We start from the raw sequence: 144179 nt of genomic DNA on the forward strand, positions 1-144179 counted from the left end.
ATGTTTTAATCATATGAAAATCTTGTTTCTTTGCTTGTTTTAGTTTAAGTGTACATGAAGCTAACTAAAATCATCCTGGCCTACTGTCTGTGTTTGATCTGATGTTTGCAGGTGAAGCATTTTGGATAGGCTTAGGAGTTTGTGATGCTGTTAAATGGATGGGGTGAAAGTTCATGAATAGAAACTGAATTTCAGAGATCAAGTTGACTGGATTTTGAGATAAAGGGGCTCTGAAATGGTTAAGGCCAAGAAAAACACAGTAGCCTATAGGCCACTGTGTTTTGTCCCCATTCCCTTCACCCCTGAGCACTTCCATCTGTGCATCTTCTTCCTCTCTTGTGCCACTTATGACATTTTGCTAAAAAATCATGACAAACTGAGAAAAACATCGCCCCAAATCCTTTACTTTATTTCTACAAATGAGATAAATTATGCACTATACAAATAAAGTTTATTTTAACTTAGAAAAGTTAGTGTCCGGGCTGTTTTAAGTTGACCGAATTTGAGATGATAAGTTGAGGTAATTTTGTAATGATTCAACTTGTCTTCTCTACTTTAGAATTTTACAGTAGCCCGAATACTAACTTTTTCAAAATAAAACAAATTGTTGTTTTTTACAGTGTGTCTAAAATGTTGAATTTAGGTTGTGACATTGGATGACCAAAATTCAGTGACAGGACGACATCTAATGCCAATGTCAGTTTAGAATAGTAACGACAGATGAAGTGGATATTTTGTTGGATTTATGCTGGTTTGTTAAGTAACCTTCCAAACAAATTATGCCAATGTCATCTTGATGTAGAACAATACCTGTCTGCCAAATGCCATAATGTTAACATTCACAAAACTTGAAATTCTTATGTATATTTATCAGTTTAACAGTTTATTGGGATCCCCATTAGCTAATGTTGTCACATTTGCTAGTCTCCCTAGGGTTCAACACAGAAATAACACAATACAATGTATTTTAAATATTGTCAAACCTGATCTCATTCCAACCAAAATGTTATGTCTGCCCATTTTAACTGAGTCATCCGGTGTCTGCTGGGATCAGTTCTTGGCCTACTATACAGCATAGGTTTGCATATTGTTTGCAAGTGTTTGGGTTACAGTATACTAACTATATAGAGGCTTTTTGTTGGCATACTTCATCGCAATAGGCCTAGTATAAGAGCCATGGAGGTTATGGTTTTCATATTAGACTATCCTCATAATGGGATTTACAATTAATCTCATATTATACACTATGTTAATACTGTTATCTGTTGCCCCTTCAGGGTTATCTTTTACTTGGTTTTAGTTTTTGAAACAATAATCCCATGCAAAGTGTTATCAGGTAGTCGGGGAAAATGAGTTTGTAAATGGTCCTCACCCTAGCCTCCTTCATATCTTTTTCACATTAACAAAAACCATATCAGTGAGCTCTGACCCGCATTTTCTATCTGCAGGCCACTGTCCCCAATTTCTATTTCGCCCCCTTGTGCTGTCTCTGCTGAATAAGTACCTGTAGGTGAGATAGTAGCACCGCTGTTTGCTTTGATTGAAGTAACGGTGCTTTGTCAAACAACTCCTGGTTTTGCTGGTGGTGACCGTTGGCGGTCCCTAGCCCGCAGTTTGGGAACCGCTGCCCCGGAGTGGCCGACCTCCGCTCTCCGGCTCTCTGCCTCCGACTCCGCCTCTCTCGGCAGCAGCACACGAGCGACCGACTCCCCAGCCTGCCTGCCGCCACCCCGAAGCCCCCTCCAGCTCCAGCCTGCATGCAAACTTCCCAAACCGGATTCCACGTCGCTGTCCCAACGTGAACCCACCACCACTCTCACGCCAAATGAACTCGTAGTTTTGCCGGAAGAAAAAACTTGGAAAGTACAATAGGCAGGAGTAAAGCTGTGTCGGAGAAGTTTTTCCTCTTTGCCCCCAGATTTCGGCCCCGCGGCGGGGCAGGACAGCAAGGGCAGGCCGGGGGGAAAAGCAAACCGTAGGATGTGGATCTGGTACCTTCTGCTTGGTTCGGGGTCAGGCTCAAGAACTGTTGGTAAGTTTTTAAAAGCACACGGAAACTATTGTTGTTGTCACGGTGCCGACACGCTTTAAACGGGGTGGGTTAGAGGAAGGGGGGCAATGCACTGTCTTTTGAAGTGTGGTAAGCTACAGCTAACTCCTCGGATGTTTTTCCTACTTCGACGAGTTTGCTGAAACTTATTGGAGCAGCTTCTCTAAAAAAAGAAGTTATCCGACCTTTCATTTCCATCGACTGAACGGTTTTTTGTGGATATTGGGAGTTGGAGCAGCCGGGGCAGCAGTTTCGGAGTTTTTCGTGCATGTCGAATGGGTGCATGTCCCCTTTACTTCTGAGTGAGAATATTTTTGCTACAGAGTGACACCCGCCACGCCATTTCCATCTACTGTATGTTTTACTGAGACAGGGTTATAGACTCCTCCGGGTTAGGTTATGACCGAGAGGTTGTTGACAGGACAGCGTTGACAAGTCAATCTGTTCTGCAGCCCCGCCATGGCAGCAGCTGGGGCCCTGTGCAGGACACTTACTCTGCAGTGTATGCACAGGGCAGCCAGTTTGCACTTTACTCCTTTTAACCATGCTGCAGCTGTGATTTTTAGCTTGTTTTTCGATCAGTGACCGAAAAACTAACTGTCCATTTCAGTGGTGGTCTGCTGTAAATAACTACAGTAATGTGAAACACGTGGGATAATCAGGGATTCAGAGTATGTGTGATTATGATAATAAGACAGAGAAGTTGTATTGGAGAAAAGGCATGTGTTCATCTGTTCCCCTTATAATAATTCTGCACATGCAATTTGTAATACCAGTTTGGCACGCGTGCCCCCTGTGTGCAAGATCAGTAAACCTTAATATGTTACCACAACTAAATGATCATAGCTAACATACCTTTGAACTAACATGTACTTTGATTGACTCTTATGGGAGCTTTTATGGAGTTTGATCAAAGTATTTGGAGATGACACCGATCCGTTAGCGTCTTTTAAGCTATAGTTACATTGTCAGTGTATTGAGTGCATTCTAATGAGCTCAGTCAGTATTGCAGGTGCATTGAATGAGCGTAATAGCATAAAAAAGTACTAAGATGCTGCTGGCACCATAGGTCCCGGTAATGGAGTACATTTTTGACATTTTACAGAAAAGCAGAGGTGCAAACAATGAAAGTAATCATGGCTGAAATGCATTTATCTGCTTTATTTTCAGAGTCCTGGCATTGTGCATGGTGGCTTACTGGGACACTTGAATAGAAATGACTTGTGAATGTTTTCTTGCAAGTAAAGGTGTGCTTTGAAATAGGCCAGTTGCTACATTTTTGGCATTTGGATATGACATAAAGGGCATTAGTATTTTGTGTAAACACACTAGGAATTCATGTCCATTTTTCAAACACTTGTTATTTGACACAGGAAGCACGCTTAGTTAATGTGTATTTTACGTGCATATTATGTTTTTGTCAATTTTATTGTGAGTTAAGTGTAAATATTGTTTTTAATCGGTTTGGACCAGAGATTTAGTGTTGGCTGCCAAATACCCCACCCCAGTTTGTTATGTTGGCGCAAAGGAGCATATACACACGTTTGATGTCAGACGTTTTCTCCCAGAATATTACTGTAGTTTGTTTTCTTTAGCGTTGCATATGTATTGTCACTGTGCTGCAGCCTTTTATTAGGTCATAGCCTGACCAGTGTAAAAATAATATAGGGTAGACTCTCTGTGTTTGTGTGTTAGTATTGTGTTGGTGCCCAGGCCAGTATGTAAGTTAGAGCATAGCTAATACCAGCCAGCCTTGACATTTGACAAGACTCTGCTTTTGGTTAATATTCTAGTGTGCATATGAACCAGTAATATAAGGTCTAAATTGGGTGCACAATATTTTGATTTGACATTTCGCTCAGACATTAGAAAGGTCTAATGCATTTAAAAATCTATTTGCTTCCTGGCTGGGCATTACCTTATAAAAACGATAATCACAATATTGACATTTGAAGATACGGCAACCGAAAATGACATCGGTAGACTTTCCCACCCCACACAGAATCTGTGCTAAAAATAATAAGGGAAATAAAATATCTATGAACGGAGTAGAATGCACATGGTTGGTACAGTTTGTGCACAAGCTTCAGTGTGTTTTCCAAGTGTGCATAGAAGGAACTAAATATTTTGATAAACATAATTACAGCGAAGGTCTGCAAACATGCAGATGATGTAAGTGCAGTTCATTTTCGTCACACACGTCACCATGCAGTAGCTCAGTTTCAGAATGGTCAACAAGTGTTGTGTCAAATGTAATCCACAAATCACAACGCAGTAAACATTGATTTGCATGCTGTGAGCTTTGGGTTGTCATACAAACACTCAGCAAACACTCAAATTGCTGCAGTTCACAATTTGGATTGTAAACTTAATTGGATATAAAGTGACCCTTTCAGATCAGATAAATTAAGCCCATCCTCGTTTTGGCTATAGTACTTAATAAGATGTAGATATATTCATAGCTCCTACTTTACAAAACTTAATGAGCCATATAGTATCATGTGTCAGCTGATACGATTTCAAGACTAAAAAGACATTCACAGGCTGTACTACATGCTTGCTTAAACTTGCCAGAAATATCTGGGTAAGATGCACAGCCTGAGAAAGTTCCTAATTTTTCATGTCAGCAAGTGTCGCTCCTAGTTTTCCTTCTTTTAGAACTTTACATGTCTGCTTTTGGTTGTTTGTTGTAGTTCTTTCGTGGCTCTTTGGCTCAAAACAAATGAAAAGTGCTCAAAACCTGCGTTCCAGTAGAGGTACTGAATCTCCCCCTTGGTAGTAATAAGATATCAAATCTAGTAAAGATTGTGCTCCTTTTTGGAGGATGTTGACAGTCTCTGCGTTGCACTTGACCGGACTCCAAGTCTGGCAGCCAGGAAGCCTTGCAGCCTTGCAGCCTTGCACTCCCTCAAAGCTGCAGGAGATAAATCAGTGCTATTATGTAATATGAGATTTAGCCACACGACCCACTGACAATGGAATGTTGCAGTGCAGTTACAAACAAGGCAAGTTTATTATTGTGGTGCGCGGCCTGAAATTATATTTAGGCTGTTCAGCTGGTCTGCTAGACCATGCACTAGGGGGAATATTGATATAAATGAATTTAGGTACAACATCGGAAAGATAAATTAGCTCCGCATCAGTTATTTCCCCCCTGCTCTGGAGGATGATTATGGCTTGTTAAGGATCAGCATTGTGATATAAATGCCAACCTTATAAATGTTTGATTATATCGCACTCCTTTAGTGTGGAGGTCTATTAAAGATATACGTGTCACATTGAAATATATAGACACGACATTTTGAGTTTAGTAATTTAAGATTTTGTTCAGATTTTTCATAAAGTTCAAAATGCATGTCCTTGTGTGTCATTTTGTGCTTGTTTGTGTGTTTATGAATACATAGAAACACAATGACACTATTTCTCCTTTGATTTATGCACTGATGAAACGCAGGGGTGAGGTTGATTTCATATATTTTAGCTCCTAATTATTTGTGTGTGTCTGTTAAAATCCTCTCATGACTATTTTCTACCATTTATTTTGAACAAATAACCTCAAAAAGCTCCCGTCTTGCTTCCATGAGGAATTTTAAAGGAAACCTTTAAAATTCCTCTAAAAACCTTTTTAATGTTGCCATTATGCTCACACCAAGTAGGATTAACTCACCTGCTCGCCCACCACAACTAAACGTTACAAACCGCAAAGTGGACATCAAAGCTAATATCTGACTTACTCAGTTTTTTTTCTGTGTCTTGTGTGGAAAGAGCTCATACTGTGAACACTCTTTCATCACTTGAACGGCTCAGTTAGCCAACTGACGTAGCCACACTTAAGTATCTCCTCAATCAACATAAATGTACGCTCCATTACGTGCTCTGTGTTACCAGGCCACACACACAGGCCAGGTGGTCGGATATATTCATTCATATCCAAAGACAGACTATTCGGGTCATTTCTCCCCCTGAACGGGGAGACAGAATCACATTGTCTCCTGCTTATTATGCTTTGTATTTCTGCACTGTGGCTTCCCAGAGACAGGCCAGTTGGCCCAATAAACCCTTGTGTCTGTGCTTATCTTTGCGTGTCTTTGGAACAGGAGAGAGAGAGAGAAAAGTGAGAGAGAGATGTTGTGTTTTCGTGCTGGCTGACACGGTTGATGCACTTCCAGCCATAGTTGCACAGAGAAGGCCAGGGATTAAGAAGGGCCAGTGTGGCTTTGGTTCCCATAGTTGTTAAACAAAGCCACATGACTGGAGTCATGTTTCAGACCTTGGTCGCAGTGCAGCTTTAACTGCGGTAAGCACATAGTGGGATCTGTTTCATTATTTATTGGTCAAATGTCACAACACAGCACAAATGTTCCATGTTTTTGAACAGCAATACACATTTGCATATTGTAGTGTTTGATCTTTCACCAGAGGTGTAAGTCATATTGTATTTTTCTGTGCGTGGGATGTAGGTTTGGTGTCCATTCTCTTTGAGCATCTCTGATCTATAAGTCATGAAGCTAAATGTTTCATGAACCCTGGGATGTATGGATCGAAGGAGAAACAGAGAGAGACAGAAAAACAGAGAGGAGTAAAATGTACTGGAAAAAGTTAGAAGACAGCTCATTACATATTGATTTTGGATTGATTTTTACTAATTTGTCATGCAGTGATGCAGAAGCTTTGTTAATCCCTGTAGGTTGCCTTATATTGATCCAGCACGTCCTTGGATGCCAAGATCAAACTTCAGTCTTGGTATAATCTCCTTATTTACTGAAGAGAGTTGTTTTGAGGCATTCGGTTTTGCATTTTGCCTACTGATTATGAATACATGGCACTTCTGCTTTTCACCAACTTACTCAACACTTTTACCCAGGACATTGTACACTGTAGTTATTCCCCTCGGAGGTAACCATGAGGACAGTTTGTGCTAGACATTGATTTGAACTGTCTAGTGCCAGACCTAAAGGGTAACTTGAGATGTGCTGAGAAGTTTGTTTTCAAGTGAGGCAGAAGCTGAGAATGTTTTTGGATTATTTTAAAGATTGCTGCAGTCTCTCAGTTTTACAATGCATGCAGATGTACACACACCCACACTGCTCACATAGTGAGAGACATAGCAGCCGGCAGGACAGGAGATTTACCTGTCATTGTTAAGTTTTACAGTGGATCAGGAGCAGGGAAATGGTAAACTTTACATCCATACAGTTTTCAGTTTTATTGTAGAAAAGGAAGGTAAAAACCTTACTCTTAAAAACCCCTTCCTTTTGGAAATCCCATCGCTCTGTCCCTTTTATCAATTCAGACAACTTCTCTCTCCTTAACTGATTTTCCTTTGTTTAAGAGTTTAGGATAAGTGACACCCTGTATATGCCAAGATAGTGGAGCTGCAGCATCCCATTCATTGTAAAGCAGCAAAGCACACACAGGAAGCAGCAATGATCAGGCAGAGCAGATGGAAAATAAATGAATGGTGACAGAGAGAGATGGAAAATTGGCACGCTATAACCAATCACATCTAAAATTTTCTATTTATTTACAGTAATGTGAACTGAGTAATTTCACTGACGGAGTAAGGTAGTTTCAGATGCAGCTTCTGCACTGATCTGTGTAATTTGTGAATATAACAGTGTTTTCCACAGAATTAGTATCTATCTGTTGCTGTATCTTGCGTGTGTCCCTTTTTCTTTTTTAACCATTTTTGTCCCTTTAAAAATTTGAACGCAGCACAGGCGGAACTTTTTCATGAGGTTTTTTTTTTTTTTTCCCCTCAGCAGTCAATACGTGGCTGCAGATGTTTTGTTCGTGGCGGGCTGAAACAAATAAATGAATGTGTGGGAAACCCTGAATACCTCAGCAACCATGGAATTAAGCAGTAAACTGCATGATTGATCTGCCTGCAAGTGAAGGTTTGTGGGATGTATCAGCAGCCTGACTGCGAGCCAAGTTTGGTGCATCCCCATTGTGTGTGTATGTATGTGCAACACCAACATCTTGTTTCAGTTTTGATTAGATAATTAAAAACAAACTTAACGTACTTTCAGATAATTGAGAAACTGAACAGGCGTATGAGATGTGTCCCACTTCGGCAGCTGTATCCACCGAAAGACGGTCCAAAATGAACTTTATTGTGACTTGACGCACCCATTCTGCTGCTTGACGTCGTTTAGTTAAAACGTTTAATGAGCCAGTCCTGATAAGTACACGGGACGTTTGGCTACTGACGTGGTTATTCCATCAATATCTGCAAAAGGTTTTGTTTGTGCTCTATGAGGACGATTAAGCTTTTGAATATACTGAGATTCTGCCTATAAAATATCAAGGTAATTTAACACTTAATTGTTCATTATGTTGTCATATTTTATAACAGGAAGAAACCTATCCAAGGTTGTTATGCAGGTCCTAGTGCAAGATTCCCACAGTGGACCTCATTTACACTGAGTCTTGCTAGCTGATGTCGGATTTTTGTTGTCAGTTTGTTGCTGAGTCCTGTCCAAAGTTTTGAGGCTTTATAAATGTTTGACCTTGAAGTTGTCGATATGTTATGATGCATTGAGTCCAGAAATGCACACTGTAGAGGAACTTTGCATTGGAACACAACAATAGAGTTATGGATTATTTTGTTTAGAGCTTACACAGCACATTTGCTCATTTTTGTCCTGCCCGGTCACCTTGGTTTTCACCACTTTTATCTTCATCCACGGTGCCCTCCTCTGAGAGGAGAACGACTCGCTGTATGTGTCCCCTGTGTTGCTTTTCCTGCTGTCAGACAGGGAACGGACCCTGGCAGGCTGACAGCTGGCTCCCCTGCTGTCCCCCGTGATCAGCAGTCATTTGCTGTACTGTGTCTCCCAGCCACCATGGCAGCCAGTGTGGACTCTGACAGGCTATTTTGGACTGAAATTCCAGCATCCCCCCTGTCAAACCAAACAAACACTACCTTAAAGGTCAACAAAAACCTAGAAAGAGACGGCGATACCATTAGGGCCTCTGATCCTCTGTGTGTTTGTCAACGCGGGCGAATATATGGTGCGTTTATATATTTGGCTCTTCATATGACTTTGATTTGATTTGAGATACTGACTCTGGCCCTGAAAATAGAGTCAATATTTTCTTCTCAACTCAAAGAATCCCACTCACTTTGTCAATACAGGCAAAATAAATTACCTCATTGATTGACTGTTTTCAGTCTATAGGATATCAGCCACAAAGGATAACGTCTAGATTAAGGGAAACAAACAAATAGAAGGATTTGAAATGTTTAGTGACTGTTCAAATAGAAATGCAGCTCAAAAATAATATTTTGTACGTTTACATTGATGTTTACTTTGTAGTCTGTTTATTTTAATTGCTGCCCAATGCTTTATCATCTGCGCAGTGAGATTGTAAATATCAGCTGCCAAATGCCTGCGGTGATAATTATGCAGCACTGAACTTTCGTGTGGACATACCTTTAGCCTCATGCATAATTCTTCTGTAATTGTGATACAGCTCTGGCAGTTTCATCATTCCAGTCAGTGGCCCAACTCCATCCACCAGCTTTGGATGCTGTAATTAGATGCAATTTTCCAAACATCTAATCATAAGTACAATGGTTATTTTGACTAGATACGCTTTTTTGATTGCAATCACACAGACATTTGTTTTCCTTGTTTTTCCCCTACCGCGTGCCAAGTGTTTTAACGTTAGCATTCAGTGTCCTGTGTGATAAATATGCAAATTGTCATAATAGCATTGTAGGTGAAATCTGTTTTAGAAGCACAGCAGTGCTGGTAATGCATTTATGTGCAGGATTAGATTAATCTTTAGGATTACGGAGACCTTTTGTGGGACTCTTTGTCTCCTTCTATTACACAACGCAGTAATTTAGGATTGTTTAATAGGTCAGGGGTAAACTCTTAAGCCCAAGACGCACGAGAAATGCTGGCTCATGAAACAAGCCATTTGCAGAAGTGAAACTCACATTTATAATTGAGGTGCCGCAGAGTGTGAAATTTCAGTGATATGCAGACTGCACTGAATTTTCTTTCCCCCTCTGAATGGAATATAGCTGTATGTCTCATTGATAGTTATCTGACAGATTCTTTAACACGTTTAAGTGAGAAGATTGCGTGCCATATTTGCGTCATGGAGATTTTTGCATGTCAGCCTCATTCTGAGAGCACAAGTGTTTGGCCAGGCATGACGGAGCGATAGCAGAAGACAGCTAAACCCTCAGCTACTCTGAAATCCAGCTCTGTCCATGGGGAAAAGTACAAGGGATTGATGTGACCCTCCCTTCTCCCTGCACTGGATTGACATTAAGTTGACAGCGTCTGTGGAATTCTCTTCACCTATTATTGCGTGCTCATTCACACGGACACACGTCTGATTTAGCAGCCTCTCAGGTGAAATTCCAATCTAGTGATGTAAAAGCTAGTCTCCACTTGAGGCTACTCCTCCAGGCGAGTGCATAAATGAACAAATAAGATCAATCTCAATTCCCCGACTCGAAATAATTGCCTATTTGTCACAATTAATTTCAGCGCTTTGACTCAGGACCCCTTGATATCGATATTGAATTCCCCATTATTACATACGTGAAAGACCTGCTCATTTAATGGAGCTGAATCCAAAGAATTAGTCTCTGTGTTAAATGGATGATAAAAGGGTCAACGCAGGCGGGGATAATTCAGAGTCTGTTTGAAGGAGGAGAGGTGAAGCGATGCAGAAGCAGGAAGTTAATATGTGGAGAAGATATGACTCCACCTCTGTCATGTCACAAACATGGCTTAACCCTTTGAGCTCTCGGCCCCTTGCCTCAAGTGTGCGCTTTCTTTGATTCCCCACACATGGTCTCTTTCTTCTCTAGCAGTGTCAGCGTATCTTTGTGTGTGTTTGTGTATGTATAAGATGCTGTGTGTATGCGCAGTATAAAGGGTAATCCTCTCTTGGACAGGGACCAGGGGAGGCGAGGCGCTCATCTTCACAGGAACTAATCACCTGATCCCGCCTGCTGTTTACAGAGGCAGTCTCGCCAGCCAAAATCAAATGCAAAACCCATGTTAATTGCCTTAATGCTGCTTCCCTGTCAACCATGGCTTGGCAGAAGCCCCCAGCAGTAGGCCACAAAATTAATTCCTTTCACTTGTTCAATGAATACCAAAGACGAAAAGGCGGCTCCTGCTCCCCAGGAATGAAAAGCAAAAACTAATTTTTACCCTCTGGTTTTTTTGAACCAGGGAGAGAAGAAGCAAGGTGTGGGAGGGCAAATGAAAATGGAGGTGGGTTGGTTGTGGAGTGGGGGAGAGGGCAGGAAGTTCAGGCCCGGCTTAGGTCATTATTGGGCCAGAGCCATTAGTCTTGCCAGGGCCTAGTGTGTCAGAGATGGTAATTGAGTCCGTCTCTGCGCAGCCTTCTCTAATGAGAAGCTGCGGGCCTTAGATTTGACTAATTTCTTCTATGCCCAGGACGATATGTCAGCCCGGCCGTCCTGTGCCTAATGACTCAAGATACTTAATGAAAGATTGGTGGGATTTCCGAAGACTCTGATGGAGCTTTGTATTAATGTACTTCAAAAGTTAGTGCACTCTGGAGACTTGTGTAATGACATTTCAAGGCTTTTGATGTCCTGACAGCGTGCTAGCGCCACATATCAAAAGCAGTGTGTACTATATATATATTGGATGAGTATATTTTATTGATTCCTGCTTGGTTCTTTTTTTTCAAATGAATGAATGAATCTATCAATCAATCATTTATTTGTCAAAGGAATTATACAAGGTACAACACCAGTAAAATGTGATCCCATCAGCTCCTTTATTTTCTGCACTGTGATTTAGTTCTTTTTGCATTTTCTTACATTGATGGCTGCTTCTTTATAATTGATCATGTTTCTGGTTGGTTCTGTCATGTTGATGGTCTGATGGAATGATTTAACCGTCCACCAATTCAGACCTCAACGAGATGGCTGCATGGTCTCGCCTACCAAACGTGGACAGTGCTGCACTGCAGCCACCACTGGACGGGGTATAGCAGTGATCCACAGCAGGAATAGGGCAGCAGCTCACTTTCCCACTGTCACAGCAGTCCTTGTGGGCCGGGTTGTCCAGTTCACCCTCCAACGCCTGTGCAATGGCCAGCAGGATACTAGTTCTGCTGGCTCCCATTTTCTCCATCTTTCCGAGATGTTTTGCCCTTGTCGGCCTATTTTCTGCTGATTCAGCATATTGAATTGGGGTCTGATTGGCACTTCAACTCAGGGCAGAAGAGAGACAAAGATGTGGAAAGCAAACAAATGACAAAGTCAAGAAGATGCGAGATCAAAACAAACTTGTTATATTAGGCACGGTTGTGTTTAAAGCTGTTGAGCTCTGAAGCAAAAAACAGTTTGGAATTATTTGTGTGACTGTACACTAGTGCACGGTAAATATCCTGTGTTTTTTCAACATTGAGTTGTGTCATTACTGGGCAAATTGGCTAACTAACATCTTGAATCTGTCCTGTCTGTCTTCAGGTTTCCCCTTTGAATCATAAATACAGACTATAACCACCTGTTGGTGTGGAGATTCATTTCCTCTCACACAGGTACTGAACGTACCTGCTGGTCAGCTGTTTGCTTTCATCTTTGCGGTGTGTTCAGGTGCAACTTTTTGGCCAAGACACTGTCATCATCACCTCAAGTTTGTTAATGTCAATTTGTTGTGTCTGGGGCTTTTTATGATTATAAAACTAAGCACTGCCACACACTGTGTGCTTGTCATTCATTATGTACCTTTGCAACTGGGAAAACAACATGATCTTCCATACTGAAACAAACAAAGAATTGCTTGTTTGAAGTGAAAAATAAGAAAATGGAGCAAAGTTATTATCTTAATTCCTATTGAATGTTAATTAGAGGGTATTCAACCAAAGTAAAATTCCAAAAATGCACATATTTTATGCCCACATAATCAGACAATGGCACGTCCATCATTCCATCAGCAAAACATCAAACAGGTGATCTCATCTTTCTAGTGCAGTTAAATTTGCCAAGTGACATTTCCAAAATGATAAATATGCTCGCGCTGGAAAAGAATGTGCACAAGAAATGCTGCCTCAGTAACCACATGCTTTTGCAAATTTCTTGACCTGTTTGCGTTGTCTACGCAGCCCCTGATAGAGTTGAAAATGTCTTCTACGGAAACCAGCCAAGCTGGTAAACATCACATTTCACCCTCAAGTGATTCTCTTCTCCTCCATGTCCGCCATGGGTCAGGAGCTCATCTGTCCTGAAGGAACAGCACAGCAGCTGATTATGATGGATTATGATAGATTTCTCCTTGACTGACCTCTGCAGCCAGTCACACATTCTTCACCGTGGAGACACACACACACACACACACACACACACACACACACACACACACACACACACACACACAGACATACACAGACACACACACACACGCACACGTATACACTTATAAATTTATGGACACAGAGAAGTGTAAACAAACACACACATAACTGTTGATACACAAAAATGTGCACACTTGCACAGACACTTGAGAGGGGAAACAAGGTGCATTCACCCAAGGACAGACATGCAGGACTTACGGTCACAAAGGGACGCACATACACGCTGTAAGTTAAGTCTGCACACACACATACACGTTAAAACGTAAGTCCATGCCGTGCCATGTAGTGTTACTTGTAACTGAACCTCTTGCAGGTTAGCTCAGATCAGCACCAGTGAGAGTCTTTAACCAAACCCATTTAACTCACTACAAACTCGAATGAAAGGAAATAAAAACCCACTGGAAAAAAAAGAGAAAAAAAAAAACACTTCTTAAACCGAGCCCAAAGAGTGGGAGCTGCTCTCAGAGGGAGGCCATTTGTTTTCATTTGGTTTGGTGTCTTTACCGGTGCCGTGCAGAGCACTTTGAGCAGTGTGTCTCTGTCAGACCAGCCACCTCCGCCCCCACCCACAACCACCACCCCTACTTCTTTTGCCACAGATGGCACTGGTGTAGGAGTGAAGAGAAATGAGGTGTACAGAGCTAATCGCTGGTGCAGACTGATGCACGTTCACTCAGCTGGTCAACAAGCCGCTAAAGCGCTGATCTTTGTATTTTCTCCTGCTTTGAAACAGAGCGAAGGTGGAAGAATGTCAGAAGAGATGGTGATATTGACCCGCTGGAAGCTGTAAAGGTGTCAAGGCGCTGCGGCTCTGAGCATGAGTCTGCATATGATATGGAGCAGCACTGTTACACAGCGAGAAGGAAATTGTTTGCGTTCATAAGCCTACAAGCACATGACGCTTCTTCTCAGTGCAGTGCCAGAGTACTTTTTAGCCATTACCATGACAACATAGAGGTCTAGGGCTCTGTGAGTGAATGAGTGTACCAGAATTACAGGTCTGAGTAATGCAGCTTATCTCTCGGAGGGGGGATGAAGCCAGGTGAAGCAGGCTCACAAGCAAAGATGAATTAAGTGCCAACCAGGAGACACACCAGGGGCCGTCCACACCGTCATCACACGGATTTGGTCAAACAAATAGTGTGTGGATTTCTGCTAAAGCACACATGGTCAAACACATGAACATCCCGCAAAACACACAAATAAACATCTCCCACACTTTCTATCACACAGAGGAGAGAAAAGCTTAACAGAGAGAGAATGAGGCGTATGCTGTGAAGTCATCGTGTTGACTGTAAATACCAGTTGGATAGAAATTGGTCACCTAGTACTCTTGTGACCTTTCTCATCATTGTTCATGTCTTTTCCTGTCACGTCGTTTCTATGTCTAAGTTGGCCTTTTACAGACAGCACATAGACTGAAATCTTATTGGAATGACCTTTAGTTACAACATCAGCTGCCATGGTGAAGACTACTCGCACACCCGCTACCTTTTAAACTAAGGCCCTCCATTTGACTTATTACCATTCTGACTCATTATCATTCAGCTGAGAAGATATTATATGATACCGAAAAAAAGAGAGAGGAGACAGATACAGAGAAAAAGAAGGGGATCGCAGCAGCAGTTACGGGCACTCATTTCCCTCATCTGCATTCTGTCGAAATAAACATTTCTATTGTAATGCTCCTGTAACCCGCCCCACCCCCACCCCCCCATCCTTTACCCCTTCTCCTAAATGTAGTGTCTCTATCTCACATCCCTTTTTTCTTCTCCCACTCACCTTGTGCTCTCTCTTTCTGTTCCCCTAACGCTCTCTTTGCCCCGGTGTTTTTGGCAGATATAGTTCATTTGCAGTGCTTCTCAACCCCTGCAGTGACTCCATGGCCTGGCTACACAATTAGGAGCTCATTACTTGCTAATACACAGACTAGAAGACAGACAAAGGCAGCCTGTGCCTTTTTTGTCGAGCGCTCCCCGCTTCCATCATTTTATCTCTCTCTCTCTCTCTCTCTCTCTCCCCAGGCACTTTTTAAGTAAAAAGGGTGCAACTTCTCTTCCTCCTCCTCCTCACTCGTCTCATCATAACCCTCTGCCACAGTACATCTTCTCCACGGTGCATAATGAGGCTGCGTGTGCTAAGAAGAATTAATAGTTCAATTTCCATCTCTTAAACATTGTTTCTATGAAATGAAATGTACTCATGACTCCCAGACCTACGACATTTTAGTTTCTGGGCGTCATTTTCTGGCTCATTCAGCATCTATAAAGCTACACTTACTTGTAGATTTTGGTTACCTTAAGTACGGTGATTTGATTGCGAATGTTTTCCCCCCTGTCATGTTCAGAGATAAGCGTGACTTGAAGCAAACACGAGTCTCGCAGGTGTGACATAAGGTCAGCTCTGGCAGCTTCCCTCTGTGCCTCTGTCTGCATCATTTCTTACTATCTGGCTGGCTCTGCGGAAATGTCAGCTTGCTCAGTAAGGGGTCTCGCGGCGTAGCGGTGGATGAGGGGTGCGCGCTGTTTATCGGTGTGTTCTGTGACAGTCGACTGCATGATGAAAGAGACGCAGGGGAATGTTGACATTTAGTTTTGTGCCGGTGATGGGCCGATGTGGGGGGATTGGAATTAATTGAATAGATGTGTTTGTTTGACAGGAGAAGCTTCCTCCTTGGGACTGATAAGGAATTCTAGCCCATAAAAAGATATTTGTCTGGATGGCTTTGTGTCTGTCTCTGTGGTCATACTATGTGTGCAGTCTATTTTTGTACGTCTTTGTGTCAAACAAGACTGCTGTTTGTCTGAGTGGCAAGCAGCTTGTCCACAAATCTCATTTTTGTCATCGTTCTCCTCCTCATCCTTCCTCCCGCCCCTATCTCCATCAGCTCCTCCTCTCTGTGAAGGTAATCCCAAGGTGATGTTAATAGGCTGGGATGCTGTTGAAAATGCCACTGTCATCTCTTAGAGGATTAGATGGACAATTGCCTCTCTGAAATCCAAGCCAAAAGAAAACTGCAACAAAACAACTTTTTTTGAAAGTGCCCTATACCGCCAGCATGTGACAGTTTTTTTTTTTTTTTTTTCTTGTATTTCGACCTAATCATGCTGGATTTCATAGCCCCAATATTGAGCTTGAGCATTGTAATGCATTTATGCCCTGATCTCCATTTTAATTTAACCGCAGATGGACTCATAAACAGACTAAATAAACCAGCATTATGGGATTATAGGCTCAGTGTGATCTGTGATCCCAGATTAATGGCAGACCAGTGTGTGATTAATAGGGCCTTGTTTAGTCAAGCCAGGGTAATTTGGCCAGTCACCCTTCCCAAAAAAACCAAAGGCAGTGTAAGGCAGTCATTGCAAGGTCTACTTCATAAAGGAGAGGCCTCTAAATGAATACATAATAAGCGTAATAAGACAGAGGTTAATGAAACAATCACTGTTGTGCTCATGTTGCCAAAGAGCTGCGTGTGCATGTTTGTTTGCAAAGTATGCATTTTTATGTTTTCATTAACCTTTATGTGTCCATATGTAAGAACACAGAAACAGCTTCAGGGGATCAGTTGCAGGGAATAATCATTTGAACAGACTGTTGTTGTTTGTATATTGTATTAATGACATACTGTATATACAGCCATGTCTCTGCAGTTCCATTCAGAGGAGAGAAATGCTCATTTATTTCCCTCATTGACCAACGTGTTACCCTGCATGAGTTTACATTTCACTTTGCCACAATCTTAACCTAGAGGTGTATGTGTACTTGCTTCATTGTTTGTGAAATCCATCAATGGAATTAAATTTTAAAATTTAATTTAAGTTAATTTAAGTTTATATCGACATTTTCCAAATTAAACTTTCATTTTTGCTTAATAATGATATTATTATTTTAAGGTTTAAAATAAATTCATAGAATATTTTTGTTTTTTTCATTGCATTTTTAGGTATGTCTCTGTTGTGTCTGTGAAATATGCATACCTAGAAATCACATTTGTGTTGTTGAAAATCACAGTTTCTCTCTGACATTTTGTCTCTTCAAGCTGGTACTCTCTCTTTCTCTCTCTCTGTCTCGCTCTACTCACTCTGGTACTATTTCAGCCCACAGATGCACTATCAATAATGCAGCCTCTTTAACAAGGCTGAAGCTTTTAAGAGGGTTTGTCTCACCCCTCTCTTCTAGATGCCTGCTACTCGCTGTGTGGCCACATCCTAGTGGAAATTCTTCGATTTTCTTCTGAAACCAGAAATAAACTGGCTGTCAACAGACATTTTATACTTAATTTATATTGTTATCAAGGCTTTTTCTTCCGAAACCTCGCAAATGCCGGAAAGCACTTAATGCTGGCAGGCTAAGAGGTCACTGTCTCGCTAGGGAAGTAACAAACTGACTGCAAGGCTGTAGGCAAAAATGAAAGAGCTGTAATAAGAAGGAAACATAGTGTATCAAAAGATAAAGGTAATGTAACACTTGGACATGTTTTGTTCACATTTCTGTGAGAGATTCACATTATTGTCATATAAATTAGATTTTTTTTTAATTGAGTTTGGGATTCTTTCTGGATTTTCAGAGAATTTGTTATTTTCTTTTTAAACCAGAGCAAATTATTGCTATTTGCATTATTGCATTTCTTGTCTGTAAAAGTGACCTCTAGAGAAATAAAGCATGCACAAAAAAACAGCAACTTGCTCTACTCACCTATCCATCTACATCCCCATCATCCCACAATAGTATAAATGATTTCTTGTAGTTATAGGAAATATTTTTTAAAAACCAGAGCAGAGTTGTGAAGATAAATTGTTTAGTACTAAACAGCTTTATATTAAGTCAGTATAATCTATCTTTGCTGATAAAATTCCTCATTCATTGACTACAAAATAAGCAGTCTAAAATTGTTTTCACAGCCTACAATAAGGAGAATACACATCCACTTGAATCCACTGGTACTTTTTTTTGGTACCACACTGGTCGAGATGCCAAGCGAGCTGAGCTAAGAGGTAGGGACAGTAGATAAAAGAGATAAAACACTGCAGGGCACCGATTAGTCAGAGAGAATCATCACTGACGAGACATGGGACATCCTGCACTAACAAAGTTATTTTATTCACTCGACCCAGATTTTAAAAAACTGCAGCACTCAAAACTATGTCCCACTACCCCAGAGAATTAACAAAGTGCAGATGTTCCACTGTTTGGTGGCAGATGAAAGGACTCAATGAGTTTTGCTTTGAAAATGATGGCACGGCAGTTTCACATGGTGTCACTCTGTCGATCAGCTTAGAATCCCACCCACACTTTAAAAAAAAACCTTGTACTTTGTTCCATAAGTGATTTAAGTTGAGTTGAGTCCAGCCGTACCATGTGACGTGCAGCAGCTTGTCCAGATTTCTCCACATTGTTATTACGTTCATATGGCTTAGGCGCGGTGCACAAAACGCTTAAGCAGTGCACTGAAGCAGTAGACAGGCAGGGAAAACTGAATATCTCTGGTAGAGGTAACATACATTTACAGTTATGTTAGTGCACATTAGAAAAGCTACAGGCTAGACACTCTTTGCTGGTGGGCGACTCACAGCTTTGTGGCTAATTTGATTTGTTTAGTGTCAGTGTAGTATAGGTTCATGAACACTCTGACAGCCTTGATGTTAGTGAACTATCTTCAGGCAAACCCATGTGGTGCAGCCTGCTTAATTGTGTAAATGTGCTTATTTGAATTAGTTTCAGGGGATTTGGGGGTGAAGAAAGGCTTTTGTTTTCTTAGTAATGCTCTAGTTATCCCTCAATGTCTGCGATAATGCCATAAGCCATAAGAGGTTAGAAAACTTCCATTTATTCAGGCATGTTGACTGTAAACAGCACTGTGTTTGATGTGAGTCCAAAAGAGTAATGCAGGGAAATAAAAATAGCTTTTGTATTACGTTCCCTCCGAGATAATGATTGTGTTGGGATGTTGCCATGTTATCCTAGTTTTCAGGAAAGCATTACATGATGAAGAATGAAAAGCCAATGACATTTTTTAGGTTGTGAGGGCAATACAATGCGACTGTTGCCAAACTCACAAACTTTTTGTCCTTTTATTTCACATGCAGTAAAGTTAGGTCTCAATATTTGTGAGTTTATGTAACATTTCTTGTATCGTCTTCTGACTTTTTTGGATCACAATACAAACAAAAAACTATATTGAGATGCAATAAAAGAGGAGGTTTTGCACATCACTAGGCTTATTTTCTGTCTTCCTTCCTTGAGGAATTTACTCTGACTTTCTGCCTCGTGAGCCAGTGTCCTTATTTTATTAAACAGCAAGTGATAAGTCCCGAAGACAAACAATTGCTTCGTTATCGTGCTGCATGGATGGTGACTAATCCCGCTTTAGCCTATAGAGAGGACAAGCTTGTGGTCCATTGTTTGTTCCTCTCCAGATGCACACAGGGGGATTGGGCTTATGCCCCACCTGCGAGAGCTGACCAGTGCTGCAGCCGATCCTGTTGAGAATTAACCACTCTCTCTTTGTGAGGTTGGTGCCAGAGACTTCTAAGATTTGGTCTGACAGTGGGTGGTTTTTGGGATGTCCTTGGACTCTAATTCCTTTTCCCAGGGTGGTGAAGTCAGCTATAGTCTCACTTTTCCCTTTTTATTACGGTTTCAAACTGCGACTAAATATTGGGGCCAACTTATTTACTTGGTTAAGATTCCCTCCAAAGCGATACATTTAAAAAATGCTCTGCGTTGGATGATATTTTTGTGGGATAGGTTTTTCCACAAAAACATGAAACTGAACTACTGGAAAGGATTAAATGTACATCTACTCCTTCATCCTCATCAAAAATTCCAAGACCAATGAATATGCAAATAGGGAGATGCTTCCAGGCGCAGTGGTGCGCCACATCACACCCACCACTGTAATGTCGCAGCTGGTCAGATTATACTCTAGTCTGAACACAGTTACTAAGTAACTAGCTAACAAAACTTCAAAGATAAAGTTTTAACTTCTGCTTCTAAGCATCTGTGTTGCATGTGATAGTTTAGCATTAAACTCAGCAGAGTGGTTGGGTTTAGAAAGTCGCTTTTTTATTATTGTCTGTTTCCTCAGGATGTTGGCACGAGTGTACTGAAATTTTCATGCCATTAGTCGTGCAGACAATTGTGTGCGTGGCTCAGGAAGCACAGTGCTGTTTTGTGATTATGAATATTTTAAGTGTCAAGCGAAATGGGGAAAATATTGCTATGCCGCTTAAGTGATGGTGGAGGATTTTTAAATATTATTTTGCTCCCTTCAGCAGCTACCACGCTGGTTTTGTTTGACTTTCTTGCTCAGTATGCCTCCTCCGCTCTGTCTATATCTCTCTTTGGCTATAATATGTATATTCATGATACCCCGATAGAAACAGAATGTGTGAATAAAATATATGAATGTAAAAGACATTTCCATTTCACAGACATGCTCTACTTCTGTGTCAAACTCAGAGGAGGTAGTATTTAAACTGGTATATAATGGAACTGTAGCAATAGGCATCATCACCATGACCTTCTGTATCTGTATTATTTCAGTATTTCCTACAGTGTGCTCCTGCTTAGTTTAAACAAGAAAAAAAGTGAAAACTCTATAGGGACAGAAACAGTACAGTTTTAATTGACATACAGTGTATCAGTGCATTGAAAGGTATAAATAAGCAGCTGCACCACCATGTGAGGCAGCACAGGTCTGTCTGCAGCCCTCTCCAGGCTAATGACAAGGACTGCAGTGCATATGAAACTGGGTTTTCCAAACTGGGAGAAAAAAACACAATTAATAAAACATAGCTGTTGTTAGTTTTCTTTATCAGCATGGTTACACTCTTATTGCATCAACAAACCCATATGTATTATGTAAGCCTGTCAAAATTGTTACTAAGGCTATCTTTGTGTATACTGAGATATAGCTGCACACAGTGTGAGTTGATCATATAGCATAGATAACAGAGTTTAGCATTAAAGCTGATTGTGAATGACTTAGATGGAGCATGTGTATGTTGAACGATGGAACAAGCACTGATATTATGGATCTGTGGCTCATTTGTCTTTGTCCAATAAGTTTTAGATATCTAATGGCATTTGTCCTCAGTCTTTGACCTCCATACTAAATCTTAATTTGTGAATCATAAACAAAATCTCATCAGTTGACAAGCTTTACAAATTAAGAGCACAATAAACTTCAGCTATCTGTCTGTCTGGCTGACTGACTTCTTTTTTCTTCCTTAGTAAATACAAGTGGTGATGACCAGATGAGAGATCAATATGTGTCTATTACTAAACCCCCCCTGAAAAAAGCCTGCAGCTTATGATGTGATTAAAAATGACAAACCATGCCGCCTTGGAACAGTATAACATTCTCATTTTCTGACTTTTAGGACAGTGATGATCAGGATTTCATAACAAACTGTGTGCTTACAGCTGTCACTGCTAATAAAGCTAGCTAGTGTAGCAGAGGCAGAGATGATTTGGTCTCAGCACTGCTTGGGTGACCCATGTTGACAACGTTTTTTTTAAACTGTCTTCACAGTTTTGATCATCATTGCTTCACCAATGGTTTAGTTTTATTTAAGGCACTTAATTTGGAAGTGAAAGTTGAGGTGAGAGAGTTGTTACCCTGACTTTTCTGTATTGTTCTTTAGGTTTTGGAGAGCTACTCACATGTTTAACTTACCCACTGCACCTGCCATAGTGTTACAAAGTAGCAGTGTTGTAGTCTAGACCAACTACTGAGACCAAGTCATCACTGAGACCAGAGTGTGTCGAGACTGTGACACGAGCAAAACTATAAGGATTTTAGACCAAGTCAAGATCAAGATCAAGACCAAGGCAGGGCGAGTCCCACAGTGCATGACACACTTACCATTTTATTACCATTTACTTACCGTTTTATTTTGAGAAATGTTTTCAGTGAGCATACAGATACAAACACCAAAGAGCTGTAATCAACTTTATTGAACGTTAATTTTTTTTTGCACAGGCAATGAAGTAATATCCCCACAGTTGTGGTTTTGACTGGTCTTCTAATAAAGTCCTAACTGAGACAAAGACAAGATGATTAAAAATACAGTCGAGTCCGAGATGAGACAAAGTGGTCCTGAGACTGGTCTCAAGATCAGGACCAATCTTGAGTATTACAACACTGCAAAGAAGTGCATGATTTTATCAGACATTTGATTTGTTTTTATCAGACAAGTGTATGTGCTTTTTGTTTTCACCTCCATAGATTTGCTTTATAAAACTGACTAAATCTGGGATTTGTTTAAAACCTGTAGGATTACTCAGTTGCCTTGTTGGGCTTTGTTGTAAAGCTGAAGCCACCAGTTCTACTGTGTCCATAGCTGTGTCAGTGACACTTATACTTAAATGTGGATGATTGTGCATGTGAATAAATGTAAAAAAAAGACTACATCTGGAATTATCACACTGAGATATGAGACTGTATATTGTCTTAGATATTGGATATATTGTGATATGGAATAAATAGTGTTTTTTTCCTGATTTTATAGGAAAATGGAAAAAAATGAGAACTGTGTTAATATTTTCTCAAAGTACCAATCGTCACTCCTACAATATTGTCACATCAAAGAGGGAATTTGATTTTATAATATTCAGTTCTTTCACCCAGTTCTAGCATTAATGAAGTGCTTTTGAGGAAATTTAAAAATATGAGATATAACCTAAAAATATCGCAATATAATTGTCACCCCATATCGCCCAGCCCTAGTTGTCATGTTGCATTTGAGAAGAATATGAAGCAGGGAAGATGTCAGCTGTGTCAGCCTCTTATATCAACGTTCCTCTACTGTTGGAACAACAGAGGCTGTGGCAGCAAGGCTGACTCACATCAACCCCATGACAATTTTTCTCTTGTGAGGAAGTCTTATTTTTGGAGTGCGCTACACATTAAAAGCTACAGTGAAAGATATGGCCTTCATATTGAGTGTACCATGGAGCCACACCACAACTTACACAGAATGACATGAAACAAGATGCAGCATCGCATGTACAAGAAAACTGGAACAAATGGAAGTTAAATATGGTGCATGCATGAAAAATAAAAGCATGTGTTTTACATTATATAGCCATTATTGTAAATATTTGTAGTGTGACGGTATTAATTCCCTTGTAGTAGTTTATTATTTTTATATATAGCAGGATTTTTGAGAAAGCCATTGTAATAATCACCAATCTAGCTTTTTTTGTTGCAGTATTTAATTCATCATTGAAGTGAGCCCTGATCATAGGTCTCACTTCATCCACAGTTATCTCCCCAGCTATTGATGACAACGGCAAAATGATGGTTTTAATGATCTAAAACAACAAAATATTTTCAGGAAGGAAATCTTATGAAATAGGGATTCCTTGACTGAATGTGTATCAATTTGGGGTTTCTTGACATAAAAAGGCTGAGACCCACTGTGCTAGATCACGAAGGTTTTCTTGAAGAATATTGTAGTTTAAGGGAATGCAAATAAATGCAAATAAATGTCATGTCCACGCAAAGTAACTCAGCATCTATTATTTTGTTTTGTGGTAACTATCCATTATTTCATGTGGTTTATAGAGCATTAGCCCCCTTCCTTTATCAAAAACAAAAATGAAACTTTTGATTTACTTCCCCTGGTCCTATGCTGTTATTTGGCTTATTCCCATTTTTTTATTTTTCTATTTAGTTAGTAATGTGAGTGAGTGTTATTTGCCTTCCTTGGCTTAAGATCTGCTTAATGACTTTTGATTTTGCACTTTTTTAAAGCCTAATTGCGTTCATAATCTGCTTTTGTTTTGTATTTTTCTTCATAAGGTATTTACACTCCGTTGTGGATTTTATGGGGATCTGGTTATGAGTGAGCATAGCATGCATTTGGTTATGTGAAATGTTTGTAATAATGATAATCTTCACCTCTTAAGAGCCGGATTCTTCTCACTTTAAGTTGAAAAGTAAAACTGCGAATCTTGCTCACTTAGCATTGTTGTCAAGGACACAAATGCAAAGAGCTGAAGGCACAAATAAAGTGACAACATAGCAGGTGATGAAGCCTGTGGCCTCCCTTCCTCTAACACACAGATTGACAGGAATGGTTTCCATGTGGCTGTTAGAGGTTGAAAAAGGCTGAACAGCGGCTGAAAAGAGGCACAGTCCTAAATGTGGCTGCTATTATTTGGGTTTTACTGTCTTTTTCTTCATGCATGACTGCCCTTTTCTCCATCTCTCCCCATTAAGGCCTTACTTGCTCTGTTGCTCTGTGCTTATGCTGGCCTGCCTGTGTGTCTGTCTGTCCGTAGGGTGTCTTTAATTGATGCAGACCAGGTTCTTTACACTTGCGCTTATTTATACTGGTCGCTTCAGTGAGCCGAAGGAAAAGGATGGAGAATCCTTTCCTCTCTCTGGGAAGCGCCTTCTTTCTTTCTCTCTATCTCTGCCACACACACACACACACACACACACACACACACACACACACACACACACACACACACACACACACACACACACACACACACACACACACAATGAAAGAAACAGCCAAATCACCTCCACCACCCGCTGCGCTTCACAGCCCTCTTGTGTGGCCAGCCCATTAAGAGTGGTGTGTAATTGAAAAATAAGTTTCTATCCTTGAACCCTGAAAAAGCTAGTTTTTGTTCACAGCCTGGCCATATCGATTCAATCCTCCCTGATCCTCTAACACAAGCAGGCCCTGCCGTCCATGTTTATATTGACATTATCAGGCTGTAATGTAACTTGACTTGCTCTTTTGAGACTGTTTTAAATTGAGGACAAACAGGCTCTGAAAAATGATAGTGATGGTGATGAGAAAGAGGGACTATTTCTAAAGACAAAAACTTTATTTTTCCTCAAGAGAACAACTCCCATCGATAAATATTTTATTGTGATGCCTGCTAGTATTACTTTGACTTCTGCTGTAGCTTACAAAGTATACAAAGGCAGCTCAATCAATTTTCTGTTTCTGTTTCAATCTGAAGGCTCAACCTTTCACCCAGGGCTAATCAATGCAGGTCAGATATCTAAGCCTGCTGAGGAAGATGGGGTTAAAGCAGTAACAGCCAAGCCAATAGTCATCTCAGATATAGATTTATATCACTGACCTTTCATGCGCAGAGCACAGGGAATAGAACTTGCTTAGACCGGCTATCACTAGGAATCTGAGGGTAGAAAATAATGTTACTGTCCAACTCGCTTTTTCTTTTTTATTCCCCTTCTACCTTTTTCTTCCACACATGTCCCATGTGACTCCTTGTCCAGCTATATATCCACAATAGCAAGTTTCAGCTTGCTATTGTTTAAAAGCTGAAACTCTTTACATACTGTTCTGTTAACTCCTCATAGCATATTTTTTTAGTCCTCCCCACCTCCACACAGCACTTTTCTCTCTCTTTCTGTATTGGGAGAGTTTTGTAGCAGCAGTTACATCCAGACCAATACAGAAGGGTCATCAGGGGTGTAACAGCCCAAAACATCCACAGTTCAGTGCAAGTTCTGTACAGCAGAAAAAACTAAAATGCATAGGGATACTTTTCTTTTCATTTGTTTTAAATGGGCAGTCATGCAAGTGTTAATGACAGACAAAGTCCCCTTGCAGGGGACATTTTGCCCACTTGCAACTTTGGTGAACTATTCTCATTATAAGCATAAGGAACATTTAAAATGCTTCTGTATTACACTTTACGAATGCTGAAGAAACACTTTTCTAAAATGCAGTAGGTCACAACAGGCTGTAAGAATGAGACAAATATTTATGTCATGAAACTGAAACTACAAAAATACATAGAAAGAAAAAACTTGCACATTAAAAAGAGTGTTTCCATCAGTTCCACCTAGGCTTTATTTAAACATCCAAAGCACCCAAACATGTATGATCTTGGTGATCTACAAATCCAGCCTGTTTGATGTGTTTCCATTCGTATTCATATACAAGAGTGGGAAAGCCAACACACTGTCCTTGTCTTATATACTGCTCTCTCCTTGTCGCTGTTGTAGCTGTCCAGGAACCTGCAGACTGGGCTTCCGGCACACCTTGGTGTTTCATTTGTGCTCACCATAATGTGACTGACTCGCACGCTTATCAGCTTGTAGTACTAACTGCAGCATATCTTGCTAATTGCATACAGCTAAAAGTTTCCGGCGTTTGTGAACTTTAGGTCCACATTACTTGCACTACTACCTTGTTTTCTGCACCCGTCCCAGGACTGTGACAATATAGTAAAAATACAAGAACCATTAGAAGCCAGTTAAAGTTTAATTGTGAATTTTCAATAGGCTCTCTTGACAGTGATACAGATTTGATTACCAAATTAGCTGTCCAATGTCGGGATGGCTTTCAAACATTTCGTATAAACGTATTTGTGTGGGTGGCTAGACTGTAGTCTGCCTTGCACAGCCCGTGTTTGCATATTTAGAGAATTGCTTAGGGTGTACTGACGTCTCCAGGCTGCCATTACCAGAATCACTATGTATGAAGTGTACCCATGGATAATCATGAAATAACAGTTGGAAGCTTGCCATTTCTGCATTGACTTCATTTTTTTTGTCATTCAAATGGGCAACAGTGGTCAAAGATATTGAATAATTGACAATCCTTATAGAGGTTGTTGCTTTCCAATTCCACTTATGAAAAAATTAATCAGGTTTAAAAGTAAATATGAAAATCATATACCCAGGAGATATGCAGACATCAAGAACCAGACCCATCTGCAATATATTAATTTCATGATTTTATTTCAGTGTGGGATGAGTTAGAATTTATTCCTCGCTTTAACCCAGAACTGCCTGCTAAGATTAAAGATGCCCTGAGGAGATTTCTTGTAAACAAACGAAGTGTGTTTTTTTTTCTTAATTTTTTTTTGAAGTGTTACTCTCTGGACAAATACATTGAATGGCTTTTAGATCTATCTTTGCTAGTTTGCAGTCTTCTTGCTTGTTTTGCATCACTAAATTTACTTGTACATTAGACCACCAACTGTTACGTAGACAAATAGCTTGAAATTGGATGAAGGCATGTGTGTTCACGTGTTCATGTGTGAACAAAACCTTCTGGTAATAACATTGCTCTGTACCACTACTAGTGGTCAAAGTCTGCACGTAGTACCCTTAAAAATGTGCCTTGTGTTTTGTTACTTCTCCTGGATGTTTGACCTTCACTGTGCAGAATGATGTATGTGCAGAGTTTGACATTAGAAGGCTGTTTTCACATTCTGCTGAGGGAGGAGGGTTTCTCTTTGCTTACCTTAAATCTAACACACAAGCAGGACTTTATGATATCATAACTAGTCTGGAAGCCAATCATTGTCCAGCGTGCAACTTAAAATTTGCAATTTAAAGTGTGAGCTGAACTATTGTGGAAAGCACTGAGACTCAGACGTGTCAGAGCAGTATAGGAAAAATATTATTTAAATATATGTGTAAATGTATTTATGTGTATATACAAATTAGACTCACATATACTGTATATATATATATATATATATGTGTGTTCCACATTTAAACTTTTGGATCAAGACGTACGTACATATTCAAAACCCTGGATTTCTAATGATGGAAGAGTTTATGTAATTTTAAGAATTTTGAACAAGGCAGTTGAACTTTTTTCTGTCTTAAAAATATCTGGAGGGGATTTTTAAACTTTGCATAAATATGAGAAATGTTTGCTTTCATTAGTGCCCTTATGTTCTAAATATAATCTAACACAGCACAGCAGTCGTGCTCATACTGCATGTCACTTATGACTCAACATTAGGCGAGGAAAGATTGCATTAGGGATGATTTTTGCCTTTGGAAAATATTGCAAGAAATATTCCTAATGTAATTTCAGTATTATTCAGAACCACTGGGAAATTAGACTTGTGTTTATGCTGGGAGTTCGTTTTTGTTTCAAATTATAATTGAGGTAAGAGGCGTGCACTCTATATATACAGTACCAGCAGCAGCAGCTGGGAAGAAAAGAGAGGGAAGAATTTCACCCTGAGTGAACTAGTGAAACTTTATGGAAGGAGTGCAAATGGAAATGCTAATTACAAAAAAAAAATCCAGCTGATGCCGGAAAGATTCCATGCTCTATGGTTTAACAGTCTAAATGGGGCCTTAGTGGACACAAGCATGGTGGAGGGTGGGGAAAGGGTGGGAGGAAGAGGATGGGTGTGCAGAGGCAAGGATAGTATAGTCAATATTTACCCTGAGTAATTGGTCTACACTTCCCCCAGCAAGATACACAGACGTCCAGCGTCATCCCTGCCTTATCTCCTCCAATTCTCCCTCACACACCCGCTGTGACCACAGTTGTACACAGCAGTTTTGTGCAGCTGCGCATAATGTCCCGAGATATCCACAACATCATAGTTAAAAGCATATAGGATAAATGAGTGAGTCACTGTGCATGGACACCGTCATGTCCATTAAAGTGCCCCAGGTGACTGTGGGAGTGCCACAGTTCCTACAGAGAACAGCAGTGTGTTATTATTCTGTTAACAAGCTCATAGAGGAGTCTGTAGTGAGCTGTGTAGCCACACTTACTGTAGTAATGAGGTGGGCATGTTCATTACCTCGACGGTAAACCGCTGTACTCCATCGATAGAATGACAGGGGTATTGCAATAAGATGTGTCGAGCCTGCCAAAAGAGGAACCTGGATGCAAGAAGTGCTGCAAAGGTTTGCTATTGGCAGTGTCAGAGACTCATGGGGAAAGATGAGCTGTCTGTCAGCCTTCCTTTATTCACTCCTTTTGGCCGTCTCTCAAGCACACACAACACATACAGCCCTCTCTGTGCTCTCTCTCTTTCTCTCTCATGCTCTCAAAGCAACTGTCCAATTAACCTGATGCCTCTCGAACCACCAGCTCTTTGAAGCCATTTTACACAGCTCCCTCCTACGCTTGTTCTGTGCGGGTCTGAATGGACATTTACATAGTATTTTGTTTAGGAGTTTTGTCGACATTGAGGGTCCTCAATCACATTTATTTTTGGGTCTGTGAACCCTCATGAATGCTGCTGGCTGCTGAGGAATCTATAGCATACAAAGTATGAGAAGAAAGCACAGTATGGTCAGATACAGCTGGTAAACAAGAGGGAAGTTTCAGATTTGAATTGTTTACCTTCTATATGTGACATGAACTTCTACTGTTACTGTGTTCCTCCTCGCCTCCTGATTTCTCCCTCAAGTGTGCATCTCTGTGTCGGTCCCTTTAGTCAGGAAGAGCAAAACAAACAAGGACAGGAGGGGATGAGCCAGGGGAGATTGTGTGAAGGTGGTGCTGTTTTCTCAGATAGATAACAAAAAATTGGCATTTAGTTGTTTTTCCATATACCCGGATGACTCACCATGCTAAATTGCTGTCTACTAGAAAATGGGTCTCTGCACCACCACTGGGTTTAAAGAAGGAGCAGGGGTTGGGGATGGTTGTGGCATCTTGGGCTCCAGCCCGAAATGTTTTGTCAATAACCTTTGGTTTTTTATTTTTTTTTAAATACCATAAACTCTGTATCATTCAGATAGTAATTTATGCCCATGTTGTTTATCCTATTCTGCTAAAGAAATTTAATATTAATATGGTGAGTGTTAACAGTTCAATCATGATGCAGTTAAGATTTGTACATAATGTTGTTTTTTTTTTTTAAAAAAAAAAGGTATTTTATTGTATATTTTTAAATTGTGTTAATCACAGGCCAACACTCCTGACTTTAAGAGGCTGTACCAGGCTGAGTTTGAAAGCTAGCTTCTGAGGAGTGGGGGTGATATAGCGCTCCAAAGTTAGTCTAAATGTTGGCGATGGAAAAACAGCATGGCCATTTCACAGGGATGCCTTGACCTCTGACCTCAAGCTATCTGAATGAAAATGGGTTTTATGGGAACCCATGGGCCTCCCCTTTACAGACATGGCTACTTTATGCTAGTCACATTCAGTCTTTTTGCTGTCATTTAATTGATAATTAACTAATAAAAACAAGCTGGTAAATTGCTTTACCATTTCAAAATGTACTTCAACACTGTTTTGAAATGCAAAAATAATTTATTTAATAAAATTTTTTTGAAAGCTCTAAATATTAAACATTCATTCTCTTAACTCTACTCCAACATAGCATAATGAAAGTAGGTTGCAATATAAGTAACATTTTCTACACTAAATGCCTACTTCCTTAGTTTTGTGAAGGCATTAATCAATTATACCTAACAGTTTTCATTGCACAAATTTGTCGAAAGTTGCGTTTGATGGTTCCTCCCACTAATAAGAAATGATAATTGAAATGCTTTCCAGTCTCCATAAATTACAAAGCCTTTTCTCTTTATCCTTCACTTTTCATTCTGTATATTGCAAGAGACAAAAGAGGAGTTTGCATCATCCCCGCAGAGGATCAGAAGGGTCGTGCCGTCTCATTTATGAGAGGATCTATACATGGTTTCCACAACCTGCTGTGGTAAAAGGGCAGCAGTGGAGGGATGATGTAAGAACAGATGATTTCAATGTGTCAGCGGTACTCTGGGAACTGGCTACATCTACTAAGTGAATATCAACTAACTGTGAACCTGTGAGCTCCGGTTTTGAATTCACAAACACTTAAAGGTCAAACGTTTTCTATTTGTACTGTAGTGCAGTGGATTCCTAAGTAATGAATGCAGCCGCGTGGAGGATGTGTCTCTGTTATGATTAAATAGAGAAGACAAAGCCTGCACAAAGTGAATTCATTTATCTGCTTTATTTTGAAATATTGGAGGAACTGAAACAGCATCTTCTCTTTAAACAGCACTAATAGGATATATTTGATCTCTTTGCAACCTTATGAAATATGTTGGTGTGTTAGAAAGGATAATATGTAACAACACCCTCTAAGAAAGAGAGATATATATAGTGTGACCCAGTCAGTCACTTTAGTGGTTAACCACGCCGTCACTTAAGGCTTAAAAGTCTACACCTCTTGGCAGCAGGTACACCTCCTGCGTCCTGCTCTTAAGTGTAATGAAGTGGCCTATACCAGCTGAACCCAGTTTCAGCAATGCAGCATGAAAGTGTTTCCCGGTCTGCCCGGAACTCCTCATTACCATCCTATAGTTTTGTTTACGAGCTAAACTGCTCTCCGCATAGTGTCAAACCTCAGCCAAAAGGCCATGTTTCACATTCCAGCCCATTATACCGCAGCTGCACTGCGTCAACTAGAAATGCCCCGAACGGACTCGGGGCACATGCTTTCTGCTGAATGCGTTTATTTCCGGTCTGTGTGTGCCTATCTGTGCATCTGTGTCCAAGACACAACTATGTGCTTTGTTTGTATGTGAGCGTTCTTTGGTGTTTGTTTCCTTATCGGCCCGATTATGGTACTGCCCAGCTCTAGACTTGATGCGTACGCCCACAATACTGTTAACACTGAATGACCTCCTCTGCTTTTGTATTCATGAGATTGTCCTCTGTTTATTTGCCCGTAGATTGATATAGCTTTTTAAAGAGAGCCACTGCCTTTATTATTTTTCTATCTTTAGAGAATGGAGATAATAACTTGTTCTTCCATTTTGACTGTGTTGATGAATATCGCTGCAATGCAATATCCCTCCACCTGTTTAATTTCTTCATGGAGTCAGATTGTAATAATCAGATTGTAATAATCTTTCTTGTTGTCCTCTCTCTCTCTCTCTCTCTCTCTCTCTCTCTCTCTCTCTCTCTCTCTCTCTCTCTCTCTCTCTCTCTTCCTGTATCTGTTTATCAATCAGAGAGCCAGCTGCTCCCAGGGAATAACTTCACCACAGAGTGCAATATCCCTGGAAATTTCATGTGTGGAGATGGGAAGTGTGTCCCAGGTGGGTGGCAGTGCGACGGATTGCCCGACTGCTTTGACAAGAGCGACGAGAAAGGCTGTCGTAAGTCCAGTTTAGACTCCGTTATCAAATCTTTTTTTTTTTTCTCCAGCCCTGAACTGTGCTTTAAAGCAATGAAGCTCGATTGCCTATTTAGAGTCATGTCATGTCTTCTCAACTCCTGAACTCTCTCGCAATCACAAACATACATAGACCTACACATAGAGCCATAAGGGCCTTTTAAGCCTAATTCTCTGCCAATTTAAATGGACTTCCTTCCTCAATCCTTCCTTCTTCCCCCACAAGCGTGCCTCCCTCCTCCTCCCTGCCAGAGCCACGGCCCCAGTTTAGCACCAGGGCAAAACTTAATACCATCAAAGCAAAGGCCGATTACGTCTGCGTGCAGAAATAGTATCGCATGCATAATTCTACTGTAAGGCTACAGTAATAGTTCAGTTTTGATCCTCACTTTTAGTTGGCTTTGATCTCTCTGGTCTGCTGCTCCTCCTCTTCCCCCTCCCGTCTCAGCCAGACCTCCACACAAAGATGGGATTGCTGATGAAGATTGACTTTGAGGCCTGGCCACACTGAATGGAAACCCCAATCTCCCCGTATATTCATCTCTTTAACCGTCTCCCATTTTCACTCCTCTCTGCGCCTATCTCATCTGATGATTTTTGGCTTTTTGGCTTGTAATTTGCTTCACAGAGGCTTGTTTCCAATTAGAAAAGCATAACCCTTTTCTTGCAACGATTTTTTTTCTTTCTTTTTTTTTTACCCAGCTAATTCCCTGCCAAAAAAATCACATATGTTTCTTTCTCCGTTCTGTCACCCTTCTCACTTTCTTCTTTTCTCCTCCTCTCCTCCTCCAGCAGTCACTTCTCTCACTGTTCCCTCTTGTTGGCAGCTCAGGGAACAGGCAGACTGCTCTTGACAAAGTTTTGTCCCATGGCATGCCAACACAGTCACACACAGCCCGCATTGCCAAACTTTGCAGTCATCAGTCTTCTTAGTTTGTAATGCCTCGGCCATTTTAAATTATATATATGTAGCAAAGAACATTTCAAGTGCTGTCCCAAACTATATTCTTTAATACACCTTCACTACTGACATCCCCGTAACTTCAAGAAAGCCTTATACTGCTAAGATGGATGGGTTTTGTGCCCCAGATTCACATCACTCAATGGCCTTAAACTGTCAGCAACTGTCAGACTTAGAAAAATAATATCCCAATGTATTTGGACTAATTGCATCAGGAGCAGATACATTAAGTGTTCCTGTTTAATCAAATCACAGTTTGTGTGTCGGCCTCCTACACCCTCAATCAAATGTAACTCAAGTACTTTCACTTTGAACCCACAGACGAGCAAGACTTTTTTGTCTGCTGCTGACACTACATGCTATACCGCTAAAGATAAAAAGCAAGTTATCATAAAGCATCACAGTCAGCCTCGCCTCTCTGCTTGTCAGAGGACTATTTGTGTTTGTTGTCGACGTCTACATTATCTGCTCTGGCATAAGTGGGCCTTATTATCCTCAAATAGATGGCTAGTTGTCAGTCGATATCTCCGGCAACTGCTTCACAAAAATCCTCAGACAGACCTCTGGCTCCATTAGGGGCTCTGCAGGGACAGACACACAGACAGACAGACAGGCGGAGGGAGGGGGTGGGGGGACAAGGGAGTCAGGGAAGGAGACTCATTATGGTGGCTACAGCAGGAGTTCTGTCTGGATGTCTATTATCTGAGGAGAACACAATGCCTGGAAGCTTTGAGACTGCAGTACTGTATTCTCTGCAAGTAGAATCATAATTAGACACCCCCCTCTAAGAAAAACCACACACTCACAGTAATATATATATATATATATATGTATAAAACAGAGGGAGATGGTAAATTTGCCAACTTGAAAGACAGTTTGTTGACTTAGTTTATTCTCCTTCTGTCATTGAGCTACATAAACAGTGCGTTTCAATGTAGACTTTTCAGAAAATAGTACAAATACTTTTATTTAGTGGGATACTGCTAGCAGACTGACTTGTTTTTTTACCTTTATATCACCACGTAGGAAATCACACGGTGTATCTGATGATGTCTGACTAGTGTCCTTCATTACCATGGAGGCAGAGCAGTGTTGACCATCACAGGATATTGAATTTCCTCCTATCTGTAATATGGCCAGGTGCCCTCTGTCTGGTCTCCAAGAATATGTATTTTAATTGTCCATCAATGTAGATGTTTATAGCTTTTTTTAAACCAATTTTTGACCTAATTAGTTAATTTTAAAGGACCAGAGATGAGATCATTAAACATGTTGATTGTATAAATAATGGATGTAGCTGCTATTACAATAACCATTGGCCCACTGTTGTGAAGCCTTGAGTTTGGCATTTTGGACGTCGTCATGTGGGTTCTTTGGAGCCAGAAGTGACCATATTTGGAATAGCTGGGGAGGAGCAGGGGCTGGACCTGACCAGTGTTCTCTGCTCTGACTCATAGACTGTGGCGATGCCTCGTAGACTACATTTGATGTTTGTACAGGGGTTTGTTTCTGATAAGTATGGTAAAATTAGTTATTTAAAGCTATAAAAAGGTTGTTTGATGCCATGATTGTTAGCTATGTGTGCCAGTCAGTGTGCTCGCGATCAGTGCCACTGCTCAGAATTGGTCGAATGGGTGTATGGACAAAAACTGGATACCACAGAGATTGCTACTGTGCAAACTGTCCCCAAATGATGACACCAGTGGAATAGGTCAGTGGCCGTTTCTCGGCTATTTAGTCTTCACAGTTGAAGGAGTTGGAGACACGTTGTCCATCTTCATGTATAGTCTATGTTGTGAACTTATAAAATTCTCTCACACTACTTTTGCTCCAGAACCAGTCTCTATTTTTAGCATGTCCATTTGCACAAGAAGACAGCTGTAGTTAGAGAGTAGATCCCTGTAAGCCCCCGCTGTTTAGCCAGCAGATTGTGCTGATGTGGGTGTCTCTGATCCAAGGAATACTTATGCAGGGCCCGAGGTAAAGGTCATACTGTATGTGGTGACATCTCCCTGGTGTCTCATTAATGAGATTTTTGTTTTTGGAAACCATGTAGCTAACGGCGAAACACAAAGGAGAACAAATCAATTCGGATTTGCAAATTACTTGGTGGAACATGAAGAAATCAATTTTCTTTTGCATCTGTGTGAAATCTGTAAAACTTGATTGCAGTTTTGCAAAGCACACTCACTTGCATAGACAAGGATGCATTGGTTCAATGAGAACAGTGCTTCGCAAGACCAAACCACCCACACATGAACTTACAATGACACCATCTGGCAGACTTTCATTTTTTTTACCAGTAGAAAAATTTTCTTTCTGCCTTTTTTGTTGACCTGGGTATATTTTTATTCCATTGCTATCTGTGGGTGAAGAAGGTCAGAATTGAATCATGCAAACCCGGTGTGCATTTTCTCACCTTTATTTATTTCCCTATTGTAGATATGTCCCAGTCTGTTATGCCTCATAGGCCAGGAATTGTCTCTCTGTTGGTCAGGGGAATGTTTATTCACCCAGAAAAGACAGGCTTCTCCTCCCCTCCCAAGCCCTGCTGCTCCTCTCTTGTTTGTTTGTTCTCCCGGTCCCCTCTAGCACAAGGGTCAACTTGAGTCATGTAAATACTTTTTGCAGGCTCTTAAATAACAGTCTGGGCTGAGAGAAGGGATGTAATATCTTCAGCCAGAGTCTTATTGCATTAAAGATGCAGCTTATTGTATTACTGTCCTGCTGTGCAAGGCCAGGACCCCCCTACAGATCGTTTTAATCAAGTCCAATTTTTTTATTTATTTTTTTTGGCCTAACCTCTGGTTTGCACCATGTTACTGAATTTCGATGAAAACATATCAGTTGTTCATAAAGTATCTCTGGAATTGAGCATCTGCTCTATGTGGGTGTGCTTGTATGTATATTTGTTGGCAGGTCTGAGGGGTTTTCAAGCAATGATTCAGAGACAGGCTGCTGACTAATTCCTCACACAATGAGGTCAAAAGTACCACCCTGCTCTCTGGTGTCCGTAACGACAGCCTGGGAGAGTGTTAGACGAAATGGATCCTGACAGAGGAGAGAAGGAGGAGAGCTGACTGAGCTTACTGGGCCTCAGAGCCAGGATTAGCCTCTTTGCCCTTGTCTGGGCAGGGCACGAGCAGGCGAGAGAGGAGAGATGCGTAGTGGGGCCGAAAGGGTGAGTGGACATTATGTATAAAGCAAGAAGTGGGGAATCAAAGACAAGGGGAACAGTTGGCAAGAGAGCAAAGACAGAGAAGCACATTTCACAGAAATTACTGTTATGAACTAGCGGACCTGCAGGCGGAGGCCATGGCCTCTCTGTGAGGAGGAGTTCATGTATTCAGAATTCTACACTTTCAAACTTCTGTGTAAGTTTAACTTTTACTCCTTAAGGGCCATCAGCAGGCCCAATGGCTTTTATGCACAATGCAGAAGAGATGCTCATCTTCTCATATCCTGCTCAAAATGCAAAAACAGTTTGCAAGTCTTTAATCAAGGCTAATGTGCCTGTTTTGCCACTTGCTCAATATTGAAATGACATTATCTGTTATCTTGGATTTCCAGTCACAAATAGAATGATGCTGGTTGAGCCCCCCGTTTCTTAAAGGGGAACAATGCCCATTTATAAAATTCATACATGTTATTTCTAAGGTCTAAGACAGTCCAAAAAGTAAAATAAACATGAACAGCGCTTTCCCAAATCCAAAAACTAAAGTGAACTAAAACTAAAATTTGCGGTGTCATAGGGTATGAAGTCTTGAGCTGCTCCAGAGACAATAAATAAAAGATGTTTTATATAACACTGAGAGCAGCCAGGGAATGTTGTGAGTGTATGGATATATTTTCTCTTTCATCTAAGAACACTACAATGCTCATTTGGGTATAAAAGAGAAAACAAACATTGTGTGGGTCCACAAAATCAGGCTCCCATTCGTTGTCTGTAAAGCTGCTTCAGACTTTATACCCCATGACATCACAAACTGTATTAATTCAAAGTGGTATTATTGTTAGTGCCACTGTCACAAAGAAAAAAGGATTGCTTTCCTTTTTCCTCAGAGCCTAGCAACTAACACCGTATACACAGTTACTTTGGTTGTTCCACCATCTGCCATTTCTGCTTCTGGGGAAATTACAATAACTTACATTGATACTGATAGCTAATGGGGAAATTAAAAGCACTATCCTCCTCTTGTTTTGGTTGCCCAATGGTGACGCACTTCGTAAATTAGCCCGCATTTTCCCAGGTGACCTTACCTAGTGGCAGAAAAAATTGCTTTGTGAGAGCAAGGCTTATAGGGAACGAATGTAAACACAGATGGTCTAAAGCCATTGCTTTGTGCAATCACCATGTACTTCATAATGATAGGGTAAAGCTAAAAACATATCTGTAGCACTTTCAAGAGCTATGGTCGAGACCTACAGGTTGTTCTCATGCACTGTTCATACTCATACCTAAGAAAAGTAATGCACCACAATTTGTATGTAATCCACATAACCATGACTCAGTAATTTGTGTAGAACCCATGTAATCAGGAAGGCAGCGATCATGACCAATGCACTGACAGGAGTAAAGAAGAAGGTAACACAAAGATGGAAAGTCTGTGTAAGGAGGCAGGTTGGAGTGGTACAAGAGTCAAGCAAATACAGGACTTTCCCCCGGGAAATCGGATTTCAGAGCTGTGTGAACCGGGTGAACTCTGAGTTACTTTAACATATGTTGTCACCATTTTTCCTTTCTCAAACCTAACCAAAGTAACTTTGTATGAAGTTCATAACTTTCCGATGAGTATGTTACATCACTCGTGGAAAGCTAATTCATTACATATCACACAAAACATTGGATGAGGATACATAACGACCCCTTAAAGGGCTCACATAATAAATCTGATGAGTCACACAGTGATAAATATTGTGGGTGAGATTCAAAAATACTTTTCTCCCCTGACTTCAGTTATCTTTTCTTGTGAAATAGTAGATCATTTTGTGAAACTTTTTAAAGAGGAAATAACACTATCTTTCACATCAAACGAGATGTTGAATTCATAAGCAATAAAATTAATCCCTACTCAGTTCAGTACACTTGGAGGGTTTTACTGCAACAGCCTTATTTTGTCTGGTAGAATCAGCAGCTAAAGGTAGCCAATGTAAGAAAGCAACAGTGACCACTGCATTTTAACTGACATCACCAAGACAGTTAGTTGAATGATTGACCTCTTTACTTGAGATACACATTTCAGCACCTACCCTAATTCTTTAATTGTCAGTTGTGGCCATACAGTTAAGCAACAGTTAGATAATCCTGCTTTAAACAAAACTATCTATGAATGTAAAATCACAAAACTTTGACATTAATTCTTGGACTCATGCCACTAGTCAAACTTTCTGTATGCTGTACAATTTGCTGCAACCTGACCTATTTGTGCATTATGTGACATGCATGATACAACGACTCTCATTCCTGGCGTGCTTCATTCATTCACCGAGACACACACAGGAGGGACAACAAATTGGAGGCCCACACAAGGGGCTGATGTTTTGTCAGTTAGTTTAAAAGTCTATTAATACTTCATAACAATCAGGGATAAAACCATTTGATGTTTTCATTACCCGATGCACTGTTTATTGATCCTGTTAGCTCTTCACAACATTCACAAGCAAAATGAATTCACTTCATTGGATTACTGGAATATTATCACGCTATTGCTTTCTGCAGTCATAACACAGCCAACGCCTGGAGCAACATCAATGGTGCTTTTTGTTTTTCTGTGTACTGACCTCCACAAAATGCCCATGAGATACTGAGTTCAAAAGGAGCTGCTAAATGCTTATCAACAACAAAGTTCTGCTTGACAGCAGGGGTGGAAATAGCTAAAAGGGCTCCTGAGATAGATTGGTTATGATTTAGATATCGGGGCTCACACGCTGCCAATTCCTCAAACCCACCATGTGTAGGGAAGGGGTTGCTACGATTAGGAGTGTGCGTTTATTGCGATAAGAACAGTGACCAATGCACTGACTCAAACACAAAAGAGCCATATACTGCTGACAGATATGCTTTTGTTCTTCTGTTGTCTTGTGTTCACACTCCGCTTCATTGCGCATAGGTGTTCTTTGCCCTGAGAATGTGTTTGTGTCTATGTCTTTGTGGGTGTGTACTTATAGAAGGACAAAGTGGAAGACAGAGCAGGGGGGATTGGAGGAGTTTGGTAGAATTAAGCCCTTTTACACTGCCTGTTCAAAGTGGTAATATTGCGCCATTATGCAGCCTTGCAGGCCTCTATAAACGGTATGGTTGCAGGATGGGGGGACAGAGTTGTCTCGACTTTGAGCCAACAAGGGAGGTACTAACAGCATCGGAACAGTGTCTATGTAGAAGGGACTGCTGGCAGGATGGGATTATGGGCAGAACAGGTGTGAAGTTTTGACGCATATTGTGTGTGCGACCCACCGTGAGAGATTTAAAAAGCAGCTGATAGCAGTTAGCAACTAAATTCAAAGAAGAACAGCAGCCGAAACTGTCGAAAAATTGGGATAACAATGAGGTCCAGGAGCTCTGTGGTCTTACTACCATGTTATTCAATTATTATAATTAAGAAAGGGCTGCCAATGTGTATATTAAATGTCACACTAGAGGCAAATGCTGTTGTGTTACGTCACGCCTGTCACATCTTTTTTTCTTCTGCAATGCTGGCATGCTATCTAAAAGTGTTAAGAGGGGACTTTGTAGCAGCCCTATAGCACAATCTCTGTATAAAAAGGAGGCTTTGGAGTGGAGCATGTCTCTATTTCTGTGTTGTTTTAGCCCAAGAGAGCGAAAAGAAAAGTGGGAAGAAGAAAATATAGAGAATATGGAGCACTAATAGCAGGAAAAGTTGGGAAAGCAGAGGAAGGTTTAATGGGACTGAGTCTGGTGCATCCCATGTGCTTAATGGCTGACTGATCAATGAGCTGCTGTAATTAATACCAAGGCACAGGGATGAAATATTGATTAGGGTCTTACATACAGTCTCTTACTCTGATTCAGTCTCCTGCTGTCTTTTTTTCCTCTTCAAGCTTTCTCTTTTAGATTGAATGCTATCCTTCTCCGATCAATAGTCACAAATTAGGCAAAAATGATTGCATGGAAATCTTCAAAAGAATATGAAATGAGGCCTTGTCATATCACGATGCAATGTTGGGCACTACCAGTTCAAACAAGGCAATTTTAGCAGCACGTTGCTTGCTGTGATGAATATTGCAGCGCTGCTATTATCTGACAGATCACTCGCTGCTTTCTCACTATATGCCCTTGCTTCCTCCACTTTTATCGGGAGTTGTTGAAATATTGCTGATATTTTTGCACTTGCGCCCACTGTATGGTATACGAGCCGCACTTGCTTCCTCATTTAGCATGAAGTTGGATGGCTTTGCAGAACTCCAGTGGCCCATAAACGCTTGGCCCTTGAAATGAAGGCAGTTCTGTAATGTTACAATGCTTCTTCCTTCACGGATGATTATTGTATTGTACGACTAGCGCGCAAGGCTTAGACAGTGAAACATGCGGAATGATTATTTTGATCCCCAGGCCCTTTAGACTGAAACTACCCTTGGCCTTCTTGCTTACATCCTGACTCCATTACCTATTGATTTCCTCCCCTAAGAAATGCCCAACAAGGTCAAAGAAACCTTTGAAGTCCTCACCTGTCTCCACTCTTTCACGGGGCCTCTTTTCTCTTCCGCTCACTCTACTTGCGCTGTTTTCTTTCTTGTTAGTCTCTCCCTCCAGTCTCTCTCCTTCTCACTCTGTCAATCATGCATGCCCATCACGACCAAGCCTACCTGTGCCGAACAAGTTATTCAGTTCTCCAGGGAAGTGAGGAGAGGGAGAAAAGGGGAGAAGTGCGGAGAAGGGCATAGAGGTGCATATTGGGGAAGAGCAAAGCAACGCTATCTGCAACAGGAGTTGTGCTGTCAGATTCAGCCTGACATGAATGCTAAAGCCGGGGGGGAGATAAAGACAGCGGAAGAAGAGACAAACAGTGTTATTCTGTTTCATCTTCATTTTAGATTATCAAATGATTTACTCTTAAAACCAAAATATGCCAGGGTGCTCAGCTCCCTGGCCTGGACTTGAACTTTGTTTTTCCTTTGGGTAGAAACATTTCAGGTGTTTTTGCTTGTTGTTGTTATTTTAAATCCATGAAAATAAACAAATGAGGTATGGATGTTTGGCGAAAGCACAGTACAGTATTCTCAATTAAAATGTTCTTGTGGAAGAACCTATAGGCAGGTGTCAAAATAGGCACCTCAATGTATTGTGTGTGTGTGTGTGTATCTGTAATTGTGCAGAAGACAGCAAAACAGAGAAAGAGACAGAGAGAGAAAGAGAGGGGACATGTGTGTATTTTTGTGCCTTTGTTTGTGTGTCCTCAAACTGTATGTTCTGTATACAGTTGTGTATGTGTATGTGTATGTGATCCAACCATGTTTTTCTGCTAGTGATAGTCTTACCTCAAGGAATCGAGCTCGACTGCTAACCTCATTCGTTTTCATTTGTGCTGCTCAGCTGAACACTGGAACTAAGTTTGGAAGCCACCCAACACCCTGCCTGCTTCTTTCGTAAACAACTTCTACAAAGGCTCAGAGAAGAGAAAGAAAATATGGCACGGAAGTAACACAGTTCAAACCTGGGAACAGAGCGATGACAGGAGGGATAAGGACGGGATGAGATGCACGGTTATAGGTTGTGGAGGAAGTCAGAGGTGCTGACATGAATTGCCTGAATTTTGAATAAAACAGGCACTCTTCACTGGATCATCAAATGAAACATAATAAGTTTGTGTTTTTAACATTTCTCCCACCCCCATCTTGCTCCTTCTAATACATTTTTACTCTTCTTGCTCCACAAAACTACTCAGCTCAGGTTATAAAGGGCCACGCATCCCCAGAATATGGCTAAGCACATTAGCTCTATCCTTGCAACCAGCACTGTCTCTCCCACCCACGACTCTCCCTTCATGAGCTCGCCCTTCATGCGACTTTTGAGCTAATTTGAAACACAAACACTGGGTCAGATGAATCCTGCCAGCAGTAGAAGTGGTAATGAGGATTCGGATGAGGGAGGGAGTGAATGAGGGATCTCCGAGCAATAACGGGGCTGTCCTTATAACCAAGCCTGCCAAGCAAATGAACAAAAGGCAAGTCAGGATCCATGTCCATGCAAAGAAGAAGAAAGTTGCATCTTCGAAAAGGAAACTTTGTACTTCTCCTCAAGACCAGAATTTTTATTTTATTTCTCACAGTAGGTACAAAAGAATCCAGAAATAAAGGCAAAATAAAGTTAATACGAATAGAGAGTATTATTATTATTGCTTCTGCGTGTGGCCAGATGAATTTCATTAAACCCTCCGCAGCAGTATATTTTTGCATTTTTTTCCTTGTGCTCCGCTACAGCTCCGAGCCATGTCTGTTTTCCTCCCTGGACTCTAATGACTGTGATATACCATGCAAAAATGAGCTTTGGGTAGTTAGAGCTGCTGCTGTCCAGGTAAACAAAAGCTTCCCAGACTATAGACACAGAGATCGGGCGCTATCCCAGCTTCCTCCCGTGTTCTGCGGATTACATTTCATCCTGCAGACGGGCGCTCCAAACCCCCGTGGTTGTTATGCCTAGCCCTCCCCCCTTGCTACACATAATCGTAGCAGCTTGAAAGAGCTCATAAATCAGCCTACCACAATATAGTGTAGTGGGAAAAATGTGCGCCCCTGGCATTTGAGACGGCACAATGCCAACCTATGAGCAGGCCAATTCTACCATTTGTATTCAGTCGAGAGAAAAAAAACAGAGACTGTTTGGTGGCTTGCTTTGAGATGTCTAGTATGCCCACTTGCTCTCCCCCTCCCTGCGTGTTTGAGTGTGTGGGTTGTTCCATCCTTTTGTTGTTCTGTAATGTTTAAAATGTTTGTAATGCTGTTCCCTCACTGGCATTAACTTCTGGTCTTATTTAACTAGTATCATAATAATGTCTTAGAAGTAATTTGGTAGCTTTTTCTTTCTCGGTCTCCAAGAAGTACGATTACAGGAGTAGCTCTCACACAAAGCCAAATTTACAAGTTTAAGCTTGTATTATAATGCAAATTTCTGGAAGGGAATAATCCATGAGTAGTTTAACAATGGCCAGAGTGGAGAAACAGAGGTCTGAGAGATGGTACTGTATTTCACACAGCTGCGGTCCATTATTATAAGCTGAAAATTCCACCGTCTGTAGCGCAGTGTCTTTTAAATGTCTTTTTTTGCTGCCGTCAGACTTTAAAATTCTGTCTTCACGGCAATTGAGCTAAAACGAGCTCCTTTATTTTCTGATGTCTTTGCCTTCATCTACCTGCAATCTTGTTTTTCTCCTTCTGCCAGGGAAGATCAATGTGTTTGAGTTAAAACTAGGGGCTAGTGCTAAACGGAGGATGCCAGGCATTGATGTTCTGCAGGCTCGTCACTCAGTCTCAGTCAGGCCTGTCCTGGGAGATAAGACCCGTGGCCTGCTTAGGCTGATCAATGGCAGAATCCATACAAACACTCTCCCACATGATTTGCTCCCTTTGTCTTTGTCATTAACTTGTTTTCTTTCTCCTATCAGTACTTTATGCTCAGGATCTTACCCTTTACTTGTCATACTTCAGAGAACATGAAGATAAGCATTACAGAACAAAATGAGCTGAGTAACTAATTGGTCCTCTATAACAAAAAGCAGCTGTTTGACTGTTTGAACCCTGTACAATGCTTGATGGTTAAATTGCTGTTTTAGTTTTAGAGCATACAGTTGTCAGTTACATTATTACCATAAAAACATTAAGAGAACTTCTTTTGTGCAACAGCCAAGGTTAATTATGTCATAAAACATCACATATTGCATTACAAATTGCTTCATCATCCATTGTTTTTCTTTCCACCACTTCCCCCCAACCCTTCATCTGTCCTTAGCTAAGGTCAAGTCAAAGTGTGCCCCCACATTCTTCGCCTGTGCTAATGGCATCCACTGCATCATCGGACGCTTTCGCTGTAACGGCTTCAGTGACTGTCCTGATGGGAGTGACGAGGAGAACTGCAGTGAGTCTCACACGACAGTCATTTCCTTTAAAAGCAATCTGTCTCATGTCATGTCCACCAGAAGTCATGGCCTGCTCGCTGATCTACTGTCCCGCACATGCACTGCAAACCTGAATTATAACGAGCTGTATGTGACAACACAAATGTCCAAATCAGTCGGAGCAGATACTAAACAGACTTTACCCTGCAAGCTTCCTAGTACTGAGTCAATGTAATGTCTGATTGTGCCCACGCGTGACTAGAGCAGGCACATTTCACAGCAAGCAAGTGGGTGTGTCTGATTATCTGGACATTGTAGTTCATATGAGAAAACAGCTTCAGCTTAGGCTTGGAGACTGTAAATGTATAACAAAAAGCCTAAATGACAAATATGGGGTGTGAAGTTTGAAAAATGTATTCTTTAATCAGGCAGGCAGAGGTCTAAGTAAAAGTTGCTATTATGTATTATGGGAGATGTAGGGTAAAGTGCTTTTGGAGCTTGACCCAGAGAAATACATGTAAGAATATCCTGTCCTCTGTTGTTTCAGGTGTAAAAGCAGACAATTATCTCTTCTGAGTCACACAACAACTGCAATACTAAACAGCTTGAGTACCTGTTTAATATGCTTCATCAGTGCAATCTCCCCAAAATACTTGCATATAGTTTGAATGGGTCAGTGCAAAATAATGGAAAAACAGCACTCTTTAACTGATTTAATTAAGGAGCAGCAAGCAAAAACAGTAAGAATAATAAAGATATCCAATTAAGATAACAATCGCCACACCTCTGCACATCTTGCACATCTCTCCTGTCTCTCTTCTTTCTTCCCTCTCTGATCTACATTGTTCATTGTGTTCCACTGTGAACAAAAAAAATGAGAAGACCTCACTTACTAAATTGAACTGACATCCCAGCCTCCATCTTAGGAGGTTGGGTGGTTAATTTTTAAAGGCAAACATCTTAGTGTTTTTCTGGAGGTACACCACACACATAATCATGTAACTGTTGCCGTCTTTAGATTTGATTCTGAACGGTGTGGTCAGATATTGTCACTAGAGTTTTTTTGCTCTGCTTTAGTTTTTGTAATGCCGTATTGCTTGTGCTTTCTAAGGTGTGAAGTATTCTTTATGTCTCTCCTTCCAGAGGAAAAGGAGAGTCATTCTATGAAGAATACAATTTCTGCACTGGTGCTGTCCCCTCCACTCACTATCAAATCCTGCATTTAGAGCAGATAGTAATAGTAGTGACAGTGTATGAATGGCAATGTTGAAAATTCTATTACCCTTTCAAAAAGTTTGAGTCATCTTTATTTGTTTGCATTGCTTGTAACTCCTGACTCGGCACCCCTGGGTCTAGCTTTGCCTTTTAGTCAGGTGAATACACATGTTGTATTGAAATGAAGGACAAGAGGAGCTCTAGGATCCAGGTGTAGCTTGCATTATAAGGCATATTATTTGTCCTCACATGACCCCCTCCTCGCTTTCCCAGTGGGTAGCGTGCATCAAGCCGATCACTCACCATTGTCAGAGGCAGTGTTCCTCGCCTGCAGGGCACCACGCTCACAAATCTAATCTCGCCATTTAAATGGAGCTTTGCTCCACGCTCCCAGCACATACTGCGTCACTACTGTGTAATTGTCTGGATCTTCTCACAAGATAATTCGGCCTCATTTTGCAGACGCAAGAACAGAGACAAAACCAGAACATGTGCTAAAAGGGAGTGCTAGTGCCAGGCAGGATTGTGAATGTTTTTTTACGTGTTTTTTTTTTCCAGTTTGACTTTTATCAAGCCCCTCACATCAAAGGCATCACTACTTTAATTCAGACTGTTTTCATGTTTAATTTCTTCTGTGAAAATCCCCATGAAAATGGAATACTTGTGTTTTCCTCTTTAAATTTCATGAAATGCAATTAATGTTGTTGATTGCATGAGATCAACAGAAAACAACTTCTAACAAACTGCACAAACTATCACAACAGAATATTAATTGGATATTCTTTTAAATATTTTCTTAATGTGAAACTCTTCCCAAAGTTTGTTTCTCAGAGTCACTCACTCAATTGCTCTTGTTTCTCGGAGTTCTTTGAAACCTCACTGTATTCCTATTTTAACTAACACTTGACCTTTGACCTCTGTCTCGACTCTACCACAGCAGGAAACCCACTGGTGTGCTCGGAGGCTCGCTTCAAGTGTCGAAACGGCCACTGTGTAGACCGCAGCTTCTTATGTAACGGCCAGGACAACTGTCAGGACAACAGTGATGAGGAGCTGTGCCTAACTACAGCAGGTAAGTTAAACGTATGAGACAGTCACGTGTGTAGAAAAGAAAGCAGATGTAGAGCAATATTTAGGGATGCTGAGGCTGAGGATGACTGAGCAACAACGGATGGGAAATTGTGGCAGAGCAGAGAGGGTTAACCTTTAACTCACTCATTTCATAGTGTATTAATTGGAACTTTGGTCAGTTAACTGACACATTTCACCAAAATACAAAACACAAAAAAAATGCAACAGGCGATACAATTCTTTAATAAAAACTTTAATTACTCCTTTGAGCACACTGAACTGCTTCTGCGGCAAACTGTGGAAGGATACAGCAAATTCAATCAAAGAGCTACAACCAGAACATGTAAAGTGGGACTTTTTGATAAGCAGGATGGGCTTAATAGAAGCAAAAATAGCAGTGGGACTGAAATGAATCAATGCCAAATATTGGCAGTAAGAGAATGCCAAAATGAACTCAAAAATAGCAACATATGTATGTAGTAAGTAGAAAATTAGGAAGACATAAGAATATGAAACAGTTATACCGTGCAGACAGTAAAAATGAATGCCATGATGCTATGTTTCACTATATAGACAGCTATTTAGTGTCAGAAAGTGAGAAGGCTGGTATATGTGGTATAAACACTATACACTGAAAAATGAAATATACATTTACTAGACAGTAGTTAACAAGTAGATAATATGTGCACAGTATGTGAAAATGTAGATTAAAATTGGAGGCTGTCAACATTATAACTCCAGATGACAGAAACACATGTACAAAAAATATGTTTATTGATGTTCATTATGTCTTAAATTAAACATTATATAAATGTGATATTGTGTCTAAGATATGCACAACTATTGGGTCTACTGTATGGAACATATATGATTTGCTGAAGCTTGTCGGACTGGATAGTTGATAACTTCCAAAATTAAAGGACTTTGTGTGAGAATGGCTTAAAAAAAGTAACAGCATACTAACAATCACTTGATGTGGAGATTTTGAGAATTTTGGAGGTAGTGTGGGAAACACTGTACACAGCACACTGGAAGCCTTAACGTCCCTTGATTCAGTCAGTCAGAAATAGCTGCAGAAACACCAATTATGTTGGATGAGCTGGATAGTTTTCTCTCACAGGGGGAAGTCTTGAAATAATCATCTTTATCTTCATTCACTTTCTTCGCTTCATTCAGAGTTGATCCACAACAACACAAGCGTGAGCAATTTAAAGACAAGACTGGGAGGTAACCACTGTCACGATCATCTGTTGTGAAAAACTGGAGTTTATTGAATATAATCAGGCCGTAATTGTTGAAAATATTGGCAGCGAAGTTTGCAGCAGATTTCAAAACTCGTGGAAGCTTGTATAGACAGTATTTATACAGTTTTCTATTAAACTGGATAAAATTGATGATAGAGGAGTTGGAGGATTCTGACACTCAACATGTCACATCATCTGATATTTCTGAAAACATCACTTAGGAAATGTATTCTGTAGTCTGTTCATAAAGATACAGCAAAGCCACTGACAGATTCAACTTTATGCCAAAGAAGACATGAGCTGCTGTGAACGCTCTCTATGCCTATTTAAAACTCAAAGTCACACCACAGCATCATTAGGGTAATGTTCCGAAAAGTAATGATATTGATGATATTGTTCTGACTTTGCACTGTAACACAAATAGCAGTAGTAGGGGTGTGTGATATATCAAATATACCCAATGTTTTGTGGTTTGTTCCAACTGGCATGTATGAAATGACTACATTGCAAACAACTTTATACTTTTACGTCATATTTTTAAGGTACTAGTATGAGATTCGCTTTGGCATTTTGGTTCTCACACTCTCTCCCACACATGCACGCACGCACGCACACACACACACACACACACACACACACACACACACACACACACACACACACACACACACACACAAACCCACAAACATTGTTCATCACAGACAATCCTCCATCCATTCAGACAACTTTCTCCTGAGCAATAGTGTTCGGGCAGGCAAAGCGTGTGTTTTTGTATCTGCAGGGCTCCAGACTGCAACTATTTAGTCGCATTTTAAGATAACGGAGCACCAGAAGACTTGCAAACATTATTAATGTATAGACTGGAGAGCTGTTTATTTGTTTCCAGTTCACAGTGAATAAATCGTAACGTTTAAGGGCTCCACAGTAACAGTTAAGCTTAAACAGTTAAATGGTAGTGTGAGCAAATGAGGCCGTGTGTTTTCTATATATAGGACTCCAGACCGACATTTTTTGCCCCTGGAACACCAATACGACTTGCAAATACTGTTGATATATGAACTGGAGAGCTGTTAGGTGGTTTCCTGCTCACATTATTGCATTATCGCTTTGTTATTATCGAACATTTTGATATTTTAATATTTGTAATTATTTTCTTTACTATTGTATTGTTCTGTACAGCTGCTGTAACACTGAATTTCTCCACTGTGGGACTGATAAAGGATTATCTTATTTTATTAGTTGAGATTACAAAGTCTTTGTTGTCCCTGGTTTGCACCAGTAAACCAAAATCATCCACAACCAACATCATAAAATAAAACAATAAATAGATTTAAGTACTTATAACATACTACAGATGTCATTAGGATATGAATTGCAGTGAGATAAAGAGTTCAGAGGTGACTTAATTAATAACCCAACTTACTTGAAAATACAACTACTGACGGGATAAAACACCACAAATATCTTTTCGACTTGGCCCTCCGAGGAAATGTAAACCTCCTGCTTGATGGCGGGAGCCAGAACTCTACATATAGAGGGTGATGAGGTCTGCTAGGATGACCTTTGCCCTCTGGGTAGCGCTGACTTGGTAAACATAATCAAGATCTCTTAAGTCAGTGCCAATAGTCTTCTGACAAAGTTTTACAATATTTCCCAGCGTGTTTTTATTCTCCACAGTTAAAAAAAAAACACATTTAAAAGCAACGTGGTAACAATTTATGATATAATATATACATGTTGAATTACAAATAACATTTCTCCCAACCACTAACAGCTAGCTATTAACGGAAAGCTTCAAGTTCGTCGCAAAAATATTGGCACCTCCAACCTGAGACAAGCTCATTTAATTTTGTATTTTATTAGTTGAGAGCAGTTAAGAGGAGATTTCAAAATATTGAGTTACATATTGTGTATTGAGATATAGCCTGAAAATGTCATAATAGTATTTTTAAGCCACATTGCTGAGCCTTAAACAGCAGTATCATCCCCAACAGTGAGTATGATGTCTTCTGCTATATCTTATTCACTGGCAGGTACCACTTACATCTGGCATGCCATTCTTATTCCACTGGCAGCTTCACTTCTCACAGGCAGCTGCTACCACTATGGCACAACAGTCGGCTTCTGTCAACACTTCAGCTGTACTTCTACTGGCAAGCTGACGTGATTTCTGTCAGCAGTCCAACCCTGATGTGCAAATAACCCCCGGCAACCAAATGTGGACCACTGTCAGTGTTTTTCTTCTGTTATGAAAAAAAATCCAGTGTATCCCTATCCCTCTGTTTAGGTGCTGCTGTCACATTGATTTACTCTGCAGTAAAAAAAGAAAGTCTGTCAAAAATAACAAAACAGGCCAAGTGAGAAGTACAAAAAAGGCAATATCTATAGCCCACAAGACAGTAATGTTATTACCAATACTGAGAAATCAGCAGAAACTTGATCGAAACTGTGTCTCCGCTGCAGTCTCGCATTAGACTTCAGAATATGAACATAGTAAATCTCAGTGAAACTTCTCGACACCATTTATTCTCTAAAATAAAATAAAAATGTTCATTTCTTTCCTCAGCGGTGAAAAATGGCTCTGATCTGACACTATTGACAAACTGCAGATCGGATAATCGTTGCAGGAGATGATTATTCTGCTCATTATAATTTAGTCAACTAATGTATTACCTCACAAATCTAAATTTAATAAGCTAACATTTATCAGACTTATTTTGTTTTCATTTTGCCTAATTAAGGAAGTTGATTTAGTTAAATTCTTTTATTTTTCACCTGTGTGTGTTAGTGAGAGACAGAAGAGAAAGAGAATCCATCATCACAGACGTCCTTCTCTGAACCCAAGACTCAATGCAGAGCCACAGAATGCTGAATAGAGCTCCATAGTGATGCAGAAATATTGATTGATATCAGTGTCCACTGCACTCCATTTCCTTGTTGACAAGTGAACAATACCAACTCCAGTGCCAGCAGAACAGAGCTGCGTTTTGCCGTCTGAGGCATCAGATCTCACAATGCAGTCTTCACAATACATATTGGATTCCATATGAAAAGTTTACTGGATGCAGAATATCAAATATTGTATGTTTTTATTTTTAATCAATCAGTAATTAATTTGTCACATGGAATTATACAAAGTACAACTTCAGAGAAATGTGATCTGATCAGCTCCTGTGTAATTTTGTCCTTTTTTTTTTGTTTTCTTACATTGTTGTCCATATTTATGGTTTGGGCTGTGGAATGACTTAACTGTCCGCATATCCTGACCTGGACAGTTTCATGATTGCTCCACACAAACACGGGCAGTAACTCAACTCTGCAGCCGCCTTTGAACAGCGTATGGCAGTGATCCACTGCAGGATCGGGACAGCACCTCACATTCCCACTGTCACACTCGTCCTTGTTCATTGCAAAGCACACACGCCAGAGTCCCCTGCTTCGTCAGATCAGAACAACAAAAAGAGTCACCTGGTTGAATGGCGCTGTCAAGGATTTAGCACAATGGCTTGTAGGATGCTAGTTTAGCTGGTGTCCATTCTTTTCCATCTTTCATCAGTACTTACTAGTACTACTACTACAAGATTACATTTGAAAACCTTGAGCTGGGAGGAGAGTTTATTGACTGCTGAGTTGATTTCCACACGTTGATGAGTGACTGTGAGCCACATGCCACCACCGTCCAAAGCACAAAAAGCACCACCAACACTTGCAAAATAGACTTAAGAGCTTAAATTTACTTCGAATTTAGCACAGATTTAGCAGGACAGAGAGGCGACTGGAAGCATTCACGTCTGTGTCAATTAAACTTGTGTTATTGAGTCAAGTTAGACATAACATTCAGTAATAATACCTTGCAGAAAACATTCTCAGTCTATTTAAACTTGTAAATAATAGATCATAAAATGTTTATTCACCTAGGTGGAGGTTCAGTTAAGATCTAAGGGGTGCTTTATGACACATAATATTGCCAGTCCTGACTACAATTATTATACTCCATTTCCTACAAAAGGAAAGTGTTCTGCCTAGCAGCGATTTTATTAAAAAGCCTGCTACGGTTGACTGAGAAGCTTCTCAGACTTCCTCCATCTCTAAAATGTTTCAGGTGTCTAATGATAGAGCACCGAGTCATATCTTTTTCTTATCATAAAAAAATGCCTGATTTTTCAACTATCCCCCGGTTAGTGTGCGTGTTTTCAATTCTACAGGATTGTACCAGTGCCAGAGTGTGTTTGGTAGTGTTGTTATATCCCCAAAGACTCCCTGTCAGCACTGATTTCATAGTATTTATTGGTATGTATGGAGCAGAAATGACCCAAATGTTCTCCGGCTTATTTCGCTGCTGAGAACTTGTGTAGTGCTGCGTAAAGTACAAGTGTTGAGAAGTTGTGAGATCCGTGTTGTTGTGACCTTCAGAAAACATCAAGAAAGAGCAGCTCAGTTTTGTTTTTTCTTTGTTTTTTTTTCTTTGTTTTCTTTTTATTGTCTGCAACTGCATTTTGGAAGGAGTGAAGGCATTGCTGTGGTTTGACTCTCGGCATTTCTTTTCTGTATGGACAAGCGCGCACACACACACACACACACACAAACACACACACACACACACACACACACACACACACACACGCGCGCACACACATGTACTCACCTTACATTCTGCTCTGACTTTGCCTCTCTCTATAATAAGCACAGACCTGCAGGTGACAGATAAGGCATGCAATATCTGCTCTAAACCACCTGAGCACAGCATCTCCTTCCTCACTTTCTCCCCGGTACCTCCTTCTCTGTTTAACTCCTCTTCCCCCTTACCCATAATTACTTGCTTCAGTGTCTCCATATTTGGTTCCTTGATTTGAAAAGTCTAGTGAGAGATCAGCATGCAGCTTGTCAGCGGACGAATCATTGTGTCATATGTGTACCAGGTTGTCCTGCCGTAGAGGTGTCAGATAATTAGATCTACAGAAACAGCACCGTCCTCCAGGCTTTCTTATGCCTCCAGTGTTTTGATTTCCCATCAGAGTGATTTTAAACAATTTGGCACAGTTAGACACAAACAGCAGCACAGAGCCGCTTTTACTGTTTATCGTTTTATTTGATGGGTAATTGATTTTTGAAATAGCAGAGAGGTGGCAAAGTGGCAAACAGTGCAGTGTAACAATACACAATCTTCTATAAATGCATTGGTGCAATCATCGCACAGCGAGATAGAAGGAGTGGGATGGGGAGCCTGTAACGGATAACAGAGATAAAGAAATGGAAAGCACACCACATAAACATAAAGTGAACCAGAAAGGTAGTCGCGAGGAGCAATGAATAGCAATGGGCAGGAAGATGGAGGCAAGCAAAGAGAGACAGGTGATTTGGTAGAGAAAGGCGGGGATTTGGATAGAACTGAGCGAGGGGTAGCGATAAGCCGAGGAGGATGAGAGCAGCATCCATCTCAAGTCAAGCCCCGAGGCCGAGCAGTGTAACTCTGGAAACAGAAATGACATGAAAGCTAGTTTTGCAAAGCTGAGCTTCTCATTGCTTTCCCCAGTCTGCTGGGCTGCTCATAGCAGGGGATAGAGAGTGCAGTGACGGCGCGCATGTTTGCCCCTGCAACGAATTGTTGTTGAAACACCGCCACAGGGCTCACAGGACTTGGCCAGATGCTGGGGGAGCCCTCACTGAGAACAAGAGGCACTCTGCATATCCAAGGAAGCATGAACACACACACACAGTCACAAACACACACGCAAACACACACACAGTCAGTGATTACTCTGCATGTTTAATTGTGACAAATAACTCTAGGATAAACTTCCTGAAGGTCACACCACTGACAAGTTTAAAGACTACAAGTACAAAAGCGATGAGCTCACAAGTTGACGCTTTTTTAAAAGTGGCTGAGAATCCCCTTAGAGTAGTTTTAGAAAAGTAATTGATTTAAAATGCACACATCAGCGTCTCTCATTACGCATTAATTAACACCAGTAGACAAAGAGTATCAGATGGCGTGGTGACTGTGGGAGAGTGTGATAGTGATTAATACTCACATCTCCTCTATCTCAAAGAAGCTTCATCTTAGCCTATTTTTTCTGAATTGAAGTTGTTCTGAGAGAAAAAGTAACAGAGTGAGGGGAAGTGTGACTGATGTGAAGGTAGAAACAGAGGGCCAGAGGATGGTTTAAGGCCATCAAAAGCTCCCAATTGCTTTGTGCGTTTTGGAAGATAAGGTATGCTTTGTGCAGTCACAGGCATCAAAGGCATTTGTTTTGGGGTTTTTTTTGTGTGTTTTTGTGTGTGTGTGTGTGTGTGTGTGTGTGTGTGTGTGTGTGTGTGTGTGTGTGTGTGTGTGTGTGTGTGTGTGTGTGTGTGTGTGTGTGTGTGTGTGTGTGTGTTGCAATATGCATTATAGTTTCAGTGGACAACACACTCATGCATCCACATTTTGTTATGTTCCTGTACATAAAGCAAAGCTGTGACAATAAAGCTTTCCATTTGTGCATTAAGTTTCATGATGCACTGTAGCTTTTCAACATCACATGAGGAAGATTTATGCTTTCATTGCCTTGTCTCCTCCAGACTATTTATTTTAATATCAGTGCAATAATTGGGGAAATAAAAGGCAAATAAATCCTTAAACTTGTGAAGACTGCACTGCCTGTGGCTCACAAACACTTTGAAAGCATCAAAACATCCGTTAGGGCTCTTCTTTGAACAAAAGGGGCAACATCAATTATGCAGACCACAATGGTTCAGAGATGTTGACATTCAGGACACATCTTGGAAGGCATTTACATTGTTTGCTGGATAAATCCATTTACATGTGATTTAAATTACAATGCATTTTAAACAAAATTATTTATTGTCTTGTCTGCTGAAGGGTGTCTTGTATCTCTCTTACAATGGCACAATCACACCCAAGGGTGGGCCTTTGTTTACACACCGCCTCGATGTGTTCTGTATAGCATGCAGATTGTGTAATGTCCAGACTCCTATGGAGACAGCAAGTCCCTCAGCTAACTATAAAATAATAGTAGTAAGCACAAGTATAACTGCCACAACAACTGCCGCGTTGTGGTTTTTACCAGTGACCTCATCAGAGTGATTATTGGCCTACAGGTCCTCGGAGAACTGTCAGTCAGAGTGAGTTGTTGGGCAGCAAGCTGACAATTAACATTAGTCTGCTACATGTCAGAACATTGGCAGTCGACATCAGCCTTGACCCTGATTGGTTTGATGAAAATTAGGCCACACACTAAGCACAGTTCAAGATCTACAAAATGAAGCATCAGCAAGATATTTTGGGGGGAACACGACTGCGTGTAATTAAACCTGCCAGTTTCCTTTGTACATTTCGATAAGCCTGTCAGTGAGAATCACTTGTTTCAAAGTGATTGTCAAGGGAATCTGCTTAATATAACAATGTCTGTCCAACTAAAACATGATCATAAGCTTTATTTCGGACACTATGGCGGCATATCCACAAACTGTCTTCTATTCCCTCTGACAATACAATGAATAGTTTTAACCTTCTTGGTTTTTGTATGGAGCTCTGCTCTCTGAGAAGTCAAATCCCTCATTTTAAACTCCAGGGATGCTCCCCTCCCACAGAGAGTAATCTGAAGCTTTCTATTTGTTATATCCTCCTAAGGCTGTGTAAGAACTACTCCATAGATCCACTTGCAGTGCATCTGCTGTTTTGCATAAGCAGTATGTATTCAACAACCTGTCGTCACCGCCTTGCCATTATAGGGCCAATAAACAACAGTAATTCAGACAGGGCTGTATATATACAGTGAGTGTCAGCAGTAACTCCTGCCTCTCCATTAGTGTCTCCAGTAAACTAGACATTAACACATAGTGTCAGTCTCATATATAAAGAATAAAGAATGTCAGAGTGATTAAAAGTCCCTCAGCATGTATTCACTTTTGGTATCCTTTTAGCTTGCTAATAGCTTCTCACACCGCCACGTCCTCCCCCATTGATTGCTGCCAGACTTTGGGGCCGAATAATACAGGTGCTATAGATTAAAATGACAAGTTAATCCATGTGCAATTTTTGTGGTTGAGACGTGTGTGACGCTGAGATGTAGGTCTGTTCATACCGTTCGTCAGTAGCACTCAGAGCTCTGGCGGAGAGAGAAAGGTGTGGGAGGGAGCGTGAAATGGCGTAGGGGAGTATAATGGCAGTAGACTGAGGTGTGGGAGTGGAATGTAATTGTGCCAGTTTATCAGAGCCAACGCACACTTGACAGGCACAAATAGGGGAGGTTGCACATGTCACCGCCCATGGATTTGAACTCCTGGACAGTTTCAGGTTTTTGCTTTTGTTAGCTTGAAGCGTGTTCACAAAGCAGGGTTGAGGGGCTCTCTGCTGTTGGTCCGCAGGAGAGGAACGCCAAAGAGTTGGCAAGATGCTGTTGGCTGCTGCTGGCAGTGCTCAGTGCTGAACTGAGGGGGTGCAGCTTCCTATTTCTGTAATTTAAATTGTAAATTGTTTTTTAGTATAGTAAGAGTGCATTTTAAATTGGGAAGCCTGGCAGTTGCATTTAGAATATACTGTTGTTATTCACTGGCTCTCATGGGGAAATGAATACCATACCATGTTTATCCACCCATCTGTTGAGTAAGTCCTCTGTGCTATATCTCAGAATATATCCTCACTTGTTTCATCCTTCATTTCGTGCCATTTCTTCCCCTCCTCCCACTCACCAAGGCTAAGTGTCAGTCTTTGCAGAACTCCTGTTGTTTAAGGACCTCGTTGTCATTAGCTATGGCCAAACTGTGGATGGGAAGGACTCCCAGGACCAGAGCCTGCATGAATCATCCCTGCCCTTGAATCAGGACCAGTCAGCCGTTGCTGTTCAGGCTCCTGTAAATTAACAACCTTTCCCTCCTAAACCTACCCTCGCTCAGTCACCATGGTGATGGTGGTCAAGTGATGACCTGCACCCACAGACTTGTGGAGGAATTTCACAGAGAACAATAGCTCTACTGTTGCTGTTGGGTAGAGTTGTACTTTGGTGAGGGGCTTTTTTTGTTTGTGTTTTCGTGTGTGGGTGCATGTGTGTGCGGGTGTACTAGAGATTGTTTTTCCTTCACTTCTTCTTACTACACTTCCATGCTAATAGCTATTTTAGAAGCATGAGTCCAAGCAAGTACTAGGTTTACCATTAAAGAAGTATTTCACTGATTTGAAGAGGGTACTCACATAAAACTATGCTGTCTCTGCAGTAAAAAGATGCAAATACTTTTGAAATTGATCCCATGTGAATAGAGGAAAAAGACATTGGCATTCGCTTTTACTCAAGAGGTAGAAAACGGTTCAACTACCAGAATGCAATGCGTCACAACTGAACCAATAAATGCTTCCACTGGTATGTGACGTAATGCATACTCATCAGTTTGACATAATGGTAGCCAGGGATCTCGTATTACAGTTAAACAGTAAGCTAAAACATGTTTATGAAAAGAATATGCAACTTAGTAACAGAATACTGGTTTATGTTTGATGAGCGCTGCTTACTTTTATTGTTGGATCTCAGTTTTTTCTGCGCCTGTTTTCACTGTGCAAGAAGCAGTATGGCACTCTATTCACAAACTCTCACTATTATATCTAAACAGGCTGTTAAAATATTTTTTTGAAAACATTTTAGGAATCAAATAGGCAGTGCAATAGCATAATCTTGATTAGTATTCATTCAGCACTGCCTTGTTTTACAGTTTGATCAGATTTCAGTCCGAGATTTTGTGTCTGTGGTGGCAGCATGGGTGGCAAGCAATTTGAAAATGCGGATGCAGAGCCTGTAGTTTGTGCAACAGTCTGAGATGGGGTGGTGTGATATCAAGGTGCTGGTAAGATTGAGGGAAATTTTCCACAATTGTTTTGATACCGTCTCTGTTTGAACTGGCTAGGTCCATGTTGACCAAGCACTGGCCAAAAACACCGAACCATGATGAATGATCTCATTCTGAACCATTAGGTTACTTAAGAAGCACTGTAATATGTAACCCTCCCCCCAAAAAAGCACAAAAAAAGCTCATTATCTCACTGATTTGTGCTTCTACGAGTATCACATTTGCATTAGAGTGTGTAAAGCCCAGCCTCAACTGCAACATTTCCCTGCTCGATCGACACTTGGCTTGAAAGACGTGCCCCTCTCTGGCCCCCTCAGTACACACTCACTGGCTGGCTGACAGCAGAAAGGAGGTGAGATCACCATGTAAAGTGTGTGGTGCTCAAATGGGGCTCCCTCTCTCAAAGTCTTTTCTTTCCATCTCTGCATCTAAATCATTTCAGTCATTTACCGTACCTCCTTCTTTTCACAGTACACTGGCTGTTTCAGAAAATTGCACCTGCCTAGTCTGCATTGTGCAAACTTCAATGAGGCTCACAAGGCCATTATCTTTCTGGAACAATAACACATTAAAGAAAGACCAAGAGGTGTTGAGGCTGCACCAATACGAGATATTGACTGCTCATTATTCACCCTGCTAAAGGCCTCAATAGCTGTAAAGAACTTTGACTGCTACTTTGCAAAAGTTTAGAGATTATTAATGAAGTTCCTAATAGGTTTACCGTGCAGTGAAAAGAAGTTAAAAGGAAAATTTAATCACTCCTTGTTTTGGGGTTCTCTTAGAAATGTTTCCCTAAGTTTGCACTAGAGACATTTTTTTTTAATCTCTGTTGGCCCAAGAGAAGGGGAAAATGCTGTTTTTGCATTTTTAAAATTGCATTAAGTCCAAAAAGGGAGAAAATTATGAAACCAGAGCGAAGAGGTGCACTGAATATGATTCCATTCTCTTGGATAGCTTTGATGAATGTTGGAGAAATTTAGATACAGTCCTTTTAAGAGATGGTTATGTGCCCGGAGCTCAATTTAATTTTCCCCACACATTTTTTTTTTGACCATATTATCTTTTCTTCAGGCATGTCTAATGCAGCCATCCATAAGTAGTAGAGTCACTTAGTAGCTTTATTCTGCATCACTCTTTTTCAGGGCTGAAAGACTGATGTATTTAGGCAAATAACAGAAGCTGGAATAAAGATACAAAATGGGAGTAATCAACACTGGCATCAGGTGCTCCATTGCATCTTATCAAATGAAGAGGCTCCCTGAATGCCGCTCCTTACGCTCCCACTGATTGGCTGTCACGTTGCAAGGGATCTGGATCACTACACACATCTCGTGGCTGAATCCTGCTTTACCTTTTCATGGGTGATTTATCCATGATTAGCTGACAGTAACTAATTTGGTATCAAATACTACTGAGAGGGAGCATTATCCCCACATGCATCCACTAAAGTGTCAATGGACCAAAATGGCGTGCAGCTATTAGTAGTAAACAGACGGACACCCTTGAGTGATGCATTAGGTGTCAGCCAGCTCTCACTATAATGGGCCGGGTTATTTTCTGCAAATGTGTTTTCTGCCATGACTGTAAGTGTGCATTCACCCATGATGCGGTTGAGCTGAAGGTGTTGCCCGACAGACAAGCAGCCACAGCGATAATATATGGTGGGATAGAGCGCAGATGCGCATTTGGGTGGTGCTAAAGGTGAGGGTGTAATGGTGTGTTAGTGTGTGAGTGTGTTTTGGAGGTGTGAGCGTCCATGTATGTGTTTGGTGTGCATGTATCCATCAGGGAAATGCAAAAAGAAGGAAAGTGAAATGGAGGGAAAAGAAGAGTGCCCTGGAGAGAGGAAGGAGGGATTGCATGTCAGAAAGTGTGAGAGGTTGGAAATGTGAGAGGACGGTGAAGGGGAAGGGAGTGAGGGGGTAGAATATGGGATGAAAAAAGAGAGCAAAATGTGAGTGTGAAGACGATGTAGGAAGGAAGCACAAGGGAGAGAGTGATAGAGACTGAGAGGGAAGCTGATGGAGATGAGGGATTAGGGAGAGTGGCAAAGCCATTGAGGAAAAAAGATAAAACCCTCTGGATTCATTGTGTAGAAAGACAGGGAATCAAGGGGGAGGACAAAGAAGCGGAGGGAAACAGGAAGATGGAAACAGTAGCTGGGGAAGGGGTCATGGGTTCTGGTGGAGAGAGAAAAACCACTAAAGAGAGGAACTGAGTTGAGGAAAAGATTAGAAGGTACACAGGAAATGAGGAATCTGCCGAGATGGGAATAAGCAAGCAGGAACCAGGGAGACAGGTTGAGGAAGCAAAGGTAAGAGCAGAACAGAGAGGAACGCTCTACGGGGAACAGGAAACAGCATAGTGAGTGATCAGGATGAGTGGATTGAAGTTGAGCCAGTGGTGAGGTGGGACTGAAACAAAGCAGGGCAGACATAAAAGAGAGGAAGTAAGGGTAAAAACAGCAAACAAAATGGAGAGCAGGAGTGAGAGTGGGGGGAGGAGAGGACAAAGTACAGGGTATGAGATTTGAAGGAGGACATACTTAAAGCCCAGAGATTGCAGAGGGGGCCTAGATTAGGCCCTGCATGCAACGGTGCTCTTATTCATGGTAATTACTGGATTCTGCGCCATTTTTCTCAATTGCTGCCTTGTCTTCTTTTTTTTCCTTTATCGCTCTCTCCTTTGTCTCTCTGACTCATGTGCCATTAACCTCCCATCTACTTTTTCTCAGTTTTGGCATTTGGCTCCCATCTCCACGCTTTTCTCATCACTTCTCTTTACCATTTCACCTCCCCATGCCCCACTGTCTTGTCTCCTCTCATCATCGGCTTTCTGCTCTCGCTTCTGTTCGCTTGCTTCCTCTGGCAGTCTGCGGTCGCTTTGTTCAGATGGGCAAGGCTTAAGCGCAATGCTTGAGATGATAATACCACTCTGTTCCTGCACTGTTGTGTTTTTTGTGTATTTTCACCATCCCATCTCTAACACCCTCCTCATCCTTTTTCTGTCTCCCTCTGTCTTTGCCTCGACCCTTCTTCCTCTTTGTTCTCCTTCTTGCATGTTGTTCTCCTTGTTTGGTACGGTCATATTGATGCCAACATGCTAGAGGCATGTTAACACCATGCTGGAGATTGAGAGAGCCATATAAGGAGAGAAAAGGAGCGAGAGATAAAGCAAGATGCAGTGAACAATAGAAATAGATCTGTGTGGTGGGTCTCACCTACTGTGGTCTGTCTCTTCAGCAGCTTTGTTTGGTGGAGAGAATGAGCAAAAAAAGCAAGGACAAATGTGCCTCCAGGACAAACATGTATAGATCTGTGGCATATGAGCTGCTGGGCAGTTCACATTACAGTATGTGGTTGGGATAAAGATGAAGAGAAAAAAACAGATTTGTGCACAAAATGCATTGTTCTGAAACCCCCTAGAAATTACTATCATTATCGTCACATTCATAACAAAAGTCTTACCTTGGACAGTACTTTAAAAACTACATTTTTTTTGCTGATTGATATAAAAATAATAAAAACATGAGCAGCATTATTTTTTTAACAGTATGTTCTGACAGATAGGTAAGCTTTTACATAAAGCTCAACTTATGGTAAATATGTATCATCTAAAGCAATGGTTAATGGCTGTGATTACTTATCTTTGATCAGTATGGCATGACTGTTATATTTTGGTCTGCAGTTTTAATCATCTTCCTTACTGCTTCAATTTCTTATCTGAAAAATAAATCACAAGCCTTTCCGAGTCTTAGATGAGCTCAGATCTCGAAGCATGTGGCAGAGCATGTAGCGCTAATTCCAATTTGCGGCGTTGTGTGAAGCACTGTAAACTGGGTTCTTATTACAAAAAGAGGGCTGGTGAGATGCTTTGTGCGACATTTCAGACACTATTAATAGATGAATTCTTAGCAGCTGCACAATATGAATCCAGTGGTATTTGCAGAGTTTGCATTTATATACCCAATCAATGAAAGATATTGAATTGAGCTACTTCTGGCTGATATGCAAATGAACTTTGACCTGTCTAAAACCTCTGATTCTTTTTTTCGTTGTTTTTTTAATTGTCATGTTTTCTCTGTTTCTTTTTCCTTTCTTTTTATTTTCTTTTTATTAGATTTATTCAAACTAATTGCTAAAGATGGCCAAGGCATCTCCTGTTCCTCTCACTGTACAAAAGTGAAGCAAAAATATCCTGGATAAAGCCACTGCCGTCTTGTGCTGGCTAAATCATCTGGCTAAATAAGTCTGTGCAGTAGCAACATCTGCAGTTTTGATTTCCTGCCCTCACATTCGTCCAACCACCTGAACATACATCACCATGTTAAGAACTACCTAAAATGATGGAAACCATACTTGGGAAAACTTTATTTGAATCGTACTTTGATCTTTTAGTTTTGCTCCGGTCCTTTACATTCCTTTAGGGGGTGCTTGAGATGCTTTGTTTTCACTTTTAGGAGATTTCATGCCGTCCATTTTTATGTAGTCTATGATTCAAACACAGAGTATGAATGTTTGTGGACAGGGATGACATTTCAAGTGTTACATGCTTTGGTTGACACTCTTGAATGCCCATTTAATTCAGGCTTTGGTCAGTTATTTGTTTGTCAATAGAAGTAAAAGGGCTGCATTGGTGCATTTCAACACTGTTTCATACAGTTTATGTACAGCGAAAAGAACTTACTGTTCAAGTGGCTACCTCTGCAAGGGAATACCAAAGAAGAGTGAAATGTCTGTCCTCTCTGAGAAATTCTCACATAGCTGTCATCCAGATGTGTGGCTTCTAAAACCAGCCTCACTGCCAACAAGACTCTCATATGAAAGAATATGAAAGTTGAAGGCAGACGACAGCTCTCTTTTCTCTCAAACTGCAGGATCATTGCATTGGAAAAATGGCTATCTTTCAAATGTTTAAATAAGACAGAAAACCAAAGTTCAGCTTCATAGCTCTTTAGAGAGTGCTCTGCCATCAGGGTCATGTTGCAAATGTCTGAGTCTTGCTTCCTGCACATCTGCACTGCACTACAATGTTCCTTTATTTACTCTTCTAATTGTGAAACACTTATTTATGTGCCTTTGCTTTGTATGCGCTGCAGAGATATAGGCGATTTCCTTGAATACCACGTACAATAGATGTGGATGTTTAGATCGACTGGGTGTGTTCCTTAGGGACAGCTTTCGAGTGGTGTTTTATTGTTGCTAGCCTAGTTTCTCAAAGCAGCATCCTCAAGCTCTGCCAGTCTACTGGGAAACCTTATAGCTTTGTTTTGCAGGAAATATCATCCAAACTCAAGGCAGTGATTTTCTTCTATTAAGTTTCTTTTTCTATTTTGAAAACACAGGGATGAATATATCAGTTGTTTACCTTTTAGAAAGTAGTATTCATGTTTTTAAAGTCGTGTCACCCCCCATTTATTTCTTACTATGGTATACATTTTTTTCTGTTGTTTGGATAGTTTAACTTAAACTGATCACAGTTAACCCAAATCTGACAATGCAAAACATTTGTAACAGTTTTTTTTTTTTTGTTTTGTTTTTGTTTGTTTAATGAGCAATAAAACAAACATAGTCAACTGTGGTCACATTTGGTCACTTTTATGGCCTGCCATGTCCCAGTTTCATACATATGAATTTTTAGAATACAGAGGAGCTACTTTTGGAAGAAAAAAAAAGATATTGCTGATATAGTTCCATTTTGGATCGTCATATCATTTTTCTCTTTGTAACAAACAGAACTACCTTAGGGTAAAAGTACACTAACTTCAAAAGCACATAACTATGACTACAAATATTTATACTGCATGGTTTAAGCATGTAGTATGGAATTGGGACACAGCTATAGTTGCTTTTTGTGCCTTTGATTGTATCTGTAAAAGTTGTGCCTCAACACGCAAACCCTCCACAGACACGATCATCCTCCCCACACAGTATCAGACGCCTCCCTCAGGCTACTGGTGATGCATAGCTGGAAGCTGCATTATTAATTAGATGGGCATTGAGCTGACACACTTGCACTGTGTGCCACAGCTTGATGTGTGGTCTGTCTCATCTGCTGTTGCGTGGGCTAGATATTCTATTTCTGTGTTACAGAATATGTGCATGCATGCCAGAGCGTGGTGCTGATGGATGGGATCATGAATAAATGTGCATATTTTCAAAAGCATTAATTATGGAGACGAAAGGAACGCGCGTGCATGGGCGAGGATCAGTTACGTTGGAAATGATGCTGCGTAAGTGTATGTTAACGTATACTGTGGCAGGCTCTCTATCGATTTGTAGGAACCCATCAATGTGGCTGCCTAAGCCATTAAAAGAGGCTCCTGCTGAGAGTAAGGCGTATAAAGAATCAACAGGCATAAAGAAACTGAACTGTTTGATATGAGCTGAGATACAAAATCATCAGGGAGGGAGAAAGAAAAACAAACATTCATTGAGCTTTTAGTGATCAAACGAAGAAGAGATTGCTGTCGATAAAGATGGACAAAAAACTAAAGTGGCAGAATGAGAATCCAAGGGAAGGAATGAGAATACCATATTGAGGGAGTAAGCTGTACAGTAAGGGCACAGGAGGAAAAAAAAGCTTCCTTTCACACTTGTAAAGGTTGAACATAAACTAAACCACTGCTTCAATCCTGCCAGTAAGCCACAGGGCTCTTGTGCATATTCCACATAGATAGTATAGTATGCATAATTGATTTTAGAAGGGTTGATCCTAATTGCCTGTGTTGTGTTAAAGTCTTTGCCTTCAGCATGAGATGAGTTATATTTTCTTCTTGCTAATGAAGCTTTGGTGTTGTAAATAGCCAGGGGAGAAGGTGCCAAAGGATGTTGTTTGTCACATCTGCACAATTTATCGAACATTGCTTTTCCGTCTTTTTGGTCTTCAGTAAGACGTCAGTCGACTATTTCCAGCTGTGGGCTTGAGGAAGATGCAAATGCATGTGCAGGGAGAGAGAAAGAGGATGAGAGACAACAGAAAGATTGCCGCACAACAATAGCTGGGGAGTATGCAAAACTACACAGAGATGGTGATACGCTTTGTCTACCTTCTGGTGAGGCAATCCAAGATTCCTGCTGGAATTTGTTTTTATCCCTCTCTCATTTCTGTCAGCACAGCATCCCATTGTTTGTGCAGAATGCACAGCATGCATGGTGTTCTTCGCTGATTGGCTCCACCTTGCCTTCTCATATGTAAAAGGTCACGACTTTAAACACTTATCTCAGACAACGCTCTGGGACCAGCCTTATCTCTGACCTCCAGGTACCAGACTCCCCATAGGCACTGATCCCCCCAATCTTTCCATGCTTCCTCAACACAAACCGTCACACTCAGAGCAAATATGTACAAGCTGCACAACTGACCATCATGCTCCACTTCTTATCACTCAGACAGAGGCTATTGATTCCACTCGAGCTGAACACTGAGATATGAGCAGGAGCCATAGACCTTCAGCAACGGGCTGCGTTGCTCTGTTGTTCAACTTTGATAAAGGACGCAGGGGCTTCTCGTGCTTCCAGCGGCCTGACCAGGCCTATTGTTGAAGCAGAGGGGATTAGATGGTGGAATGGGCATCAAGGGTCTTGCTCTGTTTCTTAACCAGGAGAAGAAGAGGGCAGAATTGAAGCTATGGGAGAACTAGTATTGTTCGCAGGCTCTGATATTCCGTATGTGTGTATGACTTTTTTGTCTTTGCAGACAACTTTTTTGACATGCCTATGATCGTGTGTCTGTATATCCATTACTGTGTGTATATGTATGTGTGTGTGTGAGTGTGCATGTGCGTGCGTGCCATGTGTGCATGTGTGTGTATGTGTGTGTCTTTGCAGGGTTTATCCCACTTGATCTGAAGCCAGATCCTTGCCTGACTTCCCTGTGCCCCTCTCCTCTCTAAGCTCAGACTTATCGTGGCGTGGCCTGCCAGGATAAAGTGGGCCTGTTGTGTATGTGTGTGTGTGTGTGTGTGTGTGTGTGTGTGTGTGTGTGTGTGTGTGTGTGTGTGTGTGTGTGTGTGTGTGTGTGTGTGTATGGCAAGGGGAGGCGCTGTTCACTGTACCTTTAAAAGATAAGCCTTGAGCAGGCTGGCCTTTAGCCTTGAACAGCATTGACTGGCCTGTTTGCATACTTATAGAAGCATACAGAAACAAACATGCAAACCGTGTATACAGATGTTTGTGTGTAGATGTTTTTTGTTTGTTTTTTTTTTTAATTTCCAACTTGCGTCTTATTTTCTTACCTTAATGTCTGGAGTTCTTCTATAGCTGTCCATTTTCTACATTGTAATTAAGAAAAAGGTCTTGATGCACCTTAATTAATCCTGTCTGTGTGACTATGATCTCTGCTCTGAGAACTAAATCAAACGCTTTCAGCTGGAACTCACTGAAACACAGTCTCCTGTTGCCACCACTTCTCAGTAGATAATGTTACCAAGAGGAATGTATTGCTTGTGCACTCATGCATGTTCTACTGTGTGCTTGTGTGTGTGTTTGTGGGGTTCTCGGGTGCACATTGTTGCAGAGTTAAACCTAAAAGTACTGCAGCGTTTATTTGAAATGCAGTGAAAATCCCACATAAAAACAATTCATTTTGACAGTTGTATCTTCAGTATTCTGTGTTGCTGCTGTATGTGCTCAGGTTTAATGTAATTTACACATTATGTTGTGTATTTGGAAAGGGAACATTAGGTGCTCTGCTTCTGACACATGCTGAAATGTGGTCACGTTAATTTACTCAAAACAATATGAAAATAATTGGATTGTAACTCTCCCAGTTCAAAGTGCTGCAGCTTTTTATACAAACATGAAAAAAGAAACATGTCGCATACTGCTGGCAAATTAATTACTTTTTTCGGTGTATAGATGAAGGCTTAAAAAAACACACAGACTTGGTGTCTTTGGTGCCTGATACAATAAGATGAACCAGAAGCCCTGTTAACCAGCTTTAATCTCATCTGTAGACCTGCCAGCCACCAATCGGACAAACTCAGCAGGTGAGCCTGTGAGTGGCAGCCAGAGAAAGACTGATGGCTTAACTGCCACTTATGTGATCAATAAAAGTGACATCTACACGGGCAGCTCGCACACTCAACTTAAAACAAAGCAGCAATAACCGTGCACTAATCTAATCGCTGCAGTATGTGGACGTGAAGGTAGCTCCCTTTGGAGAGTTGGAAAAGCACTAGCAGTCTAACTGCAGGCATTTCAGAGTGACAGCTACTGTGAACTTTTATATATTAACGGCAAGATTTAACCAAGGGACTATAACACTTTTTTTTTACAGTTAATGTCATTTCTTGCTCTACACTTATTACTGCAGAGCAATTTTTAGAAGCTCAACACATTTTTTCAGATACATTTCCTACAAAACAAGACATTATTTATTAGTGTTGTCAAGGACAACACTAATAAAGAACCAAAAGGAAGATTTGATTTGAGAGTAAGCTGCTGATATTCAAATCTTTCAATAGAAGATATTCTATTCACATTACTCCTTTCATGGCACCACTACAGGCTTCTTCTAGGGTTCATCTCCCAATGACATATGATATATCTCATACATATCTAAATGACATATGATGCTTCTCAAGTTTACAATTTTGGGATCTCCATGAATGCATCTCCAATGAAAAGGCTTCAAAACATTCCCTATGCACAATTTAATTAGCATGCAACAAAAGCAGCGATGGGCAGTTTTTCTTTGGTACATTAACATGCACAGTAATATTACACTATTTTGTATGATAATATTATTAAATAGATAAAGGTCATGTAAACAGCATATTTTGGTTGGGTATTCTGACCTTATTCCAATTGTATTTTATTTTCCAATTAAGACACATGGGATATGCTGCTTTTAATCTGGGTTTTGATAACTTTCTTTGGACATTCATACAGCACTTATAATAATAATATGCATCTCAGACAGGGTTTTAAAAAGGAGTTCGTGACACAAGGCCTTATTTACAGTCAGCTCTGTGCTTTGTCTTGACATTGTACACAAACTAACTTGCAAACAGTTTGCAAGGCAGAGGTAGAAACACACCTACTTTTGAACATTATGAAGGACTTGGATATCAACAGGCTTTTTGATAGTGCATATATCATAATGCTGCCTACATTTTTATGGAGCTGGCTGAAGGAATGAAAGAGGAAAGCTGTGTTTGCACAGTCAAACAAGTCCGCCACTCGGGAAAAGTTTGAATAAAATTATGGCACAACAGACAGCCGTTTCTCTTTTTCATAACTTACTTCCCTAACATGTTAGGGTACTATAATCCAAGTAATCATGGCTGCATGTCAACGAGAATATAAATGGAATATTAATTTTCATTAGACAAAGGGCAAAGGGCAAAACCAGGATATTTTGTGCATGTAGACGTTTTCATTGTGATACATTAGCAATTTCAAATATGGCTCCTGTCTCCACTCTTACAGCATTGGCAAAAATAAAACCACTGGAAAGAAAAGAAAATTATTCTGAAAAGTTGGGCATTTTAGAAAATGTTATGCATTATGTCCAATTTGCAATTAATGACTTAAAACATTCAAAACCACCACTGAGGTGCTTTGAATTATATGCTTTTAGAGATGCTTTTCACAGTCTGGTAAAAATGTGCATACTTAGTTGTTAATTTAGGACAGGGGCACATTATTCATGAAAAATCCTTTCAGTTCTAGCACTTAAAAAGAACACATAGACCTCTGAGTGCTTTGAAGAGCTATGAAACAAAGGTTTTGGTTAACAGTGGAACTTAAATTAGTACTGACAGAACAAAAAAAATTGAGAGTGAGACACAATAGCATAGTGTAGATAAAACTCCGGTGCTGGCAGTACAGTGCAATCCTCTGTGCTTTACTTTCCAGTTATTAGAAGACTACTGTTGCTACAAATTCCTCTCTGCTGTTGTCAGGCTCTCAGTAATAGGGTTTAGTTTTTTGTAGTTTCTTGCCTTTACCGTAGACCTTAAAAATTAGAGATTGACCAATTTATTGGCCTGTTGATTATTTAGACCAATTAAATGCTATTTTGAAATAATCTGTGTCAGCCAATGCCTTCGCTCATGAGGCAAATTAAACACAGAATGTCTGCATACTGCATACACATCTGCATGAGCTGCATGCAGCCTTTTCAGTGTGGCTGCTGTGCGTGGAACGATTCTCTTTCACCCCCCATGTAGCATCTAATTGTGCAAGCAGACTCAGGTGCTGTTACACATGTGGAAAGAGAAAGGGAAATTCCTACCCTTCAGATCTCATTATATTTAACTAGCCACTCATAATAACACTGTATAAATTATATTGATGCTCTTTTATTGAGAAAATACAAATAACATTAGTTGGGTTTTGTTACTTTTGTCAAGGTGATGTTAGCAAGCCTCAACCAGCTAAACTAAGCTAGCGCAAGCTTACAGGGCTCCCCCACTCTCCTACTCCCTACAAGTAAAAGACCTATGGCACTTGTTATTTTGGATGGTTGGTTGATGGTAAGCAAGTGTAACTGTGAAGTTTTACTTACAAGACATAACAATAAGTTCATTTATCAGTAACAGGTGGTAACATAGACATAAACATAGGCGCTGCAGCTCTGACTGGAAGCAGTCCATGTCGTGTCTACTATGTCTATGGTTTTGATGGACAGAATCTCACTGGTGAATTCGAAATGCCAAGCGCCAGTCACAGCTGCACAGCATGTGCACGGCCTACTGTAAAGCATCATCACTCGCTAAACAACTAACTTACAGTATTTACATGAGGTGTGGCGCTTTACGCCCTGTTGCACATACTGTAAACACCACATAGAGACAGGAGGAGGCCAACCTAAAATGTTTCACAGTAAAAGTCATAAAATCAGGATAACAATTAGCTTTGCTTTAATTTGAAATGGAGACAGGAGCCTGAGTTCGTATTACTTACAGCATAATGCAGTAAAAATAATTCAACAGAGTAAATGGAAGCAGATCAGAAAACAATGAAAAAGGCTACAATAATTTTTTTATTTTTTAGATTGAAATGATTTTTAGTTATTTGTTTGAAAGCAGTTGGCAAATTGTACATTGCAATTTATTTTCTAATATGCCTCCTCTGGTTTAATGCCATTTTTTTCTTTTTTTTAAAAAATTTGATAGCTGGCCGCTATGCTCTCTAAAAATCGGCTTTGGCATTGCCCACTGAAAACCTCATATTGGTCAACCCCCAATAGTTGTTTTTCTCCAAATAGCCATGTGACAGCATCATTTTCTGATCAACCCAGCCTTGTCCTCCTCCATAGCAGACACGGTTTTTCATCATGCTTTTGGTCATGCTGCCTCTGGTACCATTTACCTCTTCAGCTGACTTTGTATATGACTTCAAATAGATCAGTCTTATATTAGAAGCAAGCTGTGATGGGGAGGAAATGTTGTCTTCTACTTAGATTAGAAGTGTTTTTAGTGGTTAAGGATGCTCATCCACAATTCTTACATAATATTTGTGTAGCTCTGTTCTGCCCTCTAGGACACACAGCATGCTTTTTAGGTGCACTGCTGTGCTTACATAATTCAGTTCTCACCAGTTTTCACAAATTATGGCATACTAAAGTGGTGTTAAATCATCCTCGTGGCAGGAGAGAATATAAAAATATATTCAGTTCATACAATATTCCCATTCTGTATTTTGAGCTATATTAACACCCTAATTCTCAGTGAATGTCATCCAGAGCTGTTCTTCAACATTCAGCCCAAACTAGTGCCACTTCTGTATCGAATGAAAGTTTTATTAGTCACTAAAACCAATTTTCCCTCAACAGTCAATCTTCCCATGTCAGCCTCCTGTCACCAAGGCTGTCAGATGAGTGCGTGTCTCCTCTGTGACTCCTGCATGTCATCCTGCCTACTGTTTTGTCGATCTAGCTGCAGGCTACAGTTTATAATGGTCTCCTGTCGCTCCTGAGGAGGCTGGTCGAAGCCTGCGGATCCCCTCCCTGCAAAGGACTCTTAATCTCCACAGCCTTATCACTCAGCTCCATCACATCTTGGCTTTAGGCATCATCTGTTTGTGCGCATGCGTCAGGCGTCTGCAAGTTCTGTTTGTGTCCACTCTAAGGCTAGCCTCCTCCCCTTCTTAACTCACCTTTCGGCCCCCAAAGAACAGTTGCCATGGTGATCATACCCATCAGGTTTGGTGGGAGGGGATCTTCCTCAAAGCCTCTCAGCAATCCCGAGCAACCTCTCACCCTCCCCATTCTTTCTATTTCTCCAGGAAAAAAATAGCCTACACTTCACAACCACTGAAAGAATTTCTAAAAAAAAAAAAAAAGACTCCCACTTCTGTGCCTCAGTTCAAGCATGCAGCATGTTTCATGTAGCATGATAAGTGACGGTTCTTTGTTTTTGCAGCTCCTACCGAGTATAATTCTCTGTGATACACAGATGAAGTGATATTCATAGCCCATCTTTGCACCAATAAATTCTGTTATTCATGAACATACCTTTGAGTCTTTCCTCTCTAAAGTACAGCGGCTACTCTCCTGTCCCACTTCTCTGCTCTCCCATGTTCCCACAACAGCAGCGACATTAAGTCTTTTGTACTGTAGATCCAGAAGAGGAAACTTTGACTTTTTTTTTCTTTTTCTGCTCAATAAATAGGAACCTACCTCCAGCAGCCAGTTAGCGTAGCTGAGTGTAAAAACTGGAAGCAGGGGGAAACAGCTAACCTGCACTGCTAAAGCAATAATTATCACATTGTTTAATCTGTACAAAAAAAAACATGTAAAAAGCCTCTTTTTTGAGTTTTTACACAAGTCATTGCTGGTTGCTTGGCAACCTCACAGTGATGACTAGATACTGTGTAGGCTAGTCACTAGGCCAAGCCAAGAAATAGTCTGGTACATAACACATCCACAACATCTCATGCTGACATGAGAGTGGTATCAATCTTCTCATCTTGCCAACTCTTGGCAAGAACGCAAAGAAGTACATTACCCAAAATTCATATATACCTTTAATAAAATTTACTTTTGTGTCTAGACAACAATCAACGCCTTTGAGAGTATTAGTCCAAGTAGGTAATACTAAAATGTATCTAGTACATACATACAGGACTATATATGCTCATATGGTCACACTAGGGTTGTGCAGATGCAAAAAAAATCAAACCAGTTTGATATTAAGCCAAATGTCAGACCAAATAGTTTTTACCAGTAATGCACTTGACTAAACAGCACTCCCCAATGGAACATAATGGCCTAATGTCCCAATAGGCAATTAGTAGCTGACTATTGTGTCGCATTATGTAACTCTGTTCACACTGAACCCCGGTTATATGCACCTTTATGACATCATGTAAGGAGGACAGGAGACGTAACCACTTAAAGGATTATCAGCAATGATAATTGAACTTACAAGAAATGTTTGGCTCCCTGGCAATCTCCTTCCAGCCGCTTTTTTTTTCAGTTTTTGTAGCTAGACAATGAGGTACTGTATAAATAACTCATCTCAACTTCGTGAATAAGCCATTCTTCATCTTCATAGGTGCTTTCAAAGCGAGCAACAGGAATAAATAAAACCGGATAGAAGACACAAGCTCAAAATAGCACACGGCTTTGCTTTTGCATAGTTAGGACAACTCTTTCATCGGCTTCAGTTCCAAAATGTTGTCATATATGTGCAGTATTTGTTTTTTTGAAAGACTAAACACATTGTGCACCACTAGTGACTTTTAACTGCTGCACGATACATAAAAGATGAGAACCAAATACGGTCATTATTGTAAAATATTATGCATTAACTATTTGTAGACCTCTTCTGTCAAACCAAGCTTACCAATATCATTATAGTAAAGCAGTTACAGTAATCTGCATTGTTATTAGTTATTTAATCAGTCTGACATCTTGTCATTACAAGTACTTATTGCTGTTATATTCAATTCATTTATCAGTTGTAACCGTGTCCTTGCTCTCTTATTATTTTACAGGCCATGTCCAGCCTTTTTTCAATAGCTGCTCCTTAAAATTATCTGTCATCATCTTCCTTTTACCTTCCCTTCAACCTTCCTGTCCTGTCCTTCCCATCTATTCCTTCTTCTCTGTGGATGTTCTCCTGATGCTGAAGTCATTCATTAACTCTAACCCACCTCCCCTCCACTTCTTACAGCCCACAGTAAGCTGTGACTGAGTGTTATGGGGGGGTCTGATAGTGGCAAGCAATGGAGCGGACAAGTTATTACAGGACAGGCAAATAGAGGCCCGATGAAGCATGAAAACCTCCCTTTCCCAAAGCGCCACTCAAACATGCACCCACGCACACACACACTGAGGAATATATGGACAGACAGAAGGACAGAGATGGAGACAGACTGACAAAACACAGGCTAACACAAATAAACAAGCTCTCTTCCATGAAACCATTAAGACATTAAGAAGTTCCTGATGAGAGGAAAAGGTAAGTAGGTTTATAGAGTACTACACACACACGCACATACACACACACACACTTACATACACATAGAGCCTGTCCATTAATTCCTTCTTCCTCTGTGCATGCTAACGAGAACAGACATATAGTACATGACAGGGCACAGCAACAGGAACAGGGTGACAGCATGGGACATGAATATTAATACCGGGATGCCGAAGGGATCTGGAAGAGTCCTGTCGCAGAACAGTTAACTTGCTTTGCTTCCCAGTGTGGCTTGGCAGTGAAGATTTCAATCAATCAATCTTTTATGTCCCACCAGGGAGACGTTTGTTGGCAGGGAGGGTTTATAAAAAACAGTAACACAGAACAGAGGACAACGAGGGTGATCACACACTAAAGTAAAGGGTGCAAACCCTAAGATCTCGAAAGCGTGTGGTAGAAACTCTTAATTCGGGATCAAATAGTCCTAAAAGTTCGACAACTAGTTTCTCATCCTCCGTAATCCTGAGTGTCTCGATAGCTCTCATGCTCTTGTTTAAAATGGTGGGCAGCCTGAAATTTTTAAATGATGGCAGTTCAAAAGGCTTCTGCAGGTCAGAATGATTTAGTGTTTAATTTAAATCAAATACATTGTGTGAAGCAGCAACGGATTTCAGAATCCCATCAGACGTCAGTCTAACCAAGCGAAACATCAAAGAATGAAAAATGTGCCCAATTTTCAAAAACTGCAGTTCACTGAATGGCCACTTGAGGCCATTCAAAACAGATTAAATCCACATAAACACCCATGTTAAAATACCCAGCTTTACTGCAGATATAAAAATTGTCACAGCTCTAAAATAAGGTCACTTCTGGCTCCAAAAGAACAAGATGGTGGCGGCCAAAATGCCGGAGTCAAGGCTTCAAAACAGCAGCCTACAAACCAATGAGTGACATCACTGTAGCTATGTCTATTATTTTATGCAGTCTTTGGGTCTAACTTTCAATGAGAGCATCAAACATTCCTGGTTTCTGCTGGATGAAATATACCCTTGTGTTTCACAATTTCCTAGCAAGGATGCCTGTATCAAAAGTCATTTATCAGGGTTGCCTGAGTGGATATGTTGTGCACAAACACCATACATCTAGAGTACAACAGTCAAAACACGTGAGCTGGGATGGATGTGAGGCATGGACCCCACTTATGTGTGGAATTAAAGTTTGATCTGTATCTAGATGTCTTATCTAGATAATGGAGGTTGTATGTTAATGGAAGGTGCAGATGCACACAAACACTATCAGCATGTGGTTGAATCATTCAGACCACCTCTGGAGTTGATCTGGCTTGCAGAGTGATTAAATGGCTTTGGACAGTGTGCTCTCATGAGCTGGAAAAATCACCGCAGGCTCTGCTCTGCTGCTAGCCAAGATGATGTACCAAAAAAGACAATTCTCATCTCAAAAGTCAACAAGAAAACATTGAAACATTCACAGTTGCTGCAAAACAATTGCTGTAAAATCAACTTGTGATTTTTCTGATGCCTCCTGTAGAGAAAGAAAAGGTTCAGTACAGTAACCTCACTTCACCTGCATGTTTTTGTTGACTATAGATGAACCTCCCGCCTCCCCGCCTACTCACCTGCTTTGCATAAGACGCATTTAAAATGTGACCAAATCGCAATGCAGACAGAATGCAGAAAACAACTGCCAGGAGTAAATCAGTGGAATAATTGTGTTATACTCCAGATGCAGACTTAAATTTAACAGTAGGTGTTAATTGTGTCAGAAAGACAGTGAAAGCAGGATAGTTTCAGTTTTATAATCCTTTTAAGCAAAGTTTATTGTGACCATAGCCTCCACAGTCACTTTAAAGATTTCTGTTTTTTCACCCTCTTGATTCCTCTCTGCTGGTAGTGCACTCTGAGAAGCACGAGTGCGCCAAACCCAGAAGTTTCTGTTTGTAGTTTCCCCCCTATTTTTTCTTCAGATTTCACCACCATGTGGCGTTGGTTTAGTTAGCTCACTCTGGACCAGGATGAAAGGATTTCTGGGATTTTGTTTGTATTGCCATTTTTGCTCGTATGAGCATATGAAAGCAGTCTGTGTGTGAGTGTGTGGGTGCGTGTCTGTGTTTGAACTTTTTTTTCTGTTGAATTTACTCTATGGTACGTTGGTGAATGTATGTGGTGCCATGCATACTGTATGCGGGGACTATATGATAATTGCACATGTGTACATCTGTTTGAGGGTGTTTGAAGCCAGATGGCATACCCCCCCCCCCAACATACCCCTCAACCCAATGCTTGCCCTCCCCCTGTTCTGGATGCCCGCCCAATACTAAGGGATGAAGTGTGAATGTGTGTGTGATTATATGTGTGCATGTTGCCAAGTAAACATGAGAGCTGTCTGCCCTCTAGTGGTGTCATCATTCTCTTCTCCTCTCATACTGGACGTAATGTGCTGAGCTATGAGCTGGCCAAACCTGTCACTGGTTCTGCACCTCATTTTATCACTCTGTCGTTGTGGGCGTAACTGTGGCAACAGAACTGCCAAATGAGCCAGAAGCCCCACACCTGTAATTAGTGTCAGACAAAGTGACTCTGCAATAAGGGAAAGCACCGCTGTGACCAACCTATATCAGCCGAAGACAGCTGTACTCGACACGTAGCTGCAAACCCTGGAATGCCGAAGCCAGAGGATGATTACTTTTTCCCTCCTCCACTTTGGACTCTTTTTAAAGATGGCACTTTGTGAATGTGAAATGAGTCTTCAGTGCATAGGGAAAGTACAGCACATCTGTGCAGGCCCTATCTTTTCCCTCAGGAATGAGCCAGAGGGAGGGAATATCTCCATTCCCTTTATTCAGAGGCGTTTTAAGTGTGGCAATTAAGATATGTGGAGTCTTTTATTAGCTGGATTTCTTTTCATTTTAGTTCGCCCATTCATCTTTTGATGAGTGTACTCTGACAGTTGTTAGTTAGCATATTCAGTGGCAGGTAGCCAATCAGGATAAAGGGATTTGCTGCATTTACATTTTAAGGGGAAAAAAACCCAAACTCTTGTATCTCAGCAATTCAACGACGTGCCTGCTGTTGATCTGCAGCATAGTTTGATTGAAGACAGACAAAGGCGTGCTTCAGAGCTTGTTTTAATCACTGCATGCTCAATAGCCTATTGTGTACTAACATTGGCCATCACTTTGCTTCAGTAGCTGCATACAAACCCACAATGTGTGAGCATGTATGTGTGTACCCATACTCTGCCTCAGCTTGTTCTGCAGCACCTCTCAATGGATCCCTGTTTTTTGTTCATTTCAACTAAGAAATATTTTTGATTTCTCATGTGTTCTACTACATTATAACGTAAATCTTGGGGTTGTCTTTATCAAATACATGTGCACACAGTTGTGTTTTTAGAGACAATAACATGATACATGTGATTTGGTTATTTTTTAACATACCTGTTTCAAATAACATGCTTCTTACATTTTTAAGGTCATCACCAAAGGAATGACTATTTAATGGAACTCAAAAGTAACTGGATATTTTAGGCCAATACTGATATCTGAGATTTTAAAAGCACAACTATTAATGAAGAACCCTAATGTTGTAGTTGTAGTAATGTAGTTTACAGACACAGAACAGCACAGATGCTTTTAGGACAGTTTTACATGTTCTGACATCGGGAGACTTAAACTTTAATTGTGTAAGAAACATTAGAAATTAAGTGACTTTTTTAAGCATCACAACTGCAGCAAAATTACTCACACATTGCCTTATGGGCCCAACAATGCCAAAGATTCAGGAAATTCATACTTTAGAAATCAAGCTTTTTTGGCTTCATGCGCCATCAAGCGACCTTCATTAGGAATACACTTGGGCCCACCTCCAGTGCTCCAGTTCTCTATCTGTGATGTCCCTATGCTATTAATCTCATTGTTTAATATTTGTATTTGTATTAATATATAGGGGTATTTTGTTTAATATTCAAATCCCTCTCTTACTTTTCTTAGGATATTCTGCATGGAAACCTCACGTCTGGATCTCAGTCAGGAAAAGGTTTTTAAAATATTCCCTCATATCACCCCAGCTCAATATGGCAGAGTGTTTTCTCAGCCATGCCTACCTATGAGCAGTTCAATAAAATCTGAAGGATTTGATTTTTATTTCTAGTAACTTTGTCACATTACATTACTGACTATAAAGATCATCTAACTTCCACTTCATTTAGACTGTAAGATATGTACATAGTAGGACATTTTACATTTGAAAGATAAAGTTGACAGTGCTTTTTGATGAACAAACTACAGAATGTAACACTGCCACACTGTTTCTAAATTACCTTGTATTAGGCACCTTTTGTTACTTAAAGTTATTCTATGCAGGATTTGTTAGTTACTGTTGGTAAATAGTGTCACCAGCAAAAGTGAAAGCCAACCCCAGGTTCACTATTATTGGCTGTATTTTTGTATATTCTATGAGTTGTGCACATTTTTTGTGGCTTCCTTTTGGATGCATGCTGTTTATAGTCTGGCATCTGGTCGCTAACTTTTTATAAAGTCCACGCCTCACCAGCGCTGTACTCAGAAAATTAAAAAATACAGGTAGATGGCAGGTTATCTTCAGATATATACAGCTCTGCACACTCCTAGTAGAACATAAGTGATGACTGAGAGGGATTACTTTTTCTATGAGTCTATACATTGTTTTTTAGGAACATAAAATCCTGCATAGTATACCTTTAAAGGCCATTATACACTCTAATATAAATGTATATACGCCCTATATATTAGTCAGCTCTTAATTTTGATCTAGTACAGGCATGTCAAACCGGTCCACAGGGGGGCCGGTGTGGCTGCAGGTTTTGTTTCCAACCAAGTAGCAGCACACCAGACTTGACTCATTTAATCAACTGATCTCCGTCTTCAGACAGTTGATTGGTCAAACTGTGTGCTCTTGGTTGGTTGGCACAAAAACCTGCAGCCACACCGGCCCCCCTGTGGACCAGTTTGACATGCCTGATCTAGTATGACCACACTTCGTCAATCCTTGACAATGTTAGTACTAGTTCTTAAACAAAAGAAGAAGAATAAAAGGACACTGTCAAAGAAAGTGAGGCTCGTTAGTCAGGTTTAGAAAGGCATAGAGCAACACAAAAAGGGATTCAGGCAAAAAGAGTGAGTTCCTGGAACTGAAGGGACACAGCAGGGAGTCAGCGTGACTCTGTCTCATGTAATAGATTTAAGGCTAGTTCGGAGCAGCGTGTGTGGAGTTCAATTTTCTTAGCCTGTGGTAGAGGAGATGAGATGTGTGCGTATGATACTTCAAAAGACACTAGATGCTCATCTCTCCACCCTTTCTATTTGTATTTTCCACATCTGTTTCTGACTCTGTCCTCTCTAAACCCCTCTCCTCTGTCCACTGTTGTGCTGTATGTGACCTCTCCATGTCCCTGTTATTCTCTCCTCTCATGCAGGGGTAATAAGATTGATGCAGACGGGAGATAATGAAATGTAAAAAAATAAAAAATAAAAAAAAAAGAGAGAGTGGTAGACTGTTGGAGAGAGAAAAGGCAGAAGAGGAAGAAACACGTCTGGAGAGTGTAAAGGGAAGGGAGAACGTGGAGAAAGAGGTTTTTTCTGTTGATAAGCATTCCTTGGGTGCATAATCCAGGCTGAGTGCAGTTGTTGTATATCATAAAAGCAAGGTACATGTCATCTCCATGACAGTAAATTACCAAAAAGAGGGGAGTAGAGTAAAATAGTGGCTGCAGAGAAGAGAAGGGAGCAAAGGAAAGCACAAAGCTGAGGAGGAGGAAGAGAGAGGCAGGAGGGGGAAACAAAAAGCACAGGAGTGGTGAAGAGGAGGCAAGAGGGGAAGATAGGACAGGAGAGGGAAGGGGAGAGATGTGGGGAGGAGGCACTCTGATGTAATTAAAGTGGCTGAGTTGAGAGGCTGCACCTTGCCCCCCTCCCCAAGCTTCCACATATGGAAGGTTTATGAGTTTATGAATACAGTATAGAAGTGCTGTTAGAGGTGCCAGTGTCACAGGGAGAGCTGCAGAGTGAGGTTATTTATGTGGAACACAAGTACATCTATATGCAGCCCGTTTTATGCATCCAGCTCCACTCAGAAATGCTCCAAAATGTTCCTGCGGTTGGGTAACGCTCACCACCTCAAGATGAAATTCCTGGTAATATCCCTTCAGTCTCATCCACTTATTGATCCACTCGCAGAACAGTAGCACTGTATAGATCTTTCTGACACTGCTTAAAAAATGTAGATGCTAATGACCACCTGATAATTGTTTTGGTAGATTAAACTCTCTTGAGGTATTGTAATATGTATCTATAATTTTAGCTAATGTTTTTGGTCTACCAGTCGGATTTGCCCGTCTAAACTTAGGTACGAGGAGGCGTCCTGTTCAGATGCTTGAACCACCTCAGTTGGCTTGAAGGAGCAGTGGCTCTATTTCGAGCTCCCTCTGGATGCCTAAGCTCCTCAGCCCATCTCTGTTTGAGCCCAGCCACCTTATATGGAGGAAACTCATTGCTGTTGTTACTTGTTTCAACAATCTCATTCTTTTGGTCACTACCCCAAAGCTCATTATCATAGGTGAGGGTCAGAACTTAGATGGAGCAGTAAATCGAGAGCTTTGCCTTTTGGCTCAGCTCCCTCTTCACCACAGTGTTTCTGTTCTGCGTCGCTGCCGACACCCTAGACTCTTTATCAACATATGGATGTGGCCACTGTGCAGTCATCCATTGGTTTGTGAACTATTGTTTTGAGGTGCTAAATTTGGCATTATGGCCATCCCCATCTTCTGTTTTTGGAGTCACAAGTGATCATATTTGGACAAGAGGGAAGAGATACACGTTGCTATGCCTCTATGATTGACAGGTTGCACATGGAGGCATTTTGTAAGTCATAAGGTAACCACGCCCTAAAGCATACCCTGCTTTCTAGCTAGGCTCCTCTTCTTTTATACAGTCTATGATTTCAACAATTTTTCATTTACTTTTAGCTAAGTGGTTATTATTTTCAGCTAACTGTACATTTTTTATTTGCTAAATTTTTAGACTTATCTGCCTTCTTGCCAACCCTGTTACCACATAGCAAGTGTAAAAATACCCTATGGGGTATTTCAACTTGTATTGACTGACGGCAAACCTTGCAGCTCGCTTTAGAATTTCGTTTTTTGATATGTCACCCAAGACTTGTATGAGATTGAATGAGCTAAAAGGACAGCTTCCTTCACATCAGCCTTTACCTGTTGTGTGGTCAACAGTGTCCAACCAGCTTTGCTACTGGTCGACAGCAAAAATGGACTTGAGTCTTTCATGTCAAGTTTGACAAGAGAAGACAGGAAAGCCTAGAGTGAACTTTGATGTTCAACTTTGATCATGACAGTTCAATCAAATGAATTTGGTACAAAGTAACACTGTCAGAGATGGTAGCAGGACCAGGCACTGTGAGTACATGTAGGTTGAGGACATGAATCACAAGAGATCTGGGTGATGGTAAAAGTTTGAAAGCCAGTCAAACACAATGAGGTTCATTGATTCGATAAAAAGATTTAATCATAGCTTTGAGTGAGTGGCCTTTTCCTTTGATGTACCTTAAACTCAACATCTAGTCCTGGCTCTGCTATCAAGGACTTTGATGTGTGAAGCCAAACTTCATAGAAATGAAATTTCTGCCATCAAAGGGCATAAAGTGTGCATGTGTATGGAAGGGACTGACTCTTTTATTTTGAATGTGAATTACTTTCGTTATAGTGAGACCCCCCCTCACCTCTCTTTGAATGTGGTGATCACACCTTTGTTTGTGGCGTAAGTGCACTAACAGCTTAAAATGGGTGGAAACACAGAATGCGGAGCTCAATCACACACACAGCGGGGTTGGGGTGGGGGGGGCGGTGGGGTACAAACACACAGGACCTCTTTCCTCTAACAGAAGAGATGCTTGCTTCAGTCTCTTTTTCTTTTCCCTCTGTCTTTTCATCTCCTGTGTGATTTGAAACAGCCTTTCAGGCCTCTATCGCTAATGTACCGAATAGGCTTCCATTGTTAATGTTACAGCATTATGAGTTCCTTTTGTGTGTTTCTCTCTGCTCCCAGAGGACTGCACTGAAACCTGATAGGCAGCGCAGGGTGGCAGCGGTGGGATCTCTTTATTTGTGCTTTTTTTTCACTAGGTAATTATGGAAATAATTCTTCTTTGTTTTGGCCTTTCTCTGCTGAGAGTCCAGTTCATAATTAATTGGTAGCGTGAAAGACTGGCCAATTTTAAATCACAAGGGAGGGGTCGAGGGGGCTTGTTTTATTGGCTGGTGCCTGGTTGGGGCAGCGGGCGGGTGGAGCATCTGAATTAGATTAGATTTAATTAAGGCATGGGGCCCCTGACTACACACTGGTACATAAATAGGCTGTATGCCAGGCTGGTTGTTGTTGGGAATTCAACAGCATGTGTGCACACACACCCACACACACACACACACACACACACTACGGAAGACTCCCTCAGGCCTTCAAGGTCAGGTAGACAGAAGAAACATTCAGTATGGTGTCTGGAAGAACGAGAAAACAAGCTCAAAAAGACTCCAATGAAAGCTTTCTGCTTTGTCCACAAAAATGCACTGACATAATATCTCAAGTTCCCCACCAGTTTTTTTCTTTCAGGAATAATGTGACATTTTCGGAAATACATTTACTTTCTTTGTTGCTGAGAGTTAGATAAGAAGATTGGTGCCATGCTTGTATCAATGAAAAATAAATATGAAGCCAGCAGCCAGCTAGTTTGGCTAAACATAAAGACAGTAAACAGGAAACATCTAGCATCGACCATATAGTGTATAGATTATGGAAGTAGCTACCTTGACCACTAATTTGTGGACTGTCGTTTCGAGGCCTTGAGTTTGGCATTTCTGCTGTCACCATCTGGGTTTTTTGGAGCCAGAAGTGACCATACTTGGATGAGAGGTTGGAGCTATGGAGGAGAGAGGGGTGGGTCTAACTCACAGACAATCATCACTCAAAGCGACCCCACCCTAAATATGTGTAACTTTGTACCTTAATAAAATGCAAACGGATGAGTTTTAAGAAAAGTTAACCCCCGTAGAGTTGTCGTGAATTTTGAAATTGGCTATAGTCACCAATACAGTGTTTTGTACCAGGCTGTAAACATGTTTATTTCTGCTGAAAAGTTGGGCATTTTAACAAATGGGGATTGACTATGTTTTGGAGTCAGCCTCAAGTGGCCATTTGATGAACTGCAGTTTTTGACACTTCAGCATTGGCTTCATTTTTCAGCCTTTGAGATTGGTGCTTGGCCTCGATCTGTCAGAAATTAACAGAATCTGCTTATAAGCGCCTCTAAAGCTCACTAATTAACACATTACATCTTGTTTGTTTAATCTGTACAACTAAAAACAACACATTGCAGTGTAACAGGGGAATATGTGCCAGACTAGTTCTTGGGAAGTCACAGTTACTTCCTGGAGTGTTGTCGTCGTCCTGAGGTTGCCAGGAAACCAGCAGGGACTCTAGGAAGTCTCTGCGCCCGGGCCAAGAAATAGGCACATAACCCAGATGAACATGAAACCTCAACTTGTTTTTGTTTTTTTTTTTTAATTTTTAAGCAGTCTAAACAAACAGACCAGGGCTAGCTGTTTCCTCCTGTCCTGTTTACAGGATGTATGCTAAGATATCCTAGCCTGCTGCTGCTGGCTATAGTTCCTTTTACTTCATAGAGTGGAGTCGCACCTAACTTGCAGCAAGAAAAAGTGTTTTTCCAAAAATGTGAAACTGATCCTTTACACTATGACTTCTATCCATGATTTGAATTCCAGTACATATAAACAGTTTATTACATAACCTACCCTGAAGTGGAGAGTGGACTTCACTTTCACTTTATAGACATTTTAGTTGGTGTAGCTTTGTGAATCAGACCTACAACTCACCATAACAGGGTCACACTGGTTGACTTTTTGTGGAGCTCTGCACGTTTCATCGAATTCTCTGAGGCCCTGTAGCTCCATCTTGTACATGTGTGGGGAATCTCTACCCTGTGCTAAACGCAATATCCCCCCAGAGCCTGTAAGTCTATGTAAGCCTGGAATACTTCAAAAAGCTCCAAAAAGGTTTGCCTGCTTTGCAGTTTCAGGGGATCTAATCCTTACAGATGGAGGCATTTTTGGACTATTGATTCAACCTGGAGATTCAGTATCTCGCCATGGTCATTTCCTGGCAAGCTTTCTGGGCACTCTTCTCAACTGTCTGCATGATGGCTAGTGGACAGAGATTTGAGTCATTTTAATTGGATATCAGGCATTAATACACTTAGTCTGTTTAACAGCAACAGAAAAAACCTCGAACACAGAGCATAGAGTATTCCAAAGGGTGTTTTGAACTTTTTAGGAGGCGCATGGAGGTTTGATGTTTACAGCCCCCTGAGGCATTAGTGTAATTTGAACTGAAACAGCAACTGTAAAATACTTTTATGTAGCTCATTCCTCATTAGCACAGCCCTACTGCGGCTCTGTAATAAATAGGATTCCTTCCACCCTCCCTCCCTCTCTTCTTAGTCCAACAGTACTGTCTGCCGGTAAGCAGCAGAAACACCATTTACATGAGCCTCACCCCGAGTGCCTGATTGAAATTCTCACGCTGTAATATCAGTCAGCGGAAATGTTTAAGTGCTATTCCCTCATCCCATCTGGAATAATAAGCTGCAGTGCTCTCTGGCATTACAGTACTCCCTTTCCTCATTTCAGGCAGCGAGTTGGCTGCTGTGCGTTTCTTACCACTGGCCACGGCTCTCATTGCGAGCGTTAAGTTCCCTGGACTCCTTGGTAGTTTGCAGTCTCTGCTTTTCCCTGCGACAAACATGGTAATCTGTGACACCCCTGGTGTGCTTCTGCCTTCTCTTATCTTCAATGCTGAGCAACTCAAGTTGGACTTTATCAAAAACCACTGTGAGCTGTTTTGTCCTCACAAAGACTCATTTAGTCTCTCTCTTCTTCCTCTTTCTTCATAATAGAGAGCGAGGTCCCTACTTGTGAACTGTGAGCTCAGAACTATCCTCTGCATTGTATACGATGCTCTATTTGTTCTCCTCGTCTCTGCAAGCTCTTGGGGAGAGTCTGACTGCCGTTATGCTTATTATGTAGCGCTCTCATCTCCAAGAGAGGCTGCCTCTATCGAATCACACAGAACACATTTCAGAATGAACCTGAAAACAATTTACTGCTTGATATTCATGCCCGTCATCCTCGCTCCTTTCTCCATTCCCCTAGCTCTGCAACTCCACCACTCATCCTCCTGTTTCCTCAACCACCTATTCACTTCAATTGTTTCCCTCTCCATTCCCCTCTTTGTCTCCCTTGCCACCACTTATTGTCCCTTTTCCCCAAACTCCTACATCATGCATCTTCACTTTGCTCTTCACCCCCCCTCCCCACAGAGGCTCCGGGACAGGACTTTGTCACCCTGGACTACCGTCTGCGCTACTACCCCAGCATCACCTACGCCGTCATTGGCAGCGCCGTTATCTTTGTCCTGGTGGTGGCATTGCTGGCATTGGTGCTCCATCATCAAAGGAAGCGGAGCGTCTTGCTGCCCAGAGGTGTAAGAGGGGGCTCGCACCACCACCACCACCAGCCCCTACTGTTGTCCCGTCTGGTCATTTTGGACCGCGGCCACGTCCATCATGGAGGTCCAGGTCTTTCCCCTGGCTCCCCCACTGCGGCAGGCCAGTTCAGCTCAACTCCTCAGGCGCTGCAGCTGCTGTCTGGGACCCTTTATCCCTCTGGACTCTCCATGGACTCACCTCCATCATACTCGCAAGCCGTTTTGGATGTCAGGTGAAAGGAATAATGGTTCTAACAGCTGCATGGACGTTTATAATCTTTTGTCTCTATCTATAAAGCTCGCTGTGCACTGTAAGCCGCCACTAAAAGAAAAATCAGAGAGAGTGGCAGTTAAAGTTGCCTCTCGAGCAAAGTATAATCTAATTTAGTGTAAAATTGATTACAACATAATGAATCTAATTTACTCGTAAATTCATTTTTCTGATATAGTCAATTTTCCCACACACAGACTAAATCTGTTGTAAAGGATGCTATCAGAAATATCTATCAGCTTCTGTCCCAGTGGTGCTTTTATGTGATTTTGAATGCACAAACAATTAACCCACTAATCTGCTGGGCAATCATTTATTATTACATATTAATTAATTAATTAATTATATAGAGTACTACTGATTATATAGAGGACTATTGCTGTTTAAAAAGCTGACTATAAATTACTCAAATTAACACAGAGAGATAATGAACATTGAGGAAGAGAATGATATTCTGAGTAAAAACATCACATTCTTCACCATTAACAGCTTAACATGACTATGTTTTCTTTTCTTTTTTCAATTTTGACTTTTATTGATTCCTTCAGACACCAGGAACAGCAACATTAATATTTTAGATGAAGCGCTCACCTCTTCCCATAATTCTATGTAAGAGTCCAGATCCCCATTTATTTTGTAAATCAACTCTTCAAAAGAAGCAGTTTCTGAAAACGCTACAAACCATTCAGAGTATGTGGGATTATTTTGCCCCATCCATTGTCTCAATATGACCCTTTTAGCCAGTATGCCCTTTTGCCACCAATTCTCTCATTGCCTTTAAGGCTATTCAAAAGGCATAGGGCAGGTGTAAGATTTCTAACTTTTTGATCAATATGTGCAACCTTTTTTTCCAGTTGGTCAAAATAAATAAAAAAATATAACATTGTGGAAAAGAAGTAAAATGGTAAACATTTATAAATGAAAGGGGGGTAACTGGCAATAACATAAAGCAAAGAAGAAAAAATAGAATCTTACAGGGTTACAGTTTACTTTAAACTTGTATTTGGCAACTGCTATAAAAAAAAGAAAAAACTTTTTCTCATATTTGCTGAAAATGTCGCAATATTTACACAGCAATAACTGAGACAGATAATCTGTGGGGAAAAAATCATCCTCCTTTGCCTCTATTGCCTTGTAACGCTTCTAATGGCCTCATAGCCTGTGAACAAAAACAACCGATCTGAGCTGAGGAAACTCTAACGCAGCCGGCAATCATGTCAATCACGGCTCCTGATCAAATATAAATCTGGATTTTGTAACTGCATTGCCTATTTCTTATCTCAAATGTTTTCAGGAATGTTTTCATACTTTTGTAAACTGTGTAGCTATAAACTGAAAAAGAGACCCGGCTGCCGTGCTGGATACAATGAAACACAGTACCAAGCTGAAAATAAGAAAGCTGGCCCGGTTGGTGGGTGGTGCTTGGTTCTCTGTTTAACTGTATTTAAAATGGCGGCAGGGTCACAAACATTCTCATTTTACAGCTAAACAGTACACTAAAATATGTTTCTGAAAACATTTTAGGCAAGAAATAGGCAGTGCAGGTACAGAATCTCAATTCACATCTGATCAGTGCTGCCTAGTTTGACAGATTAGCCACACACAAACAGTGATTGACATGATTGACAGCTGCGTCAGGGAGTACCCGGCTCTGATTGGGTATTTTCAGTGTGCCGCAGTAGATTCTAGCAAAAGCCATTAGAGGCACTAAGAGGAGGGATATGATTTGATCTGTCTCATGTACTTCTCTTATAATATAGTGACAGTTCCAAAAAATGACACAAAGCTATTTACACAAAAGTTACAAACTGAAGCCTTAAAAAAATAAAAGGTTCCTACAATATCACTTTATTTTCTCAGAAAGGGTTTTAGTGTACATCCTGAATCTTTACTAGCTGCTGGTCCTGGTAAAAAAAAAAAAAAAGAAAACTCATTGCACAATCCTTATGTAATAGCTCATGGCCCTGACATCACATTCTTCCTCTATCTATTTCTTCTGTTTTTTTACCCTAGTCGGCCACCCTGGTTTGATCTCCCTCCTCCCCCATACCTCTCAGAAGGGGAGCTTCCATCAGAGGGTGAGCTGCCTCAATATGATGGCCCACAAGACCCTCCAAGCAACCCCACAGCGCATCCCTCAGCGCCCTCCACACCCAGAACTGTGGCCTCGGGCACACAGCCGAGTTTGAGCTCCAGAGAGGAGTCAGACCAGCTGTAGCCGCTCTCTTGGTACAAAACAAGGTAGAACTCAGAGACTGCAGGACAAAAGGACCAGGCTGCTGGGCCTCGTGAGGCCAGGACAGTCCACAGCAAAGACAAGGACTAAGACTGTTGTCTAAAAAATGTCCTAAAATTGCTGCCTACACATGAGCTTACTGAAGCGCTGGACTGAGATGAGCTCATCCTGCTAGACTGATCTTGTATGCTGGCTCCCCCTGCCGGGGTCATGGCTGCACTACACCTTAATCAGTTCGTGAATTTCTCATCCAATCAATTCTGATGAATTATGCTCCCCTTGAAGAAATACTGTGTGATGCCCAACAGTGACCACATCCTGCATCTCCAAAGGAACAGGATTTAAACTGCCGTTTAGAAACATATTACATATGATTACAGCAAAATGTGGCACCTGACATGGACATTATATCTTATAGTATAATCATGATAGACTGATGTTATTCTTTTTTGTGTTACACACAGACACAAAGTCCTTCAACACTTTGAAATAATCCTCACTGCCTGTATTTCACATCTATAATATTTTCCATCATGGGGTTTATAAGAGATCTTTAGAGTATTAAAATTGTTAAATACCTGAATGCTGGACAAAATCTGTACTATTGAAAATTATTGCTACATTTGACGACTTACTGTTCTTAGATCATTTTAGTCATGGCAGGATGATGCCTTACTCTTACTGAAGTTGGTACACTTTTTAAAATGAAGACGGTGCAGAAGTGTTTTGTAATTTTTAATAGTTTAACAGAAACGCATATAGTTGAGAGAAGCTCAATCAGAGATACTCAAACATTTACATCTGGGTTTTTTTTCAGTGTTGTGCAAAAGATGACCTGATATTATCACTACATTCAACCGGTTATATTAACATTTTGTAACTTCTTAAATGGTACTTTAAATTAAGCCCATATTAGTGAAGTTCCACAGAATTGAGAAAGATTCAAGAGGTATTTCTAGATGAGCAGTGGCAATCTTGTGCTTTTTTTTCATGATATTTCCCAGACTATTTCTTGTTGTCATGTGGTTAATTTCAAACTAAAAAATATGAGGACCATAGAGATTTTTTTTCAAATAATGATCAGTATAAATTCACTATGAAAAAGTATATATTCTTACCAATTCTTATTCATAAATCATTCCTGTAAACGAAAGAACTGTGTTTGTGGGCAACTTTTTTTATTACATTTCTGGTTGAAGACCAATAATGGTTTTTTTTTTGTAGACAAGAAAGAAAAAATAAATATTCTGTTGTAGCCTTATCATGTGCCAGTTAGGCTCCTTGTGCCTTTATATGTGATTTGTTTTTGGGGCACAAATCGCTTATTTAGACCCTCTAAAAACAGCAGCCCTGGTACGCTCACCTGGATTTTAGAATAATATGTCTTCAATCAGATTGTTCGCATTTTGCTTGTGATTTTTTAATGCATATAACTTTGTGTCATTCTGGAAAATCATCCTCAGTAGTATGAGAGAATACCTGATGAAATCTATGTCTGAAGGATCTGTGTTTATAAATGTACTTTTTTCTTTTGTGCATTCATTTCAAAGTGGTTTGTTCAACACTGTACATAGGGGATGGGGGAAGTAAAGAGGTTTATTTAAAAGTAGAGTTTAAAGTAAGAGATAAATGTGTACATAGTACATAGTATAGTGTAGTTATGCTTAGCGTCTTTCCTTTTCTCTAGAGCCTGCAATGATCATGCTGGCAGAAGAAAAACAATCAAACCAAAGATAATCATTATTAACCTTAACCTATGGATATTACCCTCCAAAGGCATGATTATGTCATAACTGTTTGTACTTCTTTTATTATGTGCAAAGTTTGTTGAGTAAATCACACTTCATGTTTTTTGCTGTAAAACTGGAAAACATTTTCTCAGGACAAAGTTTATACCAGTCTGTCTGCTCATTTGTTTATCTCTCTTTTTACCCCTGATTTGATCTCATAAGGTTATTTTAAATATTTGTGTCATTGCCCATCATGATCTTTTCATCCCTTCCATTCTGTACATTGAAAGTAATATAAAATTCTGACTCAGATCTTGTGTGTATGAGTCTCTTGGAGATCTGATATTACATTTTCTCAGCAACTAAATATATTGTCAGAACGTGTTCATTGCAAAGTCTGGAGATTTACAGCCAACCTGCACCCCCAGACAGAGAAACCTCAGATCAGAGATCCCAAAACAATAAAGATTTAGTAGCAGGAATGACATCTGAGCGTACACTGCGGGTGGAGAGAATGAAACATTCAGTGGTAGAAATGTGCAGATCACTTACAAAAGAAAAAGAACCATACCACAATGTAGAAATACTCAATAAAGAGTCCTTCATTCAAAATCTTACTTACGTTAAAGTACAAATGTAATGTAATCAAAACTCCAGTTGTAGAGTTTGGGGGGCATCTATTGGCACAAATTGTATATAATATCCATAACTTATGTTTTCATTAGTTAACATCCACCTGAAAATAAGAATCATGTTTTTGTTACTTGTTACTGGTCACTGGTCTGGGGGGTCACAAGCTACAAAGTTTGGTAACCACTTGTCAAATAGACAGTAGTTTTTTTCTTCTGAGCTTATTACATGTTTTTATTAATGTAAAATCTTAATATGCAAGGTAATTATCTACTATGTCTGTCAAATTTTTGTAGTGGAAAAAAGTACATTTCCCTCTGAAGAGTACAAGCATGAAGTAGCATAAAATGGACATAATCGAGTAAACTACATATACCTCAGATTGCGCTTTTAGTACTTAGTTACTTTCCACCACTGGAAACATTTATCCACTTTTAGAAATCCTCTGCTGCTGTGAAGTACTAGATAAGAGACAGTCAGTGAAATCAAGGCAATTATCATTAGCTGGGAAGCTCTTGAGTCCCCTTCAATATCCATATCCTCCCTCTATGCATTAATGTTTCATTACAGAAGCAGCTTAACAGAGCCATGCAGTTTCACATCTGACCCAACAGAGGTCACTGTGGCACCATAAAGGACACAGGCAAAATCCTCCAGGATGCAAAGCTCTTCATTTTTTCTTTCTTGATGTAATCTAATACACCAAAATAATGTTCAGTCAAAGAAGCTATTGGTAATTTTCTGGTAAAAATGTTTCAAACTCAGATTTGCATACATCTTGGATTCATGGCAACTATCTTCATCTTGTATGACACTTCGCACAGTGAAGATATGATTCTTATGAATATTATCTAACCAGTTGTCCTCTGTTTTCATTGTAATGTCCCCCTAAACCCTGCCTCTCATCTGTCCCCTCCCACCCCAATATCCGCATCACATTATGATACATCAGATAACACGATACCATCTCTGACATCACACACCCATCCCCTGTCCTGTCCTGTCCTGTCCTTCCTCGACTCTACCTGCCCCCCGCTTTCTAATAGTGCTGCTCATCTTTTATCTTCCAACACTCATACATCTCTCATTTTCACTCCCCCTTGCCCCTGCCTCTCCCCCCGCTGCTAATGTTAGGAGCTTTTCTCTCATCGCCCTGTTCTCATCTTAAACTCTGATGCTTGAGGCCCATGTTTGCTTAGCCCAAGCCCCTTAACTACACAGACTTTAATTAAAAGCCTGCACGCTTCTCTTTTGCTGGTCCTGTCTCTGTTTGCACGGCAGCTGATGAATTGGCAGAAGAGATATTCCTACCTTTTTCGCAAAAAAGTATGTGGCTGCTCCATGTCCCTACAGGAGATGAGACCAAGCCCCATTAGTCTTAAAGGGTAAGTTTGATATTTTTCTACCTGAATCCTATTTTCTTTGTATCTGAGTGACTAATGGAGACAACAACTTTATAATTGGTCCCGTATTGAGGAGAAAGCTTCAGCTGGTGGTGGCAAAAGAGGCTGCAATGTAACCCAATTTGGCTATTTGTGCATCATCAATTTACTTCACTAAAAGTGCTTGTTTTTACCACTGACTGACTGACAACATTATCAAAAATTGCTACAGATTTCCTACAGAGAAAGACCTTTTAATAAAGAGTAGGATATTTTTGTGAACCAGAAACAGCCCCTGAAATTGTTAGCCCCAAACCCACCAGACTACATATTAATAAACAGCAATTTTATCATCGTAAAACACACTTTTCACTATTCAAAGCTGATAGAAACAAAATAGAAATTACTAAATCCATCTTGGTTTATGTTTCCACTGTTCCAAAAATCACTGATTCTGGTTTGGTTGAAATAAAGCCTTACTTTACCCACTTATCTGTGAAAATATGCTGCTCTTTAAAATTACTTATTATTTAGACTGAGTCTGTGGGCTTTGGAGATAGAGATTTTAGGGCTGTTTCTAGCTGAACAAAAAAGATCTTAATCTCTAATAAAACGGTCTATCTCTGTAGGGATCTTTTCCATTATGTTGTCAGACAATTAGAATAACAATCTGAGCCTGTCAGTGGCAAAAATAAGCACTTTTAGTGGATGTACGTTGATGGTGCACAAATAGCCCAAGTGGTAGAATTGCACACTGTTTCGAGCCTTATGGCCGCAGTACTCAAACTGGACCAGTTTCAAAAATTGTTCCCATTACTCACTTAGACACAAAACATGGGAAATTAGGGCTCAGGTTAGAAAAAACTGAAGTTGGTAATGCAGAGAACAGTAAACATGGTGCAAACGATGACAATAGGGAAGAGGAGTGATGGTTGGCTGTCACTGTGAGGAAAGTGTTGACACTCATCTTCATGTAGATGAGGATTATTGTTAACAGACACTATGGCAATATTCCAAGGTGACAGAAAAGAAAGACTAGTTTTCCTCTCTTGGGGGTCTTTCAATCGGCATTACCGTAGCCGTTAGCTATTGGATACAGTGCAAGTGCGATAAAGCTGGCTAATATCCCACTGAAAATAAAGACCTTAATTCTTTCAACTAGTGCTGAATGAGACTCTTGAGGTTACTCTATATTTGATATGCTTTTGTAGTTTCCGATAATGTTTCTCTACTGGAAATAGGAAGAGATATAAAGCTCAAGTAGGGATATAAATATATAGATTTAGCCACACAAGTGTTCACTCATGCAACTCTCTCTCAAGGCCACTTTTGCTCACACGTATATGCGCACTCTCTTGGCTGGTGTGCCATAGCTCCAGTGAACTGCAGATAACACCCAGCGTTTTCACATGTAAATGGTGTGAGCATGGAGGGGAAGGGAGGGTGTATTGTTAGTATGGAGCAGTTCTGAGGGCCTCTGAGGAGCTCTGCTGAGGGTTTGGCCAGCGCAGCCCTTATCAGATGAAGAGCAGGCCTCTGAGAGAAGGAGGGGTCGGTAAGGGACAAGGGACGGGTAGGGTTGAGGGGGCCAACAGGAGAATAGAACAGCTGGCGGAGTCACACGTGCAACCTCAAAAACACACAGAGCCCAGACACGCTGAGCACGGTGGGAATCTCCTCAGCTAGGAGATCCACAAACACACAGCCTCTTGTGTCATTATCAGCCACCAGCCAGCAAGTCTGAGTACATAATCACACACACAGCAGCACGGAAAAGGGGAGCATTTCACACAATCATGGACACGCATGCACCAATCACTGGGAACAATCAAAAAGATTCACAATTACACATTTCCATACAGGCATCTTTAAACATCATTACGTTAACAAACAGACAACATGTATTATGTACTATGACGACACTACTACACTATGACGTTTTTTCGTCATTTCTAACAACACACTACAGTATGACTTTTTTCATCAACTTTCGAAGACAGAAGCTTATGTCGAAAAAACATTTTAAAATTTTGACATTGAAAAAAACATCTGAAAACAAAATATTATAGCTTGTTGAGACACATCATACTATAGTACAATATGTAAAAACAGAAAGTCATGAAATAGCACATCAAAAAAACAGCTGAAAAAGCCATATTATAGCTTGTCAAGAAATGTCACAGTATAGCATGTTTTAAAAAAAGGGCCAAAAACATGTTGGTAATATCTTATGGTGTTTCGGGCCGTTTTACTAACTTTCTTTTCTTAGCTTGTCTTTGAAGACTGTTTTATGTGGTTTAATGTTGTTTTCAGCTGTTTTTGGGAGATGTCATATTTTGCCATTTTTGCCATACTTTAACCTTGCATTTTCGATTACTTTTTTGACATGCGAAATTATGGTGTTTTTGGCCTTTTTTTCCAACTCTCAACGCTTTCGCGTATCTTGGAAGGCTATGTCTTGTGGTTTAATGTTGTTTGCAACTATTTTTGGGAAATGTCATATTTTGCCATACTATAGCCTTGCTTTAGGTAATTTTTTCGACATGCCAAATTATGGTGTTTTTCACCGTTTTTGCAACTTTCTTTGCAATGGCATGTTTCAGCAGACTATTTTATGTGGTTTAATTTTGTTTCAGCTGTTTTTGGAAGATGTCATATTTTGACATTTTTGCCATACTATAGCCTTGCTTTCGGTTATTTTTTCGACATGCCAAATTATGGTGTTTTTGGCACTTTTTGCAACTTTCTTTGCTATGGCATGTCTTTGCAGGCTATTTTATGTGGTTTAATTTGGTTTTCAGTTGTTTTTGGGATGTGTCATGTTTTGACATTTTTGCCATACAATAGCCTTGCTTTTAGTTATTTTTTCGACATGCCAAATTATGGTGTTTTATACAGTTTTTGCAACTTTCTTTACTATGGCGTGTTTCAGAAGACTATTTCATGTGTTTTAATGTGGATTTGAGCTGTTTTTGGGACATGCCGTATTTTGACATTTTTGCCATACTATAGCCTTGCATTTTTGGTCATTTTTTTGACATGCAAAATTATGGTGTTTTCTGCCGTTTTTGCAATTTTCGTTGCTATGGCACGTCTTAGCAAGCTATTTCAAGTGGTTTGATATGGTTTTCAGCTGTTTTTACTACATGTCATATTTTGACATTTTTGCCATACAATAGCCTTGCATTTTTGGTCATTTTTTTGACATGCCAAAATATGGTGTTTTAGACAGTTTTTGCAACTTTCTCTGCTATGGCGTGTTTCAGCAGACTATTTTATGTGGTTTAATATGGTTTTCAGCTGTTTTTGGGAGATGTCATATTTTGACATTTTTGCCATACTATAGCCTTGCTTTTAGTTATTTTTTCAACATGCCATATTATGGCGTTTTAGACAGTTTTTGCAACTTTCTTTGGTATGGCGTGTTTCAGCAGACTATTTTATGTGGTTTAATTTGGTTTTCAGCTGTTTTTGGGAGATGTGATATTTTGACATTTGTGCTATACTATAGCCTTGCATTTTTGGTCATTTTTTCGACATGCCAAAATATGGTGTTTTAGACAGTTTTTGCAACTTTATTTGCCATGGCGTCTCTTAGCATGTTATTTTATGTGATTTAACTCGGTTTTCAGATGTTTTTGGGAGATGTGATATTTTGACATTTTTGCCATACTATAGCCTTGCATTTTTGGTCATTTTTTTGACATGCCAAAATATGGTGTTTTAGACAGTTTTTGCAACTTTCTTTGCTATGGCGTGTTTCAGCAGACTATTTTATGTGGTTTAATATGGTTTTCAGCTGTTTTTGGGAGATGTGATATTTTGACATTTTTGCCATACTATAGCCTTGCTTTTAGTTATTTTTTCAACATGCCATATTATGGTGTTTTAGACAGTTTTTGCAACTTTCTCTGCTATGGCGTGTTTCAGCAGACTATTTTATGTGGTTTGATTTGGTTTTCAGCTCTTTTTGGGAGATGTGATATTTTGACATTTTTGCCATACTATAGCCTTGCATTTTTGGTCATTTTTTTGACATGCCAAAATATGGTGTTTTAGACAGTTTTTGCAACTTTCTTTGCTATGGCGTGTTTCAGCAGACTATTTTATGTGGTTTAATATGGTTTTCAGCTGTTTTTGGGAGATGTGATATTTTGACATTTTTGCCATACTATAGCCTTGCTTTTAGTTATTTTTTCAACATGCCATATTATGGTGTTTTAGACAGTTTTTGCAACTTTCTCTGCTATGGCGTGTTTCAGCAGACTATTTTATGTGGTTTAATTTGGTTTTCAGCTGTTTTGGGGAGATGTGATATTTTGACATTTTTGCCATACTATAGCCTTGCATTTTTGGTCATTTTTTTGACATGCCAAAATATGGTGTTTTAGACAGTTTTTGCAACTTTCTTTGCTATGGCGTGTTTCAGCAGACTATTTTATGTGGTTTAATATGGTTTTCAGCTGTTTTTGGGAGATGTCATATTTTGACATTTTTGCCATACTATAGCCTTGCTTTTAGTTATTTTTTCAACATGCCATATTATGGTGTTTTAGACAGTTTTTGCAACTTTCTTTGCTATGGCGTGTCTTAGCAGGTTATTTTATGTGGTTTAATTTGGTTTTCAGCTGTTTTTGGGAGATGTCATATTTTGACATTTTTGCCATACTATAGCCTTGCATTTTTGGTCATTTTTTCGACATGCCAAAATATGGTGTTTTAGACAGTTTTTGCAACTTTATTTGCCATGGCGTCTCTTAGCATGTTATTTTATGTGATTTAACTTTGTTTTCAGCTGTTTTTGGGAGATGTGATATTTTGACATTTTTGCCATACTATAGCCTTGCATTTTTGGTCATTTTTTCGACATGCAAAATTATGGTGTTTTAGACAGTTTTTGCAACTTTCTTTGCTATGGCGTGTTTCAGCAGACTATTTTATGTGGTTTAATATGGTTTTCAGCTGTTTTTGGGAGATGTGATATTTTGACATTTTTGCCATACTATAGCCTTGCTTTTAGTTATTTTTTCAACATGCCATATTATGGTGTTTTAGACAGTTTTTGCAACTTTATTTGCCATGGCGTCTCTTAGCATGTTATTTTATGTGATTTAACTTTGTTTTCAGATGTTTTTGGGAGATGTGATATTTTGACATTTTTGCCATACTATAGCCTTGCATTTTTGGTCATTTTTTCGACATGCCAAAATATGGTGTTTTAGACAGTTTTTGCAACTTTCTTTGCTATGGCGTGTTTCAGGAGACTATTGTATGTGGTTTAATTTGGTTTTCAGCTGTTTTTGGGAGATGTGATATTTTGACATTTTCGCCATACTATAGCCTTGCATTTTTGGTCATTTTTTCGACATGCCAAAATATGGTGTTTTTGGACGTTTTTGCAACTTTCTTTGCTATGGCGTGTTTCAGCAGACTATTTTATGTGGTTTAATTTGGTTTTCAGCTGTTTTTGGGAGATGTTATATTTTGACATTTTTGCCATACTATAGCCTTGCATTTTTGGTCATTTTTTTGACATGCCAAAATATGGTGTTTTAGACAGTTTTTTGCAACTTTCTCTGCTATGGTGTGTTTCAGCAGACTATTTTATGTGGTTTAATATGGTTTTCAGCTGTTTTTGGGAGATGTGATATTTTGACATTTTTGCCATACTATAGCCTTGCATTTTTGGTCATGTTTTCGACATTCCATGTTATGGTGTTTTAGACAGTTTTTGCAACTTTATTTGCCATGGCGTCTCTTAGCATGTTATTTTATGTGATTTAACTCGGTTTTCAGATGTTTTTGGGAGATGTGATATTTTGACATTTTTGCCATACTATAGCCTTGCATTTTTGGTCATTTTTTTGACATGCCAAAATATGGTGTTTTAGACAGTTTTTGCAACTTTCTTTGCTATGGCGTGTTTCAGCAGACTATTTCATGTGGTTTAACTTGGTTTTCAGCTGTTTTTGGAAGATGTGATATTTTGACAATTTTGCCATACTATAGCCTTGCATTTTTGGTCATTTTTCGACATGCCAAATTATGGTGTTTTATACTTTTTTTGCAACTGTCTTCGCAATGGTGTGTCTTGGCAGACAATTTCATGTGGTTTAATGTGGATTTCAGGTGTTTCTGGGAGATGTGATATTTTGACATTTTTGCCATACTATAGCCTTGCATTTTTGGTCATTTTTTTGACATGCCAAAATGTGGTGTTTTAGACAGTTTTTGCAACTTTATTTGCTATGGCGTGTTTCAGCAGACTATTTCATGTGGTTTAACTTGGTTTTCAGTTGTTTTTGGAAGATGTGATATTTTGACATTTTTGCCATACTATAGCCTTGCATTTTTGGTCATTTTTTCGACATGCAAAATTATGGCGTTTTTGACCTTTTTTGCAACTTTATTTGCTATGGCGTGTCTTAGCAGGTTATTTTATGTGATTTAACTTGGTTTTCAGATGTTTTTGGGAGATGTGATATTTTGACATTTTTGCCATACTATAGCCTTGCATTTTTGGTCATTTTTTTGACATGCCAAAATATGGTGTTTTAGACAGTTTTTGCAACTTTCTTTGCTATGGCGTGTTTCAGCAGACTATTTTATGTGGTTTAATATGGTTTTCAGTTGTTTTTGGGAGATGTCATATTTTGACATTTTTGCCATACTATAGCCTTGCATTTTTGGTCATTTTTTTGACATGCCAAATTATGGTGTTTTATACTTTTTTTGCAACTGTCTTCGCAATGGTGTGTCTTGGCAGACAATTTCATGTGGTTTAATGTGGATTTCAGGTGTTTCTAGGAGATGTGATATTTTGACATTTTTGCCATACTATAGCCTTGCATTTTTGGTCATTTTTTTGACATGCCAAAATATGGTGTTTTAGACAGTTTTTGCAACTTTCTTTGCTATGGCGTGTTTCAGCAGACTATTTTATGTGATTTAACTTGGTTTTCAGATGTTTTTGGGAGATGTGATATTTTGACATTTTTGCCATACTATAGCCTTGCATTTTTGGTCATTTTTTTGACATGCCAAAATATGGTGTTTTAGACAGTTTTTGCAACTTTATTTGCTATGGCGTGTCTTAGCAGGTTATTTTATGTGATTTAACTTGGTTTTCAGATGTTTTTGGGAGATGTGATATTTTGACATTTTTGCCATACTATAGCCTTGCATTTTTGGTCATTTTTTCGACATGCCAAATTATGGTGTTTTATACTTTTTTTGCAACTGTCTTCGCAATGGTGTGTCTTGGCAGACAATTTCATGTGGTTTAATGTAGATTTCAGTTGTTTTTGGGAGATGTGATATTTTGACATTTTTGCCATACTATAGCCTTGCATTTTTGGTCATTTTTTCGACATGCAAAATTATGGCGTTTTTGACCTTTTTTGCAACTTTATTTGCTATGGCGTGTCTTAGCAGGTTATTTTATGTGATTTAACTTGGTTTTCAGATGTTTTTGGGAGATGTGATATTTTGACATTTTTGCCATACTATAGCCTTGCATTTTTGGTCATTTTTTTGACATGACAAAATATGGTGTTTTAGACAGTTTTTGCAACTTTCTTTGCTATGGCGTGTTTCAGGAGACTATTGTATGTGGTTTAATTTGGTTTTCAGCTGTTTTTGGGAGATGTCATATTTTGACATTTTTGCCATACTATAGCCTTGCATTTTTGGTCATTTTTTTCGACATGCCAAAATATGGTGTTTTAGACAGTTTTTGCAATTTTCTTTGCTATGGCGTGTTTCAGCAGACTATTTTATGTGGTTTAATTTGGTTTTCAGCTGTTTTTGGGAGATGTCATATTTTGACATTTTTGCCATACTATAGCCTTGCATTTTTGGTCATTTTTTTGACATGCCAAAATATGGTGTTTTAGACAGTTTTTTGCAACTTTCTCTGCTATGGTGTGTTTCAGCAGACTATTTTATGTGGTTTAATATGGTTTTCAGCTGTTTTTGGGAGATGTGATATTTTGACATTTTTGCCATACTATAGCCTTGCATTTTTGGTCATTTTTTAAAGATGCCATATTATGGCGTTTTAGACAGTTTTTGCAACTTTCTTTGCTATGGCGTGTTTCAGCAGACTATTTTATGTGGTTTAATTTGGTTTTCAGCTGTTTTTGGGAGATGTGATATTTTGACATTTTTGCCATACTATAGCCTTGCATTTTTGGTCATTTTTTTGACATGCCAAAATATGGTGTTTTAGACAGTTTTTGCAACTTTCTTTGCTATGGCGTGTTTCAGCAGACTATTTTATGTGGTTTAATTGGGTTTTCAGCTGTTTTTGGGAGATGTGATATTTTGACATTTTTGCCATACTATAGCCTTGCATTTTTGGTCATTTTTCGACATTCCATATTATGGTGTTTTAGACAGTTTTTGCAACTTTCTTTGCTATGGCGTGTTTCAGCAGACTATTTCATGTGGTTTAACTTGGTTTTCAGCTGTTTTTGGAAGATGTCATATTTTGACATTTTTGCCATACTATAGCCTTGCATTTTTGGTCATTTTTTTGACATGCCAAATTATGGTGTTTTATACTTTTTTTGCAACTGTCTTCGCAATGGTGTGTCTTGGCAGACAATTTCATGTGGTTTAATGTGGATTTCAGGTGTTTCTAGGAGATGTGATATTTTGACATTTTTGCCATACTATAGCCTTGCATTTTTGGTCATTTTTTTGACATGCCAAAATATGGTGTTTTAGACAGTTGCTGCAACTTTCTTTGCTATGGCGTGTTTCAGCAGACTATTTTATGTGGTTTAACTTGGTTTTCAGTTGTTTTTGGGAGATGTGATATTTTGACATTTTTGCCATACTATAGCCTTGCATTTTTGGTCATTTTTTCGACATGCAAAATTATGGCGTTTTTGACCTTTTTTGCAACTTTATTTGCTATGGCGTGTCTTAGCAGGTTATTTTATGTGATTTTACTTGGTTTTCAGATGTTTTTGGGAGATGTGATATTTTGACATTTTTGCCATACTATAGCCTTGCATTTTTGGTCATTTTTTTGACATGCCAAAATATGGTGTTTTAGACAGTTTTTGCAACTTTCTTTGCTATGGCGTGTTTCAGCAGACTATTTTATGTGGTTTAACTTGGTTTTCAGTTGTTTTTGGGAGATGTGATATTTTGACATTTTTGCCATACTATAGCCTTGCATTTTTGGTCATTTTTTCGACATGCAAAATTATGGCGTTTTTGACCTTTTTTGCAACTTTATTTGCTATGGCGTGTCTTAGCAGGTTATTTTATGTGATTTAACTTGGTTTTCAGATGTTTTTGGGAGATGTGATATTTTGACATTTTTGCCATACTATAGCCTTGCATTTTTGGTCATTTTTTTGACATGCCAAAATATGGTGTTTTAGACAGTTTTTGCAACTTTCTTTGCTATGGCGTGTTTCAGCAGACTATTTTATGTGGTTTAATTGGGTTTTCAGCTGTTTTTGGGAGATGTGATATTTTGACATTTTTGCCATACTATAGCCTTGCATTTTTGGTCATTTTTTCGACATGCCAAATTATGGTGTTTTATACTTTTTTTGCAACTGTCTTCGCAATGGTGTGTCTTGGCAGACAATTTCATGTGGTTTAATGTGGATTTCAGGTGTTTCTAGGAGATGTGATATTTTGACATTTTTGCCATACTATAGCCTTGCATTTTTGGTCATTTTTTTGACATGCCAAAATATGGTGTTTTAGACAGTTTTTGCAACTTTCTTTGCTATGGCGTGTTTCAGCAGACTATTTTATGTGGTTTAACTTGGTTTTCAGTTGTTTTTGGGAGATGTGATATTTTGACATTTTTGCCATACTATAGCCTTGCATTTTTGGTCATTTTTTCGACATGCAAAATTATGGCGTTTTTGACCTTTTTTGCAACTTTATTTGCTATGGCGTGTCTTAGCAGGTTATTTTATGTGATTTTACTTGGTTTTCAGATGTTTTTGGGAGATGTGATATTTTGACATTTTTGCCATACTATAGCCTTGCATTTTTGGTCATTTTTTCGACATGCAAAATTATGGCGTTTTTGACCTTTTTTGCAACTTTATTTGCTATGGCGTGTCTTAGCAGGTTATTTTATGTGATTTTACTTGGTTTTCAGATGTTTTTGGGAGATGTGATATTTTGACATTTTTGCCATACTATAGCCTTGCATTTTTGGTCATTTTTTTGACATGCCAAAATATGGTGTTTTAGACAGTTTTTGCAACTTTCTTTGCTATGGCGTGTTTCAGCAGACTATTTTATGTGGTTTAACTTGGTTTTCAGTTGTTTTTGGGAGATGTGATATTTTGACATTTTTGCCATACTATAGCCTTGCATTTTTGGTCATTTTTTCGACATGCAAAATTATGGCGTTTTTGACCTTTTTTGCAACTTTATTTGCTATGGCGTGTCTTAGCAGGTTATTTTATGTGATTTAACTTGGTTTTCAGATGTTTTTGGGAGATGTGATATTTTGACATTTTTGCCATACTATAGCCTTGCATTTTTGGTCATTTTTTTGACATGCCAAAATATGGTGTTTTAGACAGTTTTTGCAACTTTCTTTGCTATGGCGTGTTTCAGCAGACTATTTTATGTGGTTTAATTGGGTTTTCAGCTGTTTTTGGGAGATGTGATATTTTGACATTTTTGCCATACTATAGCCTTGCATTTTTGGTCATTTTTTCGACATGCCAAATTATGGTGTTTTATACTTTTTTTGCAACTGTCTTCGCAATGGTGTGTCTTGGCAGACAATTTCATGTGGTTTAATGTGGATTTCAGGTGTTTCTAGGAGATGTGATATTTTGACATTTTTGCCATACTATAGCCTTGCATTTTTGGTCTTTTTTTTGACATGCCAAAATATGGTGTTTTAGACAGTTTTTGCAACTTTCTTTGCTATGGCTTGTCTTAGCAGGTTATTTTATGTGATTTAACTTGGTTTTCAGCTGTTTTTGGGAGATGTCATATTTTGACAATTTTGCCATACTATAGCCTTGCGTTTTTGGTCATTTTTTTGACATGTCAAATTACGGTGTTTTGGGCCTGTTTCGCAACTTTCTTTGATATGGGGTGTGTTGGCAGGATATTTTATGTTTTTTAATGTGGATTTCAGCCGTTTTTGGGAGATGCCATATTTTGACAATTTTGCCATACTATAGCCTTGCATTTTTGGTCATTTTTTCAACATGCAAATTTATGTTTTTTTGGCCCCTTTTTGCAACTTTCTTTGCTATGGTGTGTCTCAGCAGGGTATTTTATTTCGTTTATTGTGGTTTTCAGGTTTTTTTTGTGTCATGTCATGTTTTGATATTTTTGCAATACTATAGCTCTCTATTTTCAGTCATTATTTCGACATGCCAAATTATGGTGTTTGTTCGTTTATTTTGCCACTTTGTTTGCTACTATGGCGTGTCTTGGTAGGCTATTTTATGTGGTTTAATATGGTTTTCAGCTGTTTTTATGACATGTTGTATTAATTTTCCCATATTATAGTATTGTATTTTATCCGTTTAACATTCACACCAATATTTTTTTTCCAAAAAAAATGAAAACATAAAAAAAAACATTACAGACCACAGAATATGTTCACAAAATGCATATATTTATTTAAAAAAAAACATTGTCTCAGAATAATGCATTGTAAAGAGTGCAAAAGTCCATGTAATATGATAACGTAATCATTGTTAATTGAAAATAACAGTAAATTTATACAGTACAAAAATACAAAAATTAACAACAATAAATAAATAAAAATAAAAATAAATCTAGTATAACATATCTATAAAATATACGGTAAACAAAACTAATTGTAAATGTTATATGACAAAAATCTGAAAGTTGAAATTAGAGTATAATCAAATATTAATCAGTTAATTATATTAATAACCAAAATATAATCATATTAAAATGCATTGTAATAGATAATTAATAAAATAAAACTGGGTTTTGTGAAGCAGTTTGAAAGAAAAAATGTGAACCATATGCTTACAATTAGTGATCGCGAGATTAAGTGTCATGACGCATTCAAGCTTTCCATCCAGTTGGTTCATTCATGGGCCGAAGCTCCACGGTGCTTCATTTGTTCTACTGTGTAAAACAATAAACAATAAATAAATAATAATAAATGTAAATGTAAACAAACAATAAATGTAAAACAGGAGTGATTATGATGACACCATGGCTTTGGTACGTGAAGCTATGAATAAAATTGTGCTTAAATGATAATGCCAATAAACCAATAATATACTTATTAATAAGCTCAAATGGATTGCAAACAAACGCACAATGAAATCCAAAGACAACAAAATGTGAGGGGACAGTGGAGGTCCATTGCATTTCGTTGACCCTTATATTTCGAATCACACGGCAAACCCACAAACCATTTCCTGAATCAGTCACGTGGTACGGCCAGCTCCAGTGGCTTTGAACTTCACCACACAGGTCATCGATACAAGTCTTGATACGCACTTCACAAAAATCTTCATGAATTACTTGACATATGCTTCGAAACCTCGACACAGAAGAAAGACATCACTAGTTACAATGCCTGTTAAAGGATTAAAAACCATGTTGAAACATGCCATAGCAAAGAAAGTTACGTGAACAGCCAAAAACACAATAATTTAGCAGGTCAAAAAAACTGCCAAGAATGCAATACTATAGCATGCAGAAAAATGTCAAAATTTTACATGTGGAAAAAACAGCTGGAAACCACATTGAACAGCATGCCAAAACACGCCATAGCAACGAAACTTGTAAAAACGGCCAAAAACACCATATTTTAACATGTCAAAAAACGGCTGACAATGCAATGCTATAATATGGCAAAAATGTCAAAATATGACATCTCCCAAAAACAGCTGAAAACCATATTAAACCACTTGAAACAGCCTGCAAAGACACGCCATCGTAAAGAAAGTTGCAAAAAGGGGCGAAAATACCATATTTTTGCATGGCGAAAAATGACCAAAAATGCAAGGCTATAGTATGGCAAAAATGTCAAAATATCACATCTCCCAAAAACAGCTGAAAATCATATCAAACCACTTAAAATAGCCTGCTAAGACATGCCATAGCAAAGAAAGTTGCAAAAACGGCCCAAAATACCATAATTTTGCATGTCGAAAAATGACCAAAAATGCAAGGCTATAGTATGGCAAAATTTTCAAAATATGGCATCTCCCAAAAACAGCTGAAATCCACATTAAACCACATAAAATAGCCTGCCAAGACATGCCATTGCAAAGAAAGGTGCAAAAAAGAGCATAAAACACCATAATTTTGCATGTCAAAAAATTACCAAAAATGCAAGGCTATAGTATGGCAAAAATGTCAAAATATGACATATCCCAAAAACAGCTGAAAACCAAATTAAACCACATAGAATAGTCTGCCGAGACATGCCATAGCAAAGAAAGTTGCAAATAGAACCAAAAACACCATAATTTCAAATGTCGAAAAAATGACCGAAAATGCAAGGCTATAGTATGGCAAAATTGTCAAAATATTACATGTACCAAAAACAGCTGAAAATCATATCAAACCACTTAAAATAGCCTGCCAAGACACACCATCACAAAGAAAGTTGCAAAAAGGGACAAAAACACCATAATTTGGCATGTCCAAAAAATGACCAAAAATGCAAGGCTATAGTATGGCCAAATTGTCAAAATACGACATCTCCCAAAAGCAACTGACAACCACATTAAACCACATTAAATAGCATGCCAAGACACACCATAGACAAAGAAAGTTGCAAAAAGGGCATAAAACACCATCATTTGGCATGTCCAAAAAATGACCAAAAATGCAAGGCTATAGTATGGCCAAATTGTCAAAATACGACATCTCCCCAAAACAGCTGACAACCACATTAAAACTGATTAAATAGCCTGCCAAGACACACCATGGCAAAGACAGTTGCAAAAAGGGCATTACACACCATAATTTTGCATGTCGAAAAAATAACAGAAAATGCAAGGCTATAGTATGGCAAAAATGTCCAAATATGACATATCCCAAAAACAGCTGAAATCCACATTAAACCACATCAAATAGCCTGCCAAGACATGTCATAACAAAGAAAGTTGCAAAAAGGTCATGAAACACCATATTTTGCATGTCGAAAAAAATGACCGAAAATGCAAGGCTATAGTATGGCAAAAATGTCAAAATATGACCTCTCCCAAAACAGCTGAAATCCACATCAAACCACTTGAAATAGCCTGCTAAGACATGCCATAGTAAAGAAAGTTGCAAAAAGGGCATGAAACACCATAATTTTGCAGATTGAAAAAAAATACCGAAAATGCAAGGCTATAGTATGGCAAAAATGTCAAAATATTACATGTACCAAAAACAGCTGAAAATCATATCAAACCACTTAAAATAGCCTGCTAAGACACGCCATAGCAAAGAAAGTTGCAAAAACGGCCCAAAATACCATAATTTTGCATGTCGAAAAATGACCAAAAATGCAAGGCTATAGTATGGCAAAATTTTCAAAATATGGCATCTCCCAAAAACAGCTGAAATCCACATTAAACCACATAAAATAGCCTGCCAAGACATGCCATAACAAAGAAAGTTGCAAAAAGGTCATGAAACACCATAGTTTTGCATGTCGAAAAAATGACCAAACATGCAAGGCTATAGTATGGCAAAAATGTCCAAATATGACATCTCCCAAAAACAGCTGACAACCAAATTAAAACACATTTAATAGCCTGCCAAGACACACCATCACAAAGAACGTTGCAAAAAGTGACAAAAACACCATAATTTGGCATGTCCAAAAAATGACCAAAAATGCAAGGCTATAGTATGGCCAAATTGTCAAAATACGACATCTCCCCAAAACAGATGACAACCACATTAAACCACATTAAATAGCATGCCAAGACACGCCATAGCAAAGAAAGTTGCAAAAAGGTCATGAAACACCATAGTTTTGCATGTCAAAAAAAATGACCAAAAATGCAAGGCTATAGTATGGCAAAAATGTCAAAATATGACATCTCCCCAAAACAGCTGACAACCACATTAAACCAGATTAAATAGCCTGCCAAGACACACCATGGCAAAGAAAGTTGCAAAAAGGGCATTACACACCATAATTTTGCATGTCGAAAAAATGACAGAAAATGCAAGGCTATAGTATGTCAAAACATGGCATCTCCCAAAAACGGCTGAAATTCACATTAAAACACATGAAACAGCCTGCCAACACACCTCATATCAAAAAAAGTTGCGAAATGGGCCCAAAACACCTGTAATTTGACATGTCCAAAAAATTACCAAAAATGCAAGGCTATAGTATGGCAAAAATGTCAAAATACGACATCTCCCAAAAACTGCTGAAAACCGAATTAAACCACATAGAAAAGTCTGCCAAGACATGCCATAGCAAAGAAAGTTGCAAATAGAACCAAAAACTCCACAATTTCAAATGTTGAAAAAATGGCAGAAAATGCAAGGCTATAGTATGGCAAAAATGTCAAAATATGACATCTCCCAAAAACACCTGAAATCCACATTAAACCACATGAAATAGCCTGCCAAGACACACCATTGCAAAGAAAGGTGCAAAAAGGGCATTACACACCATAATTTTGCATGTCGAAAAAATGACAGAAAATGCAAGGCTATAGTATGGCAAAAATGTCAAAATATGACCTCTCCCAAAAAAAGCTGAAAACCAAATCAACACATAAAATAGCCTGTCGAGACACACCACAGCAAATGAAGTTGCACAAAGGGTCAAAAAGACCGTAATTTGCCATGTTGAAAAACTGACTGAAAAGGCAAGGCTATAGTATGGCAAAAATGTCAAAACATGGCATCTCCCAAAAACAGCTGAAATCAACATTAAAACACATCAAATAGTCTGTCAAGACACACCATCACAAAGAAAGTTGCAAAACGGGCCCAAAACACCGTAATCTGACATGTCAAAAAAATTGACCAAAAACGCAAGGCTATAGTATGGCAAAAATGTCAAATACGACGTCTCCCAAAAACTGCTGAAAACCGAATTAAACCACATAAAATAGTCTGCCACGACATGCCATATCAAAGAAAGTTGCAAATAGAACCAAAAACACCACAATTTCAAATGTTGAAAAAATGGCAGAAAATGCAAGGCTATAGTATGGCAAAAATGTCAAAATACGACATCTCCCCAAAACAGCTGACAACCACATTAAAACAGATTAAATAGCCAAGGTGCAAAAAGGGCATTACACACCAGAATTTTGCATGTCGAAAAAATGACCGAAAATGCAAGGCTATAGTATGGCAAAAATGTCAAAATATGACATCTCCCAAAAACAGCTGAAAACCAAATTAAACCACATAGAATAGTCTACCGAGACACACCATTGCAAAGAAAGTTGCAAAAAGATGCCAAAAAACCATAAATTTGCATGTCGAAAAAATGACCAAAAATGCAAGGCTATAGTATGGCAAAAATGTCAAAATATCACATCTCCCAAAAACACCTGAAATCCACATTAAACCACATAGAATAGTCTGCGAAGACACACCATTGCAAAGAAAGTTGCGAAACGGGCACAAAACACCGTAATTTGACATGTCAAAAAAATTGACCAAAAACGCAAGGCTATAGTATGGCAAAAATGTCAAAATACGACATCTCCCCAAAACAGCTGACAGCCACATTAAAACAGATTAAATAGCCTGCCAAGACACACCATGGCAAAGAAAGGTGCAAAAAGGGCATTACACACCATAATTTTGCATGTCGAAAAAATGACCGAAAATGCAAGGCTATACTAAGGAAAAAATGTCAAAATATGACATCTCCCAAAAACAGCTGAAAACCAAATTAAAACACATAAAATAGCCTGTCGAGACACACCACAGCAAATAAAGTTGCACAAACGGTCAAAAAGACCGTAATTTGCCATGTTGAAAAACTGACTGAAAATGCAAGGCTATAGTATGGCAAAAATGTCAAAACATGGCATCTCCCAAAAACAGCTGAAATCAACATTAAACCACATAGAATAGTCTGCCAAGACACACCATCACAAAGAAAGTTGCAAAACGGGCCCAAAACACCGTAATCTGACATGTCAAAAAAATTGACCAAAAACGCAAGGCTATAGTATGGCAAAAATGTCAAATACGACATCTCCCAAAAACTGCTGAAAACCGAATTAAACCACATAGAATAGTCTGCCACGACATGCCATAGCAAAGAAAGTTGCAAATAGAACCAAAAACACCACAATTTCAAATGTTGAAAAAATGGCAGAAAATGCAAGGCTATAGTATGGCAAAAATGTCAAAATACGACATCTCCCCAAAACAGCTGACAACCACATTAAAACAGATTAAATAGCCAAGGTGCAAAAAGGGCATTACACACCAGAATTTTGCATGTCGAAAAAATGACCGAAAATGCAAGGCTATAGTAAGGCAAAAATATCAAAATATGACATCTCCCAAAAACAGCTGAAAACCAAATTAAACCACATAGAATAGTCTGCCGAGACACACCATTGCAAAGAAAGTTGCAAAAAGATGCCAAAAAACCATAAATTTGCATGTCGAAAAAATGACCAAAAATGCAAGGCTATAGTATGGCAAAAATATCAAAATATCACATCTCCCAAAAACACCTGAAATCCACATTAAACCACATGAAATTGCCTGCCAAGACACACCGTTGCAAAGAAAGTTGCGAAACGGGCCCAAAACACCGTAATCTGACATGTCAAAAAAAGTGACCAAAAATGCAAGGCTATAGTATGGCAAAAATGTCAAAATATCACATCTCTCAAAAACATCTGAAAACCAAGTTAAATCACATAAAATAGTCTGCTGAAACACGCCATAGCAAAGAAAGTTGCAAAAAGGCCCCAAAACACCATAATTTTGCATGTCAAAAAATGACCAAAAATGCAAGGCTATAGTTTGGCCAAATTGTCAAAATACCACATCTCCCAAAAACTGCTGAAAACCAAGTTAAATCACATTAAATAAAAATCAAAATTTGACACGTCCCAGAAACAGCTGAAAACAGCATTAAATAGCTTGCAGAAACACGCCATGGCAAAGAAAGTTGTAAAAACGGCCAAAAACACCATATTGTAGCATGTCAAAAAAATTACTGACAATGCAATACTATTGTAGGGCGAAAAATGTCAAAATTTCACATCTGCCAAAATCAGCTGAAAACAGTATTAAATAATGTGCCGACACACGCAATTGCAAAGACAGTTGCAAAAACGACCAAAAACACAGTCACTTAGCATGTCAAAAAATGACCCAAAATGACATACTATAGTATGGCGAAAAATGTTAAAGTTTGATATGTCCCCAAAACAGCTGAAAACCGCATTAAATAGCATGCCAAAACATGCCATAGCAAAGAAAGTTGCAAATATGGCCAAAAACACAATAATACAGCATGTAAAAAAAACCGACTTAAAATGCAATATTATAGTATGACAAAAAAATGTCAAAATTTGACATGTCCCAAAAACAGCTGAAACCACATAAAACAGCCTGCTGAAACACGCCATAGCAAAGAAAGCTGCAAAAACAGCCAGAAACACTAACATATGAACATGTCAAAAAACAACCAAAAATGACATACTATAGTATGGCAAAAAATGTCCAAATTTGACATGTCCCAAAAACAGCTGCAAACCGCATTAAATAGTATGCTGAGACACGCCATAGCAAAGAAAGTTGCAAAAAATGGCCCAAAACACCATAATATAATGACAAATTACGACATGTCTAAAGGCAATCTATCATAGCTTGTTGAGACACATGATACAACGTAGTATAGTATGTTGAAAATTTGACACATCGAAAAAAACAGCTTGAAACAGCATATTATAACATGTCGAGACACATCATAAGATAGCATGTTCAAAAAAGGGCCAAAAAACGACATGCTACAGTGTGTAGAAAAACTTCACATTTTGACATGTCGAAAAACGGCTGAAAATGACTATACTATAGCTTGTAGAGACAAGCTATAATATAGTCAGTTGAAACGACAGCCAAAAATGTCATCATATAGCATGTCAAAAAATGGCTGAAAACGACATATTATGTCAAAAATTTTGACATGTTGAAGAAAACGGCTAAAACGACCTTTCATTAATATTATTATTATTATTATTAAAACAAATCTTATGCCTGACCAACCTCAACCCCAAGCTTGCTACACTTAGACATAATAAAGATTAAGTAAAAAAGGACCTACCTACCCGTCTACTCATTACTAAATTATACAAAAACACAACTACTCCCTGGAGCCCAGCTCCCTTACAAACAATGGAGTGCCTCATTTTACCGAGTTAACAGGAATAAGCGAGTTAACATGGAAAAGCGAATTAACAACCATGAGCCTACAAAGTGAAAGGCACAGAACCAAAAAGCAGACTGCTCACATGAAATCACAGCCGCACACTGGCTAACTCATTCAGGACTTTTAGAGTCTTCACGAAGCACGCAGTTGGAGCAGGCACTCATGGAGAGGGAGGAGGAGCGACAGCTGCCGGCACCCGATCGGTTGGCATGAGGGACCCGCCAGGCAAAAGGCAACCGGGAACATGGAAAAAGGAATCCCCAATGATGTTGCAAATCCCTGATGATGTTATCACCCCCAGCCACACTGTCAGAACAAAAGGACTGCCAAAAACCTCAGATACATAACTAATAGATCACCGATACATAAGCCACTAAGGGTAATGCCATACTGTACTATGTCGTTTTTTCATGATTCGTGACGACATACTGTACTATGACGTCTTTTCATTATGTTGACGACATACTGTAATACAACTATTTTTTCATTATTTTTGATGATATACTGTACTGTAGCAGCTTAAATAGGGGTTTATTATTTAATTAGCAATTGATTCAAATTGTTAATTAATCAATAAATCAATACCAAAATACATCACTATAACTCATAATGCAAAATTATGAATCAGAAACATATGACTGGCATAAAGATGAAGTAAAGTAACTTAGTAAAGTAGGGACTCAACTTCAGCTATCATGAACAATAAGTTTACATTAACAATTACACTAAAAACCTTGGAGCACCAACATTTAAAATAGAAAGGTTGATAGCCCATTTTGCCTTATTAATCAATCTAGTCTCATATTTTGAAGGTTGCCCCACAGTTCTTTCTCCAGGTGACTTGAGATTATACACACATACAGTACAAGATCATGTCTTTATAAATGAAAGGTTTATTTAACTGCTCACTACACAGCAAAACTACTCTTAAAAGACTACGAATAAATGACTATAAGAAGAAAAATGGATAAATAATAAAACGGTGAATACAGCAAAGACACAAAGTGAATAAAATGACTAAATGAACAACAAACTAATAAATGAAGCGACAATAAAAATGAGGGGATGAAAATCAGAGAGGAACTTAATTAGATGGGACATCTGGACTTGATCAGGTGCACTGAAATAGTGCAAGATGATTAAGCAGATGAAAATTTAAAATTAAGGAAAGTCAATGTTAAGCATCGATCAACAGCAGAGAGGCAACCTATCAAATAAAACATTGAAGGAAAAGATAAAGAAGAGGCCTGATTAGAGAATAACCCATAATTGTATAATGGGAGATCCTAACCTATGTCTAACACTTCCTATGTTTCCCTATCATTTAAGAGCATCAGCCCCATAAAAGCACAGGAAAAGTTGTTTCACCTTTCTCAGAAGTCTCGATGACAGGCAAAAGGTTCACTCTTGGAAGTTGCAGTGTGGCCATTGTGAGGACACTGGACGTGCAGCTCGGTTATGCTTGTGTGGTTCTGGTGGCTGGCCTCGGTCGGTTTGAACGTTGCAAACTCAGCTGGAGTTTGATTCCTCCATCTTTCTCTCCCAGTGGACGGCTGGATCATCTCCTGACACCTCATGTGGTTGAGATGAGATCACAATGACAGCTTATCAGGCTTCGTTTCATTTTCAGTCTCTCTTTGTCTCACAGTTTCTCTCGTGCAAAGTCCTTTGGTTCTAAATCCTCATTTAGAACACATCACACAAGCTGTTTTAAAAGTTCTCTCTTTCAAGGTAGATTAACAGCAGCTCACAGCATCTCAGGGTTACAGTATAAAGATGCGTATCCAAAATGCAAGTCTGTATTAAGAGTCTTTCCATTCAGTTTGTAGCACGCTGCAGGCAGAGGAAACATCAGGAAGCGCGACTGAGGGATCCCTCCTCCAGGACGAACAGACGTGCAATAGATATCGCAAATAACAATTAAATTATAGTAATGAAAAAGAGGAAAGAGAGAGAGAGAGAAAGAGAGAGGGGGAGAGAAGCACAGCAATAATAGTAACAATAGCATATCATATAACAATAGTGATCGACATAAAATTACTCAATGCACTCTATGATAGCATGTGATGTTAGATGCAAATATCGTAGGTGTTGATAAGAGTCCCATGCGTATATCAATAGTGGAGGCATGACGCATAATAATGGCAGTAGAAAGTCGCGTCGAACAGGATCACAGCATCTCCGCAACCAAGGCCCACGACACAGGCGCAGCCTCAGACAGGACCACAGCAATAGCAAAACCAAGACCACGATCAAGGTGAGCGGGAGGTGCAGCCATAGCATGAGCACAGCCAAAGGTAGGGTTACAGCATCAGCACAGCCATCACCACGATCCCAGCACAGCCAAGATTGCAGCCAAGATCCAGGTAAACTACGAAATAAGGAAGCATGAATGCTCCGGAGAGGCAACCAAGTTAATGGAATGCAGTAAAAAGACAACAGCGTTTGCAGATGGAGGGAGCAAGAGAAGGAAAAAGGAGCTCAGTGTATCCTAGAGAGTCCCCCGGCAGACTAAACCTATGTCAGCCTAAGTAGGGGTTGGTCCAGGCAACCTGAGCCAGCCCCAATTATAAGCTTAATCAAAGAGAAAGGTCTTAAGTCTATCCTTAAATGTGTAGATGGTGTCTGCCTCCCTGACTGAACCTGGAAGATGGTTCTATATAAGAGGAGCATGGTAACTGAAGGCTCTGACTCCCATTCTACATTTGGAGACTTTGGGAAGTACAAGTAACCCTGCATTTTCAGAGCGCAGTGCTCTTGAGGGTTGATAGGGAACTATGAGCTAGAAATTCGGAGTATGGGCCGGGGGAGAGGCACACTATAACAAATAGAATGGGTTATAGAGTTTTCCAGGATGGGTGAGAAAGACTAAGAAAAAGGCTTTCAAATGAATTATGATTTAGTTTAGCTTTAGGATGAATTACTAAACTTGAATCAAAAACAGCAGCGTCTCCCCCTCTTCTGCCAGTGGCTCAAGCAATGTGGATTAATTGAGACTAACATAATCATCAGGACACAGCCAGGCCTCCATGAGACAGAATAAATCAATGATTATCCGATATTAAATCACTGACTAAACTAGCTTTACGATGATGGGGATCTAATGTTCAAACGTCCGTATTTAATTCTCCTGTTATGATTCTCTTTGAAAGAAGATGTGTTACAAGTACAAGTCCCCTTTTGTTTATTTTAAATTTAAACAATTTAAGTGGTAAGGGGACAGACACCGTTTTTATTACACTATGGGTGTGTGACTGTGCTAGAGGAAGGTTTTCTCCAGAAAGATTGTCAATTATCTACGAAGCCCACATCCTTTGCTGGACACCACCTTGACAGCCAGCAGCTGAATGATGACATGACCGACTCTATGTTGGTTTTGGTGACTTCTGATTGGCATAACTGGGTGTCATTACCGCCGACTTGAACAACAGTTTTACCAAATCTGCGTTTAGCCTTAGTCAGCAGCTTTAAATTTGACTCGACGTCTCCCGCTCTGGCCCCAAGGATGCATTTGACTATGGCCGCTGGTGTCATTAATTACACGTTTCGCAAAAAAACAGCCATGCTTCGCTCAGTCAGTCACCCAGCCTCCCGGCTGCACAGGAGTAGCCGGGGGACGTGGGGTGTGCTAACCACCGCAGCTACGGTGGGTTTTTCTACGGTGTAGAGCCGCGCTTCCAGGTCGCTAAGCCTCGCCTACAACGCAGCAAATAAACTAAATAAACTACACCTGCACATAGCATTATCGCTAAAGGAGGCAGAGAATGAACTAAACATCTGACACACTGGGCAGGAGAGAGCAGCAGCGGAGGGAGAAGCCATCGCTAACTAGTGCTAATGTAGCTAAAGGGCGAGCAGTGAGTGACCGGCTGAGTGATTAAACAGGAAAAACCGCTGAGAGATGAAAACAGCGGTGAGAATCTCAAACTTGAGTGAGTTTTTCACAGGCAAGTGAGAAGCAGCTGGAGTAAGGAGCAAGGTAGAGGATTAGCTAGGAATCACTCTGAAGGGCAGCACAGAGACCATAACAGGAACAAACGAAGATTCACCGGAAGTGAGGTAACACGCTTACCGCAGTACGTCAGCACGTCCAATGTCTGCCCATTTTGCATAGATGTATTATAGAGAAGTCCATACCAGGTTGATACTAAGACAATTTTCCTCATTTTAGACGACACACTGTGACGTTTTTTTTCATTATCTCTGACGACATACTATAATATAGCGTCTTTTGTGATTTCTGAAAACAGTCTATACTCTGACTTTTTTCCAAGATTTTTGACAACATAATATTTTTCTTTAATTCTAATGTTCACACTTTATTATGATATTTTCATTTCTTTCAGTCATACTATAATATATGAAATGCCTTTTTATGGTCATACTATAATTTGACATTTTTTATGATTTTTTTGGTCATACTATACTATGTCATTTTTCATGACTTCTTTCTCATACTATACTATGACATATTTATGACTTCGTTGTCAAACCATACTATTGTGTTTTTTTTTTAACAATGTTTTATGGTTATACTATACTTTTATATTTTGACTCATTAATATTCTATCTAATCATTCATAATTTTTTTCCAGTTTTTTCAACAGACTGTTCTATGACATTTTTTCAGCATTCTATACTATGACATTTTTTTGCTGTTTTTTTGACACACTATACTATGACATGTTTGGCATGCTATACTGTTTCCTTTTCTCAATTCCTTAATATTATTGCATTTTTATTAGTTTTTTTGACAGGCTAGTCTATGACTTTTTACGTGATATTCTATAACTCTTTCTTCCAGTTATTTTAGACATGCTCTACTATGACTTTTTCCAGGTTTTTTGTTGACATACTGTACACTGACATGCTGTATTATGACTTTTTAAAAAGTTTTTTCAACATGTTATGAGTTCTGTAAAGCATGTCGAAAAAAAAACATAAAATAGCATCACTCTATACTATGACTTATTTTGTCATTCTATATTTTTTTTGTTTTACTTTTTTGGTCATATACTATACTATATTATACTATACTATGTTATTTACATGGCTTCTTTTGGTTTTTTATGACAGCAACCACCTGATTTTAAACTTTTTGTATTGCTCGTGTTCATGTTCATGAATCCCACAATGGGACAGATGCATTGCCTTTCTTTGTGATTCATGTCATTCTTCATTCCATTAAAGCACCAATCGCACTGATTCACATCTTTCGTCAAACAGCATGTGATTTTGCCCCTACATCAGTGAATGTTACACTCTGATAACCACTAAAGGACCAACATACAAGCTCAAAAGGCCAGCTGGTAGCATTGTTAAGAGAAGGTCAAGGAAAGGTTTATGAAAGCTTAAAAGACCCATGCAATGTGACTCAAAAATCTTAATTTTTCAGTAAATAATGAAGAAAAGTCAGTTGTCATTTTTACAGTGCAGCTTAAACTGGATCAAATTTCACTTGACACAATAAAGCTGCCATCACATTAGCCAGCATACTGATAGAACCAAAAATTCCTCTCATATATATGCATGTATGCGTATATATGCATAAGTCGGAGCAGCATTAGCAGCTGAAACAGTGACACTTCCCTGCTTAAGAATAGACCAGGGTGCTGCCTCTTGTCCTTCCCATTCAGGCCAGTTTAAACACACAGACTTACATGCTAATGGATAATCCCTGAGGACCAGCCACCTTTGTCCCAGCCCTAAGAGGATGTCTCTCTCTGGGCACTGGGTGACAGCCACCAGGCTGCCAGCTACTGGACAATCAGCATGTTGCCAGATACTGATCTCAGTCCTCCAGAGGGATGCCAGCAGGTTGCCAGGCCCTGATTGGTATCTGATGGGCGGAAGATTGGCGTCTGTCCTTGTTTCCTTTTTGTTTGTTTCCTGTCTGATGCACCAGGAGGAGGTTTGCTATCTTTCTTGATTAGGGGAAAGTGAAAGTGTGGCGTAAGGATGTTTTGTCATGCAGCAGGTGGTCTGTATGTGTCAACAAAGAGCTCCAGTTGATCTGATAGACTATAGTGGGAGTGGTATGAGGTTGCTACTTTTGTCTGAAAAGCAGCAACCTCATACCTGATGTTTTAAAGCCCTATTGAGTGACAAAGACAGAAACAAGCTTTAAAAAAAAAACAAATAATTGGTTTGCAAGATAAAGAATCAGCAACAGAATATTCAGCTTTTGACCAAACAGGCCCTTAACATAATATTTATTTTTGAAATTGCCTGTTAAGTAAAAAGAAATTCTGAATTTGAATGGTGTCAGGCAGTTGAATGGCTTCAATTTTATGCAAAATACTAAAAGGTGCTCCTGTGGTTATAAACACTTGTCCATGTATATCTATGGATTAGAGCATTCCACATGGCAAGGTGGTGCAAGGAGAAGGAAGCCAGTCGAGAGGCAGGCTGTCATTGATTTGCTGAGTGGACATTCCACAGTGCAAGGTGCAGTAGGGAGGCCATAGGAGGAGGCTAATCCCGTGGGAATACTAGTATTCCCAGTCCCTTAATTGTGGTGAAATAAAGAGGAAGATGTTCTGTGGATTACACAAGAAACATGAGCAGAGAGGAGCTGAGGGACACTTCAAAAATTGATGACAACCTCATGTACCGTGTGTGGTATTATGAGTTGCTGGCCAAAGGATATAGCCATATGATGATTATTTTAAACAATTTATCCAGCCCTGGTTTTCTACTGTCTATGATGAAATATTGTGGCCTCATCCCAACTCTGTACCCTCATCTGTCTTTTCACCCCCAGAGAACTGAGCTCCACATATTTCAGCACCCAGTGCATGTGCACACATTCACTATGGGCGCACATGCACCACACACATATAGGGCCCTATTTAGACGATGGTCTAAAGCGCATGGCGCAAATGCGTTTAGGGCGTGACAAAGTCTGATTTGCTAGTTAAAGTCAAGTCAATTAAGTCAATTTTATTTATAAAGCCCATTATCACAAATGACAGAGGGCTTTACAGCAGACAACATCCCTCTGTTCTTAGACCCTCACATCGACAAATGAAGAACTTTTTTCATCATTTTTGACAACATAGTACGTCACGTTATGAAATGATTTATGACAACATACCAGACTGATTTTTTTTTTCATTTTAGACGGCATACTATACTATGCCATTTTTCCATAATTTCTGCCCAAACACTATACTATGACATTTTTTCATGATTTTAAATTCAATCCAATTCAATTTCATTTATAAAGCCCATTATTGCAAAGCACAGTTTGCCTCAGAGGGCTTTACCATAAAACATCCCTCTGCCCTCAGACCCTCACATCGTCTAAGGAAAACCCCCCCCCCCAAAAAAAAACCCTGTTATGGGGGGAAAAAAATGGTAGACTGAGGACTGAGGAGGGATCCCTCTTCCAGGACGGAAATCAACAATTAAATTGCAATAATGACATAAAGGAAAGAAAAAGAGGGAGAGAGAAAAAGAGACTGGGGAAGAGATAAAGGGAGAGATGCACAGCAATAATGGTAACAATAAAATATTATATAATAGTGACAGACATAAAATTAATAAATGCAATATATGACAGCATGTGATGTTACATGCAAATATCGTAGGTGTCGATAAGACTCCCATGTGTATGTTAATAGTGGAGGCATGACTCATAATAATGGCAGTAGAAGGTCGAGGATCACGGCATCTGCGCAATCAAGGCCTATGACACAGGCACAACCTCAGACAGGACCACAGCAACAGCACATCCAAGACCATGATCCAGGTGAGCAGGAGGTACAGCATCAGTGCAGCCATCACACCGTGTCCGACATTGTTTTTGCAAAGGAACACATCGATTCTATGTTAATTTTGGTGACTTCCAATTGGCGTAACCAAGTGTCATTAATGCCGACGTGAATATCATTCTTATCAAATCTACGCTTAGCCTTAGTCAGCAGTTTCAAATATGACTCCACGTCGCCCACTCTGGCCCCAGGGATACATTTTACTATGGCTGCTGGTGTCACTAACTTCACATTTTGCAAAACAGAGCTGCCAATTACCAAAGTTGATTCCTCAGCAGGTGTGTCGCTGAGCCGGGAGAACTTATCTGAAACATGAAGGGGGGTCGGGTGGGTGGTGAACCGTGGACTTCGGCTTGTTACTATGCCTCGCTCGGACAGTCACCCAGCCTTCTGGCTGCGCGGGGTGCAGGTGCGCCAGGAATTGGTGGATTGTGATCTAAATGACACATTTGGTGAATTACAAATGTGAGAGGTGTTCTGCTGAAGAAACTGATCTGCTTGTGCTTGAGGTGAAGGCGCGTGAGCAGATAATTTGCAGAAGCAGCAGATGTCCACAAAAGCAGCAGAGGTAAAGCACGCGTGAGAGGAAGTGGCGGTGCAGGTTCAATCATTTTTTGGAACCTCCAGAACGGCCTTACAAGGCAGAAAAGTGTACAACGATGTGAGAAGAGGGGTAAACAAGGCTCGCCACTGGGAGGAGCCAGCCGATCTCTCAGTGCACGTGTTGCTGCTGGCATGTTTGGGTTAACTAGCATCCGCACACGCAGGTCAGCCTCACGTCCTGTAATGTGCCCTCATTTATGTCCAAGAGCCATCCATGAAGCATATCAATGTTGTGCAACACACAACATGCCACAAAGAATGCTCCAACTTTGAGGGCTGTATTGTGATCCATCTGATTTATCAAAACATCTGATAAATCAGATGCAGGCGCATCTTGCTATCTGAATAATCCACCCTTTAAATAGCAGACTGTGCCTTTGACTTCAGACCAGCTTTTATTTGGTCAATGGCACATTCACTTTCTGTTGCCTCAAAATAGCAATCCGCCAACAGTGTGCCTGACCACACTTTACTTTAAGACCAACATGCCCAGGGGCGCACAGATGGGCGCATATACATTTGTTATTTAAAGGATGTGGGCACCAGGCATGAAAATGACAACTGCGCCGGTCCGACACTAGTAATGACACTTGCGCTACGCTGTGTGCCGTCTTGTATGTATGCAAGCCTGTATTTAATGATCTTCTATCCAGTTATGAACTTGGGAACAGATCTGTTTGTGTTAGACTTTTTTTGCAGTCTCATCAGGGAAGTTGGATCCCCCATGACACTAAAAAGTGATTCTTTTTCCTCAATTCTCCACCCATGGCAACAACCTTCTACACTCATATATCCAAGGACCCCCCCATACTCCTTCTCAGCAAGGCTTGCACCCTCCCCCCATTTCCATCCACACTTCTCCAAAATGAAACACACACAATATAGGAACCATATCCCCCCTCCGCCCAAGTCCGCCTACCACCCAGGGCCACCCCATGCCTCGCACGTTCCTCTCAGACAGGGAGCACGACACTGGGCCTCTCCATCCCCATCCCTGCAGCACCCCCCAACTTGTCTATGCCCCCCAGTTCCATCCATCATATCTGCCCCCCGGCCTCCATCACGTCCCCACAAAGGCACCTAACCAAAAGAAAAGAAAAGGCAGGGGAGAAGAATACAGCCGCTACCATGCAGAACAGTGCTGGCCGGAGGACCGTCTTTTGTCCCGGGCCCTGCCTTTCCTCGCCTGGTCTCTCCTGCAAACACACCCTCTTCTCTAAGGGAACAACAGCCCGGAGGCTTGGGGGTTGGAACCGGGGTGTGGTGCTATCTAAAGCAGTATAGTTTGGCCCCCTCGATGGCCCCCTGGTCACCAGCAAACCCTGTGTGTTGAGCTGTCAGACAGGGCCGCCCTGGCCCTCCCCTTGCGTCCACGGGCACTCCCTCTGGGGGGCAGTAGGGGCCCCCCGAACTCCTGACTCAGGGGCCCAAAAGCCAAGACTCACCGTGCTCTGCTGACCTGACCACTGATGCTCTGTGAAGTGGAACAGTACAACTCAGGTGTGTGTGTGTGTGTGTGTGTGTGTGTGTGTGTGTGTGTGTGTGTGTGTGTGTGTGTGTGTACATCTGCAAGGAGCTTTTAAAGAAAGATGGATAAAGTAGGAGATTTACATCAAAGACACCTTTGACTTCTGTGTGATATGTGCACTCAACTGTAATGCTACTGGAGCACAGATTTTATTTCTGATAGCTCAGAAAGAAAGTGTGAAAGAAAGAACGAGAAAAGCCCTTTTATAGAAGTGCCTGTGAGAAAAGAAAAAAGGACAGAAAGCAAAAATAAAAAGACTGAGGAGGGTAGTGTATAAGTGAATGGGCAGCATCTATTAAGTGCAAACAAAAGCGGGTGCCTTTCTGTTTTGGCTGATGTGTTCTGTTACAGGCCTTACTGCCTTTGTGGCCCAAGGAAGAGAGGGAAGTCCCCACTTGGTCACGTTCACACCCTCTGCTGATAGAGCACCTCTCCCTGCTGGTCAGGCAGCTGCATGGCCACAAATGGAGGTGACAGAAGAAAGACAGATAGTGAGACAGAGAGAGATGGGACAGGAGCAAACACAAAAGAGTGACATAAACAATATCAATTTAAGATCGAATTTGGGGATGGCTGTTTGTACACTAATTGTAAATAAATTTGGGAATTTGTTGAAATGATGAGTGAGTTAAAAGAAAAAGGTGAGAAAGGTGTAGGTGAAGTTTTATTTTTACCAACTCCTTTTTGGACACTGTACTTTTGTTTTGTTTGATTGTTTATGTTTTAATTTTTTGGTTAATAAAGCCATTCATTCATCCAAAAACGGGATGAAGAAGGCAAAAAAGTCAAAGGCTGTCATATAAAAAATACACCAAACATTCTTGATTTCTCATTGACATTCATAATAAGGAACAGAGTAAAAAAAAAGTTTTTTTAAAATATACGGAACAAATGAAGTAAACCTTGGAAAACTGTTGAGAAAAAGCTTTATGAAGAAAAGGTTAGAAGACAAGGAATTATTAATGAGGAGAAAGCCCTGGTCCAGGGAAATAAGGCACATGTTGGATTGTCCAAATTCAGTGTGCTAGTTTATGAGACCCCAGAGACTTGTGAGGCAGATAGTAGACTGGTGGAATGAGAGGGGGTTGGAGGGGTGGAGAGAGGGAACGAATGGGGTTATATGTGGCACCGCTATTGTTAATTAGCGCCTAGCACCAGCATGAAGAAAGGTGGGGGCCTTTGCATCTTAGATATTCTATGTACTCTGCAATTGGCAATATTACTAATCAAATAAATTCAATATTCTGTGAAGATGATATGCAGAAGCGGTGTAATGTGGAACAACTGTAAGAATGGAGAGGACGAGCATAAAATTAGACATAGTAACACACAAAACAAAACACAAACACACACACATAAGCACACATCGGTCTTCAAACACACAGCATCCTAATGGAACCGTGACTGACCACGTTCCAGCTCTATTCACTTAAAGGACAATAGTGTGCTGAGGCTGCAAAAAGCCATTTGAATGTATGTGTGCTTCTGTGTGTGTATGTGTCGGCAATGTATATGTGTGTGTGTGTGTCTAAATACGTATAGGCCTGTGTCCAGTCCTTGGGTGCACAGATTGTGATTTTCCCAGGTGAACAAAACCATACGGCGCACTGCATCTTCAAGCTCATTAAAGACCATTCTGAGCCATTAGAAAGAATTCAGCAGGGTGTGCATTCCCCCAGACTCCAGTGTCAGGGCACAGAGCCATGCCCAAAGGCCCCAGGGTGGGGACCTATGCTAAATGGGCTGAGGGAACACACCAGAAGGAGCTGATCCTTTTTCTTCAATGAGCACCGGTTGCTGTGTGGATTGATAGGAAGGCGAGGAGGCGGGGAATTATGTGTAACAGCTTGTTGAGTTCCCTTACTTGAGGAATTCAAAAATTCATAACTGTTAAACAGAGAGAAGGAGCCAAAAGAATATTCTATTTGGTCTCATTTTTTATGCATTTAATGCCAAAAAAGCAGTTTAAATGTTATTAATCATGCAATATGCTAATTTCAGCCAAATCTAGACATCTGAATGAATGGAAGATGACATAATGCTGTGGTGATTGTGATGACAGATCAGCAAAGACAAACAGTCCCCCTTGTGGACAGCAGCCAGATCCTCAAACATCAGCCATCCATTGATTCCGCTGACTATAGAGTTGGACCACGAAGCAGTGTAATGCCATTCAGCGCCAGGCGTTGCTAGGTAGAGTGCACTAGTCCATAGTTTGTGTGTGTGTGTGTGTATGTGGGTGTGTGTGTCTAACAGAGACAGAGAGAGAGAAGGAGAATGAGCTTGGTAGAGATGCAAGGGTGCAGCATCCACCCCTGATGGTTATAAATGAGAGTCATGTCAGCAAAGGGACCCCAGGCCATCTGTGATACTCACAGATGATCTCATGGTGTGCGTGCCTAAAATGCACACACATACACACACGTGTGCAAGTGAAAGATATCCCCTCGGGAAACCATACTGCAAAGAAGGGCAATATATACACAGATTTTCCATCTGTAACAGCTATGCCAAAACTTAAGCAAATTTTGCACGCTTTTTGTGTCTTTTTCTTTTAAAGATATGCTATGCAGAAATGTTGGCTACTATTTGTAAAGTTACTATATCACCAGTGAAAGTGAAAGCAAACTCCAGATTCACTCTTTGTTTTGAATGAGCTTCATATGCTTATTTGCGAGGGGGGGATTCTGCACTGTAACTGTGATATAGCTTCGTCTTGCATTTGTGTTGCTTACGATCTGGTGACTGGTCACTACCTTTTTAGAAAGTTCTGACCTAACCAGCGCACTGTGCCCGGGAACATCCTGAACACAGGAAAAAATGAAAAAAAAAAAATAAGGAAATGTTTGCAGAGAGCAAGGTCTCTGCAGATAATACACCTCTAAACACTTGTAGTGGGTCATAAATTATGATTTAAAAGGGGAATTACTTTTGCCTCACTTTTTATAAGTCAGGAAAATCATTTTACATCAATGCATAGTATACCTTTAAACTTTGAGGAGATTTTGGAGATTTTTCAACGTAGGTCTTACTCACATAATTGTGGCCATTCTGATTATGGGTCGTGCTACCTTTGCATTCATTACTTCCATATTAGAGTTTCAGGAATACTCTGTCGGTATTTTGGTTTGCCCGTATGTTGTTCTGACAGTAGAATTCTATGCAGTTAAATACATTGGCAAATCTAGGGAGGTTGCTTTCTGTTTTCATTTTCAGGCAAAAGGAAGGAGTCTGAAGTGATTTATGTAGAATCTAAGATTATCGGAAAGCTTTGGGAGGCTAAACATACTTTCACCCTACTTTCACCATGTTTTGTCTGGTAGGTGTTTCCTGAATCTCTCCGAAAGTAAACATAGACCCAACCTTATGGATCAGTTGTGGTAGATTATAGCGTTGAAATCTACTTTTAAGCAAACCAAACTAGCCAAAAAGTTGCATTTCCCAAAACTCTGCAACAGAGGTGGTGGGTGTAACATTAGCATGACCTGCAGTCAAACTTATGTTGAGACCCAGGTTGTCAAATACCCAATTTTCCCATTAACTGGTAGATAGAAATGGAAAAGATGCACAGGGATAAGAATACACTGCGAGAGAATAGTTTTCTACAGCCATACATGGCTTAGTTCACAGAAGAGACTGCAAAGGAATGTGGGAAGAAGCGGGGCAGGCTTTAGCGGCGTAATGTTTCACTGATAACAGGCTCAAATTTAATGCTGAATAAGATGTTCTGTAGGATACAGAGGATAGGGCCAAACTTTTTCTAGGTCTCCCAAAAAACTTGATCTATGTTCTCTTTAAGTCAATTAATCAGACGCCTTGCCACCCTGTTCCCTCTGGTAAGGAGAGCAGGAATAGGCAGAGTCTCTTCTCACGGTGAGGGCTCGAGGAAGGAGAGTCAAATATTTATAGAGCTACACACCAGGATTCATTTCTCTCTTGTGACATTCACTAACTCCTGCTTCAGCGAATAGCATTTTGGCAGCCATCTCCAGGTAGATAAATAGCCAAGTGTCCAATCAGATCTGAATTTATTTTAGCTCTTCTAGAAGTCAAATATAAACATCAACCGGCCCATATAAGAGAGGAAATCATGAATCATACCCAGAAGAGAGAAATTAAAAGTCAAAGTGACCTTTTGGGGAGTCACTGGAGAATACTGGCCGGAGGAGGGAAGCAGCCATTTCCTCCAAACTACAGTAGGGTGGTTAAAAGGAAAGGCAGTTGCCAGGGTAACTTGTGGCGGTATGTTTTGGTGAAGGCCAAGACAAAGCAACACGTCCCCCTACAGCTGTGACCTGTCTCCCACCCTGGAGAGGGATCGAAGAGCAGGAAGGGAGAAAAGATGGATTGAAAGAGAGGAAGAAGTGTGGTGGAGGGGTGCCCCATAAGAATAATTGAAAGTGACAGAGAAGAGAAAAAGAACATTGAACATGATCAGATGGTAAAAAAATATATGGATGACTTCAAACATAGCAAGAAACATTAATCTGCGGCAATGCGTTTGCCCACCAGCTCAATCCGACCTGCCCGCTGGTACTTCTACCCCTCCCAACAATAAGGAGACAAAGGGGCCGTAAAATAGCTTAGAGTTGTAAAAGACAAAGAAATAACAAAGATGGCTTCACACACAAAAAATGCTGTAACTGTGAGAGGGTCAAAGTAGTAATGCACCGAACTCTTGACCTCCCCTGTGAGCAAGAGGTGCCACCCAGTTAAACAATACAATCATAATGTCTCCCTCTCTCTCCCCGTGCGTGTGTGTTCACTTGTCTCCTAGTGCCAATGGATTAAGACACCTGGTAGGCGTCTTTTAAAAACGCCTTCTTCATCAATAATCATCATCATCCTCCCTCCTGTCTTCTCCTTTTCTCCCCCAAAAACCTCCTCCACCGCAGGCCCTCTCCAGCTCAACTCAAGTGGGTTGCCTCCGTCCAACAAAAGGCATCTTCTCATCCTCCTCCGAGGAGAGAGGGATGGATGAGGAGATAGAGGAGTATCAGCTCATCCCTTTAATCCAGGGTAGACAGAAAGACTCTTCAGTGAAGAGGTGGAAATCCACTGATCAGGGGCTTAAGATGCAAACTCTACAATAGACCTGTGGCTCTTTGAGGTCAGCGCAGCAGGATGGGATGCCAATCTCTGTCTGTGTATTGTGGAGCACACACTCTTACTGCAACCGCACAGCATACTTGAATCAATGTGAGGATGCACATTATGCAAATACACATACTGGCATAGCTAGGCTGCCTGTATGTTGCAACATACATTCACTCATTTTGTTCATTTTTAAATACAATTTACTCTGAATCATTCATTTGGATGACATAATTAAAAAAAACAAAATGATATATATCATCATACTATTATCAGCATACATATAATAAAAGCTGATACAATAATATTGAATAAGGCTATTGTGCAGCTGGAAATGATATATACTTATTTTGGTCAGTATAATTTTGTACATAAAGACCAAATTATCATCATGACACAGATCTTCACAGCATTATTACAGATCTGTATATTAATGAAGTTAACAGTTAAAATTCCATTACATGTATTGGGTCAAACTTTGACTCATACTTTTTATGTTAGTGTTTGGCAAAATTATTAATGTTGGGGAAAAGTATTATTGTTTTTGATAAGTTTAGGGTTAGTATAAAAGTAGGGTTTGTATAAAAAAAAAAAAAAACTGGTTCAGTCTAAACCAGCTACAATCTTTGTGTTCATCACATAAATAAGTCTAAATTTCCTGTGAGAACAGGCTTACATTTGCATACATTTTGAAAAGTTAACAACTGTGTATGTATGTCTCCACATTAGCTCAAAATTGCATTTGTGCGTACGTGCACTTGTGTATAAGCATGAGCATGCGTGTCACTATGCGTGTGTGTTATTGTGTTTCCTTGTGTGTAAGGCAGTGAGTGTGCACTGCATTCAGCATCTCCCTGCAGCTAATGAGTGGCGGCCCACCTCTCCAGCAGGCCTGGCAGTCCTTGGCTATGAGGCTGGAGCTGGCTGTTTTCTCATGGTAATCACACACTTTGTCCCGGGGTGGATAATCCTGCACTGGCATTGTCTGAGCCCCAGAGGAGAGCCCCACAAGGTCGACCCCGCTTCACAGAGAGCCACAAAGACCCAAATGCAATAGCAGCACCCCACTCCAGGCCTGCGCTCCTGAACACGCACCCGTACGCGCAGACACACACAAAATGCGTGCTTGCAAAGAAATGCACGCACACCCACAGGCACACACTCATTAGTTATTCTCAATTTCAGCAGCAAGGCCTGGAGTCATTCAAACGAGCTACTTGTTCAAAAGCACAGACACACTTGTCCTCATACATATGAGAAAAAATAAGCTGCCGTACATTTTAATGCATATACAACTGTATTTTTGGGAAAGGTCAATAGGGATATTGCAAGCCAGCTAACATTAGCATTACATCCCTGAATAAGCGTTAAAGCAAGCAATGCAAAACAGAAAGGCATCAAAGGAGATCATTCTTAGCAGTATATAAAGTACTGTGTGAGCCACACGTGCAGTAAGCCTCTCCTGCTTCCTTCAATAACAATAAATGGTTAAATAAGTCCCCATTATGAATCAAAACATTCAGACTACATTCAAATGAACCTTCTTTGATCATAACTCATTTTTGCAGCACTCAACTTCTCCTGCCATTGGCAGCGTTCCACTCTCTATAACCCTGATGTGTATAAATAGGCCGTTTTGCTGGAAGGGTATGCTCAGGGTCGGCGTGGCGTCAGGGAGAATCAGCTCAGTGGAATAACTGCAGGGGCAGAGTGAGAAGATGAAGCAAAAGAGAGCAAAGACAAGACAGGCTCCCACAGGTCTTTCTTACACTCCATCTACTCCCGAATCATTAATGAGCAGGCCTGGGAGGAACACAGCTAACAGGACTTAAACCACCACCTTGATGATCTCTTGAAGCATTAGATCAGCCAGTTGCACACAGCGCCAAACAGCAACTTGAGCTCACCGGTCTGTGTCTGGGCCTTTAGCATCAACATTAGCCTGCAAGCCATTACCTTTTGAAATAACAGAAAATTCTCATGTCTGTGGTGCTTTAGAAATCCTGCATAGGATAGCTCAGAACAAATAGCCAAGCAAAGCCAACAAAAGCCTTCTTAGCAACTGCTGTCTGCAGCTTGAGCTTGGTAATGTCCAGAAAGTGCCAATAAGCAATGTGGAAGGAAGAGCGCAAAAATTAAGAGTGTGGTTGTTTATTATATTTCCCTGATGTACTGATAATCATCCTCTGGTGTTCAAATGTTTTATGTAGAGGAAATATCAGGGATGAGCCCAGATCTGAGGTCTATTTGAAGGAATGAATGTGTCTCACTGGGTCATTAGCCAGGGGGAGTGGAGCACTGTGGGCCAGTGTGAAGAGGCAAAGAGAGGGTTTGTAATCCTCTATGGCCAATGGGATGCAGCCAAATGTCTGTCTAGGGACACACTAGGACATTTTTGTTCCACAAACAAGTGAGACACACACACACACACACACACACACACACACACACACACACACACACACACACATATACACACAATCACACACAGACGCACACAACTCTCGAAATCCCACTGCTTCCAGTCTAGTAATCCTCATTGCGTATTCTGACGGAGTTCTGCTGTGGACACCAAGTTGACAGACAGAGTTAGAGAGTAAAAGAGGAACAGAGGGAGGGAGGAAAGGGAGAGGAAAACAGACAAAAAAAAACCTTCCCCCTTCTCTGCTGCCCCAGCCGTCATTGGTTGATGGCACCGGGTCTTTTCTTTCCTTTTTTGCTAATTGGCCACCCAGGCATTGACTCTGGCGTGAGTTCTACCCAAAACACGTGCATGTTTCTACGTCCCATGAAACACCCCCTGGCTATTCTCCACTCACCTTGCCATTTAAATGACTTTGTGGGGGAAGCTTGTTACCATGGCGAAAGGAAGCAACTCCTTGAGGAGATGGTGAAATTACTTTGTCACAGGTGCAAAAATAGCCATCCTTCAAATCAGCTATAATTCTGTCATCCGTAACTGAAAATACTCATACAGTTTTCACTTGACTGTGGCTGTGTCTGAAATTCCATACTGACATGCTGTTTAGTACACTCTCACAGTATGTGAGAATTTTTAGTATGTTCAAAACCTTAGGGCCTATTTATGCTAAATGTAAGATGTGTATGCAGACACGGATTAAGCCTTCTATCTGACTCTGCGTTCATTTCATTTGTATTTGTGCATGTTTTCTGAATGCTTACAGATATGGATGAAATGGAGCAGTACATGCGGCAGATCGTGGGGGCAGTTTAATGTAGTTCAAGTGAGATTCAACCATAGGAGACAATGGAGCCACTTCTAAATTAGTAAAATAGTTACAAGCATTCTCCATCCATGTCACAATGTATTTAATGGCTTCACAGACCACCACCATCTACGACACTGCCTCCTCTAAGACATACAATTTTACGACCCCCTATACTGTTGTCTCGTTTGTTGTTGTGTGAACCTTTTGCCTCTAATAGTGCCATCTATTGGCTATATCTATGCTAACATAAACAATGCACTAAAGTATGAGGGAAGTGACGTTTACAACATTTGAAAAGGACGTATCTATTTTTGTAGGTAAAGGGAGTGTAAGCCCTTCGTATGACGCAAATAGTATGTGAATCGCGTTCTTCTACAGTATTCAAATACCGGACACTACAACAGCATATATATCCCGCAATGCAATCGGGTAGAGGACAACTTTCATAATTGACAGTGACCAAGGCAGCTCTATAATGTCAATAATGCTTCAATTTAAGGGTAAGAGGTGTAAGGTGTCACTTTACCAAGTGTAACACAGTTTTGAAATTATGTTCAAATTACAGGTAGAGCTGAGATTGACAAGGGTTGACAAGGGTTAATATGATTATGTGTCTCCAATCTGTAAGGAGGCTCTGAGGGAGCGAAGTGGTAATTTACAGCTCAGTGCATCCAAGAGGATACATACTACTGTTTTATATCATACTTATTGACACATAAGTACGTTGAACGACAGTGCACATATTTAGTATCTAGTGCATAGTATATAATTTCGGACCTAGCATGAGTCAGTGCAGCCAAGTGCTTCTATTAATTTGAATAACAGAATGTCAGTGCTACAAGAAATGGAGGGCCATATGTTGCTAAATAGACTTCATATTCATCTATTTCTAATGTTAGATGTATGTTATATAACATGAATAAGGTTATTGTGCTGCACACCCATTTTGTAAGAAGGGCAAGCTTTACTACGGTGGTCTGTTGAAAAGCGTATTTGACCCCTTGAGGGTCTTCACCTTTAGAGCGAGGCATTTCCCCCAGAATTCTTCAGGGCGTGATGGACAAGGAATGATCTCATTATTTCATTAACTTATTAGGAGCAGTGGAATTTGGTCACATCTTCCACATATGCCCTCCCTGCCTTGGGGTGGTGAATGCAAAGGTCTTTGATAATTTCTTTAAGAAAATGAGAGAAAAAAAGACGAAGGGGGACGAATGAGAGAGGAGAGAAAAGTAATTTGATTGTCTGGAGGCTCCATATGGTTCCATGGCTTTTTGCTTCACCCTGGCTGGCTGAGGCCTTTCACTGTTTCAAACTGATGACAAACTCCCTATCCTCCCTTCATCCACCTCTCAATATCCCCCCCACCCCTTCCCCACCCTGAATCTGGTTAGGGGAATAATAGAAGAGGCAAACAATGGGGGGTGTTGGAGAAAAGGAGGGGGGGTGTCAAGTGACCCGCAGAAAACACTATCAAACAAGACTGGAACTCTAAGGGGCTGACAATAGAGCGGCCTGCTCTTTTCTGTGCTACGCCACTGGTGGGGCAAGATAAGGGAATTCCTCAATACAGCAAAAAAGGGAAGAAAGGGGAGCACTGCTTTTGAGAGATTCAGACCTCAAATCCAAACACTCCCCCCACAGATTATAGCGTGTGTGTTTTAAAGGGTGGCTGAAATAAAGCAGCACTTTGTTGGACAAGTTAGCCTTGTTGGTGTTGATCTGCGTTGCCATTGTGTGCGGTAGTTTTATGCAGTTCGATGCAGATGACGGGAGATTAGCAAAGGCCTGGACTACACAAGGCCTTTAAAGTTCTGATACAGAGATCTATCACAATAATTCAAAAGGTAGCACAATGGCACTAACTGCTGCAGCTGTCTGAATTTATTGAGCTTTAAAACACTATAGAATAAACAGCGGATTTAGCTGTTGGGCCCCTACTCCCTTATCAAACCTTTCTGTGCACTCTGTTTGACTTATGTGCTCCGGGCCAGAACGTCTGCAGTGTTTGAAAACCAGCACTATGGTAATGTAATAGATTGACTGATCTGAAAGTCAAATATTGGGCAAGATAGTAAAGTCAGCCTTGGGCCACGTGAAAAGAAACTTGAAGATGTGGAGAAAGCAATGCGTCAGAACGTTTAGATTTACAGTGACGCATCGTCAAAACACTCCGCATGCAGCCTGGGGCAATGGTACAAGCCTGGCTGCTCCACGTCAAACAAGGTGAAACATTTCAGTGAGGTCTCACCATGCCAACTAACTGTCACATACAAACACATGACTGTTGTGCTCATACACACATTTCGCAGAGCCCATGTGTTCCTTTTACTGTCAGAGAATAAATCACTGTCTCTTCTGGTACATCATCATAAACCAACAGCTTAAAAAATGGATAAAGGCATCATTACTACACTAGAGTGGTGTCTCACTGTGCCATCTCTTCCTAGGGTGAGACTGACAGACCTGAACCTCTTACAATGAACAGACTGACTGCCTGTAGGACTGAGGCTGCATTGCAACATTACGGTATAAGGAATGATACAAGTGCAGAGTCTCTTCAGTTCTCTTTGTGATTGCCACATTTGTCAGGGTCTTGGCACCTTATAAGCAGAGGTGTGGATTCAAGTAACATGACTTGGACTCAAGTCACAAATATGATGACTCTAGACTCGACAAATTCTAAAGAGAACTGCAACTTGGCTCGGACTTTGACAACAATAATGTGTGACTTCACTTGGACTTGAGCCCTTTGACTTGACATACTTGATACCTTTCCCCCAAGCCCACAGATAAAAAAGTATGTTATTTAAAAAAGAGTGGCATGACTCAATGAACTGCCCTTCATTTCCTGAATCAACTACCATTCCCAGCAAGTCACCACTTGAGCAGGTCATTAATTACCGATGGAGACACAATAATTTGAAAATTTTTCAAAGTTTGTAATTTTTTAATTGTTTTTTTAAAAATTAAAAAAGAATTCCCATTTCTTGCTAATTCAATATGTTATTACTCTGTTGTTAAAATGACATTGCATTATGACTCAAAACTTAAACTTTGGGAAATGGGAGTTGTGATTTGCGTATCTTGACATTAGACTTGAATTGGGACTTGAGTGCACAGCCTTCCAGCACTTGTCTTCAACAGACAAGTCTACAAACCATTTTAAACATACAACCAATGCTGCTGTCTACTGTTTACCTGTCTGTCAGTGATGTCACAGAGAAACACCAACAAAACAACCCACACACACACAAAAGCTGACAGAAAGGTAGACTCGTGTCTTGCAGCAATGAGTTTACTGGCTGTGGGAATAGTCAATCACCTATATTTAGTTGATTGACTGTGGATGAGGTGAGATGAAATTAATTTACCCATGTTTGAAAAACCCGTGTGCACATGCTAATTTTGGTGGAAAGAGGTATTAGTGACTTGCAAAACAATGACTTGCTCCCACCTCTGCTTGTAAGTAATCAAACTCATGGATCTATTGTCAAAAAAATTCTAAGTATTTGATGCTGGCAGCATGTCCCTACCTAACTGGCTGGTTGGTTGATTACATGCCATATTAATGGGTTGGATAACTGGTCGAAATGACCAGGTGAGACTGGCCTGTTTGTTGGGTTGTTTTTATGCAACAATGGATGGATGGATGGATGGATGAGGTGAGATGAAATGAGATGAGATGAGATGCTGACTGTCTGCTCTGCAGATTTTAGTTATAAAAATTAAAACATCCAACATCGAAGCACACAGATGAAAGTCCAGAAAAGCACTCTTGCACACACTGACTTAGTATTCCCAAAATGTCCTAAGAGCTTCTTTCAAACATGAATTTCGGGTATTGGGGAAGGTGAAAGAAGAAGGAAGAGAAAAAGCACAAAAAGAGAAAAATGAGATTGAAAAGTGAGGAGGGATTTATTTCTGCCAAATTTGAGTCCTGCAGCCACAGTATCCCATCATTCCACAGTATCTCTTCTGTCACTCTCTACTGTCTGCAAATTTCTTTCCAATAAAAGAAAGATGTTATAACTCATCCCGCCCTATCTCTCTGCAGATTCAGGCACCGATAAGCTAAACTGCTGTAAGATAAGTGCTCCACAATTGTCTCTGCAACGGCATTCAAATTATTCGCAATGCCAGTATATCCAGCTTGATTTGATGTGTTGTGCAGCTCTGATGGAAAACAAAATGGCATGAGCAGGAGCCAAAAAAAAATTGACCGTTAAGACATCTCTCCCTAAACAAAACCAAGCCCAATGCTTATCTCAACGTTTGGGGCAGAAGGGGCTTTACTTTGGAGCAGAGCTGCTCAAATATGCGCTATTTGCACAACGTACAACTTCCCAGTCACTGCGGATTAAGCAAACAATACAGCTCCCCCATACTGCCCCCTCCGCCAAAAAAAAAACCTCCACCCAAATTAGTCTTTCTTTGGCCAGTTATAAAGACCTGAGTATGAATGAGGGCCTCTGTTAGTCCAGGGAAGATAACACACACTCACTCACAGTGAGGGGGAACCAGCACTGTGTATTCTGGCTCTCCTCGATATCTGATTGGCGAGAAATGATTTATCTTGACCCACTCACTGTCCTGATTGGCTGATAAGCATAACTGACTGGGGAATGTGTTACACCTGTCCAACTGTTTCATGCTGGACCTTTTCATGGTGTGTGTTTATGTGCACACACAGAGCTTGCATACATACATGTATGCAAGCTCTGTGTGTGACAGAAACTAAAAAGCCCTCTGCTGCCTCCTGATTAGGTTTAGAGCTCAGACAGTTTGGTCATTCAGCCATGACAACCTGCCAGACTTGTACAAGACTCAGGAGCCCGAGCCAAACCACAAACAACACATACACAGAAGCCAAATCACCAAAGTTGAATGGCAAGAACTAAAACGCCACTCAATTTCGATTGCTGGAGAAAATTGTTTGTGTGGTTGTCTTAGACATGTTCACAAAAGTGTATGTGTTTTGTTGAGGACAATACATGAGCCATTGGATTGAGGTGTTTTGATTTGTTTGATTTGATTTATGGAGTTAATACTTTATCAGCCATATGAGTTTACAGAGACGCCTGGAGCAAATTCCTCTCAGTCGAATAAATTGTAACATGCCCCATACTCTAATCGCTAAGGAGAAGAATAACACGGCCATTTGCAATTCTTCATCTTGTCTGAACTGAGTCATGAGAGAATCTGTTCCAATTGCACCTGTAAAGGTGTCACTCATGGAAAAGTAAAACAAACATTTGAGCAAGTGAGGGAATGAGAGTTACATATTCTGATGACCTGATCCGCATCACTGATGCTTTGGCAGTTTGTTTTTTTTTTTATTTATTTTAGATTGATATCAACATTGAAATGAGTGTTATAGATGACTGAATTTACCAACCATGCAGACAGGTATGAGGCATAGCCACTGCCAGGTTAGAGGGTAAACATAATGAACTTTAATTCCACCAGCTGGATGCTGGGGTTAAAGAGTACATACTGACATGGGAGCAAACTAATGGCTTCATAAATACATTGAAGTTTGGGGTTGTTTGGAAGTTTTTTTGTTGTTGTTTTTTTAAGTGTAGGTGTGTGTATGCATGCGTGTGCATGTCTGAAAGAGAGAAAGAGAACGAGTGCAAGGTAACACAGCGACACCAAGAATGTTTAATTAAATTCTGGAACAGGCTCAGGGTGCTTGTGCTCTAAATGGCCCTCCAGCTGAAAGGAAGGATTAACACGGAGTACGGACAGGCCTGCAGCTACAGCACGCTCATTACTGCAGAATGGAAAGATAAGTCAGGAGAAGGGGGGCGGGCAGAGGGTGAGACAGACAGAGTGGTGAGACAGTTGAAATGTAAAACACAGTGATGGTGTGAATTTGACTGAAGAAGTGCATATGTACAGACTGCCATTATAAGAGGAGAGTGTGGGTGTCAGTGTTCAGTGACTTGAGCAAGGAGTGGAAATTGGCAAGAAATTCTCACAGCACATTGTGTAATATCCCACAAAAATAATGTACCAGTCATGTCACACTCACAAGACTACAAACTAGCTCTCTGATTCTACCCACCATACTTATAGTAGTGTGCACACTCAGTTTCCCTGTGCGATAAATCTGTCTCCTAGATATTACATTTATATGTGATTGTTATTCTGATATTGCTTGAGAAAACATGATTGTTGCCTGGATTATGTTCACTGCCAATTATTTTTCTAGTGTGAGAATTGCTGCTTTTTTGTATTCTGTACTAGCTGTAAAGAGGTGGTTGGGGTGGACTGCAGGCCTACAATGTGCGGGACTTTGACAAAGACTCTGACTCCTGCATGTGATTTGGTTAAGGCAACAAAAGCATCTTGGTTAACATTATGGAAAGTATGTGGTTTCGTTTCAAAACCAGGGGTGCCCCAATAGCTTAACAGTTAAGCTCATACCACATACTGCAATGTCCCTGATTCAATTCCAGCAGGGGACCTTTGTTGCATGTCATACCCAGCTCTCTCTCCTTCTTAATTGTCTGCCTCACAATCGTCATCTATCCAGTAAAGGCAAAAACATGGTGGTGCTTAGAGCTCAACAAATTTTAATGCAAATAGACACAAAAATGCACAGCATTTAGGAAAAAAGCGTGGCAAATATGGACACTTCCTGCAAGAAACTCAAAGCACAAGAGACGCTATTTACAGGGGACACTAAAAAGTGATGCACGTGACTGGGGCACACGTCTGAATTATGGGATCACAATATAGGCCCTGCCTCCAAGGCTGCATTAAGTTTTCTTTATGCATTCACAATTAAAGCACCCATCCTACCGACTGGGGCATCACAAAGGTATGATCTTTGTCATATCTCACAGATGCTCTATTCTGTCATTCCAATTTTTATGTCTTTGTCAATAAATTTGTTCTCGATAACTTCATGTGTTTGTTTTCTGTTTCTGTGTTATTGGAGCTTTTTATCAGTACTGATGTATTTGTGTCCTGTCAATCAAAAACACCAAATTCCGTCAATAGTAGTTTTAAGGGAGGGTTCATAACTGCTGTGGAGGAGTCAGACAGAGATTTCCTTATGTGCTCTGTCACTGAACAGAAATACTATGATAGGAGAAACGAACAGGATCCACAAAGTGAGCAGAGAAATACAGAAAAAGCAAAAGACTAATAATTTGCCAAAACTTTACAATATGAACATTTTTTAAAGTAGGCCGGTGTGGCAAGGATTAACGCTCTTCAGCTCAGACATGCAGACAGACTCTCTTCAGGACGTTTGAACAACTGGGCAGAGCGGGGTTCAACCCCAAGCCAAGCCCCTTGAGCCCTGGCCATGTCTGTATTATAGCCACAGCCAATCTAACTGCACTCAGTGTCAACAGCTCACACACAGGATTCACAGGGGGCAGTTTATTCAACCTGCCGGCTACACCCTCAGACGTCCTGTTGACCTGGCTGCTCCAGCTGGCAGGCAAACACACACATTTTCACTCTCGCCTACAAACATCACTTCATTAAGCTTCTGAAAACACTGCGGCTTGTTGGGGAAGTGCAGCGTAAATAAAAACACACATGTACTTCTTGTCCATTCAACTGCTACTGGGATTTCTTTAAGGATTTAGTAAACTTACGCAAGAAACATATGTACGCAAGTCTCATATAAACACCCTCCCTGTTTAACTGACAAATTTAATCATTAGAAAGTGATGGTGGTAAGAATGTGAAAGTGTGTTTGAGTGAGATCAACATTCCTGTGCAGAGCAGAGTGCAATGTCAACAGGCAGGGATAATTTGGTTAAGTGGCTGCTTTGCTGTTTTTGCACTTAGACAAGTAAACCAAATGAAGTTCCATTCACAGATTAATTCTCTCCCTCTAATAATGGTTGGAATTTAAATGGCAGAGGACCACATGTCTGAGACAGGAAGCCAAACAGAGGAATTTAAGAAAGCAACTCAGAGGTTTATGCAGCATACAGTATATGAGATAAAATGGGGTGAAATTAGATTACAAAAAATGTATAAACATGTCTTATTTCTCTCAGTATTTTAGGCAAGACATGTTTCTCTAACTCAATCCAGACATAATACCTTTTACTTCCATATAAACATCTCCTTTTCAAAATTGGACAACAGCAGTAAAAAATAAATAAATAAAATGAAAAAAATAAAAACATTTATAGATGGATGCTAATGCAGAAATCCGGCAACATGAAAGTGGTCATATATCTGAAGGTGACTGAAGGTGATTGATGACTTGCATCTTGTTGGATATTCATGTCATTTGCATAATATGTTGGATTGAAAATTTTTAAAAAAAAGCTGTACTTAAATGATTTGATATGGTTAAAGGGACAGTTCACCACAAAATTTTAAAAAAGAAAGTCCTCTTACCTGTAGTGCTATTCATCAGACTACATTAATTAATTTATCTTTTCTTTTCTTTTTTTGTGATTTTCTGAGTGTTGGGTAGAGATTTCGGCTTCAAATACAATTGAGATGGCACTCGGCCAAAGCAACAAAAAAAAACTTTTAAAAAAACCTAGCAGTAATGTGTCTTTCCAGAAATCATGAACTGGTTACTCAAGATAATCTCCTTACCTTGTTGTGAGCAGTTTTATGTAGGAACAATTTTCTTTATACCAAACTTCACCTGCCAACTGTGGCACTGCAAGACAAAAGTGTGCATCCACTCTCAGCTCACCTAGCAGCACTGAGCTAACATTACAGGACGACATTGAGTTTACAACTCGCAACATCACAAGCGCAAGCCTCTTGTCCATTTGTTGATGCAAGCTTTTTTCTAAGCAGTAATGTGGTAGGAGTAGGAGATCTATGGATTGTCTTGAGTAACTGGGTGATTAATCTGTGGAAATAATGCTGCTTTTCAAATAGTTTGTTGTTGTTGCTGTTTGGGCACTTTGTGCACTACAAGCTGAGTGCCATCCAGATCTGTTATATTCTGGACAGGGAGGACAGGGAGGACATCTCTGCAGCTAATATCTGCAACACTAAGCAGCTCACACCAAAATGGTCTAGATCGATAAATAGCACTACAGGTAAAAGAAAAAATGTGTTATATATGTGGAAGTAAATGTCCCATTGACAAGTTTATTTTTCAAGACTGAAAAACACTGAGAAAATTCCTTAATGCAAATTGTTTTTAGATGTCTGTCTCTCAGATTTCAGATAAAATCAAAGCTATCTAAAGTAGTTTTTTTTTCCTTTTTTTAAAGTGATCTGGTTAAACTGATACCCTACAAATCCTTGCAATGACTAACCCAAGCCCTCATAACTAATGATAATAGTTAATATGGGGAATATTGCACCCTATAAAGTCTGTTTATCAAAGTAAAATTATTCTTCTGTCATACTTAGTGATAGAATTAAAGCAATAAGCCATTTGAAATCAATCAAGTCAAGGTCAGCTCAACAGAGATATAAAAAAACTACAGGAAATTAGAAGCTGGGGCCGTGTTGAAGTAGCAGTTTATCTCCAGACAGTTAATATTGACTTCTATTAGACAGACACGGGCAGACGGAGTGGTCTGAACGGCACGTCTCTTCCCAATCACTCCTACGCTGTGATAGCTGTGGAGGTAAAGACCTGCCTGGGAATCTCCTTATCTTTATTTATCTAGCTGAACATCAACATCTGAATCACACCTTTGATAGTCACAGATAGCGTGACGGTACGGAGGTTCGACGTGACCGAGACTGCCAGTGAACTTCAAGTTCAAAGAAAAGCCTCGGTGGATGAAGGATAACGCTGCATTGTATTAACCTGTTGGCTCTGAAATGTATGTTGTTTTTGATAGCTGGGGGAAACAAGCATATTAGTGCTTAGTTCCATAAATTTAATCAGTAGATGGGAACTTTCACAGCCAGAATCCAAACCCAACATGTGTGGTGGGGGGTGTGCGCTCATCTCCATGTATGTAAGTATTTTAAGTGTGAGAGTAAGCACCCAAGAGTGTGTGTGTGTGTCTCTCTGAGTTGCTTGTGGGATTTAGATCCAAATGAGTGGAGTGTTCGTGCATTAATGAGTAACACACAACCCTCATCGCCAACAATAACCCCCCTACACACACATCCATTCTCTTAAAAAAAAACACCCCAACCCTCACACACACCACCACCACTCTACACCTCCTCCCTCTCCGCTGACATTTCAAGGCTGTGTTGGGAGCCAGAGGAGGAACTTCTTCATTTGGAGTGTGAGACAATGTGGCAGGCCGGTTGGCTTTGTGCTCCTGACATCCCGCCGAGGCACAATATGGCCCCGTCAGGGATCAGTGGGAATACACAATGCCCATTACCCACGGGGCCGTGCGGAGGGCCTCAGGGGCAGGGCCAGGATGGGCCTGTTTCCAGACTACGGGGTGTCTAGGCCGCAGTGAAAGAGAGATGGACGGAGGAAAGAAGATCAGAGAGGAGATAGAGAGACAGAAGATTAAAGATAAAAGAGAGGGGAAAAGATGAGATAGAAAAAAAAAGGGTATGCCGAAATAAAAGTAGCAAGAAAGAAAGAGAAGGGAAAGAGGAGGATGAAGAACTAATAACTGGGTAAGGGTTATGAGAAAGAGTCGAGCGCACCAAAAAGAAGGAGGATACAAAAGAGGGGGTATTGAAAAGAGAATAAACAGAGAGCAGGTCCTCTGCCAGAGATGGGGTGCGATGAAAGCGAGAAGACACTCTGCCCGGGGGTGCATCTCCCTGGGGATACACAGAGAGGAGGGGGTAAGGGGGGGTCGGTTTATCTTGGAGCTGAACTTGGTCGCTTGATCACACCCCGCATAATGGCAACCTTGAACAGAGATGCCAGGAAAGAGATGCATTTTCACCTTCACTGCTGCTGCTTTGACCCCAGAGTGCTTTGAGGGGACGCAGTGGGTGGACAGGAGCACACTGGGGGTGGACGTCAGGGGCCAGAGGACCAGAGGTGATGACCAGGGGCCACAAAGGGGCAACGAGAAGGACAGAGGGAAAGATAGAGAGGGTGGACGTGGGTCAACAAGCTAGCTGAACTTAACCATCAGTCTCCCACGAGAATCTACCCTCTGTCACTTCTTTCCACCTTTCAGAAAACACTAAACCAGTTAGCTGGACAAACAATCTGTGATCTCGAGTCAGGTATCCTGGCTTTAAACGAGCACGGAGGGTGGGAAAGTGTTGCCAAAGCGATACCATGACCTCTGTGTTGAAACATTAGATTATCCCAAAGTCAACCAGCCCCATTACCTGTAATTTCCCCCTCACTTTAATTTCAGATGAAAGACCGCAAGGCGTGCATGATCTGAGCTGTTCTTGTAGTTCCTGACCAAACGTTTGCTCTCACCTTAGTTAGGGGTCAGCGCAAGTCTGATTAAATGGGTCAGCGCTCACCTATTTTCAGCCCTTGCTGACAGGGAGATGCATTAGTAATCTGGGAGTACATCCCTGGAAAGAAGGGAAAAAAAAGATAAAACTGCTGTGCCTGTGGGTTTGCATGTGCCCCAGGAAGTTTCTCCACAAGCCTCCCAATGGTACATCTCGCCTGTGATAGAGGTGCTCTTATCTATATACAGCCTGCTCTGGCAGAAATTAAGCGAATTTCACTCTGGTTGTGGTTTACTTCAGAAATACTCTGCACTCATTTGGGGTTGTGCACAAATCTGAAATGCCTCCCCCCGTTTTTCATAGCGGCCAGCTAAAAATTGCCAGATGGCTCTCTATCTATCACTCCCTCACATTTATTGTCCCACAGTCTGTTTCTGCAAATGCAATCATTTTCTCCCCATGTCTTTGTCTCACACACACATTAAGTCTTGTGCAAATAATGTCATGTAATTTGGATGCATAATGAGACAATTTGGGTCACATCTTCTGACCAGAGAAGAAATGTAGAGCTGTTTGTTCAATGAGGTAAAAACTATACAAAAGCTGACATTGAGCTCTGGACAAAATATGTGACAGTGCACAGTATGCAACCAAAACAACAAACACTGCTTCTGCGTTCCCTGGTGAAATCACTTTACTCACTTTATCCTCTGTCTCACACTTGCTCTCTGCTATAGGCTCCACCCTAGGTGCTGCCACAGGTTTATTTAGAGCTGGGGGCATGTCCACACTGCACAGCTTGTCTGAATGGAGACTCACAACATGTGGTGCCTGCCCCCCCTGCACCATCTGGCCCAGTCTTCTTCGCAGTATGAGATCCACGCACAGGAACACGCAAGGGAGTGAGTGCACAGATGTGTGATCAAAATATTCCCATGCTCGTGCACATATGGAGATGATTTCTTTCTGTTACTACTAAAAAAAAACCCCCCAAGTTCCTATTTTCATCAGCATATGCTCATCGCGTATAATACTTTATATATTGTATTTTTTTTAAAACAGCAAAAAAAAGACTTTTTTTTAACATATTGGACAGTTGGGGATGGGTCTGCTAAGACCTCAGAGTAGACAGACTGCTCTTCAGCAAGAGCTGAATGCCCATAAGCATGTTGACCTTTAGGGGTCAGAAATCATTGTGTCCTCGCCGTCCACTGTGTGGTCTCTGGTGTATAATTGACATTTAATGAAGGCCTCCGTTAGCATGGGGCCATAATGGCACTGGGTAAAAGAATGGGGGGGGGGGCAGAGGGATAGGGAGAAATGTGTGGAAATACTTTAATAATGGAAGTTGGGAGTTAAAGTAAAAAAAAAAAAGTAGGTAGGGTGAGCAGTGTTGGTGAGAAAAGAGTGACAACGGAAGTAAAGAGAGAAGAGCAGTATGTAGAGATGGAGAGGGGGTACGTGGGGTACAAGGGAGCGAGGACAGAGAGTTAACAGACGCAGGGGACAACAGCCTGTTGTCTGGCTGCCAACCCCATCTGTCTACTTTCACATCACCTCCATCAACCGCAGAGAGCAAGTGAGAGAGATGGAGAGAGAGAAAATGGACACGCTAATGTGCCTCATGTTGACACCATGCCCTGATATGTCATCTTAATAGCATACCGCCGCATGAGAGGAGTACACAAGTGATCCGTTTGAATATGATGAATCACTGTTATATAACGTGCGCTACAGTAATTGTATTCTTCTCAGGGCATGTCTGGGTTCAAGAGCATTAAACACATCTCTTAATGTGTGTAATCATCTGTCACAGTCTGCTTCTTACACATCCTCCTTAATGACTGGATCAAAGTGGCTCAATCTATTCACCGACCAAACAGCCGAGGAGTATATACAGTATTGAAAAAGGTGTGTTCTTCTTGCCGTCATCTAATTTGCCTAGAAATGTGTGTTTCTAAGGAGTGGCAGTTTTTCCTTATCCAATCTACTTCGCACCAACTGAAGTTGGCCGAGTATCAAGGTCTCCGCTCGGGGAAAACCAAGCTGAATCACAATGGTCCACAAAATGTGAAAAGTAAACAACTGTGTGGTTAGAGGTTAGCCATTGTGGTGTGTGACTTAATAACGTTGCAGTAAAAAGAGTTTTTCCTAAGGTTAGACAACTGCGGCCTTACAAACACAACGGAAAACAGAGATAAGAGGGAGCGGGATATGTTAATATGGCACACAGAGTAAAGAGGAAACACATAAAATATCTGTAACAGAAAACAGAAAGCTGTGCTGCTTTTAGCATTATAAATCTTTTCTTTTTTTATGTAAGTATGACCAGGCAGTGTCCAGTTTTCCCAGTGTCACCTGTTTGCCATACATTACATTTCAACTGTCCTCTTAAGACTTGAAAGAAATCAGTAACACAGTCCTATTGTTTTATTACTTAGGAGAATCCCTCTATAATGTGTTACCTTACATGCTGAAAATACAGCTGCGGTAGTGTGTAGATATGAATGATTCGTAACGATTTTATGCATTCTTAGTACACCATAGGCATTTATTATTTATTTATTATTTAACTTTTAAGCAGACATACCTGAATCCAGCTGACACACTTAATACATTAGGAGATCATACTTTCACAGAGATTACAAACATTTCAGGTCTCAGGCTGAAATTCCTCTGTGACAGTCTTGAGGACTGAAGTATGTAATTCATTGAGAGAATTTCAGTAATTTAAACTCAAACCTAAATAATTATCTCTAGTTTACCAGTCAAACTTTGCCACAATCTCTATCAGCCAATCATATTGCAAGTATCACACTTTAAATCTGCTCCCCTCTCTGCTGCTGTCAGCTGTCATTTTCGGCAGAATCGTCCCGCCCTCCTTCACCCCATTTACCTCCAGTATCCAGAGCCCAGGACAAGCTCATCAAAAGGTCATCCCTCTTCACATCCAGACACTCAGCACCCTCCTCATCTCATCTCATCACCACCACTACCACCACCAGCGTCTAGACCCCAGGGGGCTTCCCTAAGGCCTCACCACCCTGAAATATCCGTCATGATGATGGGATCTAATCACTAAAGACTTTTCACATTTCTTATACTTATGTGCACAGTGGACACCTTCAGTGCCCATACAGACTCGGTTACATACTCATCCCAGAAAGGGGTTAAACCCTTGTCATGCTGTGACCTTTTCAAAAGCCTTAAAGCTATGAGTGCTTTATTAATTAGCCAGTAGGCTAGTTACTTAATTTTTCTCATGTGTTCCCACATGCTCTGTTCTATTCGAGGGTCCCGGTTTAGTCATTATACTGAGACTGCGAGCAAAATTCCAGGACCCTGAACTGAAGCAGATAACGCCATCATCATAACAGAAATGTTGAACCCATATGAGCCAGTTTTCAGCCTTAGACCCTCAGGTGGGGCCCTACTGGCTGTTCCAGAGTCAAGGCTTCAATCTAAAAATGACTGCGCTTTCGCCATTAGGGTCCTTCGGCTTTTGGAACAGCCTGCCTGCGAGGATAAGGCTTGCAGAGTCAGTAACTTCTTTTAAGAGTGTTTTTTGTAGACTTACTTTTATATGATGTCATCTTTTAATTTGTTTTTTAGTTTATTCTTCTATTCTGTCTTGATCCTGCTTATTATTAATAATTATTACTATTAATATCTGCTTACTGCTTTTGTTTTGTAATTGTATTTTTCTAACTTGTTTCTGCCTCTAATGTCTTGTTTAATTCTACCTTAATTCTTGTCTGGCCTTAGTTCAGCATCATGTTTGGTTTCCATTGTGATATTATCTCTGGGGTTTCTTGCATCTGCTTTGTTTTGTTCATCAAAGCACTTTGTAAACTAACTAAAGGTGCTATATAAATAACGTTAGTAGGAGGAGGAGTAATAGTTTAAGTATTTGTATTATTTACACCTGGCCTTTTCCTACTCATGTCAAAATGTCTATGGTGAAAAATGTCAGTAATTCTCTGTTTGGTTTTTATTCTACGTTAATAAATCAATGCTATTTATTTATCTATTGTACATAGTTGTTACTGACATTGTCTCATCATCATGATTTTATGAGCTGCAGAAAACAAGAAACTGGCGCCTCTTTATTACATGAAATCTTATGTTCCCATGACTAACGAAGTACTCTTTACTCAAAAGCCTTGTTCAGGTGAGGCTTTGCAATAACACAGCTGCATGACATTTCTTTTTATGGTGTCTTGTTTCTCATTATGGGGTATTTATGGCTTGGGTTACAGAGCAAGCATTTTGCTATTTATTGTAAGACTTTACAGAGCAATGTTTCAAAGAGTA

At 40.3% G+C, this 144179-nt stretch overlaps 1 protein-coding gene across 2 annotated transcripts; it reads left to right on the plus strand.

Annotated features, from left to right (window-relative positions):
• Positions 1-1695: 1695 nt before the first annotated feature.
• On the plus strand, positions 1696-89253 carry ldlrad3 (low density lipoprotein receptor class A domain containing 3). 2 transcript variants are annotated; one of them, XM_042496802.2, is made up of 6 exons: positions 1696-2032; positions 32142-32288; positions 44230-44355; positions 46491-46622; positions 84538-84937; positions 86989-89253. In XM_042496802.2, the coding sequence occupies exons 1-6, from the start codon at positions 1981-1983 to the stop codon at positions 87191-87193; spliced, it is 1062 nt and encodes a 353-aa protein (XP_042352736.1). In that variant the 5' UTR covers positions 1696-1980; the 3' UTR covers positions 87194-89253. The 2 variants fall into 2 exon arrangements, with proteins under 2 accessions (XP_042352736.1, XP_042352735.1); XM_042496801.2 differs by having other exon boundaries at positions 1699-2032; positions 46488-46622.
• Positions 89254-144179: the final 54926 nt, after the last annotated feature.

Source organism: Plectropomus leopardus, chromosome 7, assembly GCF_026936395.1.
Source record: "Plectropomus leopardus strain MGB_pleo_1.0 chromosome 7, ASM2693639v1, whole genome shotgun sequence".
NCBI lineage: Eukaryota > Metazoa > Chordata > Actinopteri > Perciformes > Serranidae > Plectropomus > Plectropomus leopardus.

Coding starts and splice junctions, on each gene's coding strand:
- ldlrad3 (XM_042496801.2), top strand. CDS start 1,981: ATGTGGATCTGGTACCTTCTGCTTGGTTCGGGGTCAGGCTCAAGAACT. Junction 2,033..32,141: donor GTCAGGCTCAAGAACTGTTG/GTAAGTTTTTAA, acceptor TTTATCAATCAG/AGAGCCAGCTGCTCCCAGGG. Junction 46,623..84,537: donor GCTGTGCCTAACTACAGCAG/GTAAGTTAAACG, acceptor CCCTCCCCACAG/AGGCTCCGGGACAGGACTTT.